The sequence below is a fragment of the Canis lupus genome, unplaced genomic scaffold, assembly GCF_011100685.1.
Source record: "Canis lupus familiaris isolate Mischka breed German Shepherd unplaced genomic scaffold, alternate assembly UU_Cfam_GSD_1.0 chrUn_S1598H1788, whole genome shotgun sequence".
NCBI classification, from domain to species: domain Eukaryota; kingdom Metazoa; phylum Chordata; class Mammalia; order Carnivora; family Canidae; genus Canis; species Canis lupus.
Window position 1 is genome coordinate 1 of NW_023330437.1, and position 124,712 is coordinate 124,712.

Below are 124,712 nucleotides of genomic sequence, written 5' to 3' on the forward strand. Positions count from 1 at the left end.
GCCCGAAGTGGGATTCGATCCCGGATCTCCAGGATCGCGCCCTGGGCCAAAGGCAGGTGCCAAACCGCTGGCACCCAGGGATCCCTACAAATCTTTTTGAAAGCAGCAGCAAATATAAAAAATGATTATGAAATATTTATACATTGTTGAGACCAAATGTATCAGTCATATCAACAAGTGTGACTGCATTCAATTCATTAAAAGAACAAGATCTCTGGGTGCCTGGGGTGGCTCAGGTGGTTAAGTGTCCAAAACTTGATTTTGGCTCAGATCATGATCCAGAGTTGTGGATCAAGTCTCATGTCAGGCCCCCACTGGGCATAGAGTCTGCTAAAGATTCTCCCTCTCACTCTGTCTCACACCCACTCTCTCTCACGAAAAAAAGAGAAGAAGAGCACAATATTCTTAATTTGGCTTGCAAAGCAAGACCCATCTATATACTATTTTAAAAGGGAATACTTAAAGAAAAATTATTCAAAAAAGGCTAAAAATAAAGGGTAGGCCAAGATATCCCAAGAAAATGCAAAAAATAGAAAGCAGGAGTAAAGATTCTGATATCAGACAAAGTAGAAATCAAGCCCAAATTCATTAAACAAGCAGAGAATAGCCCTTGTAATATTAAAGCCAAAATTAACGACTATTAAAAAAAATTTATGTGCCAAACTATATAGAACTTGCCTTTAAGAAGTAAAAACTATATAAAGAAGTAAGAAGATACAAGATAGAAGCACACATATTGATAAAAGGCTTTATTATACTATTTTTGTATAAACAAGCTTAAGTGTACAAACAACGCTAAGTAGAGATAAAAGCTAAGTAACATAATATACATAAACTCTACATTCTGTTGACATAGAAACATTTTCATCCCAAGATGCTGTGCAAAAATTTACTTTGTTAAGCTTGTAAAAAATCACTAACTTCCATAAAAAGTAGAAATTGAAAAATTAGCCCAGACCAAAACATACTACAAGCTTCTCTGCTACCCAAAATTTAAAGTGTTCCTATGAAAATTTCATTAGCCAAAGGGAATAGAGCAAGGACACATCTTAGGACACATCTTGCTAATGGATGCACAATATTGAGATAAAACACAGATGCTCACAAGACATAGTTCAAAGCTATGGTGGCTTGATGCTGAGAGCAGTACCCAGGAAAGGAGCTTGACACTGCACTCCACTGTGGAATGACACACTACCTCTGTAAGGGCTCACTGAGAAATGAATGCTGAATGCTATTTTTGCTTTTTGCCTTTTTTCCATAAAAGCAAAAAATCTTGGGATCCCTGGGTGGCTCAGCAGTTGGTGCCTGCCTTGGCCCAGGGCATGATCCTGGAGTCGGGATTGAGTCCCACATCGGGCTCCCTGCGTGGAGCCTGCCTCTCCTCTGCCAGTGTCTCTCCCTCTCTCTCTCTCTCTCTCTCTTAGAGAAGGAGAGAGAGGCGAGAGGAGAGGATGAGAGAGAGAGGTATGAGAAGTATGACGCAGGTGGTGTTATCTGGCTGTATGCATAGTAGGTGCGGGGGGTGATAGGAGAGGGGGGGGGGGAAAGTGGGGATGTGGGGGGGGGGGGGAAAAAGGGTGGCAGTGGGGGGGGGGGGGGGGGGTCGGGGGGGGTAGGGTGGGTTGGAGGAAAAAACACAACTCTCCAAGAAAACTAAAGTAGAACCCAACCCCACTTCCCCACGAACCAACATCCCTCAATAAAACCAACCACAAAACACACGTAAACAAACAAAAAAACAACAGACACTAAACACAAAACAACACAAACAACTTAAATAAACAAACACAAAACAAAAACCAAAAGAAAAAAACCACCAGCCCAACGCAGAAACGAAACCTAACAATCGACAAACACCATTAATCCCAAAAATACAACCAACAAAGTGAGCTGCCAAACCTGTCGGATGTGCAGTTGTTTTCTTTATGACCACGACGCAAAATCAGCAATAAACACAAAAAAAAACCCATAAAACTGGATTTGAACAAACTCCAGTCAAAGCATTCACCTGGAAGAAAAACAGTAAAAAAACAAGACAAGCAAATAAACCACACATAATAATCCAAAATAAAGCAAGCACAAAAAAAAAGGCAATACTCCCACCTAAAAACAATCCAAAACCAACCAACAAATTAACACTGAGTGACATAAAACAAAAACAAGAAGTGCTCTACAGAACACCGAAATCAATCAAACACCAAAACTTAAACCACCTAAATAATAAATAAATAAAATCTTTAAAAAAAAGCAAAAATCTTCAGATTTCTTTGGTTAGTGAGAACAGGTACAATTGTAGATCTTTCAAAAACATGACGTGGCATAATGTTACTTTCAAAAAGTGGGGGTGATGCCTTTATATTGAGAAATAGCTAACAAAAAAAAAATTAAAAAGTTCTTCCTGTAGAATAACAAAAAAAATTATTAAACAATTCCTGGGCTAAAAGGAAAATAAAAACTGATATAAAAGGATTTCCAAAAAAATGATGATAATGAAATCACTACATATCAACTATACAAGAGATATATTAATATGTCAGAGGAAAATTCATGCACAAATACTTTATTATTTAAACAGTAATGAAACTAAATAACCTTCCTAGCTCAAAATATTAGAAAAAAAGTTACAAAATACACCAAAAGGAAAGCAACAAGGAATTAATAAAGATTAAAAAAAAATAATTTTGTGAGAGAAAGAGTGAGAGATCACAGAGGCAGAGGGAGAGGGAAAAGCAGACTCGCTGCTAAGCAAAGAGCCTGATGTGGGGGGAGATTCCAGAACCCCAGATCATGACCTTCCCCAGATCATGACAGATGCTTAAAAATGAGCCACCCAGGCACCCTGGGTTTTTTTTAGAATTAAACAATTAAAAAAAATCAAAATAGAATAAACCAGATAATTGATCAGGAAAATACTAGATGAAAGCTCACATATACCAAAAAAAATATATATACACCAAATATATATATATACACACAAATATATATATATACCATTAAAATACAAAATTTAAAAATCATAAGATATGACTTTGTAGACCACTTACTCAAATAAATTCTGTCATACAATGAAATTGAACATTTTACAAGGAGATGCAGATTGCCATAAATGACCATTAGAGTAGGGAGGGATAAAGAGATTCTATAGAAGAACTAGAAGAAAGCTAATAAGGAACTAATAAACACACACACATAGTAGGGCCATTGATGCACAGTAGACTTCTATTGAAACTTTAAAGTCTAGGTGGTCTCATTGATCAATAAATCATTCCAGAGTAAAGAAATGAAAGAAGATTAATTCCTTTGTGAAGCAGGTACAACATTGATACCTAGACTTGACAGAAAGAAAAAAAAAAAAAAAAAAAAAACAAGCCAATGACCGTCACTCATTCATTAAAAGAAAATAAATAAAATTTAGGAAACAAAAGCAGATACTACACTAAGAAAACAGTACATTATAACCAAATGAAACAATTTCTGGAATGCAAGGTTGGTTCAGTGTTTAGAAACCCGCTTAAGGCCATATGAGCACATAAAAGGGAAAAATCATAATGATTATTTCCATAAATGTTCGAACACTCTTGACAAAAATTAAATACTTTTCTGATTAAAAACAAAACTTTAAAATAGAAATTGATTTTTAATTTAATTTGAATTTTAAGATGATAAAATATATAATTTAGTTCTCAAGTGTTATTTTACTTGCTATAAAATACTAGAGGCACTTCCACTAAAATCAGGAAAAAGGCAAAGAAGACCTAACTATACAACTATCCAGTATTATGCTAGGAAATTAGTTAATGAAATCAGACAAGAGAATCAATTTAAAGAACTTCTAAAGAAGAGATAAAATTTTTCTGGAATACCCTAGGGGCAGAAGTCGGCAAATTTTTCTGTAAACAGGTAGATAGTATTTTAGTTTTGTGGGTCATTCAGTCTCTGTTGCAACTATTCAACCCTGCCATTGTAGCCAAAAAGCAGCCAAAGACAGTAATAAATGAATGAGTGTGACTGTGTTCCAATAAACTTTATTTATAAAGAAAGGGTTTGGACCATGGGCTACAGTGGTCAACCACTGTGCTTAGACAGTTAATAATAAAATGAAATCAAATAATGAGAGCATTCTGTAAGATAGCTCCATATAGAATTAATATCTAAAATTTAATAGTGTTCATAGAGACAATTAATTGAGGGACATAATGGCAGGAAAAAAAACCATATATAACATCAACAAGAAGATGAAATACTTAGGAATGACCTGAACAAAAATGCACAAAATCCACATTAAGGAAACTTACTCTTCAAAGTGAAAAATCTACACTTCAACAAAGAGTCCTATAATTCACTGTGGTTATGGAGGATGTAAGGGAAGCTGGATAAAGGGTATATGGGAAATCTCTCTATTTTGCAACTTTTCCATAGTCTGGTGCTACTATAAAGTTAGGTGATCCCTGGATGGCTCAGTGGTTTAGCGGCCTGCCTTTGGCCCAGGACGTGATCTGGAGTCCGGGATCAAACCACTCGTTGGGCTCCCTGTGTGGAGCCTGTTTCTCCTCTGCCTATGTCTCTGCCTCTCCTCTCTCTCTTATCTCTGTCTCTATGAATAATAAATAAGTCTTTAAAAAAAGTTTATAAAAAATGTTTTTAAAAAGTTAAGATCTGACCGTAGAAAATAAATCATGGATATTTATTAAGTTTTAAGCTTCTATGCTTTTTATTTGGATTTTTACAGTCTTTTAATAGAAAATTACATTTTGCAAACTGCAAGTGTTTTTTGCATGTTGGTGTATTTCAATACCTGAAAGCCAGATTACTTCCAGATGAATTTTGTACATTTCAAGTAGATATTAAGTCAACAAGAAGAGAAAATCAGCACAAAAAATCTACTTTTTCACGAACTTTGTATGTCAGAATGCTGTTCCATTTTAGCTCTGGGCAAGGGCATAATTATATGAAATAATTCATATTGAGTTTCAAAAGCAGTCATCTGAAGTACTGAAAAAAGCCAATAGAGTTTTATGAAATCATTGGTTTCTCAAAAATTTTTGATTCAGTAGCCAAAGTTATTATTAAGATGTTTCTGATTCTTATTTAAAAGGGAGAGAACTGCTTATGCATTCTATTGACCAAAGTTCATAAAATGTGCTATGAGTATATGTTTATCTGCTATGGACCTAAGCCTAGCCACAGCCACAGCCACAGACAAATCACTAAAACATAAACTGCTAGTCATTAAAATAATGAATTATATCAGACTCACATGCGGGAGAGGTATTTGTTGTCATTTCCTTACCATTTACCTTGAAAGCTCAAAGATGCAATAAATCCTACAAATCTAGCAAGAACAGCCATGCCTGAAATATGATGCAAAGAGCAATGCTGTTTGGATTCTTACCAAGTTCAAAACACTGTTTTTGAAACCACCTTAGTTGCGTTTATAAAAACATTTGGGAAAACCATATTTAAGAGTACAAAAGGATCCATCAACCCTTGTTGCACAAGGAAGGACAATTTGTCTTTATCTATGAGGCCTTCTCAGAGAATGTGACAGTTTTGAACTCTTTTGCTCTTTTAAATGTTCTCTTTCCTTCTTTCTTTCTTTTTTTTCAATACTCATTAATTTCCCTCACAACTCTTGTGATTTTCTGTTTTCTTATAGGTACTCCTGTACATTGCTTCCCTGAAAGATCAGGTTCAAGTAGGATCCTGTTCATTCTGCTTTCATCCTCACAATCTCTCATGTATAGCTATGACTTCAGTTACCAAATATATGACCACTATGTCTAAACTGCATCTCTATCTGAGCTTTAGACACGACTCTAAATCCAAAACTGGTCGCCAATCAGCACATGAAAAATACCATGGGAACCTCAGTGTCCACCCAACTGTAAACCGAATTCACCATCCATTCCATAAGAAAAGTTGGTGGGTTGTCTACCCTGAGCTTGGACTGTGTAGGTACTATAATGATGAACAAGTTGATTTCATTCCTCTCCTAGTCAAGTTCCTTCTTCCTTCACTAGTACTGTACCTATATCCCCATGTCAGTAAGTGGTGGTACCATTATCTATCTAGTTGCCAAAGTCAGAAACCTAAATATGCTATGATTATCAAAGCAACATACTGTACATCTTACACTCAAATAATGTGACACATCAAATTTATTCAATTAAAAAAAAGAATCCTAAAATTATCCATCACTACTCTTCTCTTTAGAACTCATGTTTAATCATTCACCGGGTTTTATTCATCTTCCCCTTTATATCTCTTTAATCTGTCCAATTTCTTTATTTTTATTTTATATTCCACTGGCTTAGTTTAGCCACCTTCACTCTGGCCTACAATGATCCCTTAACATGATCCTCTGTCTCATGTTATACTTAAAAACTTGTAACTTTCAGTCAACTTTCAAACAAAAAGTAAATGATTAGCATGATGCAAAGGCCTGAATTGTAATTGCTATTTACATATCAATGCCACACCCTCCAAGCTTCTAATTGCAGGGAGAGTTTAAAGTGAGTTATTCCCCATTTAGGGGCCCACTTGTTCTAACTTAAATGCAAATTAAATAGCATGATTAATTTGATGCAAAAGTAAACATAGAAACAAGGAATTCATCTGTAGATGAGACAGATACTAGACAGTTGACTTTAATTTTCTATTGTATTTCATTTTAAATTGTTATTAATCGAACCCACTGCTACATGAACATTTACCCAGTACTTATTACATTAAGTACTTTACACATATTAATTAACACAGTCATCACAACAATCCAAGAGATAGGTATCATTCCCATCCATTTTTATATGTTGTAACCAAAGACATCAAGTAGTTTAATAATTTGCCAAAGGAAAAATAGTGGTAAGTGATAAGACTGGCATCAAGCAATGGTTCAGAGATCTACGCTTTTTAAAAAGATTTATTATTTATTTTATTGAGGGGGAGAGGAAGAGGAGAGAGAGGGGAGAGAGAATCTCATAGCAGACTGCATGCTGACTGCGGGAAGCTGATGCAGGGCTCCATCTCAGGACCCTGCGATCATACCGGACAGAACTCGAAACACAAGAATCAGATGCTTAATGACTGAGCCACCCAGGCGCCCCAATAAAAGGGGATTGTGAAAGGTAATTAAACAAGAACTTTATTTTGTTAATGATACGTATTTATCATATAGAATATAGAAACATATAAAGACAGAAAAAAGAAGTGATCCCAAATCCTGTCTTCAGGAAATAATGATCATTGATAATTAATGTAAATGATTCTGGGACATTTCTTTATGCCTAAAGCTAAACAGGATGGCCAGACAGAGAAAAAATGAATGCATAGATGATAAACAGATAAGAGAAGGTTTATACAGTATCTACTGATTCATATATGAAAGAGGATAACTCATTCTCTTGATTTGTTTTATTTTTATCGATATAGTTGTTGTTAAAGCTTTCTCATTAGTAGTTATCGAAAAATAGTATGATTCTCCAATGATAACTCCATTATTCCTTAGTTAGCATTTAAAGAAACTCAATGGGTTCTCTACTGATACATTTATGCCATACTTTTGTTGTTGTATTATTTTTCATGGAATGAGACATAGAAGAGACAGAGAGGCAGCACACAGGAGAAGAGCAAAAAGAAGCAGGACTTCATTGCCGGAAGCTTGACATGGGACCCAAATCCCAGGACTCCAGGATAGCGCCCGGCCAAAGGAGGACTAAACCGCTGAGCCACCCAGGGATCCTAGTTGCTGTTTTAAAATACTTTAATTCTTGATTGACTTTCTGTAATTGGCCAAATTTTTCAGAGATCTAGTACATTTACCGATCCTTGATGATTGAGAATGTGCTACGTACCTACACTTAAGAAGAACAACTGGGGACTGGATGGAAATTCTTGGTAGGAAGTATTTTTTTTCTACTCTCACAATTGTTAATCTGTGGCTTTGATCCTTTAATTAATGTTTTTTGACCGTTAAAGAAAGTGCCTCGTGAGGAAATATGAAGGCATTTGTCATCATGGTTTGTTCTTTGACCTAAGGATAGTATTTGTTTTTCGTCTGACTTTAGATACAAGTAGATTTATCAGGACGCCATTACTGTAGGGCACTCTGTATCAATATTACTAAGGTATTGTTGGGTCTTGTGTCAAGAATACATACAAATTTTTTCTATTGTTCACCTCTTAATTAAGATCTCATATTACACGGTTAGCCTCTTATAAGAATATCCATATGTTAAGTTGGGTCTACCTTGGGTCTCTATATTACCAATTTCATATTTTTGTAATTTAATAACTTATTTAATCATTCTACGATTTTCCTTATATACCACATTGCCTGATGGTCGGTTTTTTTGGATTGTGTCTTCCACAACTTTTTTGCATATTCCGAGACTTTAAGTTTCACTAATTTTTTATTCTCCTTCTGAGCTCTGGAAACTAGTTGTAAACAATCTTAAGTTGGTCCTTATAACGCTTTTTGTAAAATTTTATGTATTGATTCTGTGGTCCTTTATTTTCGGGCTCCCGGTGCATGGAGCCTGCTTCTCCCTCTGCCTATGTCTCTGCCTCTCTCTCTCTCTCTGACTATCATAAATGAATAAAAAATTAAAAAAAAAAAGATTTGTAGTCTTTGCTAGTTTTTGTTGTTACTTAGAAAGCTTTGCATTCTTGTTTTATTCTAGTCATTGTCCTGTACCTGTACATTTTTCTACTGCCCTCTTTTTCCTTTCTGTTATGTCATATTTTGCTGCTTAGTTCCTCAGTTTTTACTGGTTATCTTTTAACTCCTATCTATTCTCTATATAATAGTCAATAAGTGTATTCTGTTTTTTCTTTCCCTCTTTCTTTTCCTTCCCCTTACCTTTTTTTTTTTTTAAAGTAGGCTCATGACCCTGAGATCAAGATCTGAGCTTAATTCAAGAGTCAGATGATTAACTGGCTAAGCCACACAGGTGCCCCTTTACCTCCCATTTTTAGTGCATTATTTCTACTTTGTCAAAACATATAATATTTGAACATTATTGTGTTCTTGTTTAGTCATATATATGTGTATATACACACACGTGTACACACACTAATCAGTTTTTGCTGAAGTTTTTATCATATTTTAATTGTTTGGAATTCATCCTGTAGTAAAATCTTCATAAAGGATTCATGGGTGCAGAATTCCATAAGGTTTCAAATGTTTTACTTTTTTCTAATTTTTAGAGATATGATTGACAGTTTTAAAATTGTGTATATTTAAGGTATACAACGTTGTGTTTGATATAATGTACCTTGTGTAATAATTCCACAATCAAGCTAATTAGTGTATTACCTCACACAGTTATTCATTTATTTGGGTGTATGATAAGAACACTCAAGATATCAGTATACATTATTATTAGTCTAGTTACTGTTCTGTACCCTAGATCTCTGGAACTTAGGTACTTTAAAACTGAAACATTGTACATTTGACCCATTTCCTCCACCTAGCCCTGGTGACCACCATTACATTCTGTTTCTCTAAGTTCAACTTTGTAAAAAAGTTTTTTAGTTCCAGTATAGTTGACCTAGAGTGTTATATTAGTTTCAGGTGTACAATATAGTGATTCAACACTTCTATACATTATTCAATGCTCATCACATAAGTGTACTCTTTAATCCACATTACCTATTTTACCCATCCCCCCTTCCACTTCCTCTCTGGTAACCATCTATTATTCCCTATGGGTAAGAGTCTGTTTCTTGGTTTGTCTCTCTTTTTTTACCCTTTGTTCATTTGTTTCTGAAATTCCACATATGAGTGAAATCATATGGTATTTTTATTTCTCTTATTTTGCTTAGCATTATTCCCTTTAACTCCATCCATGTTGTTGCAAATGGCAAGATTTCATTCTTTTTATGTCTGAATAGTATTCCATTGTACATATATACCACATCTCTTCCATTTATCTATCAATGGACATCCACGTTCAACTTTTTTAGATTCCACATATAAGTGATATCATGCAATATTTGTCTTTCTGTGTCAGGCTTATTTCACTTAGCATAATGTCTTCCAAATCCATCCATATCACAAATAGCAGTATTTCTTTTTTAAGGCCAAATAACATTCCATTATTTATATATATACTCACAATTTCTACTCATCTACTGATGGACACCTAGGTTGTTTCCATATCCTGACTATTATGAATAATGCTGTAATGAATGTGAGAGTGCAAGTATCTCTTTGAGATACTGAATTTCCTTCCTTTGCATATATACCCAAAAGTTGGATTGCTGGATCATACAATAGTTTATTTTTCATTTTGGGGGGAACCTTTATATTGTTTTCCATAATTACTGTACCAACTTACATTCCCACCAACATCGTGCAAGGGTTGTCTTTTCTCCACATCCTTGCAAACATTTTTTATCTCCTGTCTTTTGGGGAATAGATTTTTTAAGGAGTGAGGCAATAGTTCATTATAGCTTTGATATGCATTTTCCTGATGATTAGTGATGTTGAGCTGGTTTTATATACCTGTTGTCCATTTGTAGGTCTTTTCTGAAGAAATGTCTGTTCCTTTGCCCATTTTTTAAATAAAGGTGTTTGTTTGATTGCTACTGACTTATATGAACTCCTTATATATTTTGATTTTTAACTCCTCAGTTTATGGTTCACAAATATTTTCTCCTATTCCATAGATTGCCTCTTTGTGTAACTATTTCCTTTGCTGTGCAGACACACATGTGAATACCCACTGAAGCTATTTTCCTATGAATACTCAGAGGACAGCCTTGCTAGATATAAAATCTTTTATTCCCACTTTATTCACTGAAGTAAAAAAAAAAATGCACCATTTTTTACTTGCTTCATAGCTTTTTTTTTTTTCTTGGAAGTCTGATTCTAGTCTAATTCTTTTGTCTTTGTAAGTCATTTGATCTTTTTTTCTGGAGGCCTTGAGATTTTGAGGGAAGAGGGGTCTTTAGAAAACAATATTTTTATAGGTTTATCTCATAGTTGATTGCTAACTATTTGGTTAAACTGAAATAGAATTAATACAGGAAAGGCAGAAGGATAAATGCCTTTCCTTTCTTCGAAAAAAAGTCAAATTTCAGATATCTGAATTGTTAGGAGCCCTAGCAAACTCCAGTAGTGACAGTAAGGGCTATTTTGGGGATTTATTATGAACTCATGGGTTTTCATGATTTACTTCAGTCTCTACTGTTCTTTTATATGAAATGCCTGGCATACAGAATTCAAAACCTGCTAAAATCCTAATGTCCTAATAATGAATTATTTTTCATTACTTCAAAATAACCTTAAAATCTAAAGGTCGACTTTCAAATATAAGTGCTTACCCATAAGAGTTAAATTTCATTTTCTTTAGAAGATAAGAAAAGAAAAAAAAAAAAAGAAGATAAGAAAAGAGTGTTTCTATTAATATTCAGTAAATACCCAAGACTTTCAGAAATTTTAAGGAGCAATCTACCTAAATAATGTACTAATTTCCTGTAATTTATTCTATAAAATATTTTCCTTCCACACATTGTAAAATAAACATTTGCTGAACTGATTGTTACATGGTATAGTGTTATGTGATCATGTAATGAAAGACTCTTTTTATAAAACATGTACACAAGGATAGAATTAAAACTTACCATGGAATCTGTAACTCTAAATTTCCTGTCTTCTGTGGTTTAAACATAATTATGTTGCATTTACATAGTTTTTTCTTATTTTTACATTGGGTTTATTCTTTTTAAAAGAGGGGAAAAAGTAAAGCTACGCTTGTTTGTATACAAAAGAGATTTAATCTCTTTGTGGCTGCCCAAATATTTCTTTTACCACAGAACCAGTCTTTTGACCTTTTAGGGTTTATGCAAGACGTAAAATAGAGTATGTTTTATATATTTGTATCACTAAGAACATTTTTCCTGCTTTTCACGTTTTCTTTTTTGTTGTTTCTCATCTACATACTTTTAAAAGCACATGGATTTGCCTGATAACAAATGACAAATGCAAAGTAATTACGTGAATAATTTCATCTTCTGAATCTTCATTTTCTCATTTTAAAACAAGCTGTAGGGATTTTTGATTTGAAGATGATGTGGATTCTATTTATTCATATTATATATTTTATCCAGTTGTGATGTGTGCTTAGTTTAACACTGAATTAAATGAGCTGTTCAGTACCATTTCTTGTGATAGAAAGAATATATATCTGTGTATGGAAATTAAAACGCATTTTCAAACATTTATTTTGAGGAATGTAATATGTATAAAGGAAAGTACATGATGCAAATGTACATATTTGTAATGTACTGAAAAGGGAAGACTCCTATAACTGCAACCCAAGCCAAGAATATTGTCATTACCCTAAAAACTCCCTGGCTATTCCTCCTTACCGCAAGGTATCCACTGCCACCTCTCTTCACTCCGGGGAGCTCCCTTCTCTTGCCTTTTATGGCATTTCATATCTTGCTTTTGTTTTCATAATTCTTGAGAATGCCTCCTTGTATAGCTCAGTCCTGTCTCTACTTGGAAACAAATGGAAGCATAGTATGTATTTGTTTTGTCTGACTTTTTTTGTTCAAAATAATAGGTTATTTTAACACTTAATAAATGTTGTTAGGAACCTATCTAGTCAATTTGGGAGAGTGGAAATCCTAATAATATTGAGACTGCCAATCCACTAATATGGCATATGTCTCCATTTATTTAGGTCTTCTTTAATTTCAGTGACTGTTTAATATAGTTGTATATATTCAAGTATATCTTTGAGTATTCTTACAACCTTGTTAACTTTATTCTTTCTAATAAATTTTTATAGATTTTTTAAGGGTTTTTTACATATAGAATTATGTTATCTGCAAATAATGAGAATTTACTCTTTTCCCCCAATCTTTATGCTTTTTATTTCTTTTCCTTTGTTGAACAGGCCAGGACCTCTGTTACAGTGAGGTGAGCACATACATCTGTGTGCTGTCCTGAACTTGGGGAGAAAACATTCCATTTCTTACTGTTATGTATGCTACTAGTTGTAGGTTTTTTGTGGATGCCCTTTATCAGATTGAGGAAGTTCATTTATTCCCAGTTTGTTTTGGAGTTTGTTTTTTAAATCATAAATAGGTTTTGAATTTTGTAAAATGCTTTTTCTACAGCTTTTGAGAGTATCAGATAAATTTTCTTTGTTCTATTAACAACAAGGTGAATTTCATGAATTGATTTTTGAAGGTTGAGTCAAAGATTGAGTCAACCTTCCATTTTTTGGGTAAAATCACTGAGCATGTTATATTACCCTTTTCATTTATTCTTGGATTTTATTAGCTGGTGTTTCATATTCTATGTTTATATTGATGAGGTATGTTGGTTTATATTCTTCTTGTAATATTTTTGTCGAGTTTTAGCATATGGATTATGCTGGCCCTATAAACAAGTCAAAAGATCATCTTTCCTTTCTGTTTTCAAATAGAATTTGTGTAGGATTATATCTTAAATGTTTGATAGAATTCACCAGCAAAACCATCTGGACTTGGAGTTCTTTGTGGAAAGGACTTTTGTTGATGATGATTTATTTGTATCTGATGGTGTTAAAGGTAATTATGTGTCTTTAATAAATATGGTACTGTTTAGATTTTCCATGTCTTTTTGGACCAATTATGTCATTTGTTTCTCTCAATATATTTGTTTTCATTTAAGTTCAGTTAATTGGCACAAAGTTATTTATAATGTCCTTGTATTATTATTTTTATCGTTTTATCACTTGTACGTTCTGTAATGATAGTAATATGTGTTCTCTCTCTTTTTGTGTCTCTTTTTTTATCAGTCCCTGATGCAGCTCAAGGACCATTTTTAATAACATGTGAGTTAAAAATGGTTTTTACATGTTAAATATTTACAAAACAAAGACTATGCAACAGAGATCATATGCTGCCTCCAAAGCCTACAATACTCACTGTTGTCTCCTTTCATAAGAAGTTTGTCAACTGTTACTTTAGTGGATTATCAGTATTATTCATCTTCTTTTTATTATTTTATTTTACTCATCTCAGGTTTAAGTTTTTGCTTTTTCTGCTCTCTTGAAGTAAAAGCTGTGATAGTTTACATTACAGGTCCATTCTTTGCCACTGTGGGCATTTAAAGCTATTATATATTTCCCTCTCAGTACCATTTTAGCACATCCCACAAATACGGTTTCTTTTTGTTTGATTCAAAATATTTCCTGAATTTCTTTGTGACTTCCCTTTGGCCCAAGGGTTATTTACAGGTGTTGCTTAATTTCCAAAAATTTGAGTATTTTCCAGAAACCATATCATGCTTGATTTGTAATTTAAGACCATGTCAGAGATGATATTCACTGAGATTTTAACTTTTCCACATTTAGCTTTATGGTCTGGCCATGTGGTCCATTTTTGTAAATATTCTCTTTGCATGGGATTTTGCATGTGCATTCTGCAGTTGTAGTGTTTTTAAAATGTTGATTAGGTCATGTTGGTTAAGTGTGTTGTTCAGTCTTCTGTATCTTTACAATTTTTTTTCCTATTCTATTACCCCTGAGAAAGAGGTGCTAAAATTGTTCACTACAGTTATAAATTTGTTTCTAGTTTTCTGTCAGTATTTGTAATTTCTTCCATTGACAATAAGAAACTGATTCCCATCTATACTTATCAGACTTCCCTCCCTGTATATAACCTGTCCTCCATGTTCACCCCTATCCTGTCCCCTTTGCAGATGCTGTTCTCATTCTGCTTTGGCTCTGATTCAACATGCCAGAATGCCCAGGTGCCTGCATGCTATGCTGTCTTTATCCTATTCAAGCTCTGGTACCCCATGCTGGACCACCTTTCCCTTTCACTCTTCATACTGCTTAGTCTCTTATTTCCCAAGCCAGACTTCGCACCCTGTTCAGGCTCATCATTACACAACAGGCTGATTCTCGAGGGGCTCTCTTTTTGCAAGGGTTCCACCTCCCCACTTGAGTTGTACTCCTAGGGGCTGCTCTGATTTAGAACTGGATACCACATTCCTGCTTTATCCTGCATGTAGAGATTCCTTCTTCATCTTCTTGGGCTTTAATACCCCATGCAGGGCCACTAAAGCACTTTACCTTCTACTGTGGTCCCTACATTGTTCTCCCACACATAATGATTTTGGGGCTGAATTATTCCGGGGGCACAGGGAAGGGGCTGTATCATTATTTTTGAAAGATATTTTTACTTGGTTTAGAAGTCTAGATGAACAGCATTTTTATTCCAGCACATTATAAATGCCATTTTCTTGTCTTTTTGTTTTCATTGTTTATTGTGAGAAGTCAGATTTTGTTTTTATTTTAATTCCCTATACCCGATGTGTCTTTTCTTTAGCTGGCTTTAAGACCTGCTTCTTAGCTTTGGATTTCAGCAGTTTGATTATGAAATGCTTAAGGTGTAGTTTTCTTTGTATTTTTTTCTGTTTAGGGTTCACTGAGCTTCTCAGACCTATGGATTAATGTCTTCCATCAATTTTAGAAAGACTTCAGTCATTGTCTTTGCATATATTCTTTGGTCTCATTCTCTCTTTCCCTGAAATTCCAATTTGCACATGCTGTTTTATTTAATAATATTCCACAGACATTGAACTCTTATTTTTTCATTTTTTCTCCTTATGTTTCAGTTTGGATGCCTTTTCTTTAAATTCATATATTCCTTTCTCTACTAATTTCAGTTTGTTGTTAAGCCCATCTAATAAATTCTTCCTTTCTCATACTGCAGTTTTCAAGTCTAGCTTTTCCACTTGGTCTTTTTTACAATAGTTTTCGTGTCTCTGGTTGCAGAATTTTCTTTCTTTTGAAACCAATTATAAACATTTTTGAAAAATACATAATCTAAGTCAAATTATATAAATGCCTCTTAATCAGGCAACAACAAATTATTTTATACAATTAAAGGGTATCCAATTGGCAGATTATTGTTCAGTCTTTAGAGCTCCTACCCATACTATTAAAAACAAACAATTAGGAGCACCTAGGTGGCTCAGTGGGTTAAATGTCTGACTCTTGATTTCACTTCAGGTCATGATCTCAGGGTTATGAGGCTGAGCCCCATGTTGGGCTTCTCACTGGGTATGGAGCCTACTTAAGATTCTCTCTCTCCCTCTTTCTCTGCTCGTACCCCTGCTCTCTCCTTCTCTAAAAAAAAAAGAAAAGAAAAGAAAAGAAAAGAAAAGAACAAGAATCGTGCAAGTATGGACAGATAAATGGAATAAATTAGATAGGCTAAATAAATATATCTATATATAACTATATAACTACATATCAAAATTTAGGATATTATGACTGATATGAGGTTACATGTCATTGTGGTTTCGACTTGCATCTCTCTGGTGGTAGGTGATGTTGAAAATCTTTTCATGTGTCTCTTGGCCATCCGGATATCTTTGGAAATATCCTTTTTCAGGTACTGTGCCTATTTTTAATCAGATTATTTGTGGGCTTCAGTGTTGAATTGTATTCTTTTTTTTTTAATTTTTTTTTATTTATTTATGATAGTCACAGAGAGAGGGAGAGAAAGAGAGACAGGCAGAGGGAGAAGCAGGCTCCATGCACCGGGAGCCCGATGCGGGATTCGATCCCGGATCTCCAGGATCGCGCCCTGGGCCAAAGGCAGGCGCCAAACCGCTGCGCCACCCAGGGATCCCTGAATTGTATTCTTTAAATATTTTGTTATTAATCCCTTATCAGACGTGGTTTTTTCTTATTTAGTAGGTTGTCTTTTTATTTTATTGATAGTTCCCTTTGTTGTACAAAAGCTTTTTAGTTTGATGTAGTTGCAATATTCAGTTTTGCTTTTATGTCCATTGCCTGAGGAAACAGATCCACCATACTTAATATTTTTTTAAATTTTAGTATACTATCACAGAATGACCATAAAAAAGCTGGATCTCCACTTCCTTCTTATAGACAATTCAGGTAATTAACATATTTAAGTATAAGCAAAGTATATATTTTTTTAAGATTTTTATTTATTTATTCATGAGAATACACAGAGAGGAGAGAGAGAGGCAGAGACACAGGCAGAGAGAGAAGCAGGCTCCATTCTGAGAGCCCGATGTGGGACTCGATCCAGGGTCTCCAGGATCACACCCTGGGCTGCAGGCGGCACTAAACCACTGAGCCACCAGGGCTGCCCAGCAAAGTATATTATAAGAGAACAAAAGAAATATTCAAGTTTTACTATCTGGGGGTGTGGATGGCTATTCTAAGCATAAGTAAAAGATCAAAATCATAAAGAAAATAATTGATAGATCTAATTACACAGGATTTTAAATACTGAGGAAGAATGAAAATGAAAGAGAAGAAAAATTTCCTCTTCCACTGGAAATAACCAGTATAGTAACTTCTTACTCAACAAATTAGTGGTTAAAGGGAATAGATTAAACTTACTCTGCTTTTCTGTAGGATAACTGAGCCCCTAGGTGATGAGAGGAAGCTCTCTTTATTAAAGAATTCAGTCAATGAATGTAGTGGTTTTTTTAATTTTGTTTACTCTAACTCCCAATAAAATAATTATTTTAGGCAAGGATAATTAATAGATGCTAAAACTTTAAGGTAGGGAAGATGTTGTTAGGATAGGACCTTCTTGAAATTTTAGCTGCGAATTATATTATTTCTCTAATTCACTTACAAATGGTTTAGAAAAAATAAACACACATTGATACTGATAGATGACACTGGTAATGAGGTTTTGAAAGTTGTGTGTTATTCATGTTTATTTACCATTAAAAACTAAGTATGTTTGAAATATTCCATAATGAAGGAGAAAAAGAATTAAGGTGAAAAATTAAAGTTTTTGCATGTAGAGACAAAATTAAGATAGTTGCTGTTGCTGGTGGCTGGTAGTCTTATGATCTGTGTATGTGGAATCAAATTGACATAACTTTTATGGAGAATAGTCTGCTATTGTGTATTAAAAATTAAAATATACAAAATCTTTACTGAGCAATTCCATTTCTCAGTATGTGTCCTTAGAAAATAATCAGTGCATTGCAAAAGAATGCAAGGATGGCCTTTGCGATGTTATTTTTATTATTTTGCAAAACCAGAAAGAACCTAATTTCAATTAATAAAGGATCAGTTAACTATATTATGGTACATCAATATAGCAATACTTGTCATTAAAATGATTACTATGAATCTACGTTCATTTGCATTCATTGACACAGAAGCTCCATTACATATATTGAATTAAAAAGGCAGATTATAAAACAGAAGGGGTAGTGAATGGAATGGGTGTCTTGTCATTGTGGTAACCATAAGTATTAATATTTGTGTTGGTCCATTTTGCTCTCTCTTTTGGGCAAGCCATGCCTCAGCTGCTTTTCACACACTCATCTAAATCATGCTCTTTTTTTTTTCCAGGGAAGAAAGAAAAAATAAATTATGTTTTATTTGCATATCCAACCAACATACCACATATCATACAGAGTTGGTTAGGCACTCTACTTCTGCTTTCTCATTGGGTAATAAAAGTGTTGGAGTATATGTTCTCTAGGATCCAATATTAATATTGTATGCATGTAACAACTACTGAGTAACTTTCATTTAGTGTTTACTGAAAATGACTAGTTCTTCATGCCAGGGACTGCACTAGGTACCAGAACACTGTTTTCTGTAGCCCTGTGCTAGCTTCTCTCACCCCTGCAGGGGTACTGCCGCATGTTACTGTTGCATGGACAGCCTCCTTGCACCGCCCCCCCGCCACTCGTCTATCCCACCACACTTCTCTGGTTTATTTTTTTTCCAGTCACTTTAATAGTTCATATAATGTGCCAGGTTGCTCTTTTATTCTGTGTCTTTTCCCAAAAGAATATTAGCTCCATGAGAGCAGGGATTTCAGTTTGCTTTCAAGGTGGAAATATCCCCAGTGCCTCAAAAATTACCTGGCACCTAGTGGGCACTCTCTTAATATTTACTGTAAGAATGATTTTTTTTTTCCCCTGAGAAAATGTTTCTGGGACTTTTCTAATCATATTGTTTACACAACTATAAAAGGATAGGTTATCATTCTATACTACCAGGGCCAAGAAATTCTGGGACATAACTTTCCAGAGTTTGTCATGTTCACTTTTTTTCTTCAAATTTGGTCTCCCGTAGAATCTCTAATATTTAGAGAGATAAACATAAAAACATTGAGAATCATTATAAAAAAGTAAAATTCTTTTCTAATTGTAGCTTTTCATAGGTGACCATTTAATTCTTTTTTTTTAAGGTTTTATTTATTTATTCATGAGAGATAGAGGCAGAGACACAGGCAGAGGGAGAAGTAGGCTCCCTGCGAGGAACCAATATGGGACTCGATCCCAGGACTCTGGGGTCACTATCTGAGCCAAAGGCAGATGCTCAAACACTGTGCCACCCAGGTGTCCCTGACCACTTAATTCTGACATCCTTTTCATGTTTCCATTTTTACTGAGTTGCCAACTTGATTTTAAAATCTATAGATTTCAGTTGCATCCTCTAACAAGGTGTAAGAATAACATGTTCTCTCAGGTCAACCACCTTTATTGTGAGCCATCACGAGATAATAATATTTACCAGTGTACTTTTCAGTGAAAATTGTGAGATTTTTAGAAATCATGTAAAATTATGGTTTCAATATAGTTCTGTTGACATTGCCAGAAAGAAACTCTACAACCTTGGCTATGCCTACTCTGTGGGCACAGACACTTCACTTTTGTTGATATACATGTCCTCAGTGGGCAGGCAAGCCAGCCAACCTTCTTAACAATCTTGGCAAATGTTACCATAACAACAACAACAAAAACCCCTAAGAAACATAACAAGCAGCTACATCATTTTTAGTTTGTTTGGGTTTGTTTAATAGTCAGAGTATGAATATGTATTCATCTTTCTAGAACTATTATTTTGCCAGCCACACAGTTTGACTTCTACGATAAAGTTGAAGATTTTGAAAACACAATTCAGTTTTGTGTTTATAATGTCAAAGAATTAATGTAAAATTCAATTGATAATCAAAATGAGAAGAGCTTACTTACTACTGAAAACGAATTCAGAACAAGCTGCTAATCAGATTTAAAAAACTATACAAAAGGAGATAAACCCATTTGCAATGGCCTGTGGGTGTAAACTAATGCTACCTATAAACCCATTGCTGTATATGCAAAAAGCGATAAAGTTCAAAGAAATTTTATGAAAACGCACCTTCGACTTTCAAATGGAAGATTATTCCAATGGTTAGATTTAGAACTTGAACAGGTACTTTGAAAGAATGAGGTTAGAAATGAATGTATTTGTGTTGGGAGAGATTTTAGATTCATGGAGCAAAGACTATCTTGTTTTGGATCTGGTATAGGGAAAGGCTCACAGTTGAGAGACTTTCTGTAGCCTGTCAGTAAACTATTGTGTCCTCTTTGTGTTCATATGGAACCCCATGCACCCATCTACTGTATTTATCATAATGGATTATAACGGTTTATCTCCCTCACTAGACTGTACTTTCCTGAAGGACAGTTAAAATCTTATTTGTAGATTCCATGTTTGTGACTTCACATCCCTGCTAAAATTTATTTGTAACCTCCAAAGCAGTACAGCACTTTTGCTGTCATTCACAGACATGCACAGAGCAGGAACAGTTTAAGTCACCTCATGCACCTGTTCAGCCGATACTGAACAGAGGGCCAGGCTCTGTCTTCTTGTTTCAGCTCTTCTACTGTAAACAAGCATCTTTTTTTACAACCTGTGTCATGCCACATGCTTCACATTTTTGTGTTTTGAGTTGGTTATGTTGCTGCTTAACATGGTCCCTAAGCAGAGGGAAAGAGCCATCTGGTCTAATGTTCCCAAGCGCAAGAAGATTATAACATGCCTTACACAGAAACTACAGGTGTTAGGAAGCTTTGCGCAGGATGAATGGCAGTGCTGCTGGCCATGGGCTGGTTCAATGTTTTTTTTTTTTTTTTTTTTAATTTTTTTTTCTTTTTTTATTTATTTATGATAGTCACAGAGAGAGAGAGAGAGGCAGAGACACAGGCAGAGGGAGAAGCAGGCTCCATGCACCGGGAGCCCGACGTGGGATTCAATTCCGGGTCTCCAGGATCGCGCCCTGGGCCAAAGGCAGGCGCCAAACCGCTGCGCCACCCAGGGATCCCGGGCTGGTTCAATGTTAATGAATCAACAATATATATTAAACAAGGTGCTTTAAACAGAAACACACATAGAACATGGTTATAGATCATTTGACAAAAATGTTCTGAACAGAGGCTCTCAGGGACAAAATTTTGTATTTCTCCCTGGGAGAACCAGGAGCAATGGTTCAGTGTTGATTAATTCCCTGTTTGCAATGACTTTATAGAACATAACTACCCCCCAAGTAATGAGAGTTGACTGTATATGTTATTTCTGTATGCTTAGCACTTAGTGTTTCGTAGATGGCACAAGAGTTTTATAAGCAAATGCCCAAATATAGGAAATTGGGAAGAATAAATCAGCTTATTGAAAATGATAACTACTGAGTTCAGGAATCAGGGTTTTAATACCACAGGGGTAATGGAAAGCCATTGGAAAGTTTCTCCGGGAATTGCAGGCATTGATTAAATGTGCGAGGTCGTGTGATGAACAGACTGAATAAACCTGGGGACCTGCTCTCAAGGAGCCACTACAGAAGCTCCAAAAGGTCCTTTAGGAAGATCAATTTCACAGGAATTATAGGATGGATAGAATTGAGAGAAATTGAAGACCCCAAACCAAGGGTGCAGCTACAATAGCCATCCTGATATGATGTGGTAAAGATCAGAATTAGGGCGCTGGCAGGTGGAAGGGGGAAGTAAGGGCACATACTTGGCGCTTTTTTTAAGATTTTATTTATTTGAGATAGAGCATATGCAGGGGGGCAGGGGGAGGGACAAAGGGGGAGGAGATCTCAGGCAGACTCACAGACACTGTGCTGAGTGTGGGTCTGACCTGGGCTCAATCTTATCACCCTGAGATCTTGACCTGAGCCAAAATCAAGAGTCAGACACTCATCCAATTGAGCCATCCAGGCGCCCTGATACTTATTGTGAAGTAAAAATCAGCAGTAAATAACTTGATACAGAGAATGAGGGAGTTGGGAGGGCCAGTTAAATCCTATAGTCTGCTACCGCCTGACTTTGTTAGTTCCTGTGCTTGCAAATGTGTGTCAATCACGTTTCCCCTCATCTAAGGTTATTACTCTGTGCTGTGCTGAGTCTTCTTTTTTTTTTTAATTTATGATAGTCATACAGAGAGAGAGAGAGAGGCAGAGACACAGGCAGAGGGAGAAGCAGGCTCCATGCACCGGGAGCCTGACGTGGGATTTGATCCCGGGTCTCCAGAATTGCACCCTGGGCCAAAGGCAGGTGCCAAACCGCTGCACCACCCAGGGATCCCCTGTGCTGAGTCTTCTAAGGCACCAGTGATGAAGCCACAATCCTCATCTGTTACAACTAAGCAGCTAATGAATTAATTGCCTAAGGTTTTGGGTGATGATTGGGGACAATAGATGTAGTTTTATAATTAATAGTGAATTTTTATAGCTAATTGTGAAATTTTGTCAGAGGGGTGGGAGTCCAGAACACACCGAATTATCCCTTTAAAAGAAACCTGAAAAGATGTGCCATGCAAATGATTTCTGCTCTAATGTCAAGTTATGTCCAGCACTGTCCAGTTAAATATTACCAATGCAAATTTTACTGCTACATTTGCAAGAGGGTAGGACAGACCTATTGTTCACTGAGAAATTAATTGCATGTGAAAAAAATAGACCCAAGGATTAGTATCAATTATGCTTTCAGTGGCATATGTAAGGCAGTAAGATTGTTTAATTTTGTAAAGTAAATCATTCATTATGAAGTGCTTGGTATCTTTCTTTACATTTTCCATCAGTTGAGAAATAAAACTTTTTCTCTCAGCATGATATCGACAGAGAGCTTTACAGTTTGGAAAGCTATTTAGTTAAACTTTGTGTTAAAATACTTTCTCAGTGTGCTTCTTTCTTATTAAAAGTCATTTTCTAAAGAGACAATTTGTATCTTACTACAGGCTGTTTGCATTACCAGCTATTTTATAAGGTTATGCAAGCCTGGTATCATATTTGGACCAGTTGAAATAATTTTTTTTCCTGGCCAACTCATCTCCAATATGATATGTAGTTGTCTTTATGTCAGTTTTCAAGAGATAATTTGAATGGTCTTCTAAACTAGTAGTATTTATTCTGTCTGTGGCTAAATACTACATGTGTTTTACTCAAGATTAAAAATCAAAGGAGTTTTGATGTTCTTTATCTTTTTTCATCTGTTTTGAGTTTAACATATCTTTCTGAACAAAGCCATGTTTGTAAAGGATATTAAGTTTTGTTTGGCCATCTTCTCAACTGCAAGTGTACTCAATGGACCTTAATGCAAGGTTATGCTCCCTGGACTGATTGATATATAAACAGAAGACAGATGGTGTAGAGATGACTCTGATGATAATTCATTTTTCAGCTAGTCATGAAGATATTTTGATTACAGTGTGTTTAAGTAATTATAACACAGTCTGCAATGTTAGTCTTGCTGAGAAGGGAGCACATGGAAAACAAGTTACGTGTTATCCATGCCTAACAAAGGGTGCACTGTGGTGTAATGATTTTAATTCCTAATGCTAGATTAGGACTGGCAGAGTTTAAAATATGTCATATAGGAAGGTAAGTCAATTAAGGGTAGACCAAATAAAAAAGGTAACTTCACAGTTTTCAGGCATAAATATTTGTTTTGGAAAGTATATAGATGTTACTATATAAAGGAACTAGTATTTTGACATTTAGGTAACAGTCTGTGTACAACTCATTAAAAAATTACATGGCTTGATTTTACATTTGCGTGAATCATAATTATCCCAGAGCTTGCTTTCTGTGTCATGAATTTAAAACTGAAATCAGAGAGCTTACAGTTTAGTAGCACATTCTATTCCTGCTGTTAAAGTTTTTTTTTAAGTAGGCTCCACATCCAGGGTGGAGCCCAACATGGGGCCTGAACTCAGGACCCTGAGATTAAAACCAAGCTGAAACCAAGATTTGGCTGCTTAACCCACTGAGCCACCCAGACTCCCCGGCTGTTGTTAGTTTTGAAAAAAAAAAAAATCTAAGCCAAATGTCACAAGGAGAAAAATAATTAGAGTTGTGTGGATAGATAGGCCACTTAAGTTTCATTCCTAAATACTAATTACAGTTTATACTTCTGTTTTTGGTCTCACATTAGGATAATTGATCGATTAGATGGAGTTCGTTTGCTATGGTCCCTGCTGAAAAATCCTCATCCAGATGTGAAGGCCAGCGCAGCTTGGGCCCTCTGTCCCTGCATCCAAAACGCTAAGGTAAGAACAGACTACAAATCAATCCCTTCTTGAATCTCTAATATTATATTGAATAATGTCATCACAGGTCACTAGTTGCTTTCGACTTATTTTTGGTCTGATTTATCTAGCAGAAAAGAGTACTGAATGTTTGTGCCAAAATAATTTTTGAGCAATGTCTTTTCCTGGTTAGTTTTTAAATGCCAAATGAAACTAGGCTCAGGTGGCAGCGCTTACCATGTTCTACCTGGCTGGTGCAATTGAAACAGGTATGTCAGGTAAGTCAAGAGGAAGAAAAGTTGACTGTTCTTATCTCTTGGGTGATAAGAAAATTGTCTGTATATACCTACTACTTTAAGAAACATAAAATTACTTCTATCTTATTTATATAGCTTGAAATATGACAGTGAAAGATCGTTAAGTTCTTTGTTACTTTGAAAAAGTAAAATACAAAGAACCAAGGATTAGCATCAATTAAAATAATTAAAATAAAGTAAAATTATTTCATGAATCCCACTTTTCTTAGCTTTCAATAAATACTGGATATAAAACCCATAAATAAAATTTTTACATGACAAAAAAAAGGCTGAACTGGAAGTCTTTTAGCTCTTTTGTAAATTTATTATTTTCTTTAAAGATCTCTTTTCAGCTTGATTTAAAAAATCTAAAGGATTTTACTCCTATAATAAATTTAACATGACTCTAAATATCATTGTAAATATTTGTGACTAGAAATAATCTTTTGTAAAAAGTGAATTGTGATGTGTATTGATAATAGAAGAAATCTATTACAGACTGGTCAATGAGCTATTTTTTATATAAGAGCAAAATAAGTGTAATAAAACATAAAGATAAAAACACCTCAAGTGTCAACCTACATGAAAATGAACAACAGGATGATACTATGATCATACAACGCAGTAGTGAGAAACAAATGTATTTCAGTAATGTATTCATCAATATCAATACATCTTATAAATATATTGAGCAAAAATACCAAGTTTCAGAAGTAGATATATAACATAATTCCTATTCTTTAAGGTCCACAAAAATTTTTTAAATGTAAAACGTAAATGATAGTATTTAGGGATCATTTAGGGATCAAGAAAGAGTCCACTAAGGAAATATCACTACATATCCTTGATATCGATAAGCCAGTATTAAGAAGCAGAATTAACTTCAGAGGAAACAGATAACATAAGGAATATAATACGAAATTTTAAAAACTTATATCCTCGGAATGACCCAAGGGGAATACTATACCCAAAAAGGCTGTTATATTAAAAAAAAAAGATATGTTCATAGATTAACAAAGGCTTTTTGGAGATTAAATATAGATTTGGTGTGGCATCTGGGTGGCTTAGTTGGTTGGACATCTGGCTCTTGATTTCAGCTCAGGTCATGATCTCAGAGTCCTCGGATCAAGCCTCATGTCAGGTTCCAAGCTCAGTGGGAATCTGCTTGAGGATTCCCTCCCTTTCCATCTCCCTCTGCCCTTTCCTCCCTCTAATAAATACATAAACAAATCTTAAAAATATATAGTTTTGGCAAAACAATAAATTTAATAGAAGAGACAAATACTAGATATGATTGAGTAATTATCTGAAAGATAAAGTCTAGTAAATAAGAATGCAAAGTAAAAGTAAAAAGAAAGTAGGCTGGTGATGGGGGAAAGTTTGAAAATATAGCACAAGAAAATACACAAAAGGAAAGAGAGCAATTGAAATAAAGAAAAATCATCATTTAAAAAATGGAGGGAAGATTCTGTAAAGTGAAGAGTTAAAGATTGTAGTCTTCAGATTGAAAAGATCCACTTAGTGCCAAGCAGGAAGAACAAAGACAGTTATCTATACCTTGACATAAATTCAGATTGGACATTTCCAGAAAATTAGAGGAAGGGAAAAAATTACATAAGAACAAGGATCACACCAGTATTAGACTTAACATCATTCACAATAAATTGTAAAAGAAAATGGAACAAATCCTTCACTGTCTTTAGAGGAAAGTATTTTTATCCTGGAATTCTATATCCTATAAAAACTAGCATTCAAGTGAGTATAGAGTAAGGACAGAATAAAGACATTTTTCTTTCAGAAATGTCAAGACTCAGGAAGCTTATTCCCCATTAACCTTTTCTGGAACAAAACCCCAACAACTTTAGACTATTTTCCAGCAAAACAAAACATTCTTTAAAAAAGAGAATAGCATTTGTTATAGAAACAATAATAAGCAAATAACTCACTGGAATTTATAGGTAAATATAAATTTTTGTTGATAATATGTCTCTCAAATTTTAGAAAATTTCTAAGAAAGAATTTAAAATTAATGACATAAAATAAAATAAAGGCAGATAATATTATCACAGTAGCAATCTGAATCTAAATTACTAGATGATTCAAAAACTGTATTGGGATCCCTGGGTGGCACAGCGGTTTGGCGCCTGCCTTTGGCCCAGGGCGCGATCCTGGAGACCCGGGATCGAATCCCACATCGGGCTCCCGGTGCATGGAGCCTGCTTCTCCCTCTGCCTATGTCTCTGCCTCTCTTTCTCTCTCTGTGACTATCATAAATAAATTTTAAAAAAATTTTTAAAAATTTAAAAAAATGTATTAGGTAGTGTAAAGTAACAGGTAAACACATATTAAAAGTCTTTACTTTTCCCAGAGAAGGATGCTGTGGATACTGGTTCATTCCCAATCATCACCAAAAATATAAACTTAAATACAGAATTTAATTTTGTTTTATGATGAGATACCATTTTGTATATAGATTAACAGTTCTACATAGTGCTGTTATGTGTAAATTATGTCCTTTATTCTCATGGATTTTAATTACAAATTTGCCTATTTACAAATTTGCCTATTTATCTTATTATCTGTAATAAGACATTCTGTAAGAGACACACCAGTATTTTCATTTTCATCATTCCTGCCCAGGATTTCTGTCCTGAATATCTGACTATTCTAGCAACCTAAACTGAACCACACTCAAACTAAACACAACCCATCATGCTTGTCTTTTAGCCCCTGGCCCCAAGTCCTACATTGGATCCAAGCCTCCATAAAGAGCTCCTACTTTTCCATTTCTATTGAATCTTCCCTGCGCATTATCTATTCCTACCACTTTAGTGTCTTTGAATTTTTCTCAAGGAAACCTCAGCCCCCATCTTATCACTCCTGAGGAAAGAGCAGATGCATGATCTCTGCTTGTTCACTACTCTTTAAAAAAAAATTCATTTATTTATTAATGAGAGACACAGAGAGAAGAAAGAGACATAGGCAGAGGGAGAAGCAGGCTCCATGCAGGGACCCCAATGTGGGACTCAATCCCAGAACCCTGGGATCACCCCCCGATCAGAAGGCAGATGCTCAACCACTAAGCCACCCAGGCATCCCTGCTTGTTCACTACTCTTACCAAGAACTACACTCCTCTGTATGCACTATCATTTAGGCAACACAAACATTTGAAGAATTTTAAATAAGGATGTGATGTGAGCAGATTGGTTAATTAGAAAATATGAGTAGGTGATTAATTAGGGTTGTGCAGTGGTTCGGGTGAAAATAATTAGAATCTGACCTGACACAGTGGCAGTGTGGGCAAAGAGAAGAGTCAGTACAGAAATAATTGCAGGGGCACTTGGGTGGTTCAAGTGGTTGAGCATCTTTTGATTCCAGCTCAAGTTATGATCTCAGAGTTGTGAGATCAACCATGCTGGGCATGGAGCCTGCCTAAGATTCTCTCACTATCTCCTTCTACCTCTCCCCTACTCTCTTTCTCTAAAAAAAAAAAAAAAAAAAGAAAGAAAAAGAAAAAGAAAGAATTGCAAAGTAGAATCAGATATTGGTGTGTGATTGGTATTGGCTATGCAAAGGTGATCAAGAGAGAGTTTGAGTTTTTGTTTTTGTATTTTAACTTTGACAACTAAGAAATGGTAACTTTACAAAACATGAGAAGACCATGATTTCAGGCAAAGATGGTGGATTTGCAAGGCTCTTGTTTTTTTGAAAAATCCTATTTTCTATGATGAGAAGGTAAATGAGTATTGTATGGTCTCTCTCCTTCATCTTTATAGAACAAAACTTATCTTCCCAAGGTAGAAGGATACCTCAGGGATAGAGTATGAAAGAGGTCATGTGCTCAGAAATGCAAAAAGAAGAAAGCACATTCATAATATTGAAAAATCGTATCTTATTGTGTATACAGATCCCAATCTATGGTTTAAGATAGCTCAATCTAATGGAAATTTCTGTGATTATGGAAATGTACTCTTCAAATATGGTAACCATTAAGCCCCCTGTGGCTATTGAGCCCTTGAAATATGACTAGTATGAATGAGGAATTGAATTTTTAATTATATTAAGTTTTATGTTAATTAAATTATTTAAATTAAATTTAAGTAGCCATATGCAGCTAGTGGCTGTTGTTTTGGGAAACCCAAGTCTAAGATATGCAAATAATGGTGGGTTGTCTTTTAAGGCACCCCTGCAAAGAGCTGTAAACCTGAAGTTTTACATAACATAGGTTACATCCTCACTCTGTAAAATTTAGAATGTAAATAAAAACAAGGAGTTTTATGAGTTTTCTCCTACAAGTAAAAAGTGTTTTTTTAATTAAAAATAAAAGCAAAGGAAAAAAATTACCTGTAATCTCAGTACTTGGGGATAACCATGATTAAGAGTTAGATTGGAGTTTTTCCCTTAACAATGAATTGTGAATACCTCTCTTATTCTCTCTATATCTTTCCACACCCTGTCTAGTTTCCTTAGCTGTATAGTATTTTGTTGTATGGCCATTTCATAATTTATTTACGCATTTAAATTTCCAGTGTTAAAGGAGAATGAAGTTAGTGAAACAAAAATTTTAATTTGAGCTATTCTAAAAACATGTAAAAAAATGAAACTGGACCACTTTCTTACACCATATACAAAAACAAATTCAAAATGGATGAAAGACCTAAATGTGAGATAGAAAATCATAGTAATCTCTCTGACATCAGCTGTAGCAACATTTTTCTAGATATGTCTCCTAAGGCAAGGAAAATAAAAACAAAAATAAACTTTTGGGACTATATCAAAATAAAAATTTTCTGCACAGCAAAGGAAAAATCAACAAAAATAAAAGGCAATCTATTAAATAGGAGCAGATATTTGCAAATTATATAACTTATAAAGGTTTAGTATACAAAATGTATAAAAAAATGATACAACTCAATACCCTCCAAAACAGTAATCCAGTTTAAAAATGGACAGAAGACATGGACATTTTTCCAAGACACAGATGACCAATAGACATGTGGAAAGATGCTCCATATTACTCATCATCATGGAAATGCAAACCAAAACTACAATAAGATATAACCTCATACCTGTTGGATGGCTAACATTAAAAGCATAAGAAACAACAGGTATTGGTCAGGATGTGAAGAAAAAGGAACCCTCTTACACTGTTGGTGGGAATGAAAACTGCAGCCACTGTGTAAAACTGGAAAATATTTTTCCTCAAAAAATTAAAAATACAACTCCTTTATAATCCAGTAATTACAATACTGGTATTTATCCAAAAAATACAAAAACACTAATTCAAAGGGATACATGCACCCCTATGTTTATAGCAGAATTATTTACAATAGCTAAACTATTAGAAATAGCTCAAGTATCCATTGATGAGTGGATAAAGAAGATGTGGTACACACACACACACACACACACACATATATATATATATATATATATATATATATATATACTGGACTATTACTCAGCCATGAAAAAGAATAAAACCTTGCCATTTGTAATAACATGTATGGAGCTAGAGAGTATCATGCTAAGTGAAATAAGTCAGTCAGAGAAAGGCAAATACCATATGATTTTACTCATATGTGGAATTTAAGCAATAAATGAGCTTAAATAAAGGAGAAAAGAGAGAGACCGAGACAGACTAAGAAACAGATTCTTAACTATAGAATACAAACTGATAGTTACCAGAAGGAAGATGGGTGGAGAGGATAGAGGAAATAGAGGATTAGGATTAAAGAATATACTTACCATGATGAAAAAAATAAATAAAATGATACGATGGGGATTAAGGAATACACTTGCTATGATGAACACTTGGTGTTGTATGGAAGTACCTAATATCACTGTGTTTTGAAACTAATATTACACTATGTTAACAAACTGGAATTTAAATAAAAACTTAAAATGATAAGAAAAATAAGCAGATGATAACCAAAAAAAGAGGAAGTGTGGTCCCACATATTAATTTGGCCAGAGATTTTCTTCTTTAGTTAACACGGTCATTCCCAGGTATGTGTCCTTCTAGGACTCTCAACTCTTCATCCAGATTTGTGTTGTAAAGCAGATTCCATGGTACTTATCTCTTTTCACACTAGATTGTCATTTTACTGTTTTCACCATAATTAATTTTATGTATGTAACCTATAGCTTTTTGCATATAGCATCTCAATTAACTGCACAATTATTTTTGCTTCTGAGGAAAGTAAGTTGTCAGATTATTTAAACACTTGCTGAAGATCACATAACTAGAATGGTAACTGAGCGTATGATATGACCCAGTTCTAACCCCATATCCTGTGCTATGGTTCTACCACAAAACAGCTGCCACCCACATCAACAAACAAGTTTCTACAGTTTTCTTTTCATTTTGAAGCTTTTTCTGGACAGTTCCTTTGTGAAGAAAAGCCCTATTGCTCCAGAAAATATGGGATTTCTTAAAGTCTTAGGGCTCTTTTAAGCTTTGAGAACCTCAAAAATGTAAATGCTACAAGCTTTAAAAAAATATCATTTAGTGTGCCACTTTGAGAGAATATTTCAAATATTTCAAATCTTCGATTTGTCATACAATGGGGTACCACTGTGTTGATAATGGGGGGCTGTGCATGTGCGGGATCAGACATTATGGGAAACCTCAGTACCTTCTGCTCAATTTTGCTATCAACCAAAAACTGCTCTAAATGACAGAGTATGTTTAAAAAAAAGAAGCTTTAAAAATCATTTAGAATTGTCATTATTTAACTCTCTTTGACACTTGTTCAGTTTGGGAAACTTTAAAATTTTACCTTCAGTGTTTTGTTTCCAACAGTATTTGCCATCCTCAATGAGAGACTAAAAAACTAAAATTTAAAAAGAAAAAACCACATGCTTTTCAAAATTCACAAAATTAAATGAAAATGAAATGCATATAATTGAATTTTCAAATTTTGAACCATTTATACTCTGAAGTAATTACAGTGTAAACCACACAAAGACATTTGGGTCTTGCTGTATTTATTTTAGTAAGCTTTCAACAATGTTTTTATAGTTTATTGAGTAATCCTTTTTCACACTAAACCTAATTAATAATTCAAATCCATGAATTGTTGGGCTCTTTGTTTTTTCAATTCTTTTACCAAAAATTAATCACAAATCAGGAATAGAAAAGATTTGGTTTTGGTTTTGATTCCATTTTCAACCTAGGACATAGTAACTTGAGGGATGAATAATTTTTTATTCCTATTTCATCCACATATTATACCTAAGGAGATACAGCATCTTCCATCACTTCCATTGGCTTTAAGTAAGTGTGAAAGATAGCTCTCAAATATATAACGATGCCTGAGAGGAACATGTTGTAGTATTAATAATTAGTAAATGGACTAGATTTATACTTCTTAAGCACTTACATTTAAATTTTCATTTTGCCTTAAAGAGTTTTGTGACAATACACGAATACAATAAAGTAGAAGTTAAAATCATATTATATTAATATAATTAATATTATATTAGAAGTCAGCAGTGATTTCATTTAATCTCTGGGCAAATCAGATAACTTCATTAATTCAGCAACATTATTTCGCACTGTTTGCCAAACCCTCTGTAGGTACACATTACATTTTGTATGCCTTTTTTAAATAATCTTAACATAAATGCATAACATTTATGCAGTTGTTTCCAGTGTTAAAATACAGAATGAGGTTAAACAAAATAGTTGAGACTTTCTAGAATGTTCTTTCACTTAGAGAAAGTAAAGTTACCTTTGACCTAATGGTAGAGATACAAACATAGTAGCTCAGGGAAATGTTTTATAATTGACATTGCATCATAGGTTAAAGGGCAATGTTTTCCTTGGTGGTATGTAAATATAATTGCACATTTTACAATCAACTGCCTTTTGGATTAGCTGAAATAATATGGATAAAGATACTTGTAAATGTCTGTATGCATGGAGACAGGTTAAGTGTACTGGAACTCTTCTGGGGAACTCTTCTGGGTTATTGAACATCACCATCCAAAATTTATCCTACTCAATTATATTCAATTTAGCATTTTCTTTTTTCTTATATTTTATTTATTTATTCATGAGAGACACACAGAGAGGCAGAGACATAGGTAGAGGGAGAAGCAGGCCCCCTGTGGGGAGCCTGATGTGGGATTCCATCCCAGGACCCTGGGATCATGACCTGAGCCAAAGGCAGGTGCTCAACCACTGAACCACCCAGGTGCCCTCAATTTAGCATTTTCAAGTAGCAGTTTGGATATTCTGTTGTTTTTACTTGAATTAAAATAGTTTTCTAATGAGATTATAAATTCTGAAGGAGAGTAGAGGCAGGAAACATTTTCTGACTATGCAGGGCTTCCAGCTTGCAGTAAAATTAAGGAACTAGAAGATATCTTGCCAGATACTTTGGTCTGTTCTTCCCTCCTCCTCCCCACCCCAGCCCCATTCAAGTAAGTTAATGACTCAACTTTCTAGGAAAGATTGTGTTTTATTTTCTAAGAAAGAATTTCCACATAAGATGCTTTGCAAGTCATTTAAGCTTATTAACTTATGAATGATAGGATTTAGCACCATTTTGAAATAAAGAATTTCTTTGTCTGGATTAAGAACACTGACAGAAATGCTGCAGAAATCAGCTGTCAAATATAGCTAAGAGCAACATAAATGGGAAGAAAGCATAAGCCAAGCCTTCAGACAGCTTATGCTATGTCAGGGTCCCTACCACGTCTGTCAGGCATCATGAAGCCTAAGCACACTATGTTTGAGTCCATGTGGAGTGGATATGGTGAAATGTCAACTGTTCAAAACAGATGTTATCCACTTTTTATATTTTTAACACCAGGTGTATTAGAACACATTTTCAGACCTGTAAAGGAAATGAGATGTGAAAATCAGTTCTAGTGAATGCATTGCATCTTTTCTTGCAAAGGAATATTTAAAGCGACATATCAGTGAATGAGCTAGGCAGCAAAGTACTAAGGTACTGACTTGGGGGATCCTTGAGACAAATAAAGATTCATAATCTGATTTTGTACTGCAGCTGCATTATAGTTGTTAGAGACATAAAACAAATGGAATGTGACATCTTCATAGTAAGGAGGATTGACACTCGCACCACTAGACCTCAATTAGAAAACATAACATTTTCCTTCATTTTTGAGAAAGTCGGTAATAGTTTTTGATAGCTTCTCAGTGGTAAAGAAAATATGGTACATGAAAGAGGTATGTTTTGCAAGCTTAATAATTCTTTGTTTCTTCTTTATATGACCGGAAAATCAGAATGTGAAATACGAACCTGTTTTATGTCATATATAAAACTTGGAAGAATATCCAAGACAGAAAATAAGCATTGTTCATCAGTTCTTGATAGACTGAAGAACAGAAAGCTGAACTGAAATAACCACAAAAAATTCACTGCATATTTTTCTAAGTCATTTTATTTAACAGCGTACCATTGTAAGGTGAGAGTTTTTTTGTGTGTTAGGCTTGAGGAAAATTTCTTGTTTTTTTTCCAATTAAGCTTGCTGAAAAGAATAGAGATCCTCATGACCTCTATAGTGAAGTTATTTAGTAAATTTCATGAGCCCTAAGTATGGTTGCAGACAATTAAAGTACTGTGTAAAAAGTCTGAGAGATTTGTAAATAGAAGTGAAAAGCCATTCCTTTCAAGCTGCATGATCAAACACATTTTTGGGAGAAAAACAGTGGTTGAACAGGTGTTCAGTATTACAAACTTGTGATGCAACAGCTGGGTCTGGCAAAAATCCATGTATTAAATTCTTTGTTCTTAAGAAGCAAAACTCTGCTGCAGAGCGTCAACTCAAATTTGTGATACAGAAACTCATATAAAGAATATATAATTGGTACATTGCTTCTAATTATTTTCTTGTCTTTCACCAACATTTATGAGAACCATTTTCTTTCTTAAAACATTGTTGCATTTTTATGTTATTTCTTTTTTTGTATATTTTTATTGCAGTTTGATTTGCTAACAAATAGTATAATACCCAGTGCTCATCCCGCCAAATGCCCTCCTCAGTGCCCATCACCCAGTCACCCCAACCCCCTGCCCACCTCCCCTTCCACTACCCCTTGTTCGTTTCCCAGAGTTAGGAGTCTCTCATGTTTTGTCACCCTCACAGATATTTCCCACTCATTTCCTCTCCTTTCTCCTATAATCCCTTTCACTATTTTTTATATCCCCCGAATGAGTGAAACCATATAATGTTTGTCCTTCTCTGATTGACTTACTTCACTCGGCATAATACCCTCCAATTCCATCCACATCGAAGTAAATGGTGGGTATTTGTCGTTTCTAATGGCTGAGTAATATTCCATTGTATACATAGACCACAGCTTCTTTATCCATTCATCTTTCGATGGACACCAAGGCTCCTTCCACAGTTTGGCAAGATAGTATTTGATTTTCTTAATTCTGTTTCTTTTCGTTAATTTTTAAAAAGTTTTTAATAAGAAAAAGTGGAAGTTCAGATATGTTCATTTGCCTTTTTATCAGGCTAATTTGTATTAAAGTGTTATATTATAGCCATCATTTTTGAATTAGATAGGAAACAGGTATTCTCATTTTTAGAATAACTATTCTGCATGTATTGTAACCCACTTGTAGAATTAGGAAGAATACTCCAAATAAGTAATATATCCATGAGATCATTTGGCTTTGTCACTTCCCTAAACTTGATTTTGCTAGCTGTTTAGAAAATAATGTCTGGTTCTGAATTTTGATCTTAGAGGAAAATAATCGCTAGTAATTTCAAACCCAGTGGCCTAAGGAGCTCCTCCAAACAGAGTAGCTTATCAGAGACATTTGTGAATGATTCCCCAAAAGGGAAGAGAAAAAGTTACTTTCTGTGAGGTTGGAATACACGTTTAGGCAATTTTAGCCAGGAATGTCAAGCACTGAGTGTGGATGAGGCCAGCTTCCTGACTGCAGGTGTGACGGAACACAGCTGATCAAACAGCACAGGAATCTGACATCACACTGTTTACCTTCAGCTGTCCAATGACCCATGCCCAATCAGGAAGCCAAAGAGAAGCTAGAGAAGGCATGTGTAGTGGTGTAGTTTCATACTAAGACTACTGCCATAAACATGGTTTATGAGCTTTGATTTGGTCATGTTTGGACTGTCAAATGTATAGCTGTCCAATGGTGCGCCTAACAGGCTACACAGTTTCGTTTTGTTTTAAATCTGAAAGCTCCTTAAAATGGGATCCATGTTTGTGTTCTGCCTATTTGGGGTCTGCTCTCATTTTAAAGTCACCAAACAGTTTGAAGTATACTCATCTGGCTCCCAGTTCCCCAAATCCTAAAAGATTAAAGTGAATTGTCTTACAAATATTTTTTTTTCCGTATGCCACATTTTCAAGTGGTGGATTCATGAAGGACCAAAACAATAGTGAGGGTGTTAAACGGCTTATCTTCAGACTGCAGCTGGAAGGACCACCCCATCTAAGGTCAAATCTGTGGCTTTCACCTACATTCCTCCCCTGCTCTGGGGCTGCTCTCCCCTACCATGTACTTCTCAGACGCTACCTCCAAAAAGGGCTGCCGTGTAGGTTGCTAGTGTAGGAGGGGATGGTTTTGACAGAGGTGTAATATACAGAATGGAAAGTTACAACCAAAGGTATAGCCTATTTTTAAAAAATTTAAATTTTAGTTAACATGTAGTGTAGTATTGGTTTCTAGAGTAGAATTCAGTGGTGCATCACTTACATACAACACCCAGTGCTCATCACAACATGTGCCCTCTTTAATACCTATCACCCATCTAGCACATCCCCACTCTCCTCCAACAGACATCTCACTGATGTTCCTAGTCACAAAGTTACACCACTCTGTTTCTCTAGACACACATATTTACACAAGAAGTAGCCATACACAGTAGTTAGTAGTGTTTTCCTGCCTCCTTTCATGAATGTGGAAGCCCCTGTGTACCCTTGTTTTTAAGAAGTGAAATGGATTTGGGTCCCATGCTTGGAATACTTTTATTATCCTACTTCTAGACCTAAACTCAGCCTGCTCAAACTTTAGCTTCATTGGATTATTTTCTTCTAGGTTTTTTTTTTAATTTATTTTTTATTGGTGTTCAATTTGCCAACATATAGAATAACACCCAGTGCGTCTAGGTTTTTATAGTTCAGGTCTTACATTAGGACCTTAATCCATTCCAAATTATTATTTTTTAATATAGAAAAGGTAAGGGTCCAACTTAATTCTTTTTGCATGTGGAATCCAGTTTTCACAACACTATTTGTTGAAGAACTGTCCTTTCCCCATTGAATGGTCTTGGCAGCCTTGTCAAAAATCATTCCACCACATAGCCAAGGGTTTATATCTGAGTTTCTTATCCTATTCCCTTGGTCTACATGTTTGTTCATATGTCAGTACCACACTCTTTTAATTACCATAGCTTTGTTGTAAGTTTTGAAATCAGGAAGTCTAAGGAGTCCAACTTTTTCTTTTTCAAGATCATTTTGGCAGTTCAGGGTCTCTTGAGATTCCATATAGATTTTAGGATGAATTAATTTATTTTGGCAAGAAAAAGTATTGGGATGTTGATACATTCATTACATTGAATTTGTAGATCACTACGGGTAGCACTGCCATCTTAACAATATTAAATCTTTCAATCTATGAACACAAGATATCTTTCCATTTATTTGTATCTAATTTCTTTACCAATCTTTTATAGTTTCCAGTGTACAAAGCTAAAAATTCATTCCTAAGTATTTTATTCTTTTAGATGCTATTCTAATTGGCACTGTTTTCTAAACTTCCATTTCACATTGTTCATTGTTAATGTATAGTGCAAACACAACTAATTTTTGCATATTGATTTTGTAACCTACAATGTTGCTGAATTCAGTTACTAGTTCTACCAGTTTATTACAGAATTTAGGGCTTTCTACATATAGGATCATGTCATTTGTGAATAGAGATTATTTTTTTCTTCCTTTCCAATTTAGATCTTAAAATTTCTTTTTCTTGGGGTGCCTGTGTGGTACAGTGGTTAAACGACTTGGTTTTGGCTCAGGTCATGATCTCAGGAGCATGAGATCAAACCCCTTGTGAGCCTCTATGTTCAGCATGGAGTCTACTAGAGATTCTCTCCCTTTCTCTGCTCCTTCCCCACTCACACACTCTCTCTTACTCTCTTTCTCTCAAATAAATAAATCTTTAAAAAAAATAAAATTTCTTTTTCTTTTGGACTTCCTAAGTACTATGTCAAATAGAAGTGATAAAAACAGGCATACTTGTGTTGCTCTTGACCTTGGAGGGAAATTTTTCAGTCTTTTCATCATTGATCATGATAGGAGCTGTGAGTTTTTCCTATCTGGCTTTCTTTATGTTGAAATAATTTCCTTCTATTCCTAGTTTGTTGACTTAAAAAAAAAATCATGTAAGGGTATTTGATTTCGTTTAAATGCTTCCTGTGCAGAAATTGACATGTTCTTATGGATTTTTACTTTCATTCTCTTAATGTGGTATATTACACTTACTGATTTTCTTATGTTGAACCATCCATACACTTTAGGAGTAAATCCTATTTTGTCATGGTGTATAATCCTGTTGAATTTGGCTTGTCAGCACTTTGTCAAGAATTTAGCATCAATATTCACAAACAGTACTGGTCTATGGTTTTCTTTTTGTATAGTGTCTGTCTAGCTGTGGTATCAGAATCATAAACTGAGGTTGAGAATATTAGCTCTTTAATTCTTTGGAAGACTTTCAGGAAGATTATTGTTAATTCTTCTTTAAATGTTTGGTGAAATTCACCAGTAACACCATCTAGTCCTGGGCTTTAACTTGTCATGAGCTTTTTGATTGCTGTTTCAATTCCCTAATTATAGATATATTGATTTTCTATTTCTTCATAATCCAGTCTTATTAGATTATGTGTTTCTAGAAATTTGTTCATGTCATCTAAGTTATTCAGCTTGTTTGCATACAACCATGCATAATATTCCTTTTTGATCTTTTTTATTTCTTTAGAATTGGTTGTTATGTCCCTTCTTTTATTTCTGATCTAAATTACTGGAGTCTTATCTCTTTTTTTTTCTTGGTCAATCTAGCTAACAATTGGTCAATTTTACTGATCTTTTTCAATAACCAACTCTTGGTTTCATTTATATTCTCTATTGTTTTGCTATTTTTTTTCCCTCTAGGAAATAGATGGAAATAGGAAATAGAAAATAGTTTCTCCTTTAACCCATTGGTTATTTAAAAGTGTGTTATTTAATTTCCACATATTTGTGAATTTTCCAGTTTTCCTTCAGGTGTTTATTTCTGTTTTCATTCAATTATTGTGTTTGGAAAAGACACTTTGTATGATTCCAGTCTTTGAAAAAAATTTAGACTGGTTTTGTGGCCTAAAATCTTTAGTCTGGACATTTAGTCCTGTTTGTGGCCTAAAATATTTAGTCTTGGACAATGTTCAGTCTTTTCATCATTGATCATGATATGAGCTGTGAGTTTTTCAATGTTCCAAGACTAAATGTTTGGAAATAATCTCTCTGTCCCTTTCTCTCTTTTTTTCTACTGTGACTCTCATAATGCCTATGTTGATCTCTCTCTCTCTCTCTCTCTCTCTCTCTGGCTCTCTCTCTCCCCTTTGCTGCTTAGAATCAGTAACTTCAAATGACCTGTCTTCAAGTTCACTGATTCTTTATTTTGCCTGGTTGAGTCTCTTTTTTATCTCTAGTGAAATTTTCAATTTAGCTATTGTACTTTTCAATTCCAGAATTTCTATTTGGTTCCTTTTTTTTTTTTTCATTATATCTCTTTGTTCATATTCTCATTTTGTTCCTATGTCATTTTCCTTATTTCCTTTAATTCTTTGTATTTTCCTTTAGCTTTGGGATACTTAAGACAATTGTTTTAAAGCCTTCCTGATACATTTGTTCCTTCGGAGATGGTTTCTGAGGATATATTTTGTTCCTTTGAATGAGCTGTGTTGCCTTGTTTCTTGGTATGTGTTGTGATCTTTTAAGCGGGCATATGAAAATACAGCCACCTTTCCTAGTTTTTCCACATTGGAAAAGTGGAAAGTTAGTTAACAAGATCCTGTCATTTCTATTGGAATCAGCCCAGGGTGAAGCTATAAGGTCTTTAGAGGTCTTTTCTGGGCATGTGTTCTATCTGGGCCTGTGTGTATCCTTTTTAAAAACTTCCCTGTGATTATGGCTGTGTTTAAATATCTTAATTTATCAAAGAGTCTCACTCCAGCTTCTCTTTGGGGGCATAGATGTTTTATTATATTCCTCTGTTTGTAATCTCTTGCCCCCAGGTATCTGTGAATCTAAAGTCCCCCACACCACAATGCCTGCCACTGCCTTCCATAGTTTTTGCCACCTCAGGTCCAAACTCTGCCACAATTTCCTGTCTGAGCTCTGAGTGAGGTGAGATAGAAACCAGTCTCTCTGAGGTAGCCCATAGGCAGGCCAGAGTGTTGCAGATAATTTCCAAGGTAAGGAACTGGGAGTTGATCTGCTTCCTCCTGTGTCATTGCCTGGAAGAGGGTGGGACAAGAGAAAGAAAAAAATGCCAGGAAATTTCCTGAAGTTTTTATTGTGACTTTTTCTTACTTCTTTGCTATAGATCTCTGAACTGGTTTCCAGAGCTCCTATACAGTTTATATTAGTTAGTCTGTGGTAGTTTATCCTACTTGGAATTCATTAAGATACATGAATATATAGGTTAAAGTTTTTCATCAGATTCGAGAAGTGATTGCCATTATTTCTTCAAATATTCTTTTGGGGATCCCTGGGTGGCGCAGCGGTTTGGCACCTGCCTTTGGCCCAGGGCGCGATCCTGGAGACCCGGGATCGAATCCCACGTCGGGCTCCCGGTGCATGGAGCCTGCTTCTCCCTCTGCCTGTGTCTCTGCGCCTCTCTCTCTCTCTGTGACTATCATAAATAAATAAAAATTTAAAAAAAAAATTCTTTTGGCCCCTTGTGTCTCTCCTCTTCTTCCAAAACTCCCATATATGTAGAATGGTATGCTTGATGCTGTTTTATAGATCTCTGATGATGTGTTCATTTTTCTTCATTTTCTTTTGTTTCTGAAGACTGGATAGTCTGATTGGCCTATCAGATTCATTGGATCTCAATAAATCAAGTTCATTGAGTCTCTCTTTTACATGCTGAAATCTGCTATTGGTCCCATGAAGTGAATTCCAATTCAATTACTGTACTTTTCAACTGAAGAATTTCTAATGATTCCTTTTTTTTAAAGAGTATATTTATTTATTCATGAGAGACAGAGAGAGAGAGAGAGAGAGAGAGAGAGGCAGAGGGAGAAACAGGCTCCATGCAGGGAGCCCGATGTGGGACTTGATCCCAGGTCTCCAGGATCACACCCTAGGCTGAAGGCGGTGCTAAACAGGTGAGCCACCTGGGCTCCCCTCTAATGATTCTTTTTTATATGTAATTTCAATCCCTTTATTAATATTCTCTACTTCCTGAGATACGGTCTCAAATTTAGTTGTTTAGGCATGGTTTCCTTTAGTTCCTGGAACTTATTTTTAATAGCTGATTTAAAGCCTTTATTAAATCCAAGATGGTACGGGCTTCCTTAGGGTCCAGTTTTATTGACTGATTTCTTTCTTTGGTTATATTTTGTGGTAAACATTCCCCTTTCTTTGTATGTCTCATAATTTTTTTTGGAAAGAACTTAGTATTTTAAATAATACAATGTAGAAACTCTGGAAATCAGATTTCCTCCTTCTCAGGGGTTGTATTTTTGCTATGTGTTGCTGTTTTTGCTTTTGTTTCTTTGTTAGTTACTTTCTTCTACTAATTCTATAATGTCTGTATTCTTTGTCAGTATGGCCACTGAGATTTCTGCTCAGTTACCTCACTGGTCAGCAAATGAGTTAACAGAAATTTCCTTAAATTCTTTTCACCAGTAGGTTTCTCATCCTTAATGAGGTGTTCTGTGTATACTTTATGGCACACATTGAACACTCCAACAGTTTGCAACTTTCCCCTTTATTTCTGCTTGTGTAGAGCCTCAAAGTCAGCCAGAGATGAGCATTTAGGGCCATCTCAGGTATTTTCTGACCATACACATGCCCTTCACTTATATGTGGCATTTCAGATCCCCACAAAAATGTTGGAGTTTTTCAAAGCCCTCTATGGACATCCCATTTTTAAAATTTTCCTTTTTAATTATGTTTGGGCCAGCCTCTCATTTGTCCGAACTGATGAACTGATATTACCATATCAAACAGGTTTTATGTTAAATAATTGCCACTGATAGTTTTTATGACACGCCTTGAGAATAGGGCTTTCCTTAATGAATAAGCCCTGAGGTAAAGACAAAGCTTTGGAGCTTTTCTTAGAACTTGCCATTAAAGACAACCTACAGAATGGGAGAAGATATTTGCAAACGACATATCAGATAAAGGGCTAGTTTCCAAGATCTATAAAGAACTTATTAAACTCAACACCAAAGAAACAAACAATCCAATCATGAAATGGGCAAAAGACATGAACAGAAATCTCACAGAGGAAGACCTAGACATGGCCAACATGCACATGAGAAAATGCTCTGCATCACTTGCCATCAGGGAAATACAAATCAAAACCACAATGAGATACCACCTCACACCAGCGAGAATGGGGCAAATTAACAAGGCAGGAAACCACAAATGTTGGAGAGGATGCGGAGAAAAGGGAACCCTCTTGCCCTGTTGGTGGGAATGTGAACTGGTGCAGCCACTCTGGAAAACTGTGTGGAGGTTCCTCAAACAGTTAAAAATATACCTGCCCTACGACCCAGCAATTGCACTGTTGGGGATTTACCCCAAAGATACAAATGCAATGAAACGCCGGGACACCTGCACCCCGATGTTTATAGCAGCAATGGCCACGATAGCCAAACTGTGGAAGGAGCCTCGGTGTCCAACGAAAGATGAATGGATAAAGAAGATGTGGTCTATGTATACAATGGAATATTCCTCAGCTATTAGAAATGACAAATACCCACCATTTGCTTCAACGTGGATGGAACTGGAGGGTATTATGCTGAGTGAAGTAAGTCAATCAGAGAAGGACAAACATTATATGTTCTCATTCATTTGGGGAATATAAATAATAGTGAAAGGGAATATAAGGGAAGGGAAAAGAAATGTGCGGGAAATATCAGAAAGGGAGACAGAACGTAAAGACTGCTAACTCTGGGAAACGAACTAGGGGTGGTAGAAGGGGAGAAGGGTGGGGGGTGGGAGTGAATGGGTGACGGGCACTGGGGGTTATTCTGTATGTTAGTAAATTGAACACCAATAAAAAATAAATTAAAAAAAAAAGTCAAATCACAAGTGTTCTGTTGGGATAGAGCTTTAGGCGGAGCTCCAAACACATTCTTCTCCTCCTATGGTTGCTAGGCTACAGGTATTCTCAGATAACATAGTTTCTAGCTACTATCAAGCTGGGGAGAGGGAGGTGGGAATAGGGAAAGTTTTTAAATGCCACAAAACTTATTGTTCTTACTGAGATCAAGCCATTTTTCTTGCATAAACATGCTGAATTATGAACTTTTCATTATATTCTAGAGTTCTAAAGAAATTACTTTTGCCAATTTTTGCTACTGTTCTCATTCTTATAGAAGATTCCAGAAGCACCCTCCCTCATCTATTCTTTTACTATTATTATTAATTATTATTATTATTATTATTATTTATTTATGATAGTCACAGAGAGAGAGAGAGAGAGGCAGAGACACAGGCAGAGGGAGAAGCAGGCTCCATGCACCAGGAGCCCGATGTGGGATTCGATCCCGGGTCTCCAGGATCGCACCCTGGGCCAAAGGCAGGCACTAAACCGCTGCGCCACCAAGGGATCCCTCCCTCATCTATTCTTAAACTAAATGTGGGCATTTCAGATCATCATCCATGTACTGACTTTGTAATAGCAACACAGTCTGAATTGTGCACATCAGTCATTCTCTATTCTAGATGCACATTGCCTTCAGAGCTTTAAAAAATATATTCTCATGCAAGAGCCCCATCCCCATTCTATGTATTGAGACTATGGCCTAGGCATTCATATTTCTAAAAAAAAAAAAAATGACTCCAGGGGGCACCTGGGTGACTCAGTTAAGTGTCTGACTCTAGATTTCAGCTCAAGTCATGATTCTCAGAGTTCTGGGATCAGGCTCCATGCTCAGCAGGGAGTCTGCTTGAGATTCTCTCTCTCTCTCTGCCCCCCACTTCTTCCACCACATGTGTATGCTCTCTTTCTCTCTTTTTCTAAAATAAATAAATCTTCAAAAAAAATCACTCCAGATGATTATAATATGAAACCAAATTATTTTTTTTATTTTTATTTTTTAGATTTTATTTATTAATTCATGAGAGACACAGAGAGAGAGAAAGAGAGAGGCAGAGACACAGGCAGAGGGAGAAGCAGTCTCCATACAAAGAGCCCGACATGGGACTCCATCCCGGGTCTCCAAGATCATGCCCTGGGCTGAAGCAAAACCGCTGAGCCACCCGGGCTGCCCTGCCTGAAACCAAATTATTTGTTTTGAATTCCACAACACAAAATAGTATCTTAACATTTATGAGGCTCCTAATTTGCCAAATGAATGAATACATGAATGAAAGTGATTTTAATAAAATAAACAAATTTATTATCTAATTATACTCAAGGACATATTTTTTTGACAACTCATTCCCATTTGGCTCTTAAAACAGGACTGACATGTAGTAAAAATGTTGCTACTTGAGTTATATATATTGAATATATTCATAAGGGTGAATGACATGTGGAATAAAATAAATTTCATGTGCTTATTCCTTAAGTTGGTATTTTGTTGTGCCAACTATTGGTAACATATACATTCTCAAAATATTAGAAAAATAACACTAGTAACAGCTATTATCATATGCCAGGCACCTTGTTATATGCTTTATATGTATCCTTTTAACAACCTTCAGGAGGTAAATACTAGCTCCATTTCATAGATGATGAAACTGAAGTGAAGTTATGTAACTTGCTCAAGGCTTTATAACTAATAGTGATGAAACTTAGATGTGCCCCCCATGTGTTCTCATTATACGACTTACACTCTTAAACCAGTAGTTTTCAAACTTTGGTATATATTGGAGTCATCTAGAGATATGTATGGTTGCTGACTCCCACCACCATACACTTAGATTTAATTGGTATGAGGTCCAGCTTGAGCTTAGAGAAAGTTAAAAATTCCCCCTTGGAATTCTAATGTGAAACACAGTTTGAGAACTACTGCCTCAAAAAAATATTTTTTTCTACCTCTCCTAAGGAATTTTTTTAACATAAGAATGCTTAGATAAATTACTTACCTCAAAATATCCAGATGGTTCCCTTGGTTTTTCTAAGTTTTACATAGAAATACATTTTTACAAAGTGAAATTTACATCTAAAAGCTTCTCTCTTTTATATGAAAATTGCTCAGTCCATTTTATGCAATAAAAGGAAGCTGGAAATCCCATAAATGCAGGATGTGGGAGTACTGGCTGTATAATAATTCACTTAGAAATGATACAGGGATTTTGGCTGACAAAGCTTAATGTGAACAAATAGGGCAATGTAACTGCTGAAATAGTAGGTGTGATTGGCCACACTAGCAGAAATACTATATCTATTTCATAGAAGATAGGAATTCCTATGCACTCTCCTCTAGTCAGACCACATCTGACCATGTTGTGTTAAACGCTGGGTGTGTTTTAAGAGAAACTTTGATAAAAAAGAGAGAGGAGACCCATGAAAGTCATTTCATGTGAAAATTAAAGGTACACATCACAGAAGATAAGGTAGACAAGATATCTGGCTTCAAATATTAGAAGACCATTCATGAAAATGTAGATTAGTTGCCATTAGTATGTTATTTTTCAGGTTGGTTATGAGTTAAATAGACTCTTATCTATCAAACTGAGATATTAACCACATATTTACAGAAAAAATGTGATGTAATAGACCAAACAAGTAAACCTTTTGAAAACGGTCTCTCCATAAATGAGAGACTCTTGGTTTTTTTAAATAGTATTTCATGTAGTTAAACTTTTTTTTTTTCCTGTCAAGATTATGGTTTCAAGTGTCATTCTTAGTGTGGTCCTTGCAACTCACTGTTCAGAGGCATCTGACTGGATTTTAACCTGAAGTTGCTTGACAACTGTGTGTTATTGAGTACAAGTGGGAAGAAGTTGTAAATATATCTAATATTGCTTCTCATGGTTCCGGTGAGGAGAGAAGGAGGAAGCAGAGAGCGGGGCAGTTAGGGGGGATAAACTCAACGTCAACAGCATCATCCAATGGCTGCAGGAAGTGAGAGGGTCCAAGCCTGGTAAGAATGTCCAGCTACAGGAGAATGAAATCCGAGGACTGTGCGTGAAGTCCTGAGAGATCCTTCTTGGTCAGCCTATCCTACTAGGCCTTGAAGCGCCACTCACAATAGTGGTGATATCCACGGGCAAGACTATGATTTGCTTCAACTTTCCCACCAGAAAGCAACTGTGCCTTGGGGACAGGGGAAGCAGTCATCGGAGACTACCTGCCCCTCACTGGCTTACAAAATCAAATATCTTGAGAATTCTTTCTTCTCAGAGGAAAACATGAGTGTGCCAGCATCAATAGAATTTATGGATTTTATGATGAATACTGCTTTAACTGTTTACCGATACCAGCCATCGTGGATGAGAAGATACTCTGCTGTCACAGAGGTTTATCACCAGATCTTTGATCTATGGAGCAGATTCGGCAAATTACGTGACCAACTGATGTACCAGATCAGGGTCTTCTTTGTAATCTTTTCTGGTCTGACCCCCTTAAAGATGTCTTAGGCTGAGATGAAAATGACAGAGGAGTGTCCTTCACATTTGGTGTAGAAGTGGTTGCAAAATTTCTCCATAAGCATGATTTGGATCTTCTATGTAGAGCCCATCAGGTGGTTGAAGATGGATATGAATTTCTTGCAAAGACGCAGTTGGTCACTCTGTTTCCTGAACCCAATTATTTTGGAGACTTTGACAATGCAGGTGCCATGATGAGTGTGGTCGAGACTCTGATGAGTTCTTTTCATATTTTAAAGCCTGCAGAGAAAAAGAAGCCAAATGCCACGTGACCTATAACACCTCCAAGGGGTATGATCACAAAGCAAGCAAAGAAATAGATGTCATAAAAAAAAAAAAAAAAAAAAAGAAATAGATGTCATTCTGACACTGCCTAGTTGGGTCTTGTAACATAGAGCATATAACTTTCATTTTTAAAACTGTAATGTATATTGGTCAGCTTGCTCAAATAGTGTTTAGGGGGCCCCCTCTTCCATTTTTTGAGTTAATGAATGGTATTTGCTGGTTATAACAGCAAATGAAAGACTCTCCACTCCCAAGAAAAAAAGTTTTGTTTTTTTTTTTTGTTTTTTTTTTTAAGATTTTATTTATTTATTCATGAGAATACACAGAGAGGAGAGAGAGAGAGGCAGAGACACAGGCAGAGGGAGAAGCAGGCTCCATGCACCGAGAGCCCGACGTGGGATTCGATCCCGGGTCTCCAGGATCGTGCCCTGGGCCAAAGGCAGGCGCCAAACCGCTGCGCCACCCAGGGATCCCAAGTTTTGTTTTTTTAATTCTGTATTCCTTTTGCAAACAACTTTAATGATGGTGTTAAAGTTGTACAACCCAGAACATTTTATCCTAAGGGGTAAGTGTACAATTGATCTTTTTAAAATTCAGTTCAATCCATGAATAATGTAAATGCTCATTTTCTTTAGGATATAGAGAGCCCTAGGGTGCTCAATCTGTACATGTTTTTGTCATGAAGTGCATACTGTTTATACAAACCACTGTGAATATATATATATATATTTAGTTTTGTTTCAAAGGGATTGCTTTTTTTCTCTCATTGTCTTATCATGTACAAAATATTTTTTATAGTTATCAATATTAGGATTAACTCAGCCTTGCCAGCATCACTGGTATGATGTATATTTAATTAAAGTACACTTTCCCTTACCATATATTCAAAATGACAATTAAAGCCATTATTTAAAAAATATATATCTAATATTAAAAATTAAATGCATATATATGCACACATATATTTATATAATAGCTATTTTATGATAGTTTGACTTATATTTGTTCAGCTTTTTGTACTAATTATATGCTTTTTTCAAAGTCATCATTTAAGAATGTCATTTAATTAACTCTCTAAGCCTCTGAATAGGATACACAATGGTTTCTCACAATTTAGACCTCCTTATTAATATAATAATGTATCTAAAACAGAATCAACACAGGACATAGGAAGATATCACAGAAAACTGTGATATTTAAGAAAATTATCATAAATTAGGCTTGGGAAGTAGAGAAAATCAAAACCATTAAATTTGTTCTTTTTTTTTTTTGTGATTTAATTTGATAGAGCTACCCTCAAAGTACAATGCATTTTCAGCCATGCAAATCTACACTCTGAGGAGTGAATCAATTATTTTACCTGAAATTAATTTACTTTTACTTCAGTTTAGAATGAAAAGAAAAGGTAATAACTGATATCCTCACCTTGATTTTTGAAGAACTGCATTTGAAAGTTGAAGGTAGTTCTAAATCAGTAAATTTTTTTTAGCTGTTGGACTTGTTAACTCCTAGAAACAGAACAAGGATCTTACTGTGTGACAGAGCGACACAAACAGCCTGTTCTCCTTGTGTATATATGTTGTATTTAAAATTTTTAAAGCATTTGATGTAATGAATATACTTTTAGGACAAGATTTGCCTGTTCAGTTTTGGTTTCTCTGACATGCTGTTCTAATGTGAAAGTAGCATTTTTGGAATTTTTTATATGCAATGTGCTATTTTTAAATCTTTTTCAAATACTGTATTATGCATTGTATGGTTTCTGTATGGCATAAAACAGTATTTTTATAGCCCTTCTGGTTAAAAATTTTTGTTCTTAAGTCATGTTATGCTTGCCTTGTATGTGCTTTAAAGTTGCATTATGTATATCTCACCTCATCAGAAAACTGCCAGTTCTTTTCGCTGGAGGCAAGAGAAGGAATTTCATACCCATTAGTATAATTGCTCTATGCCCAAACATCCAATTTTCTGTTTTATTCATTAATCTGTAAATAACACCTTAATATTTTCCTATTAGTTGAATTTTAACCAAAAGTATTTTGTTACTTTACATTTTTCGTCCTATTTTGTGTATTTGACTTAACTTCGGTTAATTTGAACTTGACACTTTTTCCTGCTTGATTACACATTCAAGCTTTAATAGCATTATAAAGGTGTTTCATATTCTCTCTTTCAATTACTGTTTTGTTTGTCTTATGGACTGTCATTGGCAAAGTAGCTTCATCTCTTTGGAATTTTTAATCCTCTAAATTGTGAAGACTCTTCTCACTGTTTATAACTAGGTCTAATCTGGTAGATATAATTGTTGGCATTTTCTGGTCTAAGCACACAGCGTATAGCAGAAATGAGAAATCAGGAAACATAAAGTGGATTTTTAGTTTTGTCACTAACTATTCATGAACCTTGACCCTTCCCATCTTATAAAAGGGGGGGAGGTGTATCATGCCTCCCAAAGGCAGAGCTGTGAGGATCAAAGGAGATAGCTTTGTGGAAATCCTTTGTAAACTGCAAAAAGCTAGACTGTTTTCATTGTTATTACTATTATTATTCTAATTGGGGGTTTTTGCATGACAGATGAAAATGTGAATTGTGCACAACCAATATCACACCAGTGGCGAGTTGGCAAGGCCTAGTTTTTAAGATATGTGAGAAGGTGGAAAATGTGTTAAATTTGCCCAGTTGTTTAGCATTAGTGAAAGACAGTTTTGGCAGAATAATTACTTTTTCCATTCTCAAATATACTGTCTCCCTTTCCATAGAAACTATGTGAGTCAAGATGTCGTATGTTTAGAATCTTTAAACCTAAAAGGGAAAAAGAGAGAGAGAGAGAGAGAGAGAGAGAGAGAGAAATCTCACCTTCCAAGCAAATAAACAAACTTTAGCAGGACCTGTAGGCTTGAGTCTAACATTTCACTGTCCCACAGATTGTAAACATTATAAGACCTTGGTGAGCCATGCCCATGATCTCATTGAGATTTTGGCTCCCTCTATCTCATACCATGCACCTTAGGAAGTTCTTGGAGCAGAAGCAGATGTGATCACTTTTGTTATTTCTTCCAGTATGGCCCCAGCGCTGTGACTCACTGTCTCTACTGATAAAGCAGCAAGACAACCAGGAAGACTGTGAGGTTGAATTGGTCTTACCCACTTAGATTACTTTTACATAGTTATACTATCAATACATAATTAATGGTCTTTGCTTTTTAGTATTTGTGACTGTGGCTAAGTATCCTAAAGTCATAGTTCCCTCATTATTTTTATTTTTTTCACAATTCGTCAAACATTTATTGGAAGTCTCCTGTGTGAGGGGCACCTGAGTGGCTCAGGCCTTTGGCTCAGGTCATGCCCTGGGGTCCTGGGATCAAGTTCCACATCAGATTCCCCCAGGGAGCCTGCTTCTCCCTCTGCCTCTCTCTCTCTCTCTCTCTCTCTCTCTGTCTTTCATGAATAAATAAATAATTTTCTTAAAAGAAAGTCTACTCTGTGACAGACACTAGACCACATTCCAAATGAGAAACAAAGAACAAGACCAGACAGCTCTGTTCTTAAAGAGCTCACAAATAACGGGGAAAGGACCCATTAGAAAATCATTACAAGGGATCCCTGGGTGGCGCAGCGGTTTGGCGCCTGCCTTTGGCCCAGGGCACGATCCTGGAGACCCGGAATCGAATCCCACGTCGGGCTCCCGGTGCATGGAGCCTGCTTCTCCCTCTGCCTGTGTCTCTGCCTCTCTCTCTCTCTCTCTGTGACTATCATAAATAAATAAAAATTAAAAAAAAAAATCATTACAATAGAATGAAAACTGTTGCTACAAATGCCATTGGTTTTAAATGGCCAAAGTGGATTTTAGGCCTGGTTGATTCCAGGCTCTGTCATTCTCAGTATGACCTGTGATGATTATTATAAACAGGAAAACTTCCAGAGGATTCCTGGGTGACATTATCTCAGAACTCACTGATCATAACTGGGCCATATCTAGCCCAGCCCTAAACAAATAATGGTCAAGGGAATGAGACTTCCATGATAGGCTTAGGCCAGTCAAGAATTACCTCTGAGGCATAGAAGCACTTTCTCCAAGTGCTTCTGTGTGAGAGTTAGACACTCAAACAAAATCAAGTTGTGGCAAATATGGGAGAATGAAGGAATGGATTTGAGAGGAAAGCAGCTTCAGAAATGTGGAGGGTAGGAGTACCATACTAAGAAGGGGAGGGGGTGGATTTTATGGGGGAAATATTATTTAAGCTGCTATTAAAAGGAGTCACTTTTCAGGGCTGAGTAGGATTTTCTGGGAGCTTAGAAGGGCATCCAGGTAAAGAAAGTGACATAGGCACAAATGTAAAAGAACATGGCACTTTAGGGAACACCAGTAAGCCTAGAGGCTGCAAAATAGTTTATACAAAAGTATACACTTAGAAGTAAGACCAGAAGGTAATAAAATAAAAAAAAAATAAAAAAAAAAAAAAGACCAGAAGGTAAGGTTGAGCCAGACTGGGAAAACACTTGAATCATGCTAATGATTTAAACCTCATCCTGAAGGAAATGAAGCCTTAGAGCATTTTAAGAAAGCTTCCATCCTTTTGTCAATGTCTTTCTAGTCTTTTTGGAGATCTGTCAGTCTCAAGTCGATTCCTCAGAAGGGCCTGTGTTCACATTCCCTGGAGTCTTCCACATTTATAACAGTTTTATACTTGAAGGTCATTTTGGCTGGATATTAAAACATTGATTCACATTTTCTCTTGAGATAGTCTGCATATGTTATTCTCTTTCCCTCAGCATAAAAACATCACTACTGAAAAGGCTAAAGATAATATCTTATTCTTTCCCTTAGAAGTGACCTGGTCTTTTTGCTTAGATGACCAAATAATTTTTTTTTCTTTTTTATTAAAGTCCAGCAGTTGTACTAGAATATTTCTCTATGTTAGCACATTTTGGGCCAATTTTCCCAGGTGTATATGGTGACTTTCCAATATACTCTCAGATTCTATTTATTTCAGGTTTCTTAAATCATAGTTTTAAAAATTTTCTCTATTATTATGTTTTGTTTCCTTCTTCAGGACTTACTATGTGTGTGTTATTTTCTCTGCCTAGTCTCCTGAAGTTTTTGTTAGCTTTCCCCCCATCATTTTAGACTCTTCACATATTCTGTTTATTTAAAGATATTACCTATTATGTATATTCATTTTTGCATTCCTTCTAGTTTTTTTTTGTTTTTGTTTTTGCATTCCTTCTAGTTTACTCTTCATTTTCAAAATGACTTTTTCTTTCATTTCTAATCCTTTGCAGATAGGTTACACCTGCCTTTAAGATTGGTTTTTTACTAATCACCTAATTCATGAGCTTTGATAATTCTAATTGGTATTTTTTCATTGCTTCTGTGATTTTCTTTCAGCTCATTCTTTTTCTTATATTAACTCCATATGGAATTGACTGTAATCTTTTTGTTTTGCTCAGTTTTAAGTGAAATGAGTTTTCATGGTGTTTTAGGAGGGAAGTGTGGACCAGAGTTGTTTTTCTAATTTCATGCTTCTCAAGATCTCACTCCTCTTATTTTCCAAGTGATGGAGAGGAGACTCAGGCTCCTTTGCTTCCCCTCACCCCTTTTTACCTGGACTGTATCATTCCTTCATCCCATTATCCCTGTCTTCCTGTTTGGATGCAACTCCCAGTAGTTCTTCCTTAGTACAGGACTTTAACCACTACTTTCAATTGTTGGTATTATGGATTCACAGAACTCAGACCACAGAATGCTACAGCACTGTCAGACCTGGAGACATGTTGGTCTTATCTATTAATCAGAGCCCAGAAAGTCCATTGGGGCTGCTCCTGAGCTTTCCAGAGCTTTCCAGTGAGACCTGGTGGCAGCCTGGACTCCCTGGTTCTAGGGCCTTCACAAGTCCTTCTGCCTTCTCTCTGTAGATTTCTGGTTTCTTACAGCATGTAGTTTTGGTAGTTTGTCCCAATCTGTGTATTCTTGGGGATCTTTGAAGATACCTTGTCATCTAGAGTTTCTGTATTTTTGTTTTGCTGCCACTAATTTCTCTGTTTCTTTAGGAAGATTAAAAAACTATGCCACCATCATCTTCCTGATAATCCTCTAGTCTTTCTAGAGAAAAAGAATTGTTCTATAACTTCATAATTGACAAGTAAATTAGCTTATTGATACACATAATGTCACTTGAAGTTTTGGGGCTACACTTTTGAAGTTCCCTGAAATTCTGAGAGCCATTGTTTTTGCTTTGAGTTTACATGTACATCTGGACCAAGTATGTGGTTAGGATTATGAATTTATTTCATCCAGACCACGTGTGTGGTAGGGGTTTACATAACAGCAGTATTGTTGAGTGGCTTTGGAGTCAAGCAGACATGGATTCAGACACACTGTGCCATTTATCATCTCACTTTCCACATACTAATTCACTTCTCTAAGGTTTTCCTTAGAAGTAGTACTACAACAACTACTACTACTACTACTAAGTGCTTCAAAGGGGAAATTTGGATTAAATTATGTAGTGTATTTGACTGAAGGTTAGTAAATTAACACTTTAATCTTTCAATGTGGTTGCATCCTAGTGCATAGAAGTGAGAAGGTGGCAATGTAGAATACAATTCAAAGTATAGTCATTTCTTTTGTCTTATATAAAAGGCTTTCTTATAGAATTTTAGGGAAAATGGCAAATATTTTCAAAATAATTTTATTAATACATCAGAATGTGAACATATGTCCTAGCAGAAATTGTATTTAAGTGTGGTACTGGGAACAAGGCCAGTAATACTGCTCACACACTTCCCACAGCAATCAGGAGAGGCAACATGATGTGGAAAAGATACTTTCCACTTACACCTGGGGAGGACCTGACTGGGGTCCTTCCTTCACCAATAACTAGAAGTTCAGTTTGGTTTATGTCCTCAGTGAAAGCTTCCTTATGTAGCTATGAGTTTGCAAATTAATTCAATGGGGTTTCTAGAAACTGGCAGAGAAACCTTCACAGAAATTGGGCCTAGAGCAATAAACAAGACAGAAGGAGCCCCTGTCCTCCTGGAACTTATGTTCTAGGTCAAAGGCAAATAAGCCACTACTGCAGAAAATAGTAAGTGCTCTAATATAGAAGAACCAGGTATTATACTAAGAGCAGCTTAACCCAGACTCAAAGTTCAGGAAAGCTCCCTGAAGAGAATGATACCTTAGTCAGCAGCTGAGACCACATGGAAAGTTCCAAGCTAGTCAGAAAATAGACAAAAAAGCCATACACGGGATCCCTGGGTGGCACAGCGGTTTGGCGCCTGCCTTTGGCCCAGGGCACGATCCTGGAGACCCGGGATCGAATCCCACGTCGGGCTCCCGGTGCATGGAGCCTGCTTCTCCCTGTGCCTGTGTCTCTGCCCCCCTCTCTCTCTGTGACTATCATAAATAAATAAAAAAAAATTAAAAAAAAAAGCCATACACAAAGACAGAGACATGCACATAGCATGTTTGAGGACAATAACTTGAAGGTCCTGCACAAGCAGTATTTTCAATACTGACTGAAGTTTAGAATCACAGGAGAGATTTCTAAAATTAAAAAAAAATTATAGGCCCCACCCCAGACTTAATGAACCCCATTCTCAGAAAATGAGTGTCAGGATTCTGATTATTAATTATTGGCATTAGGTACTGGCTTAGGGCTTGCATGGGGCGGGGCGTGTTGAAAAGGGAAATCAAGGCAGAGAAGGTGAGACAGGGAAGCCAGGGGCACACATGCCACAAGGATTTTATCCTTACAGAAGAATTTGGGGGATATGGGGATGGGATGTTCAGGTTTATGATTATAAATTTCACCAAGATAACTAGAACATGGCCCCTTGAGGGATACAGTCTAGTTTATGAAATCTAAACATCTTTGAAATCTAAAATGGAAATAATTTCTCCCTCTGCCTCTCTCTCTCTGTGTGTGTGTGTGAGTGTCATAAATAAATAAAAAAATTTTTTAAAAAAAGGGATCCCTAGGTGGCACAGTGGTTTGGCGCCTGCCTTTGGCCCAGGGCGCGATCCTGGAGACCCAGGATCAAATCCCACGTCGGGCTCCCGGTGCATGGAGCCTGCTTCTCCCTCTGCCTATGTCTCTGCCTCTCTCTCTCTCTCTCTCTGTGACTATCATAAATAAATAAAAAATTTAAAAAAGAAAAAGAAAAAAATAAAAATAAATAAAATGGAAATAATATCTACTTTCCATGGTTATTACAAAGTTTAACTGAGATAATTTATGCAAAGTTTCCAATATGTAATTGGCCCTCCAAAAGTATTCATTTCTGTTACCTGAGAAAGCCATGGAGCCAAATAATTGGTCATCACACAGGCACTGCCATGCATCAGGGGAGGTGAAGATTTCCATGCAACTATCTGTTTTCAGGTTCCTCTGACAAATTCTTTTCCTGTCCATTCTCTAGGCTCTGGTACAGAGAGCCCTCATCCCTCACACCCCACCTCTCACACACATTATCTCAGTTACAGACTTCATGCTGACACCTTCCCAATCTACAACTCCAGCCTGGTTTTCTTCCCTGAGCTCCAAACACCAGTATATCCAGCTGACTTCTGATGTCTCCACATAAATGTCTCATAGGCACTTCATTCAAATCAGGCCACTAATATCAAGCACCATCCTTTCTCACCTCTAGAAAACAAAACAATACCCTGCCTTCCCAACATTAACGCAATTAGGTAAAGCTAGGAGCAGGGAAATCATTGTTGAGTCCCTGGTCCTTATCTTCACCAGTCAACACTCACAAACCCACACTCCTTCCTCCAGAGCTAGATCATCACCTGCATCCAAACTGCCACCACCTCTTACCTGAACCTAGTGAAGTGAAATAGCCTGAGTTTCCAGCACCAGGCTTTGCCCTAACCTCAACTCTGTAATCCAGAGAGGTCTACTGTGAAACAAAATTGATAAAATCCTCTTCCCCACTCCCCACCCTCCCACCAACACACACTCAAACCTTTTGAGTGGCTTTCTTGCACCTTTAAAATGAACTCCATGTTCTCTACCAAAGCTCACAATAAAGACCCTTCAAGATCTTAGTAAGTTTATGCTCTATTTTGCACTTTAAAAAAAAGGCACCTCCTCTCACTCTGTTTCATGATGATTCCTCCACCCTGAATCCCTTTCACACTGGTTAACTCCTCATCTTTTAGACTTAGTTAATAAACATCCTTTTGGTGGCAGTCCTTGAATCTTTCCCCTTAGTGCTATTCATTATAATTATTCCTTTTTTTTTTATTTGCTTATTTTAGAGAGAATTGGGGGAAGGGGCAGAGGGAGAGAAACTTCAAGAAGACTACCCACTGAACACAAAGCCCCACACAGGGCTCTCTCTTTCAGGACCCTGAGATCATGATGTGAGCCAAAACCAAGAGTTGGTTGTGTTGTTGTTGTTGTTTTTAAGGTTTTATTTATTTATATATGAGAGACCAGAGAGAGGGAGAGAGAGGCAGAGACACAGGCAGAGGGAGAAGCAGGCTCCATGCAGAGAGCCCGACATGGGACTCGATCCCGGGTCAGTCTCCAGGATCACACCCTAGGCTGAAGGCAGCACTAAACCGCTGAGCCACCCGGGCTGCCCAAGAGTTGGTTGTTTAACAGACTGAGCCACCTAGGTGTCTCCATTATACTTCTTAATGTCCCTACTCCCCACTGGATTGCAAGTAATACAATGGCAAAAAGGTATACACAGTTAATCTACATTCTTCACAAATTCAGTTTGGGAATTTTTGCTTACTTGCTAAAATGTTTGTAACCCTCAAATCAATATTTAGAACACTTCTGTGGTCATTCTTGGACATACACAGAGAGGTGAAAAATTTGAGTCACCTAAAATGCATATTCTCAGCTGGGGTTGAACAAGATGACACTCTGCCTTCTTGTCTTAGCTCTCATACTATTTATTAATAAGCATCCATTTTGTAGTCTACTCAATGGCACATTTTTCATATCTTTGTTGGTTTTGTTGGTGATTTCACTTTTTGTCATGGCTGCCATTGTAGTACCCCCTCAGTGCTCTCTGGTCTTCCTAAGCATCAGAAGGCTGTGATGTGCCTTAGGGAAAAAATTTGTGTGTTAGATAAGCTTCCCTCTGGCATGACTTACGGTGTAGTGTCTACAAATTCAACATTAATGAATTAACAATTTATGAAACAAGAAATCTTTAAGCAGAAACACACATAAAACAAGGTTATATACTGATCAGTTGACAAAATTGTGACCAGAAGTGTGTAGGAAGCTAATGCTGCATTTCCCCTAGAAACAATGGTTCAATATTTACGAATTCAATTTTTGTGATGTCTTTATAAAATACAGCTACTGCAAATAATAAGACTCCACTGTATTTTACTAACTTCTATATCCCCAGTAGTTAGCATGGTAACTCACATAGTAGTTGTTCAATTAATATTTGTTGAAACTGAATTGTGTGTGTAATTATACATATACTTACATACATAGAAATATGTATAATAAGGAAATAAACTGAATTTGTTTTTTATGCCAAAAGTGTACCTCACAGCCTTATCATTACTTTCTACTTTTTAAAAAACTATTAATCATAAGATTATTTTTGGTAACATCTTTTGTTTTTAATTGTTCTCTAGGATGCTGGAGAAATGGTTCGTTGCTTTGTTGGTGGTTTGGAACTTATTGTCAATTTACTGAAATCAGATAATAAAGAAGTTTTGGCAAGTGTATGTGCTGCTATTACCAACATTGCAAAAGATCAAGAAAATTTAGCTGCTATTACAGATCTTGGAGTTGTCCCTTTATTGTCCAAACTAGCAAATACAGTAAGTAACAACATCCTTTTATATTCAATGTGTATTGTCATAAAATATCATGGAATAATAAAAAAAAATAAGCTTAAAGTCCAGAGACCTGGATTCAAGCTTAATATCCATCACCTATGAAGTATGAGATTTTGAGTCACCTCATTTAATTTCTCTGAGACTAATCAATGCAAAAGTGTATTCAAACTGTGTAATTTTATGTGCAAGATCCTTATAAAATAGAGGCTGTTTTTATTACTGGGAAGTAAAGTGGTAGCAAACATAAATGTTATTGTAGAAGTATTAGCTATCATCTTCTATCCCCACCATCATTATCATTATCTTTAAGATAATTGTTCATGCCAACTTAAGAAGATAAATGCTCCTCCCCAGGCTTAAAAGCTTGGATCGATGGCATTCTTGGGCTGGAAGACTCTGGCAACCACTGTATTATTTATTCAGGGCTGTGCCAGATAGAATAAGCAGCCTTGGGAGATAATGACTTCACCATGACCAGAAGTATTTGAGCATAGCTTGGGCTACCTCTTGGCAGGAAAATCTCAGAGCAAAAATTCCATCACTGGAAGGATGCTTGGTTTAGAAGACTTTTTAGGGCCAGCCTAACACTGAGTTCCAAATTCACTTAAGGACATCAAGTTGTTGCCTCAATAAGGAGAAAAATATAATAAACAGAAAACTATATCCTGTTTAGTTATATTATACCTGTAGGAGTAAGTATACATAGAAGAAGAAGAATATAGTCTGGATAAAGGATAGAGAAAGAAATGTGGCAGACTGAAACATGTCATTGTTTGCTGCATTGTCTTCTCCCTCTTGGGGACCAAGGTGTATTACTGATGTAGAAGTATTCCTAGGGTAAAGGTATAAAGTTAATCACCTATCCCAGTAAAGTGAAATGCCCCCCGTAAGAATGCCCAATATTCTTTAACTATTTTTTTTAACTAAAGCACTTGCTCAAAAGGAAATAAATCCTTGAGCAAATAATAAATGCCAGACACTTGATCACTTTTGAGTGTATTGACTACATTCAGTAGTCAGCAAAAAGAAATTTAAAAAAATTTAAAGCCATAAAAAGAAAACTCAGGATTGAACCTTGGCCCATGGGGGACCAGGAGAATACTAATTTCCTTCAAGACACCATCTGACCAGCCTGCTAGCCTTTTTCCCTTGACTCATTGGCATTTTATTGGGTAATAAACATCTAGCACAGAAACATGACCTCACAGGTCCATTGCAATACATATACCACAATTCATTTCCTTTGTGCAGAATAATGATAAACTGAGGCGTCATCTAGCAGAAGCTATTTCACGTTGCTGTATGTGGGGCAGAAATAGAGTGGCCTTTGGCGAGTACAAAGCAGTGGCTCCATTAGTGCGTTATCTGAAATCAAATGATGCCAACGTACATCGAGCAACAGCTCAAGCCTTGTACCAGCTCTCAGAAGATGCAGATAACTGCATCACCATTCACGAGAATGGTGCGGTAAAGGTATGATTGACTGTAAAGGTATGGTTGACTTTATGGTTTAGTCCAAATTAGGTAGATGGAGGCTGAAAAGAAACTTACATAACAATAAAGTTTCACTGATGAGGGGTATTTGGACACACAAAACTGCCTACTTGTTGGGTCGTGGCTGCAGTTGAGCTATGTGTTAGCATGGTTTATGCTGCAGAAAAGTTGGAGATCGAATTTTTCTTAAAGAATTAAAACATACTTAGTTAAATAATTGCTCTGTAGTTTGAATTGATTTTAAAAATGTACAGTGCATAAATAATCACTGGCATTCATAATTCTACTTAATATATTATTTACTTAGCACTTAAATAACAAAATAGAGGCATGAACTCAACAGCAAAGGAGCTGACTGAAACAACAACTAGACTACAACCTGACAGTCTTAACTGTAATAGCAAAGGACCAATTTAAAGACATATTTTCTCTAACAAAAAAATCTGTGCATCAAATTTTCTTTGCCTTTAGTCAATACACAGGTAGGAGAGTTTCTGCACATAGACCTTTATATATCTATACATTCTGGTCTTGAACAAGACTTGCCCAACCTAACATGCTGTCAGTATAGCCTTAAAAAAATTAAACTGTAAAAATTAAGTAGCATAATACAGTGTCTGAAATATAACATATGCGGAGACAACTGCCAGTTTAAAAAGAGAATTTCTAGGCTACTCAAAGTTTTAAAATTTATTAAGGTTTATGGTTTAATTGACATACATGCCAGCTGCACATGCAATTCTGAATCATTTCTTCTAAGGCAAGCCAATGGATAACCCAAAAATCACTTAGGAATTGTATTCTGCTATGTAAAGTGATGAAACTCTGTTCACCCACCCACAGCTTATATGTGCTAGAAAAAGAAGGCAATAAAAATTATTAGAGGGAGGGGACAGGAAAGAGAAAAGCCAAGAAAGAAAACAAGGGTTTTTTAGCCCTAGACCCTTTCTTTCCTCCTCATCTCAAGGTCTCTTGAGGGCCTCTCCATCTTGCCTATTTGCCTTCCTAACTACTTGTTATTTCTACCAGAGAATAACTGTAAAGAACAGGATATTGTTTTTTGTAAGTTACTCTGTCATGATATAGAGGCAGCCCTAATCCTAAGCTCTCCCTCTTGGGACTGTGGAGGCAGCATATGGACCCATGTCTCCTTTCTGTTGTTTTGTTTTGTTTTGTTTTTAGAGAGAGCGTACGCATGAGAGGGGATGGGGGGCAGAGGGAGAGAGAGAGAGAGAGAGAGAGAGAGAGAGAGAGAGTCTTAACCCGGCTCAACACTCAGCGCAGAGCCCCATTCAGGGCTCAGTTTCACAACCCTGAGATCATGACCTGAGCCCAAGTCAAGGAGGACACATAACCAACTGAGCCACCCAGGCACCCCTCTCTGGTTTTCTTTAAGGAGGAAATAAATGTGGATGTGGTGAGTGAGTATCAGTAGAATAAACTGGGCTTGGTGTAGTGGTTGGGTATGAGGACTAAGGAAAGGGTTGAGTCAAAAATGACTCCAGATTTGGAGCTAGGTGAAGAGGAAGATTCTATCACCCAAGATCATGCAAGAAAATATTCGGCATATTTGTTTGGTTAACAGTACCTGCTGTGAGTGTCACAATGTGTAACTGCTAACATTTTTTACTCCAAATCCATATAAACATTATCCACTATTTTGGCAAATCCCCAGTTGTTTTCATTCCTAATTGCTACTGTGCCTTTCTAGTCAAAATCTTATAGTGTTATTTCCCAGTCCTACATACATTCCCATTACAGCTGCCCATGAGCAAGGTTGACAATTACCAGACTCATCCTGTCACCCGGTTCATGAGTAATTTATCCTAGAGTTAGTTCCTTCATCTTACCTTTTCCTTAACAACAGCAGCTGATGTTACACAACCTGTCTCATGCCAACCGATGTTTATTCCATAATAACAGTGAGCAGGCTTGAGGGTCTGGAATAGATTGGTTTCAGTTTCTACTGTGTTCGATTTAAATGGTCAGTTTGAATTTCTGGTCTAGTGCAGTGCTGTCCAGTACAAATGTAAAGTAAGCCAAATATGTAACATTAAACTTTCTAGGGGGTAGAATTTCAGAAAAGATAAACAGAGGTGAAATTAGTTTTAGTGACATATTTTATTTAACCTATTATATCCAAAATATTTTTACTTCTACATTTAATCAATACTATTTCACACATGCACACACATATATATGGGTGTATGTGTATATGTATATAGTATTTCTGTTGCATACTGGCGGTACACCTCCATTGGGACTAGCCATGTTTCAGGTTCTCACCAGTGGCTAGTGGCTTTCTTTCTTTCTTTTTTTTTTTCCCCAAAGATTTTATTTATTTATTCATGAGAGACAGAGAGAGAGAGAGAGAAAGGCAGAGACACAGGCAGAGGGAGAAGCAGGCTCCATGCAGGGAGCCTGATGTGGGACTCGATCCCGGGACTCCAGGATCACGCCCTGGGCTGAAGGCAGGCGCTAAACCGCTGAGCCACCCAGGGATCCCCAGCTAGTGGCTTTCTTATTGGACAGCACAAGTCTAGAGGCAGGAGAGGGGAAGATCAGGAAGTATCAGTGAGAGGTAAAAAGTCACGAACAAGGGTAGATAAGTTGTTTTTGGCAGAGAGTTTAGAGAAGCCTGGGAAATGTCTATATTTGCATTCACGGAGCATGTAGGCTAGGAAGAAGAGCTGTCAAAGTAACCTTGGGAAGTTAACAGGTTACCTAGGAGTTCTAGAAGCCAGAGGAAGAGGGAGTTTCCAAAGGTTTTGTGTTTAAAAACTGCAAAGTGATAAGGATTTCCTGACTCAATTATGTTGAAAAATAATCCTGGGGTTAGAGCCTTTCCAGATAAGAAGTTCTGTACAAACTAAGAAATCGCCTACCCTGGTAAATGCGACATGAGAGGAATAATGCACTCTTTATCCTCTTTATGATTTTACACAGATCTCTTCTCAAAAGTATCAGTACAGGGACTTGCATTATTATAAAACCTGGTGAACATGCATGCAGATCTGTTGGCAACTCTATTGAAAGCATAAGTCTAGGAGATATAACAGTTACTGCTAATCATAACAAAACCGTAACATAAGAAAGTAATACAAGGAGGAAAAGAAGTTGCAGGAAAAACTGAGCAAGACAAGCCCTTTCCTAAGACAGAAAAAGTGATCAGATAGAAAGATGATGAGCACCTATAAACAGCATTAAGCTCCCTTCCCCATGGTGACTGGATTTGTTTTGCAAATGTCTATACCAGGCAGGTGAAAGCTACATTAGAGCCTATCACTTTTCTAGAAGGCAGGAAATTGAAGAGATTGCAGAAAATACAACCAGAAGTGGGTCCAGCAGAGAGTAGAAGGAACAGTTCACATTGGGTGGAACTGCAAAGGCCATCTTGGCAGCCTCCCAGACTAAGGTGGCATTCCAGAGAGTGGAGAAGATGAACCCAGAAGCAAACACACCCTCTAGTCCTTGAAGCCTGGCACCAAAACAAAAAATATCACTAATACTTTTGAGTCAAGGAAATGGACTTTAGAGGCTGAGATCACCCAAGAACTCTCAGTGCCTCTCTGTAGTCCACATAGTTAATGCTTGATAGAACTATAATCTTTTCTGCTGATGAAAACTCTTTCTGTAATTGTATGGGTCTTGTGCACTTTCCTCACATTCCAGATATTCCCTGGAGTGCTGGGGATGGTCTATTGGTGATATGCTATTGAATTACTTAGCACTTTTAGGTATCAGTAACTATGTGATGATACCAAAGATAGAGTCATATACAGACTTGTTTCTACTTTATTTTTTTTAAGATTTTATTTATTTATTTGAGAGGGAGAAGAGAGATAACGAAAGAGATGGCAAGAGAGAGCATGAGCAGGGGGAGAAAGAGAAGCAGGCTCTCACTGAGCAGGGAGCCCAACATGAAGCTCGATCCCAGGACCCTGGGATGATGACCTGAGCTGAAGGCAAATGCTTAACAGACTGAGCCACCCAGGCACCCCCAGATTTCTTTCTGATTGACTCGTTATTTGCATTTATCCTTTAAAGTGAGAAAGAGGGGCACCTGGGTGGGTCAGCCGGTTGAGCATCTGCCTTCAGCTCAGGGCATGATCCCCGATCTGGGGATCAAGTCCCACATCAGTCTCCCTGCAAGGAGCCTGCTTCTCCCTCTTCTTATGTCTCTGCCACTCTGTCTCTGTCTCTCATGAATAAATAAATAAAATTTTTAAAAAATAAAGTGAGAAAGAAATGTATGATTACTTAAGGATTCCGTGAGTTCGATTAACTCTAATATCTTACATACACAAATGTTTTCCTTATTTCATTTCTAACTTAAAATACGTAATAACTTTATAATTGACATGCACATATCAAGAGTGTCAGTGTAATAAATTGTGAGGTATAGACACATACCCACAAAGCCAGGATCAGATCAGGATAATGATCCCCTCCCCAAAGTAGATGAAGTCTAATTTATCTTGTGGTTTCGTTGTTGTTTTTTTTTTATGGACTGTGCTTTTGGTGTTATGTCTAGGAAATATTTGCCTAACACATAGTCACAAAGATCTCCCATGTTTTCTTTTGGAAGTTCTATAACTTTTGGTTTTACATTTAAGTCTGTAAATCATTTTGAGTAAATTTTTGTTTACCATCCTAGGAATGAATTGCAGTTCATTTGGGGGGCATATGAGTATCCTTTGTTGAAATAGTGCCCTTTCCCTGCTTAATTTCTTTTGCAATCTTGAAAAAAAATAGTTGAATATATGTTTTGTTACATTGTTCTGTCTATATTTATACCAATACCATATTGTCTTAATTACTGTAGCTTTGTAATAAGCCTTAAAGTTAGGTGGTGTCAGTTTTCCTACCTTTTTCTTTTTTTAAGTTACTTTGACTATTCTAGCTTTTCACATTTCCATATAAATTTTTAATCAGTTTGTTAATTTTTACAGGAAATGCTTTCTGAGATTTTGTTTGGGATGGGCAATGAATCTATACATCTTTTGGGGGGAAATTGACATCTTAACATTATTGTCATCTACTCATAAAGAAGAAATATCTCTCCATTATTTACATGTTTATTTTTCAGCAATATTATGTGATTTTCTTCACATAGGTTTTTTACATCTTTTGTTAGATTTACTCCTATATAAATGTTTTTGATGCTACTTTAAATGTAATTTTAAGATTTTCAATTTTTGATTGTTCATTGTTATATAGAAATTTAATTGATCTTGTGTGTTATTAATCTTATATCCTGCAACCTTGCTAAATTCATTTATTAGATCTAGTAGGCTTTTGTAGATTCCAGCAGATTTTCTACATAGACCAGGAGTCAGCAACCATTTTCTCTGAAGGACCAAATAGTAAATATTTTAGGCTTTATGGACCACATTAAGTCTCTGTTACAGATCCTTCTTTTATTGTTGTTGTTATTACTGATTATAACTGTACAAAAAACATTCTTCATTCTTTAAGCCGTACAAAAACAGATTGTCAATTGCCGCATAAATAATCATGTCATCTACAAATAAAGACTTCTCTTTCTTCTTTTCTAACCTGGATGCCTTTTATTTCTAACCTGGATGCCTCTTTTACTGATTGCATGGGCCAGTCATTCCTATGCAATACTGGGAATAAAACAATAAGAGCAGATATCCCAGTCTTATTCCTGATCTTGGAGGGAATACATTCAGTGTTTCACCGTTCAGTTTACTGTTGGCTGTAGGTTTTTGTTAGGTGACTTTTTTTAAGTCTCTATTCCCAGCAAGGAGCCCAATGTGGGGTTTGAACTCACAATACCCCAAGATCAAGACCTGAGCTGAAATCAAGAGTTGGGCCCTTAACCACCAGTGCCACCCAGGTACCCCTGTTAGGTGACTTTTATCAGGTTGAGTAAGTTCCCTTCTATAACTACTTCGATGAAAATTTTTTTTATCAGGAAAAGATACTGGATATTGTTAAATGCTTTTTACTGTGTCTATTGAGATTATATTATGGCTTTTCTTTTAGAGTTTGTTATTATGGAGAATCACATTGATTTGGTTTTTAAATGTTAAACCAACCCAGCATTCTTGGGATGGACCCACGTAGCTACAGTGTGTTATCCTTTTTCTACACTGTTGAACATAATTTGCTAAAATGTTGCTTAGAGTTTTGCATCTGTGTTCATGAGGGATGTTGGTTTGTAGTATTTTTTTCTTGTAATGTCTCTGTTTTGCTATCACAGTAATGCTTCCGTAAATGAGTTGGAAATTGTTCCTCCTTAAGTTTTCTGGGAGAATTTTATAGCGCTGATATATCTCCCTTAATAATATATATATATTGTTCAAATATTATACATCTTTCTTACAGTTCTATCTCATCAGTTCTTTTCTTCATGCATTTTAGAGCTCTCTTATTAGCTACATGAGTATTTAGGAATAGTATGTCTTCTTGAGACCCCTTTATATGTATGAAATCACCTTGATGCCTTGTCATATTCTTTGCTTTGAAATCTGCCTTTTCTCCTGCTTTCTTTTGGTTGGAATTAGTATGCTAAATTCTGTAGTCCTTTCTAAACTTTTACCCCATTTGTGTATTTTAATTTATTCACTATTTGTAGGCAGCATGTAGTAGGGGCTTGCTTTTTTTTTTTTTTTTTTTTTTTTAATTCAAATCACAACCTCTGCCTTTGTGGGCAGGTTATAGAGTGTCTACACTATTTGCATTTAATGTGCTGTTGACCGGGTTGGCTTTAAATGTCATTTTATTTGTTCCCTTTTTTTCCCATTTATTCATTGTTGTCTTCTTGGCTTAACTGAATATTTGCTTAGCATTCCATTTTATCCTTTTTGTTTTTATTATTTATTTATCATTTAGTTTTTATGATTATTGTTAGTTTAGTGGCTGCTTTGGAGTTTACAGTATACATATATAATTTAGCACAGGGTACCTTCAAGTTTTATTACACACAGAAACATATAGTTTAAGAATTATCCAACACTATGCTTCCATTTTTGTCCTCCTGGCTTATGTGCTATTGTCATGCATTTGGCTCCTATATATATTATAAACTCCACATTGTTCTTCCTTTTGGCTGTAAATAATCAAATATCACTTTCAGAACTTTAAATAAATAGGAAAAAGTGCTATTTATTCCTTTCTATAGATGCAGATTCCATCTGGTATCATTTTCTTTCTGCCCAAAGGACTTTTAACATTTCTTGGTATAGCCCTGTTGATAAATTCTTTTATCTTTCATACTTCTGAAAAAGACTTTATTTTGTCTTTGTGTTTGAAAAATGTTTTTGGGGAGGAGGGGCAAGACAGCGGAAGAGTAGGGTCCCCAAATCACCTGTCCCCACCAAATTACTTAGATAACCTTCAAATCACCTGAAAATCTACGAATTCGGCCTGAGATTTAAAGAGAGAACAGCTGGAATGCTACAGTGAGAAGAGTTCGCGCTTCTACCAAGGTAGGAAGACGGGGAAAAAGAAGTAAAGAAACAAAAGGCCTCCAAGGGGGAGGGGCCCCGCGAGGAGCCGGGCTGAGGCCGGGGCGAGTGTCCCCAGGACAGGAGAGCCCCGTCCCGGAGGAGCAGGAGCGGCACCGACCTTCCCGGGCAGAAAGGGGCTCGCGGGGAGTTGGAGCAGGACCCAGGAGGGCGGGGGTGCCCTCGGGCTCCCGGGGACACTAACAGACACCTGCGCCCCGGGAGAGTGCGCCGAGCTCCCTAAGGGCTGCAGCGCACACGGCAGGACCCGGAGCAGCTTGGAGGGGCTCAGGGGCGGCTCCACGGAGGGGGCTGCGGGGCGGGAGCAGCTCGAGGGGCTCGGGCGGCGGCTCCAGCAGAGGAAGAGGCTCCGTGCGGAGGGGGCTGCGCGGCTCCAAACTAGAAGTCCTAACGACGAGGGTTAACGAGGTGGAAGAACAAATGAGTGACATAGAAGACAAGTTGATGGCAAAGAGGGAAACTGAGGAAAAAAGACAAACAATTAAAAGACCATGAAGATAGATTAAGGGAAATAAACGACAGCCTGAGGAAGAAGAACCTACGTTTAATTGGGGTTCCCAAGGGTCCCGGACAGAGGCCCAGAATATGTATTTGAACAAATCATAGCTGAAAACTTTCCTCATCTGGGAAGGGAAACAGGCATTCAGATCCAGGAAATAGAGAGATCCCCCCCTAAAATCAATAAAAACCGTTCAACACCTCGACATTTAATAGTGAAGCTTGCAAATTCCAAAGATAAAGAGAAGATCCTTAAAGCAGCAAGAGACAAGAAATCCCTGACTTTTATGGGGAGGAGTATTAGGGTAACAGCTGACCTCTCCACAGAGACCTGGCAGGCCAGAAAGGGCTGGCAGGATATATTCACGGTCCTAAATGAGAAGAACATGCAACCAAGAATACTTTATCCAGCAAGGCTCTCATTCAGAATGGAAGGAGAGATAAACAGCTTCCAAGACAGGCAGGAACTGAAAGAATATATGACCTCCAAACCAGCTCTGCAAGAAATTTTAAGGGGGACTCTTAAAATTCCCCTTTAAGAAGAACTTCAGTGGAACAATCCACAAAAACAAGGACTGAATAGATATCATGGTGACACTAAACTCATACCTTTCAATAGTAACTCTGAACGTGAACGGGCTTAATGACCCCATCAAAAGGCGCAGGGTTTGAGACTGGATAAAAAAGCAGGACCCATCTATTTGCTGTCTACAAGAGACTCATTTTAGACAGAAGGACACCTACAGCCAAAAAATAAAAGGTTGGAGAACCACTTACCATTCAAATGGTCCTCAAAAGAAAGCAGGGGTAGCCATCCTTATATCAGATAAACTAAAATTTACCCCGAAGACTGTAGTGAGAGATGAAGAGGGACACTATATCATACTTAAAGGATCCATCCAACAAGAGGACTCAACAATCCTCAATATAAATGCCCCAAATGTAGGAGCTGCCAAATATATCAATCAATTAATAACCAAAGTGAAGAAATATTTAGATAATAATACACTTATACTTGGTGACTTCAATCTAACTCTTTCTATACTCGATAGGTCTTCTAAGCACAACATCTCCTAAGAAACGAGAGCTTTAAATGATACACTGGACCACATGGATTTCACAGATATTTACAGAACTTTACATCCAAACTCAACTGAATACACATTCTTCTCAAGTGCACATGGAACTTTCTCCAGAATAGACCACATACTGGGTCACAAATCGGGTCTGAACCGATACCAAAAGATTGGGATCGTCCCCTGCATATTCTCAGACCATAATGCCTTGAAATTAGAACTAAATCACAACAAGAAGTTTGGAAGGACCTTAAACACGTGGAGGTTAAGGACCATCCTGCTAAAAGATGAAAGGGTCAACCAGGAAATTAAGGAAGAATTAAAAAGATTCATGGAAACTAATGAGAATGAAGATACAACCATTCAAAATCTTTGGGATGCAGCAAAAGCAGTCCTAAGGGGGAAATACATCGCAATACAAGCATCCATTCAAAAACTGAAAAGAACTCAAATACAAAAGCTAACCTTACACATAAAGGAGTTAGAGAAAAAACAGCAAATAGATCCTACACCCAGCAAAAGAAGAGAGTTAATAAAGATTCGAGCAGAACTCAACGAAATCGAGACCAGAATAATTGTGGAAAAGATCAACAAAACCAGGAGTTGGTTCTTTGAAAGAATTAATAAGATAGATAAATCATTAGCCAGCCTTATTAAAAAGGAGAGAGAAAAAAGAAGAAGAGAGAGAAGACTCAAATTAATAAAATCATGAATGAGAAAGGAGAGATCACTACCAACACCAAGGAAATACAAAAGATTTTAAAAACATATTATGAACAGCTATACGCCAATAAATTAGGCAATCTAGAAAAAATGGACGCATTCCTGGAAAGCCACAAACTACCAAAACTGGAACAGGAAGAAATAGAAAACCTGAACAGGCCAATAACCAGGGAGGAAATTGAAGCAGTCATCAAAAACCTCCCAAGACATAAAAGTCCAGGGCCAGATGGCTTCCCAGGGGAATTCTATCAAAAGTTAAAGAAGAAACCATACCTATTCTACTAAAGCTGTTTGGAAAAATAGAAAGAGATGAAGTACTTCCAAATTCGTTCTGTGAGGCCAGCATCACCTTCATTCCAAAACCAAAGACCCCACCAAATAGGAGAATTACAGACCAATATCCCTGATGAACATGGATGCAAAAATTCTCAACAAGATACTAGCCAATAGGATCCAACAGTACATTAAGAAAATGATTCACCATGACCAAGTAGGATTTATCCCCAGGACACAAGGCTGGTTCAACACTCGTAAAACAATCAATGTGATTCATCATATCAGCAAGAGAAAAACCAAGAACCATATGATCCTCTCATTAGATGCAGAGAAAGCATTTGACAAAATACAGCATCCATTCCTGATCAAAACTCTCCAGAGTGTAGGGATAGAGGGAACATTCCTCAACATCTTAAAAGCCATCTATGAAAAGCCCACAGCAAATATCATTCTCAATGGGGAAGCACTGGGAGTCTTTCCCCTAAGATGAGGAACAAGACAGGGATGTCCACTCTCACCACTGCTATTCAACATAGTACTGTAAGTCTTAGCCTCAGCAATCAGACAACAAAAAGACATTAAAGGCATTCGAATTGGCAAAGAAGAAGTCAAACTCTCCCTCTTCGCCGATGACATGATACTCTACACAGAAAACCCAAAAGCCTCCACCCCAAGATTGCTAGAACTCCTACAGCAATTTGGTAGCGTGGCAGGATACAAAATCAATGCCCAGAAATCAGTGGCATTTCTATACACTAACAATGAGACTGAAGAAAGAGAAATTAAGGAGTCAATCCCATTTACAATAGCACCCAAAAGCATAAGATACCTAGGAATAAACCTAACCAAAGAGGTGAAGGATCTATACCCTAAAAACTATAGAACGCTTCTGAAAGAAATTGAGGAAGACAAAAAGAGATGGAAAAATATTCCATGCTCATGGATTGGCAGAATTAATATTGTGAAAATGTCAATGTTACCCAGGACAATATACACGTTTAATGCAATCCCTATCAAAATACCATGGACTTTCTTCAGAGAGTTAGAACAAATTATTTTAAGATTTGTGTGGAATCAGAAGAGACCCCGAATAGCCAGGGGAATTTTAAAAAAGAAAACTATAGCTGGGGGCATCACAATGCCGGATTTCAGGTTGTACTACAAAGCTGTGGTCATCAAGACAGTGTGGTACTGGCACAAAAACAGACACATAGATCAATGGAACAGAATAGAGAACCCAGAAGTGAACCTTGAACTTTATGGTCAACTAATATTTGATAAAGGAGGAAAGACTATCCATTGGAAGAAAGACAGTCTCTTCAATAAATGGTGCTGAGAAAATTGGACATCCACATGCAGAAGAATGAAACTAGACCACTAACTTGCACCAGACACAAAGATAAACTCAAAATGGATGAAAGATCTAAATGTGAGACAAGATTCCATCAAAATCCTAGAGGAGAACACAGGCAACACCCTTTTTGAACTTGGCCACAGTAACTTCTTGCAAGATACATCCACCACGAAGGCAAGAGAAACAAAAGCAGAAATGAACTATTGGGACTTCATCAAGATAAGAAGCTTTTGCACAACAAAGGATACAGTCAACAAAACTAAAAGACAACCTACAGAATGGGAGAAGATATTTGCAAATGACGTATCAGATAAAGGGCTAGTTTCCAAGATCTATAAAGAACTTATTAAACTCAACACCAAATAAACAATCCAGTCATGAAATGGGCAAAAGACATGAAGAGAAATCTCACAGAGGAAGACCTAGACATGGCCAACACACACATGAGAAAATGCTCTGCATCACTTGCCATCAGGGAAATACAAATCAAAACCACAATGAGATACCACCTCACACCAGTGAGAATGGGGAAAATTAACAAGGCAGGAAACCACAAACGTTGGAGAGGATGTGGAGAAAAGGGAACCCTCTTGCACTGTTGGTGGAATGTGAACTGGAGCAGCCACTCTGGAAAACTGTGTGGAGGTTCCTCAAAGAGTTAAAAATAGACCTGCCCTACGACCCAGCAATTGCACTGCTGGGATTTACCCTAAAGATACAGATGCAATGAAACGCCGGGACACCTGCACCCCAATGTTTATAGCAGCAATGTCCACAATAGCCAAACTGTGGAAGGAGCCTCAGTGTCCATCAAAAGATGAATGGATAAAGAAGATGTGGTCTATGTATACAATGGAATATTACTCAGCCATTAGAAATGACAAATACCCACCGTTTGCTTCAACGTGGATGGAACTGGAGGGTATTATGCTGAGTGAAGTAAGTCAGTCGGAGAAGGACAAACATTATATGTTCTCATTCATTTGGGGAATTTAAATAATAGTGAAAGGGAATAGAAGTGAAAGAAATGTGTGGGAAATATCAGAAAGGGAGACAGAACGTGAAGACTGCTAACTCTGGGAAATGAACTAGGGGTGGTGGAAGGGGAGGAGGGCGGGGGGTGGGGGTGAATGGGTGATGGGCACTGAGGGGGGCATTTGACGGGATGAGCACTGGGTGTTATTCTGTATGTTGGTAAATTGAACACCAATAAAAATTAAATTTATTAAAAAAAAAGAAGAAAAATGTTTTTGGTAGGCATATAATTTTACAAAGACTTTTTTTCCTTCAATAAGCATGTTTCTTCATTTTATTCATACCTGTGTCATTTCTGAGAAGAAACCTGTCATGCTCATGTTTGTTTACTTGTATGTCTTTTTTTTTTGTTGTACTGCTTTTAAGATTTTTTCATTTTCGCTGATTTTGAGCAATTTGATTATGATGTGCCTTGGTATTGTTTTCTTTATGTTTCTTATGCTTGGGCTTTGTTGAACTTCTTAGATGTATAGGCTTATAGTTTTCATCAAATTTAGAGCCATTATTTCTTCAAATACTTTTCTTTGTCCTCTTCCTTTTCTACTGTCCTTTGGAAACTCCATTTTCACCCATAATTGGCTACTTGACATTTTCCCACAGCTCCCTGTGGCTCTGTTAATTTTTTATTTTTTGTCTTTTTTCCTCTCTGTGTTTCAATTTGGAATGTTTCTATTTCTGTGCCTTCAAGTTCAAAAAATCTTTTTTTAATAATGTTTAATTTACCTTTATTTCCATTCATGCGTTTTATATCTCAGATAGTATAATAGCATCTCTTAAGATTAGATTTGGGTCTTGCTGTATCTTTCACGTCTCTCCTTAATATACTGAGTCTTTTTTCTAGCTCCTATGAAATCCAGTTCTAGTAACAGTTCTAGTGTCATTTCTGGTTTACTTTCAACTGGTTAATTTTTTTCCCTTTTCATGGGTCATGTCAGGCGCTGACGGTGGGGTAGGAGGGATTTTTTTAATTAAGTTTTTAATTTTATTTTCAGAATAGTTAACATACAGTATAGTATTAGTTTCAGGTGTACAGTATTCAACAGTTACATAGAACACCTGGTGCTCATCAGACAAGTACCCTCCTCAATCCCCATCACCAATTTGCACCCCTCCCGTCTCCCTTCTGGTAACCATCAGTTTGCCCTCCATAGTGAAGAGTCTGCTTCTTGGAAGACACAGAATTTTAATGTGTTGAGTTGATCGTTTCTATAAATATTCTTGAGTTTTTTTCCCTAGGATGTGGTTGTATTACTTAGAAACAATTTGATCTTTTCAGTTCCATGCTTTTTTTTTCTTTTCTTTTTTTTTTTTTTTTTAAGATTTCATTTATTTATTTGACAGAGAACACAAGTAGGGGGAGTAGCAGGCAGGGCCAGAGGGAAAATCAGGCTCCTAGATGAGTAGAGTGCCTGACTTGGGACTCCATCTCAGGACCCTGAGATTATGACCTGAGCTGAAGGCAGATGCTTAACTGACTGAGCCACCCAGGCATCCCTCAGTTCTATGCTTTGTTGTCACAATTAGATTATGGCTAATTCTTACCCACTACTGAGATAAGAGCCTTCTGGTTACTCTACCTGAAACCCATAGATTATTAAGGCTTTCATGCTGAGTAGTGAGATCAGGCACTATTTGACCCGTAAGAGCTTCAAGATTGTTGTCTGGGTAAGTACTTTCTGCACACACAAGTGCTGATCAGTTCTGTGCTAAAGCTTCATGGGCATCTACTACACATCTCCAGAGTTCTGTGCTCAGAATGTTCTCTCCCCTCCAGTAATCTTCCCTGAAGACTCCAGTCATCACAGCTTTCCAACCTTCCAAATTTGGCCTCCCAGCTCGGAGAGGCTGCTGTGCTTTGTTCGGGTTCTCTTTCCCTGCACTCCAGCTCTCTCCAGGCAGGAGCTGGGTCAGTGGTTGGGCTTACCTCTTGAGTTTACCTTTTCTCAGAGATGATTGTCCTTTTTTGCCTGATGTCCAGTGTCTTAAAAGCCATTGCTTTATATATTTTACTATTTTTAAGTTTTTTTAGACAGGAAGATAAATCCAGTCCCTATTAGCCTATCTTGCATGAAGCAGAATTCCTATTTCCTTTTTATCCTTTCTTTATATAATAAATTCATGGAAAGTGAGAGCTGGGAGACGTGAGTTACCTGTTTAAATACACATTTTGCAGATGAGGAATGTAAGGCCCAGATCAGTGAAGTACCGAAAACCACACTGTCAACACATGGCATAACATCATAAATGATTGTGATGTCTCGTTTAAGGCTGTTTCCACAGATGAGGGAATTTCAAACTGTGTCTCGTGGACTGTTAGGGTCCCCCTGGGAGAGATCGGGGCCCAGTCCTCAGGGCAAGGTGGAAGCCAATGCTTGGTGTGGGGGGCAGTCACCTACTTTAATTAGAGCAGCTAGTTTTTCCATTTTACATATTAGGATTATGCATGAGATCTTGTTTTAAAACAGCTTTTTGTTGCTTTAGAAAAAATTGAAAATTACTGCACTAGGGCCATGCTGCCCTTTAATTGTTGTTTATGAAACCCAGTAGGAGCTCTTTTTCATATTTATTTAGCACTCTGCTTTGACAGAAAGATTTACAAAATAAGAATCAAGAATTTTAATCTTAATTCTTTGCATTTTTATAAGTGTAGTGCATCTAAAAATCTGATACAAGAATGACTCTTTGAAGCCACTTTTTGTTTGTTTGTGTTTTTAAATTTTCCTTGGACAGCTCTAGGAAATGCTTTTACGCTTGATGTGATTCAGTGGTCTTCTACAATATCCAGGGAGCCCTTGGAAAAATCAAATGTGTCTCAGACAGTCTGAGCTAATAGGACACTTGTCTCCTTCATCCATACTAGCTCTGCTTCACTCTAATGAATCCATCTTACTTCTTTTATGTCTCCACTACCACATTCCCAGCAGAATAAATTTCCCTCCCCTTCCTGAAGGCTAAAGGTGAGAAAAGATGAAAAACAGAGCTGCATGTAAGTAGAGCAAAAGAGATAGTGATAAAAGTAATATCATTTTCATTTTATTTGGCTTCCTGTGTGCCATTCACACATACCCTTTTATTTAGTCTTCTCCATTTTCCAGTGATATGGGAATTATCTTTATTTTGTAGGTAAAGAAACTGAGTTACATAATGATTAGGCGACTTGCCCTGAATCACCCAGGTCATAAGGAAAGGACCCAAGAAATCTGGTTCTGCAGTCTGTTCTCTTAACGGCCACTGCAGGGTAAAGCAGTGTGTGGGTGTGGACGCTGCTGTGTAAGGCTGTGTTTGAAAGACTAAGCCTGGTTGAGAAACTGCTTTATGAGACAGAGCAGCTGTCTCGGAAGGCACAAGGGGGAATAGGACTTGACAGAGAACATACTTGTTTTATGGAGGAATGGTGCCGTCCTCCTGCATCCCAAATGCTCTGTTTCTTTCCTTGGTTTTCAGGATTTTCTAGTCTTGCTTGCTGTCTTTGCAGCTTTATGCTAATTAAGCATTATTACTAGTAAGAGTTATGGTATATGTAGTTAAAACCATATGATTTTGTGATTTTTTAAAGTTATTTCTATTACGTAGACTTTAAGAAGGGTAGCTATATTTTCCAAATATTAGTATTAGTTAATACTAATGACATTTTATGTCATATATGTTTGTATGCATAAGTATATACCCATATATGTATATATTTGCATTTTAATTTATTTTATTTTTTTAATTTTGTTTATTTATTCATGAGAGACACAGAGAGAGAGAGAGAGAGGCAGAGACACAGGCAAAGGGAGAAGCAGGCTCCATGCAGGGAGCCCCACGTGGGACTTGATCCCAGGTCTCCAGGATCAGGCCCTGGGCTGAAAGCGGTGCTAAACCACCGAGCTACCCGGGCTGCCCTATATTTGCATTTTTAGAATTAAGATAATTGAAACTAGAAAACTGGAATACATCAGCTTTGGGTTTAATTTAAATCTTTTACACTAATCTACGTCAATTTTCTATACCTACCACTTACATGAGCTCTATTCCAAATGTCTAAGATCTTTGTAACTAGTCACCTTTCATGTATCTTATTTTTACTTTTAAAAACATCCCCCCGGGTGTCCCTGGGCGGCTCAGAGGTTTGGCGCCTGCCTCCGGCCCAGGGCGTGATCCTGGAGTCCCGGGATCCAGATCCGCGTCGGGCTCCCTGCATGGAGCCTGCTTCTCCCTCTGCTTGTGTCTCTGTCTGTCTCTCTCTTTCTCTGTGTCTCTCATGAATGGATGAATAAAATCTTAAAAAAACAAAAAAACAAAAAAACACGTCCCCCACTACCAAGGGATGACTTCTAGGTACCTTAAATGCCATTAATTATTATGCAGTAAAAAGAAAAATCCCTAATGAAAGAAATCAAATTAAAAATCTAAGTTCAAACTGGATACCTGCAATAAAAAGGTCATGCCTCTTAGCACATCTTGAATAATAGCGTCCATTCTTAGCCTTATAACTTCTTACGAGTCAGCGCTTTCATCTCTCCTTACACAATACTCTTTAAGTATTATGGAACATTCCCAACAGTTACTCCTGGGCCACGTTCATGTACTGTGGTGCATTGCCACAGTGTTTCTCAAAGGGTGGTCTATAGTCCACCTGTCTAGAGCAATATGGAGTTTGAAAAAAAAAAAAAAGATTGCTGGGCCATACCCTAAATGGACTGACTGAGAGTCTCTATGAATAAGACCTGAAAACTGTATTTCAATAGCTCCTAAGGTAACTGAGAAGCACACAAAAGTTTAAGAACCCTTGATCCACAGGAGTTTCAGTGGCAAGAGAAGCAGACTATCTATCATTTATATTCATTGGTCCATGACGCTAAATGCAAGGGAAATAAAAATCAGCCTTCTCAAAGAAAAAAGTTAAAGAATGCCTGAGGATGAGTAAGCCATTACATGGAAAACTAATCCCCTCAACAAATACAACTGTGTATGTAGAATGCTCCAGTGTATGATGTCATGCTGAACAGGATGAGTGTGGCTCTGGCCCATGCGAGATTGGGATAGGCATATAGTTATAGAATTGCACTTTGCTGTATTCCTGCAAGCATGAAGACAATCTCCCTAGGGCACTTGATTTGCTCCTCATCAAAGAAAAGAAAACAAGGAGAACTTTCTGCTAATGCTATAAAAATATATCTATAAGTTCCTAAAACTGAGAGAAGACAAATTGACGTGTTGACCAGTTTAAAATACTCTCCTAAAATAGGAAGACCTGACCCAGTATGCCGGACCCCTGGCCAAGCCAACTAATGGTATTGCCTCCAAAAGTTTATCAAAATATATGTTATATGTTTGTCTTCTAAAACACTGCTTCCTAACCTTTCCCCTGTCAGCAGAAAAGTATGGGATATTTGTATGGCACCCTGGAATAAATGGACAAAGTTGCGGTGGCTTGGATGCAACTGGTCTGGGGCTTTTTCTTGCTCTTGGTCTCTCCCAACAGTCCAATGGCTAAGGACTTGCTATTCGAAGTGTGGTGCCAGACAGGAAGCAACAGGAGCACCAAGGTGCATATTAGAAGTTCAGAATCTCAGACTCTACCTCAGACCTACTGGATCAGAATCTGCATTTTAAGTAGATTCCCAGATGGTTAATATTCATAGTAAAGCTTGAGAAGCACTGGATAAGGAGTACACTTAAACTTAGAAAAAGGAATTAAATGTTGCTAAAGTATTCCTTCCATGATTGCCTTTATTAATTATCCGAATTTGATATGGTTTTAATATTTTCTATAAAGTTGATTTGGATGGACCCTAAAGGTATGTTACATGTATAAATGTGATTTAATTGTTATAAGTGTGCTGAATGCATAAAACTGTTTTATATACATTGCTAAAATTTCTGATTTGGGACATGTGGTCACTATAACTTTTCTAACACTATTTAAGTATTTCATATTATTATCCGAAACCACATGCTAGACGAGAAAATTTCATAAGTCTTCTACTTTCTTCAGTAGAAAGCAACTTTATTTGCCCTTATATTGTTGACTTCATATTTCATGGGGACACTCTTCTGATATCCTAGATTCTGATGAATTAGTCCACATTCAGACTATTTGTTGTTTAAATTAATTTATTAAGTTTGAATGCCAAATTTTATAGTTGTCTCTTAGGTAACTGTGGTATGTAGAGATATTCTTCATCAGTCAATTGCTTTTCTACTCAGTTATACTGGGCAGCCATTGCAGCATCCATCATAATTGTATTCAAATTTTGTATATTTACACAGATTACTGGAATGATGTGTAAATTATTATTGATTCAGCTCTCTTTCCTAACCCTTAGGGTATCTGTGTACAGATTTGTGTGCAAGCAGGATGTTTCTGTTAAGATTTAATATTCCATAATAAGTGACTTCAGCCTCTTACTTTTTAAATTGTGACACCAGTTTCTAATTTATTTTAGATACTAGTTTCTCATCTATTCTAGAGAATATATAACACATTATGTGTAATTGCAGACATTTACATTGTTTACAAATTATAGAGTACTTCTTCAACATTCTGAGAAACTTACAAATGGATAACTTGAACATAATGCTTTTTAAATAATCTTCTACATACTAAGTGAGAATAAATTAGGCCTATTACAAATAGTGCTGCTATGAGCATTCTTGACATGATTTTTGGTGGACCTATGCACTGACTGATAATTGGTTTTAATAATTATTACTAAACAATTACTTTTGCTGTACTGATTTCATGCCAGATGAGAGTTCAAATGTTCAAACTTGGATAAATATTTGGATTGGATAAATATCCAATATATTGGATAAATATTCAGAATTTTAATCACTTGGCTCCTCGGTGGCTCAGTTGGTTAAGCATCTGACTCTTGATTTCAGCTCAGGTCATGATCTCAGGGTCCTGAGGTGGAGCCCTGTGGGGCTCCTCACTCAGCATGGAGTCTTCTTGAGAATCTCTCTCTCCCTCTCTCTCTCTACCCTTCCTTCTGCTCTCTCTGTCTCTCTCTCACACAAATAAATAAATGAAATCTTTAAAAAAATAATTGTAATAACTTAGCTGACTTGACTTTCCCTTTCAGTTTGTCATTTAAATTTATTTAAAGATTTTACCACAGGTACCACATTTTTCGTTTCCACTTTAAGTTAATCTATAGGAAATAGTCTATTGCTTTATAGAATCTATTTAAAGGTAATTTTATATGCTTCTGAATTTCCCTTTTAGCAAAATAATCCTTCAAATGATTGCAGATTGATAACTATTAGTGAAAAGAAGTGATTCCACTCTACTTCATTTCCATAGGCTGGTTATTAATTTATTGAAATCAGAGGAGATTATGCACTGCTAACTGGGGGCAAGACCTCTTGAAAAGTGTAATCAAGAATGACCACATATGTTTAGTGCTGATCCAGGCGATGACTCCTCCTTCACAAAGATAACCCTTTGCAAAGGGGTAGAATAAAGTCACAGTATACAGATCCTCCACACAGGCAGGACTTGGCCTAGTCATCACTCCCAGAATTCAGGAGGAAAGAGTAGGACTACAGGCCTCATAGCTTTCTCAAATGCTATAAGAAGGTCCTGGTCAAAAAAATAATAATAAATGGACAAAATAATTATTAAGTGTGCTGAATGCTATGAAGGAAACAAATGGGGCTGGATGAAGAGTAATAGAGAGCTAACATATTTTATTTAGACCAGGAAATCAGAGAAAGCATCTTGGAGCAGGTGCATCTAAACTAAGATATAAAGGATGAAGACAAGAAGAATTTGCAGAAAGAAAGTATGTGCAGGGGCCATAAGGTGGGAATATGCTTAGAGTTTCCAAGGACTTATAAGAAGATCAAGGCAGTTGAGGCTAAGTGACAATTGAATGGGAGAGTGACACAAGATGTGTTTAGAAAGCTGGAGGGATGGGGGTGGGGGCCTGGATTACATGGGGAATGCCAGACCATAGTAAAGAATTGGGATTTTGTTCTAGTGGTACTGAGAAGCTATTGAAAAATTTTAATGTGAACAGTGATATGATCCCATTTGTGTTTTTGAAGATCACTCTCAGAGGTCTGTAGGGAGAAGGTCAGAAAGGGTGTTGGCAAAAACCCTCTAGGAAGCTGGTGAGCTGTCAAGTGCATGGGAACATGGCAGCCTAAACAGGGCTTCATTACAGATTAAATGCGAGATTAAGAGAAAAGAAAGAATTATGGATTTATTCACAAACTTTTTTTTTACAAGGTTTCTGCTATGAAGAGGGAAATACTATAGTGGTAATAGTTGTTAGGAAGCCCCTCTTTATTTTAAATTTCACCAAACAATTTGGAATCACCCATTAAATGAATAATTAGCAAATATTAGAATATTAGGCTTAATAAGAGGTTGCAGTGCTTTCCCTTGACTAACAAATATGTAATATAAATAGCTGTATATATTTTATAAAATGGAAGTTATAGAATAATCTCTTTAAAATAGCAGCCAATTACTGAGTGGTCATTGCTGGGTTAGGTGCTTTCTTATTTCATTTGGTCTTTGCAAGAACCCTGTGATGCAGGCAATACTGTCCCCATTTTAAGGATTTGTGAAGCTTTAGTTCAATAGTCTAAGCGATGTGTCCAAAGCCCCATAGATAGAATGCAGGATCAATTGGGATACAATAAATTGCAAGCAATGTAAACAACACAAATAAGCTTGGGTGCCAAAGAAGATACACAGATATTTAACATCTCATGGGCAAGAAAGCAGCGAAGCTGTAGGGGCACCTGGGTAGTACAGCCTGTTGAGCACCCTACTGTTAGTTTTGGCTTGGGTCATGATGTTAGGGTCCTGGGATCCAGGCAGAGTCTGCTTGAGATTCTGTTTCCCTCTCCCTCTGCCCCATCCATTCATGCTCACACGTTCTCTCTCTCTCCCTTCCTCCCTCCCCCATCCCTCTATATAAATAAGTCAAGAAAGAAAGAAAAAGAAAAGCAAGCAAGAAGGTAGCAGACCCAGATCTAAAAAGGTACTGAGACAGGGTCTCACAGGTTTTCTAGCACATTTTTTTTCCTCATCTGTCATCTGTATCTGTTCCATGTTATTCTTTCTCCATCAGTTGGCTTTCCTTGTTTTTCTGTGGTTTCCTCCACTGTGTCCCCAAGCTTCACTCTCCAGTCAACCCAGTGAGGCCACATAGTATTCCCACTTTTTAAAAAAGATTTTATTTATTTATTCATGAGAGACACAGAGAAAGGGGCAGAGACATAGGCAGAGGGAGAAGCAGGCTTCCTGTGGGGAGCCCGATGCGGGACTCGATCCTGGGACCCCGGAAGCACGACCTGAGCCAAAGGCAGACACTCAACCACGGAGCCACCCAGATGCCCCCTATTCACACTCTCAATTCGGAAACTTCAGGGAAGGGGGATCTGACTGGCCCAGTTCAGGAAGAGTATCCACCTTTCATCCAATCAGTATGGACAAGGAAACAGTGTGTCATTTACAGAACTGCTTCCAAGGCTTGCCCTGGGGGTGAGGTACAGGAGCAGGCAAGAGCATCCCTGGTGGGCTGGGCAGATACCGTAAAGGGTGTGCACTAATGTGACAAGCCAGGATTTGGATTTCTGGACCAATAATGGGAGAAAATTTTAGGGCAGTTAACATTTACTCTTTTATTATCATGCTGTTATTGAGGGTGTTTTGGAGTTATATAACTTTAGTTGTGAGGTTATTTTGCAAGTCTTGTAAAGATGTACAGAAGTCATTTTAGGGATCCCTGGGTGGCGCAGAGGTTTAGCGCCTGCCTTTGGCCCAGGGCGTGATCCTGGAGACCCGGGATCAAATCCCGTATCAGGCTCCTGGTGCATGGAGCCTGCTTCTCCCTCTGCCTATGTCTCTGCGCCTCTCTCTCTCTCTCTCTCTCTCTCTGTGACTATCATAAATAAATAAAAATTTAAAAAAAAGTCATTTTACCCAGTATTTTTTTTTAAAGATTTTATTTATTTATTCATAGAGACACACACACAGAGAAAGGGAGAAGTGGGCTCCATGCAGGGAGCCCGACGTGGGACTCTATCCCAGGTCTCCAGGATCACGCCCCCGGCTGCAGGCGGCGCTAAACCACTGTGCCACTGGGGCTGCCCTTACCCAGTATTTCTAAAAAGAGTTATGCCATGTTTGTTAAAATTATAAATTCTTGCTAACAGCTTTGGCTAGCTCTATTGTTATTATTAAAAACTCATTCATAAAGCAACCTTTGTGAATTAAATGGATGTAAGTTATAAAATGTGGAAAGTAATTATTTGTAATTTTTATTGAGAATATTTTGGACCTACCACTCGTATGGAATAGCATTCTGAAATTTAAACAGTGACTTTTTGCTTTTTTTTTTTTGTCCAATACTTTGTGATTAAATGAGGCCTATTATTATCTGTCATCTTGAAGTGTAAGAAACAACACTCATATGCATTTTGAATCTATGCAAACAGTCTTCATTTTATGAAAATATAAGCCTATGAAGTATTCACATGTTGGTTTTGGGACTTTAAACTTGGCAAATTACAGATTCTCATTTTTTTATCTGTCACTGTTGGCTCCAAACAGTAAATTGAAACCACAGGATTTATCTGGCACATACACCAAGCTAATGTTTTTCCCTTGCTTTAAATTAGCTGCTACTTAATGACTAAGAAAGGGTGTATGAGATGGCAAATAGCATAAGAGCAATAACAAACACAAATCACTGCCAACCACACAAAGGCTGCTTGAATTTTGGCTGATTAAAAACCAAAACATGTCTATCATGTTGTATTCAGAAACTTCATAGCAACAGGTGAACACCCTAATCTTTGTTTAGTTTAGAAGAAGCCAATGAAAGGTAAGGACAAAAGGTCATTTCCATCTGAGTTGCATAAGAGGCCTATCAGGTGTGAACCTCCATTCCCTAAACTGGGGGAAGCTGAACCAAAGCCTTAGTATTTGCTTCTCAACATTGTATTTCTAGAGATTGCTACTTACCTATCCTAATAAATTTACTATAGTATCACTGCCAGATAAGAAAAAAGCATTAGGGCTCAGAAGTGTTGGAGTCCATGAAATTTAGACTTGGGGCTGGAGAGTTATTCTTTTTCTTAATGTAATCATGTTACCAAAATTAGGAATATCAGGCTACATTAGAGTTTTTCTGATCACAAATAAAAGAAAATGACAGGACTGGGTAGCTTATGTTGTCTAAACTGTACAGTCCAGGATTCCTCAAATTTACACAGGTTTGGATATCAAGGCATTAGATTGGCATAAGATGCTGTTGGCACATGTTAAAGGATCTTTCGGTCTAGAAAAAGACACTTTTCCTGCCGAGCTGTAGGTCTCTTGGAGCTGTTCAACAGTAGCTGTGCCCTGCAGCCTTTTTGGTGATAAATGATCCGTTTCAAATAAATGAAGTGGCAGCCAACTCTGCAGAAAGAATCACTTTCTAAAAAAGAGAGTTTGAGAGGGTCAGAAATACACAAACAGCATGGTAAAATAAAGTATATGCTGCTCTTTTTAATGGAAAAGATTGTTACTGGTTACATTTGCCAAATTCAATCAGTATGCCAAAAAGTCGAGGAATCTGGCAGGGACTGTGCAGAGCAGTTCCATCTTTCATCTATATTTCTTCTCTGTATTTATCTAGCTTCAGAAAATGCCAGGAATGTCTTTTCCTTCCGACTTGGCCCTTTTGCTAAACCACAGAAATACACCGGGCGGCTTCTCGTAATTGTTTGGTTACTTATAGTACAGTCAGTCTTTAAACTTGGGAAAAATATATTCTTTCCATTGGAAATTTATGAAAAGCACCAACAACTGTTTGTTTTCATTTTCTGAAATTTACCCCAGGAACAAAAAAAAAATCAGTTTTATTAATTGGCAGCTACTTGATTCAATACACAGAGGCAGGAGGCCAGCTCATTATTTTTGGCCTTCAGCTGACCCAAAATGGTTTTCTCGTATAAGAAGCTATTCACAGATGCTAGACATAAGAATTAATAATAATAATAATGGCATTTCAGACTTCATGAATAAGTAGTTTTTGGCACTCAGAAAATGTCTTCTGTTTTTCACTTGAAAACAGCAATCCTGTTATATACGAAAAGTAAACAGTGCTTGAATTAGCACGTTGGAGTCTTTAATGTACCAAAAATATGCATGCATTAACATTCCCTTCTAAGGCTCCTTTTTTTTTTCACTTCCTTCAGGATCAATCAGTTTTTGTTAAGAAAAAAATACAAAACTCTTGGGTTCTTAGGAGCTGTGTTCTCTGTATTTTCCAACCTATTGCCATGGTGTAAGATGTCTCTTTGAAATGTCTTTGGACACAAATTTAAAAGTACAGGTGCTAAACAAAAGTTACATTTTTAAAATCAAATTAATTATAGCTTTTTCAGATCGAAATCAGAGCAACTATGCCTGTGGTTCAGGAGTGATCAAACATAATGGCTTATCCTTATGGTTAACAAGTTAGGATTTGTTTATAATATCCTAGTTTGCAATATGCTTTTGGGAAAAAGCACTTCATTCTCTAGGTCTTTAGTTATCCATGAGTAAAAGTAAGAAAAATATTTCTAAAGTTGAAGCTATTATTCTTTATAACCCAAGTTTTAAGTTTGAATCCCCAAGGAGGAAAAAAATTAGAAAAGCACCCCTCTTTTCCATGTACAGCAGTGAAAACTGACATGCTGTTTGGGGGGGTCTCTTTATGACATGGGGCTTAGTATTTTTACCTCTGCTTATGGTAAGAAGTAACTTAAAATATGCACACTGACTAGTGCAAATATTGATACTTTCTCTAGGTCATGCTTTTCTGATTGGGGGAGATCTGATCACATTTCTGTGAAAATAAATTCCAAAAGGTATTTTTTTTCCTCAGATGGTCACTTGCCAGTGAAACTACTTATAAGAATGTTGACTGGATGATTTTACTCCACCTTGCATGCAGAAAAGTAAAAATGAAAATCTCTTTGAAAATTGTCATCTTTGCCAAAGAGAAGTAGAAACACATCTAAGATGTGTTGCATGATCAGCTAGGGACAGGTCTGCTGGCACAATGCTGCATGGTCAGAGGGCTGCACAGATGGAAATGCAGCATGCTTACTGAGACGTGGAGAGGAAGCAAAGACGCTGCTTTACTTTATGGTGAAACCGTGTGTCAACAACAAATTATCATATGTCCGGATATATATCTGGATGAATATACCTTTCTTGCACCAAAATGTGCCCTCCATTTTGTTTGCACAAGTCCCGGAAATTCTCATAGTGGGGGAGTTTGGGTCTGGAAGTTGAGTGTTCAAGATCTGGACTTAGGTAACATTCAGTCCAGCTCTCTTGTTAAAACTAGGGCAAGTCCCCCCTCATACATATCTGTTAGTGGAGTTGTATTATTCAAATTACATAAAAAATTATTACAACGTAAGAAGATAACTCAAAACTTTGCAAAATGTCAGCAAAGATATACGGATGGCAAACAAGCACATGAAAAGATGCTCAAAATCATCATCACTAATCATCACAGAAATGAAAACCAAAACTTCTTGAGAAACAGGCACACGCTCCTGGAATGGCGCAAATTCAAAAGCCTGACAATACAAAGTGATGACAAGCATGTGGAGAAACCAGCACCCTTATATACTGCTCACACACTGGGAATGCAACAGGATACAGCCACCTTGGAAAACAGCTTGCTGGTTTCTTACAAAATTAAACATGCACCTACCATATGGCCCAGCCTCTCTGCCCCGAGCTATCCACCCAAGAGAAATGAAAACATGTGCACACAGAAACCTCTCTGTGAATAGTTATAGCGGCATTCTTCTTAATCACCAAAACACAGAAACAATCAAAATGTCCTTCAACAGGTGAATGGCTGAATGACAGGTACATCCATACAATGGAATATACTACCCAGCAATGAGAAGGAACAAGCCGTGACATATGCAACAATATGGACTGATCTCAAAAACCCTGTGTTGAGAGAAGCCCCATTTCTAGTTTTGAGGCTTAGCTGTGATTCACTTAACTCTCCTGGTTAGGTTTGACTTTTATTAAATCAGTCCTCTGTGCTTCAGCTCCATTTTAAGTTTTAGCTCTGGCAATTCAATTAAATTAATAATTGATGATTAATCAGAAATTAACTATTAATCAGTTGATAACACTTATTAGTAATTAAATTGACACCACCGCCATGACTTCTCTGTATTTTTCATTCATTGATTGCTATCCTAAAAGAAATGATGTCCTATCATAGAAAGAATGATTTGATAATGAAGCCTTAAGACAAGAATCCAGGCAGCCTATAGGCACTAAAGCTGCCAAAAGCCATTTTTTAAGAATAAGAGCATCAGAATTTTCTGATGTACTTTTTATAGGATATAGCCAGTGATTTGCATGCAAATTTAGGTAGGTTTTGAAAAAATCATATTTTTTTATTTTTAAAGATTTATTTATTCATGAGAGAGAGAGAGAGAGAGGCAGAGACGCAGAGGCAGAGGGAGAAGCAGGCTCCCCGCAGAGCCAGGAGCCTGATGTAGGACTCAACCCCAGGACCTTGGGATCACAACCTGAGCCAAAGGCAGACATTTAACTGAGCCACCCAGGTGCCCCGAAAAGATCATTTTAGTTGATAGCCATATATAATATATATAAGTATAATTTTTTTATATAAGTATAATTTAAACAGATGTCCCAAAGCCAGTCCATTGATTGAATTTAGAAAATTAAATATCAGGAAGAAACTTACTAATTAAATAAATAACACAGCAGTAAAATTTTTGGGGTTTGGTGCCATCAGAACTGGGTTTGAATTCTGCCTATGGGTGCAGCTGCCAAGTCACCCTGCTTTCCCAGGCTCCATGGTTCTAAAAGGATGATAATATGTACCTCAAATAGTTACTGAGAGGATGAAAATGACATATATAATATATACATCTTTCTATATAACATGACATGTATATACACACACACACACACACACACACACACACACACACTTACATATATATAAAGAGCCTGCCTCGCAGCGGGTGCATCAGAATGGCTGCTGCTATCCTTAAAAGAGTGGCATCTTGCCAAGTTGAGCTGTGGTGTGGGGCAGGTGGCTTTCTAACAGGCTTCTCCCTGGATTCAAGTCCAGTTCCTGTATACCGAACAAATCAGACAGCAGCAAAGTCCTTGACCTCGATGTTCCCAGTGTAGACAGAATTTGGCGTGCTGGCCTGAAAAATGCTGTGTGGACAGCCCTGTATCCATGGTGGGATCTGACCACAAATACAGCTCCCCAGAGAGGCTGCAGGCAGTACTGTGCCCCCCTAGAGGGTAGCTCTAGCTTAGCTCTTTCCTGTAGCTTGACCACAATGCAGAGGCCACACTTGTATCTACAGGTAGGAATGTGCTGCCGTGGCCACCTCCGCACCTTAGGTTGTGTGTTTTGTTGGGACCTCTGTGACTGGGTGTAACCTCAGAGTACGCCCTACGGTCACTGACAGTATAAAGCCAAATAACACAGGATATTTCAGGTTTCTGTCTAACTACACACAACTATCTGTTAAAAGTCCTCAAGCCATTTCTTCAGAGACCATATGACTCAGATATGTGTCCCCCGAATGTGTGTTTGGGTTTTTGGTGAAGAAGGTGATGTGACAATTCAATGGGAGAATCAGTAGAAAACCTTGGCTTGTGGCTGCCCTGATCAATCAAGGCTTTTGCAAAAGCCTCTTCTGTGAGCAAATACCATACTCCTAAATCCACCACTGCCTTTAAGACACTAACATGGTTTCCTTTGCTCTGAATGAGGCCTCATGTGATGGACTCTTGCCTGCCTCTCTACCATCACACCCGCCTTCTTTCCTCACTGCCCTTGTGGCATGGACTGCTGAGTGTCCACCCACATCCCTCCTCCACTCTTTGATGCTAATTTTAGCACAGCAAATGGCTTCCAGCCACAGGATACATCTCTCAGCCTCCCCTGAATCTTGCTATGACCCTGTGAATGAGAAGTGAGAAGTGATGCACGCTACTTGTGTTTCTCGCCCTACATCAAGGCTCACATGTGTATCCCAGGTCACATCCCTCTCCCTACTCCTGAAGGCTAAAGAATAGAGACCACTGGGTGGCTTTGGACTCTAGCCAACCCACTGACAGTGGTAGAGCCACGTTACTGCCCCTGGACCACTTGCTCAGTGTCACATGAGAGGAAACAAACTTCTAGGTTGTTTAAACCACTAAGTTTGGGAGTCTATGTGAAAATAGTTTATCCTGGACTCAACATACTCAGGGGCGCCTGGGTGGCTCAGTAGGTTAAGCATCTGTCTTCAGCTCAGGTCATGATCCCAGGGTCTAGGGTTCGAGCCCCATGTCTGGCTTCCTGCTCAGGGGAACTGCTTCTCCCTCTCCACCCTGCTCTCTTACTATCTCTCTCTCTCAAAAAAAATAAAATACTTTTTAAAAAGTTAACCTACTCATAGGAGTTGATTTGGCAAGCATTTGGTACCTTTGTATGAAAAGACAGACACATGGTCTTGGATGGGAGACAGCTACTTGCCACGATGTACAAATGGAGAGCAGAGCAGGGGCTGACTGCTACTCATCTCTTCTGTTGGTGCCTCTGGGCTCCACACAAACCCAAATCTCTAGTAGGTGGCCCCACCATTCTTCCTGTGTCTGGAATGTTCTCCAAATGCCCATACCACACTTTGCACTGCTCACATCCATCCTTTGGGCTTTGGATTCACTCTTGCTCCTCCGGGGAGTCTGTATTTACTGCCTGCCTACATATGTGCTCTCCTAGCACTGCCTCCTCTTCTCTGTTGTATGGACATCACTGTTTGTCTCGGGAGACTATAAGATTCCTGAAGGCAGAAGCCAGGCCTGTGTCATGCACTTCTGCATTGCCAGGCACAGTTCATGCCATGGTGCAGAACGTAGTGAATATCTGCTGAATGAAGCAATGAACTTCTCCCCATTTTTAGTACTGCCACATAACCACAATTAGGATCGAAATACTAATATTTCGAAATGCTCTGCAAATGTGAAGGCAAACAAAAGCAGCATTTGAGGAGGGTACATATTTATGATCTTTTTCTTCTGCATAGCCACAGAAGCCCAGTGCTTAAATTGTTTATTTTTGTTTTTAAACAATACAGAAAGGGGTTGGGATCCTATAATGCATTTGACTTTTCAACTCTATATTTTCCCTCTGCTAGAGAAGTTTAATTTTTCTCTGTGATTTTTTTTTTTTTTTTTTTTTTTTTTTTTTAGTTTGTACCCTGGAAAAGTAAGGTGATAAATACAGGCAATCATTGCAAAGTATGACTATTGCCGGGCGCTAATGTTTTCAAATTGCTGATGATTTTTAGGGACACCACAAACTGGCCGCACTGTCAGTAGCATTTGGCAGTCATAACTGGCAGCAGGAAATCAGACTGTAAATTTAGAAAGCATTGTACCATATTTGGGAATGCACCTCAAAGTCACCTCCAAATATGTCATGGTCATGTAGCTGGGGTTCAGAGTGAAGTTAACTATCCCTTATTATGTATTTTTGTGGTATGTGAAAAACTTCAAAAAGCATGGCTGGGAAAAAGAGAAAGCCAGTTTGTTGCATCAAGGTAAAAATTTCAAAGCTTTTAACTTTAAAAATTACCACTACCAAGTTAGGAAAGCCATTTAGCACTGATACTTTCTTCATAAACACTTGACTTTACTGAAATAATTTTAAAATTATTTCTGCTACTTATAATTTTAATGCTCATTAAGATCATTTTCATAGTAATGGCTTATGTCAGAGTAAGCTGATAGGCTGAAAAGAGATACTTAGTTTTTTTTTTAATTTTTTTTTATTTATTCATGATAGTCACACAGAGAGAGAAAGAGAGAGAGAGGCAGAGACACAGGCAGAGGGAGAAGCAGGCTCCATGTACCGGGAGCCCGACGTGGGATTCGATCCCGGGTCTCCAGGATCGCACCCTGGGCCAAAGGCAGGCGCCAAACCACTGCGCCACCCAGGGATCCCCTTAGTTTTAATACATGAGAACTTTAACATACCATAGGATCATGGAGAGGATAAGATTCTAATTGTGAATGTCTCCTCTTGAAATGCAACATTAAGTAAATCCTTTTACTCTGTGTTAAGGCATAACACTTGAGGAGAAAAAATAGCTTTGCCAATTACGTGTATTATGGTAATTCATCCAATGTGCTTAGGGCTCCTCTAGTGCCCCAAAGGAGGAAACCAGTTGTCATGTAAGTTTCTAGGACATTTGTGACAAAGTTCTGCACCAAAGCAATTCAAAATAAGTAAGCTTTGCTATGGTCAGGAAACCTGACAGGGACACAAGGACAAGAGAACAGATAGAGGGGGCAGCCATTCCTGGGCAGCCTTCTTGAAGGGTCAGTCCTAGGAATAATCTCACTGAACAGTTTAGAAAAAAACATACACAATGAAATCCAGTCTGTGAACACAAGTAAGCTATGAGGAATATTAAGCAGAGAGATCCAGTGTCATTGTGCCCAGACAAAAGAGTAGCTGGTTAAGTTTTATTTTGGACCAGAAAAAAAAATTCAAGCACTTTTGAAAAGGAATATGAGTTGAAATGAAAAAAAAAAAAAGGATCAGAAGGGCATTTTTAAAATCTCAGTTTTGTTTGTTGCTGGAGCTGAAATATGCAGAGCATCTTTTTTTTCCCATTTAAGTCCAATTTAGTTAACATACAGCATATAACTAGTTTCAGAGGTAGAATTTAGTGATTCACCATTGCATGTAACACCCAGTGCTCATTACATCAAATGCCCTCCTTAATGCCCATCACCTAGTTACCTCATACCTCCACTCAATATGCAGAGCATCTTAACCTCAAAGTAATGTTGATTGTGTTAGCCCCTGAAGACACAGAGATGAAAGTAAGGGGTTCAGCCTTCAGGAGAAGCTGTGAGTGTGTTTGACTGCAAACCAGTATGGTGTAGGAGTAATGGTCCACCACTGGTGGAGGTGGGCATCTAAAAGGTCAACCACAGCTAGATCCTGGCCCCACAGATTACACATAGCAAACAAGGGAGCCACATGCTCCTATAAGACCCACAGGAGAGTTTTCAGGAACAGAGAGGCCCCATTGAATGAAAGAATTGCTGATGGAGGCAGTTGACTATGACTACAGATTTCAAGATCAGGTGCAGGCATGATGGCCCATGGACCAGGGAAAACTAGACACACCTCAGGAAATGCTAGCCCCGGGAGTCCAGGTCCAGAAATCAGGCCAGACCACCTCCCTCTCCATGGGTACTTACACCAAGGGATGCAGTGTGTATATATGGGTAAGAGCATGGGATCTGGAGCCTGTGTTCAAATCCTGGCTTTCCCAAACATTGCAACTTTGGGCAAGTGACTTAATCTCTCTATGCTTTAGTTTCCTCATCTGTAACACTAGACTATTAATGATAGTATTTAACTTTGGGTTTGTTGAGAGCATTAAATGAATTGACATATATAAGGCCCTTTGAATAGTACCTGATACCTGGCAGGCATTAATTGTTTGTTGAAATCTTAGCTATTGCTATTATTAGTTCCATCCTTCCCAAGGGATACCTATCCTCCCTGCCTCTCCTGGATCTTTAATGGTGGAATGAGTGGAGGAATGTCATTTCTGGTAAAGACTGGGTGATGATGATCTGAGAAAGCTTGCCTGAGCTTTCACTTATATCTGGCCTGGGCTTTGCTTTGTAAAGGGAGAGATCTTCCCCACCACCCATTCCCTGAGTCACTGGGCACAACAACCAGAAAGCTGGGAAGTCATTTATTCTCTGTCTCCTGGGTTCCCCTCCACAAGGCAGAGAGAGGGCTATTACCCTGGGCCACTGGCTGCCATATGCCTTGCTTCTCACCCTGTACACTTCTTGAGAGCTAGACTGTGCCTTTCCTATAGTGCCTTTCACATCACATCCCATCACAGGTGATCAGCAACATTTTCTTGATTGACACAGGAAACAAAGAACTGCCCCACCTGCTTATCATACCCAAAAAGATGTAATAGAGAAAAAATTTACTTAAAAGTAAAATCTTCGGATCCCTGGGTGGCGCAGCGGTTTGGCGCCTACCTTTGGCCCAGGGCGCGATCCTGGAGACCCGGGATCGAATCCCACATCGGGCTCCCGGTGCATGGAGCCTGCTTCTCCCTCTGCCTGTGTCTCTGCCTCTCTCTCTCTCTCTGTAACTATCATAAATAAATAAAAAAAATTAAAAAAAAAACGTAAAATCTTCCCAGAAATGTAAGATATGTATTGAAGAAGCTAGATTAACATAAAATTAGTATTGATACAAATAAGCTACTTTAGTAACCCAGATCCAAGTAGATTTTAAAGTAAGATTGAAGGAATGACTTTATGAAAATGTCTGGTCAGAATCTCTGGACTGGTCCTGGAATCAGCTTAGGGATGTGACCCATTCCAGTTCTCTCAGGATACAGAGACAGGGTGAATAAATAAAAAAAATCTTTTAAAAAATGTAACACTTTGGTATATAATTGAAATTCTGTAGACTAAGTATTTGGCTTAAAAAATATCTTCTCTAAAATTTGTAAACAAAAATTTTCAAATCTGGGAACAGTAAACAAGGCTATCACTCGTGTAAAACTCAATAGCAATGTGTTTGAACTGTGTTCTACCAAATGTCTAGCTAAGACTATCGGAATAGAGGGACTGAGTTTCTGGGATTGTGGTGCAAGTAGTGGTTTGGGATAGTTGTTGAAAGGGTACAAGTGTAGATTGGGCAGATCTGTGTGGAATGAACAAATGATGAACAAGCTTACATCACCAGTTGAGGAGTGAGAAGCAAGGAGAGGTGTTTTGCAGTGAGAAAGAAATTCTAGAAAATGAGCATGGAGACCAAAGTTTGGCCCTCTTTCTATGGTGAAGATGAGTGTTTTTTTTTGCATATCATAGAATCAAAGAAGGTACCAGAGAGTCACTATGAAAAACAAGAAGAAATAGGCAGAGTTCTAGGAACCCAAGCCCTACTTTTTCTTCAGATGTTCCATTTTGTCTTACATATGATATTTATGTATATATGAATTTCATGGGATAGTTAAGATTCAGTTTGAGGGCAGGAGAGGAAAAGATTTCCACTGCTTAAAAATTTTTTTTTTAAAATCACTGGCCTAAATACCATGCTTAGGGCCAGCCCTGAAGTTCTAAACAGCTAACCTAGCAAAAACCATGCAAGGTGGGCTCTGAAATGAACACAGTCTTTGTGTTCATTAATTAATAAAATTAATTCAGTTTCTTTCACTGAAATTTTAAATTCTTACACAGATGACACTAAGAAGTATCCTTTTAAATAATTTTAGCAAAAAAGAGAAGACTAAAATTAATATTTAGGCATATATTAAAAACTTCAAGGATTATCAGGAGTTTTTGTCAGAGTTGTTGGAAACATTACTTTGCAAAATTAATGGTCATATTTTTGGTTGCCATTTTTACAAATCTTAAACATTCGGTGGGTTTTAAAAGAGAAATTAAGTAAGCACAATCACATTTGACTTACTCCTTCCCACAAATTGTATCACAAAAGGAAAACATTTCCCAAATGGGTAGCAAGTGATGAGACAGACTTCTAAGGCACACTTGATACCAGTAGGGTGCAAGGAAAGGAAGACCAGAAGAGGCCTTGAGAATGAGGTTAAGTCAACTGGAGTTTAAGAAAAGCAACCATTGGGCAAAAAGAATCTTTCATTTAAGGTTATTTCCCAAGAAATTAGTCATTTATTTTCATCCTTATGAGCTTAGTTCCAATTTAGTAGGAGCAGGGAAAGCTATTTCTTTGACAATGAAGAAGAAAAAATGTGGCTCTTCTCTCCAGCCTTGTGCTTTATTTTTTTTTTCCATATTAAGCTGCTCTTAAAGCTGAAAAGAAATCAAAATGAAATTGGGAAAGTGGTTTCACTAAAGGATTTTTTTTTTCCTTTTCAATTCTTCAGCTTCAACTTTTCTGGATATCTTTCCATTTTTGCTCCCATGCAGGACGAATTCTATATCTAGTAAGGTATTTTAAATATTAACATGTCTTTGGTTTTGAATTCCTTCTAATAATGTGCCAGTTTTTGGAGATAAATATAAATGCAAACAATATAACATTAATAATTCAGACTGATTCTAGTATTGAGGAGTATTGTGGAAATCATTATCCCTTTTAATATATCCATTTTGAGATAATGCTTGGCCTTATTTTTATAGTAAACAATTTTAAATTTTTTCTTAGTTTGGCAAGATATAATTTTATAGTTTGACATCAGACTTTATAAATTCTTAGCATTTGCTAGAGCAAAGTAAACCAAACCAAAATCTTTCCAATGATAATTTCTTAAGGTAATTAAGCTAAATACCTTCTTATAAATGGCGCTTATCTTTTATTGTTTTAAAATACTTCCATGTGAAATTATCAATTATAGACCTACGTCTGTATTTAGTAGGGATATTACTCACATGAACTTGCATTCAAGATTAAAAAGAAAATTGAGTTACAGGCAGAAAATAATTTGACTTTCTGTCCTACACCTACAAACTTATCCTTAACTACATTCAGTCTATACACCTCTCTTGTCTTTGCGTGTTCCTTCTCCTGGCTATACTCCACTATACTCATGATCTCATTTTATCTCCAAAAGCTGGAGATTTTGACATTGGCTATTCCCTCTAACTTCTGCATATTTAATCTTAATATCTCATTGCCTACTTACTCATTTCATATTGCACCATCAGTTGATCACATCCACTATGGAATCCACCATATCAGAGGAGTTTCATTCTCTAGAGATCCTCATTTCTCCAGCTGTCCTTGATTCTTCAGCCAATTCCATTGGCTTTTACCTTCAAAAATTCTGAGATTGCTTTATTGGTAATCTCTAGAATTTTCAAGTATCCAAATCCAAGGTATTCTTTTCAGTCCTCAAATTACTTAATCTCCCTAAGTCTCATTATAATATTGATCCCACCATCTTCTTAAAGTGCCACCTTTCCTTAGCTCCTGTGATTCCATAGTCTCCTGGTCCTCCTTTCACCTCTTTGTTGACTCTTCATCTCCTTTGCGGGTCTCACTTCTTTCTGGCTAATCCACTTGTTATGACTTTTTAAATAATATAAGTAATGTATGTTCACTGATAACAAATTAGAAACTAAAGATGAAAAAAAAGATAAAAATATTAACTGAAGCCTGCTGAAGAAGACCTCTGTGAATTTTTTTTTGAGGAACTTTGGCTTTGAACATCTTGAAAGATACAGAGATGTGATATATGTGTATATGTGATATCACACACATATTTACATAGCTTTATGAAGCCTATGTATCTTTATGAAGCCTTAACAACAGCTTTGAAAGCCATGGTCCATGAATTATGAGACTGGGTGACATTTCTCTTAGAGGGTATATAGAGAAAAGAAAAAATGAGAGGGTTGATATGATATCCTGAGTCATACCATGAAGGCAAAGAAAGAGGATTATGCACACACACACACACACACACACACACACACACACAAGCAGAGTATTAAAGAGAAAAAATCAAAACAAATAAGGAAAGTGCTATTTTAGGAAAGTCAAGAAGAGAGATTATTTTGAGAACAAGGACATAACCAGTGGGACCAACTGAAAAGTGAAGAAAGACAAGAACAAAAAGCACATACTAGATTCATAGCAAAGCAATTTCTAATAACCTCAGAAAAGAGATGAGGAAATGAAGACAGCTAGTGAGGCCACTCTGGAAAGTTTGGCAGAGAAGAAGAGGGAACAAGAATGGTAGCTGAAAGGGGAGGTAAAGGCAGATTGGGTGGTTTTTTCTTTGTTTATTTTGTGTCCTGAGACAGTAGAAACTTGAGTGTGCTTATGTGCTCATTGGCAAGTGCAGGAAGAGAGGGGAGCCAGTGAAGGTATCGGACTGAGAATGATATGGAGCAAGCTCCTAGAGGAATGGAGAGGTAGGGGAACACAGAGCTTGAGGGCATGGAGATGAGTTTAGCCTGGAGGAGAGACACCTCTTGTGTATGACAGATGGCAAGGGGGAAAGGATGGGCACAATTGCAGTGGTAATCTATGCACGAGATGACAGGGAGCTGGGCAATTTCCCTTTTTGTGATTTCTATTTTCCCCATCAAGTAGGAGGCAAAGGCACAGGCTGAGAGCAAGGGAACTGAAGTAGTGAGTTGGGTAATTTGAGGAGAATAGAGAAAGTTTTAAATAGCTGCTGCAGAGAAAAAAAGCTGATGAGAAAGGATACCTTTGTGGATTGCCAGAATTGAGAGCCAGTTGAGATAAGAGACCATGAACATGTGTGCATTATCCAGAAGCTTAGTTGGGATCTGGGATTTCAATTTGTAATATCAGTATGTTAGGAGAATAGTAGAGAAAAGAGAGCTAAACTTAGTGATGGAAAAGCAGCTGACATGGTGAAGCCCAGAAGGTAGGTAAGAGCAGGAAGACTGTGAATATACAAGTGTCTCCTGTGTTTTCAGTCCCGTTCTGTCTCTACCAGAACCTGGAGCTTCTGCTAGAGGGCAATTAGAGGCAGATATGGAACAGTTACTGGATTAGTAAGGCCCAAGTATGACCATGAGAATAGCTGACTAGTTTTATGGAGTAGGGGTAAAAATCAATGGAACTGAGAAGGTCAAATTCTGAGGCTATGGGTGACATTATTGTTTGGGTCAAAGTGTTTATTTTTTTTATTTTGAGATGAGATGTCATCTTAAGTCACAATTTTATTCATGTTACCAAAAAACAAAAACAAAAACAAAAACAAAACACCAAAACAAACAAAACCCATAGTCAGTAGTTCAGATGTTAGCTAAGGCTGCCATTCCCATGATCATGTAGGAAATATTGGCTCAAGCTTCCCTCTGCTTTCCATGCCCTAGACAATGTCTAATTTAGAGGGAATTCTGTGTATTACCCAGAGTCTGATTATTTCATTCAGGTTATGGATTGTTTCATTCTTATAAGTATTTTGTACCCAGAGCTGACATAGATTTCAAATTTCACCCTTTTATCTTGTTCTCCCCACTAACTTCTACCTTGATGAGAATAATAAACAAAAACATTCTTATAAAGTCATTGTATACAAAGCAAAAAAATTTAATTAAAAAAATCAAAGATTTGTAGTGATGGAAGGAAATATACATTGTAGCAATGCCAACAACTTCAAGACAGGTATTACATTTGGCAGCTGGTAAAAAACCCATGGCCGTTTCTGAACTAGGCTTTCATTCTCCCAGTGGATCACTTTACTGTCTCTTCCCTTCTCTGCCTTTTCTTCTTAAAAAGAAGAACAGATTCTCACAAATTGCTGATCTGAGTGATTCAGTTTTCTCTAGGCTATACCTTTCAAAGTTAGCTCCAGATCTTCTTGCATATCAAAAATTTGGCCTCATCCTTAAATCCAAGAAAGAGATGATAGTGGCTCAGATCACCGCAGCAGAGGTAAAGAGGTCAGATTCTGGGTACATTTTGAGGGTAAAACAGGATCGGTTCATGGCTTGGATAAAGGCAGTGACAGAAAGCAAGAAGTCAGGGATACTCCAAAGTTTTTGGTCCAAGCAGCTAGAGAGATGAGTTGACATGAACTGAGGTGTGGAGGCCATAGGGAAATAGGTTTTGAAAGGGTCAGGGATTGAGCTCTGTTCATCCTCTGTGAAACTCAGTGTATTTTCTTTCCAAGTGCAGATGTCAAACAGGCAATTGAATGGTCTGAGCTGGAGACTTATATATACGTATATTTGATAAATAAATAAATAAATAAATAAATAAATAAATAAATAAATAAATAAATAAAAATTATATATATATATATATATATATATATATACAGCCTCTCTCAGAAAAATATTTCTAAATACTCTCTCAAAAACTGTTCTAACAATAGAACACAGGCAACCACATAGACTTTCAGTCTCTTCTCAATGGGAGATAACTCATGTTAAATGCAGGCATTGTATTAAGAGTTGATATCCAGGACATTTTTCCTGGAGTCTGAAGAAAACCTATAGCTTGTTCCAAGCATATTAAACTCTTGAATATACTTTTGCTTCCTTCTGAAATCTAACATTACGTTCAAGTGACTAAAAAAAGACGGAGAATTGGAGAGGAGAAAATAACAAAATTTTGTAAATTCAAATTCAGTGGAAGAGTGACAACTGCCTGGCAGACCTCAGGAATCAGAATGTAAAGTCAACAGTGGGAGAAACTCAGAAAAAACCTAGCTTACAATGTGGAAGCCTCAAAATATTAAGAACTGGTAGCCCTAAGTGCCTCTGGAATTGGTCTGTAGGGTTCAGGATGGAGGCTATAATAAGGGAAACTGAGTAAAAGCTAGAGCCCCTTCCCTAACTCCACTCAGTAAGTCACTGCCCTTTCCCAACACAGCAGCTGCCCAAATAAAACAGTCTCTGGACTGGAGGACAGCAGCCCCTGTGAAGTAAAGATATTCTACTGAAGATGGAGATTAAGTGACCGTATAAACACTGAAGCTAAATGGATGATCTGCCCTTCTCAGTCCCAAATTCCTACAAGTGAGTCCCTTCCTCTACAGGTTGGAGTTTGAAAAGCTCTTCCTTGGAGAATCTGACTAGCTCAACACAGAAGATTTCAAGATACTGACCTGGGGAAGACCCCAGCCAGCCTTTCCAGGGCCTCTGGTGGCTGTGGGAAACTGTTGTATGTGAATTAGAAAAAGATGTTCCCTCTGAGAAGATGTAGCTTTGTTGGTCTGAGACTTAAAAAGGAGATAACACGTTTGAGGGAAGAAAAAGGCATCCCTTCTTCCTTGACCAGTGAAATAGTGAGAAAATGAGAGCTGCTTTTCAGGCCCCTTTAATCCGGTGTTTTCATCGAGAGCACAATCCTGAGTGGCCTGAGACCACTCAGATTATCCTACAGTAAAACACAGCCAACAAGCCCCATTTATGTGCTCAAATTCTCTATTCACCCAACAAGTAACATCTGAAGAATGTTTTGAATATAGAAGACAAAAACTGAAACAAATGGAAACAAATCAGTGCTTGGAAGAAACATAGTGTAGCAGAGAGAATGAAAAAAGTGAACATCCTCAGAGAGATAGATAGATAGATAGATAGAAAGAAAGAAAGAAAGAAAGAAAGAAAGAAAGAAAGAAAGAAAGAAAGAAGAAAGAAAGAAAGAAAGAAAGAAGAAAAGAAAAAGAAAAGAGAGCATTCAGGGAACATGAATTGGAAGATAAATCTCTCAGAGGTCTCTATCCATTGAGAAGATCCAATAATTATAGGGGCACCTGGGGTCCAGTCAGTTAAGCCTCTGATTCTTGTTTTCAGTTCACATAGTGATTTCATGGGTCTTGGGATCGAGCCCCACATCAGACTCCATGCTCAGCAGGGAGCCTGCTTGTGTATTCTCTCCCTCTGCTCCTCCCCACCATTTGCTCTCACTTTCTTTCTCCCTCTGTCTCTCTAAAAATAAATAAATACATCATTTAAAAAAAAAAAGAAGAAGAAGAAGATCTAACAATTGTAAATATTTATGTCCCCAACTTGGGAGCACCCAAAAATATGTCAATTAAAAACAAACATAAAGAAACTCACTGATAATAATACAATAATAGTAGGGGACCTTAACACCCCACTGATTTCCAAGCAGAAAATCAACAAAGAAACAATGGCTTTGAATGACATACTGGATTAGATGAACTTAATAGATATATTAACACTTCATCATAAAGCAGCAGAAAACACATTATTTTCAAGTACACATTGAAGATTCTCCAGAATAGATCACATACTGGATCACAAGTCAGCCCTCAACAAATAACAAAAAGCTTGAGATCATACCATCCATATTTTCAGACCACATGCTATAAAACTTGACATCAATCACAAGAAAAAAATTGGAAAGACCATAAATACAAGGAACTTAAGGAACATCCTACTAAAGAACAAATGGGCTAACCAGGAAATTAAAGAAGAAATTAAAAAAAAATAATACATGGAAGCAAGTGAAAATGAAAACATGACAGTCCAAAACCTTTGGGATGCAGCAAAGACAGTCCTAAGAGGGAATTATATAGCAATACAGGCCTACTCTAGAAGCAAGAAAAATCTCAAATATTCAACCGAACCTTACACCTAAAAGAGCTAGAAAAGGAGCAGCAAATAAAGTGTAACATCAACGGAAAAAAGGAAATAGTAAAGATTAGAGCAGAGGTAAATGATATAGAAACAAACAAACAAACAGTAGAACAGATTGACAGTAAGAGCTGGTTCTTTGAAAGAATTAATAAAATTGATAAGCCCTTAGTGAGACTTACCAAAAAGAAAAGAGAAGGTACCCAAATAAATAAAATCACAAATGAAAGAGGAGAGATCACTACTAACACCACAGAAATACAATTAGAATATTATGAAAAAATTATATGCCAACAAACTAGGCAATCTGGGAGAAATGGGTAAATTCCTAGAAACATACAAACTACCAAAACTGAACAGAAATAGAAAATTTGAACAGACCATAACCAGCAAAGAAATTGGAAGATTAATCAAAAATCTCCCAACCAACAAGAGTCCAGGACTAGGTAGCTTCATAGGCAAATTCTACCAGACATTTAAAGAAGAGTTACTTCTTTAACTTAATCTTCTAAAACTAAACTTATTCTTCTCACATTGTTTCCAAAAATAGAAATGAAAGGTACAATTCCAAAGTCATTCTACAAGGCCAGCATTACTTGATTCCAAAACCAAAGACCCCACTAAAAAGGAGGGGAGAATTATAGGCCAATAACCTTCATGACCATGGATGCAAAAATTCTCATCAAGATACTAGCAAATCAAATCCAACAGTACATTAAAAGAATTATTCACCATGATCAAGAGGGAATTATTCCTGGCTGCCAGGATGGTTCAATATTCACAAATCAATCAATGTGATATACCACCTTAATAAAAGAAAGGATAAGACCCATGTGATCCTCTCAGATGCAGAAGAAGCATTTGGCAAAAGACAGCATCCATTCCTTATAAAAACCCTCAACAAAGTAGGAATAGATGGATAGATGAAACATACGTCGACATCATAAAAGCCATATTGGAAAGACCCACAGCTTATACCATCTTCCTGAGAGCTTTTCCTCCATGGTCAGGAACAAGGACAGGGATGCCTTGTTCTCACCACTACTATTTAACATAGTCCTGGCAGCCTTAGCCTCAGCAATCAGACAACAGAGAGAAGTAAAAGGCATCTAAATTGTCAAGGAAGTAGTCACTTTCACTATTTACAGATAACATTATACTCTATGTAGAAAACTTGAAAGACTCCATGAAAAAATTGCTAGAACAAACACATGAATTCAGTAAAGTCTCAGGATATAAAATCAACATACAAAAATCTCTTGCATTTCTATACAGCAATAATGAAGCAGCAGAAAAAGTCAAGGAATTGATCCCATTTACAATACACCAAGAATCGTAAGGTATCTAGGAATAAACCGAAGAGGATTAAACCGAACCCAAACCATAAGATGCCTAGGAATAAACTGAATCAAAGAACCAAAGACCTGTATTCTGAAAACTGTAGAACACTTATGAAAGAAATTAAAGAAGACACAAAGAAATGGAAAACATTCCATGCTTGTGGAAGAACAAACATTGTTAAAATGTCTATACTACCCAAAGCAATCCACACATTTAATGCAATCCCTATCAAAATACCACCAGCATTTTTCACAGAGCTAGACCAAACAATCCTAAAATTTGTACGGAAATTCAAAAGACCCTGAATAGCCAAAGCAATCCTGAAAATTTTAGAAAAGCAAAGCTGGAATCATCACGATTCCAGACTTCAAGCTCTATTGCAAAGCTGTGTCATCAAGACAGTATGGTACTAGCACAACAAATACAAGTACAACAAATGGTATGGTACTGGCACAACAAATACAGGTACATAGATCAATGGAACAGAACAGAGAATCCAGAAATGGACCTACAACTCTATGGTCAGCTATTCTTTGACAAAGCAGAAAGAATATCCAATGGGAAAAAAATCTCTTCAACACATGGTGTTGGGAAAACTGGACAGCAACATGCAGAAGAATGAAACTGGACCACTTTCTTGAAATAAATTCAAAATTGATGCAAGACTGAAATGTGAACCAGCAAACCACCAGAATCCTAGAGGAGAACACAGGCAGCAACCTCTTCACCCTGGGCCAGAGCAACTTCTTACTAGATACATCACTAGAGGAAAGGGAAACGAAAACAAAAATGAACTACTGGGAGTTAAGATAAAAATCTTCTGCACAGTGAAGAAAACAGTCAAAAAAACTAAAAGCCTATGTAATGGGAGAAGATATTTGCAAATGACATATCTGAAAAAGGGTTAGTATCCGAAATCTATAAAGAACTTAGCAAACTCGACACCCCAAAAACAAATAATCCAGTTAAAAAATGGGCAGAAGACAAAATAGACATTTTTTCCAAAGACTCAGATGGCTAACAGATATATGAAAAGATGCTCAACATCACTCATCATCAGGGAGATAAAATACAAATCAAAACCACAATCACCTCACCTGTCAGAATGGCTAAAATTAACAACTCAGGAAACAATGTTAGTGAGGATGCAGAGAAAAGGGAACCGTCTTGGCACTGTTGGTGGGAAAGCAAGCTGGTGCAGCCACTCTGGAGAACATTTTGGAGGTTCCTCAAAAAGTTGAACTTTTTGCTCAAGGAATTGAGGAATTGCTATGCCCCAGCAATTGCACTACTAACGATACAAAAATACAGAAAGAATACATGCATCCCAATGTTTATAGCAGCATTATCAACAATAGCCAAACTATGGAAAGAGCCCAGGTATCCATCGACTGATGAATGGATAAAGAAGATGTGGCATATATACCATAGAATATTAGCCATCAAAAAGAATGAAATTTTGCCATTTGTAACAATGTGGATAGAGCTAGAGTGTTTTATAAGCAAAATAAGCTAAGCAAAATAAGTCAGAGAAAGACAAATATATGATTTCACTCATATGTGGAATTTAAGAAACAAAACAGATGAATATATGGGAATGGGGAAAATTAGGGGGAAGCAAACTGTAAGAGATACTTCATGATAGAGAACAAACCGAGGTTGCTGGAGGGGTGGTAGGAGGGGATGGGCTAGGTGGGTGATGGGTATTAAGGAGGGCATTTGTTGGGATCCCTGGGTGGCGCAGCGGTTTGGCGCCTGCCTTTGGCCCAGGGCGCGATCCTGGAGACCCAGGATCAAATCCCACGTCAGGCTCCCGGTGCATGGAGCCTGCTTCTCCCTCTGCCTGTGTCTCTGCCTCTCTCTCTCTATGTGTGTGACTATCATAAATAAATAAAAATTTAAAAAAAAAAGGAGGGCATTTGTGATGAGCACTGGGTGTTGTATGTGATGAATCACTAAATTCTACTCCAGAAACCAATATTGCACTGTATGTTAACTAACTAAAATTTAAATAAAAATTTAAAAAGAAAAAAACTCTCAGAAAGAGTAAAAACATAAAGAGATGAAAAAAGGAAAGATAAAAATAAAAAAAAAAAACAGTGCAAAAGATCTAACTTCAGAATATTAGTTCCACAAAGGAATAACTGAGAAAATGGAGAGGAGGAAATGAAATGAAATAGTTCAATAGAATTTCCCAGAGTTGGAGTACATGACTTACCAGATTGAAATGATGCATCAGGTTCCCTGTATACAATGGATAAAAGTATACCTATCCACAAGATATAGCACTGTAAAATTTTAGAACATTAAGTATAATAATAATAGTAATAATAATAATGAAAGATTCTGTAATGTTCAGAAGAGAAAGGATAGAAAAAGAAGATAGAGTGAACAAGAGAAACCAAACATGAAGAACACTTTGGGCTTCTCAACAGTAACATTGGAAGCAAGAAGAAAATGGAGGAATGCCTTCAAAACTCTTCCAACTCTTCAAAAATTATTTCTCACCTAGAATCCTATATTCAGTAAAACTCTTAATCAAGTCATAGAAAAGACATGTGAGTCTTAAGAAGTTTACCTCCTTTGCACATTTGTCAAGAGGCTACTGGAGAGTGTGACTCTGCCAGTATCTTTAAATCTTCAAAGAGAATGTTGAGTTATACTTTTTGTTGGTGGTGGTGGTTGACTATGCATTTTTTTTTAAAAAATTTATTGGAGTTCAATTTGCCAACATATAGCATAACACCCAGTGCTCATCCTGCCAAGGGCCCCCTTCAGTGCCCATCACCCAGTCACCCCAACCCCCTGCCCCCCTCTCCTTCCACTACCCCTTGTTCATTTCCCAGAGTTAGGTGTCTCTCATGTTTTGTCACCCTCACTGATATTTTCAGAGAATGTTGAGTTACTCTGATTCAAACTTGATTTTGTCTTGACCACGTATTGATGAAGTTCCTGACTGCTTTATTTCCTAGATCATTTTACCCCACAAAAGTGTTCTTTGACTTCCTTCTAAAGAACCAGAGGAAAGTCATAGTGATAACCCAAGGCAGGAAATACAGAGTGGTCTATTCCTTCTACTATATTTCCATGGGACCTGCAGTAACCTGTCAGTACTACATCCTGCCAGCGTTCCCAATTGCAATGAGCCCGGTCTCTCAGGGCTCCCTCCTTTCTCCTTAGATCCCATCACAGAGGCAGAACTTGATAGGGACTCAGAGACTTTACCCTGCTGACCTTCCTCTGAGGGCCTCTTGCCTTTCCTTACAGAAGTGCCCACCCACGTGACTCTCAGCCTCCACTGGGTAGCAATAACCTGACTTCTTCATAAGAGGATATCATGCCAGCCAATACAGTGCTGAAAATGTTTTGTTACATCTCACTTGTTACTAGAATCAGAACAGTGCTTGAAGTATGTTTTCTATTAGAATAGTGCTTGAAGTATGTTTTCTATTGGAATAATAATGGCTAAGAACTAAAGAGTAGTTACTGTGAGCCAAACCTTGTTCTGGGATCCTTATCAGATATAACTTTGTCTCCTTTATGGATAATATTATAGAAAATAATAAACATGGGATTATCATAGGTGGCTTCCCCATGCACATTCCTCTTGGCCCCTATCATATACTCCATCTTTTCCCAGTTTATTACCTTTGTCTGAGAGCAGGAGCAGGCTGGGTGCGAATCTTTTCCTTAATGTGCCTTGTAAAGGTCAGGCAGGGGAAGAGACAATCATTTAAAATATTAAATTATCAGTGTACTTCATTTCGCTGTGGTCTTCTCCATGTTCCTTCGCTTAGATTGAATTTTTTAATTTCAACATCTTCCAACCCAATAGAAAGAAGTAGAAAATCTGACCAAAAAAGCATCTGAGTTCTGATCAAACTCATAAATGAGTTTATAGGATAGGGGCACCTGGGTGGCTCAGTGGTTAAGCGTTTGCCTTCAGCTCACTACATGGGGCTCCCCGCAGGGAGCCTGCTTCTCCCTCCGATTCTCTCTCTCTGTGTCTCTCATGAATAAAGAAATAAAATCTCAAAAAAAAATGAATTTATAGGATAATCTTTTCCAAAATGAAGGTAGTTTTATTCAATTATTCTAATAGCAAAGGAGGTGTGATTGAGTTCTGGTTTTCTATAATATAAATTAATAAATAATATCGCTTAGCCTTAACTTTTTGTGAATATTTTGAATTATAGCCACTTCCCTATTCATCGAACTTCTCCCATTTCTCTTGCAAGCATATTCCATATCTAATGCTTTTGTCTCATTTTTATTAATAGCTACTTCATGCCTTTATTTAGCAATGGGGGTGATGTCCTTCTGGACTAGAGACTGATGCAGGAGGAAACTATAATTTGAGCAACTGATCCATCTATTACCATGAACACAGAGTTCTGCTAGTGCCACTTTCTTCCCTTATTTTTTTCACATAACAGGACATGACAAGCCCCTGTTAACATATTAATTGTCGATATAACTAGACCAAAATTATTTATTTGAGTCAATCCTACTGGAACTCTAGCAGAGAAAGTGGGCTGATAAAAAATTCATTTTACTCTCTCTACCCTACAACAAACAACTTCGCATTCCAGGTAATACCAACAATGGTAATTATAACAATCATCATGTATGAGCAAGTAGAGCAAGCACTTTACATTTGTTATTTCATTTAATCCTGGTGAAAAGGTACCACTGCCAATCCTAATTTTACTGATACAAAAAGTGAGGATCTGGGAGACTTAACCACATGTCATACACGTTAAGGAGAAACCAGGGTTCAGACCCAGACTATGAACTCAAAGCCTGAACTCATAGCCACTGTACTCCATAATCTATGAGAACATGTTATTTTTTTTTATTTCCAGAGAATTTTCTTTGTCACTTTGATCTACTCAATAGCAAAATGCAATCCTCAACAGCCCTATCCTCATAAATCTTTTTATCCATTCCTAGCCTCTCACTTCTTTAGCATTCTTATCCGAGAAACTTCCATATGCACAGATATTCTTTGCATTTGATGGGAAGAAAAATTGAAGAGGAACTTGAAGCCATTCCAAACGATACCATGAATTTCTCTGCAGGGCACGCCAAGACTTACCACTTCCTTTTTCTTAAGGAATCTCCTGATGCTGCCAGTTATCGAGGCATTGTCCACTTCTAGAATTTCTAGCATTCTTTAGAGTTGTTAGGGCTTTATTATATGCCCCATTTCTACCTTCCAGTACTCTAGATCCAGCACTCCAATCTGTGTGTGTGTGTGTGTGTGTGTGTGTGCACAAAAGCTCCCTATGGGAAGGTTCATTGAAAAACAACGTGAATGAAAAACTAGAGGGTAGACCTACTCAAGTGTAAACAAACATACGCACAGAAGAGGCAGTAGATCAAACAAGTCAGACCCCACTTTCAAGCTCTGTGGACATGAACCTCAGTTCACATAAATAGGGCACACACTCCTGTCACTGGGATGCATGCAGACACCACTAGAAGGCAAACCCCTTGATTCACTTCACTGACTGAACAGAATCAAAGGTTTTGCCCCAACCAGCAAATGTAAAATGTGTTTTGAGGCCCATGGCTCTAGTGAGCCATCATATGAAATGAATTACCAGGGCTTGAAGTCGGGATGTGAGAGAAACCACTGTGAAGCCTCAGCCAGCATGGATAGCTGGGAAGCCACTGTGCAGGGCAGACACAGTGAAAATGCATTTCTTGTTACTGGGCTGCACGTTTGTGCTACAGCCACACTGCAGTGCCTTGCGATTTGGAAAATAGCTAAAGGGTTCACAGTTCAAATGAGCTCTGGGAACTCAAAATCTTTCTGGAAAACTTGCTAAGCTGGGTGTGCATGCAGGTATTTCAGAGCTCATCCGGCTCTAATTAAAAATCATACTTCCCGTCTGTGTTCACCCAAACAATATTGAGTCAAACCACAAGAAAATCTGTTATCACTCAAATTGGGACCTATTTTTCATACAACTGAAATATTATATAAAATCATGAACTGTTAGGTATAAAAGTAAAAATTGAATACAGACACCGATTCCCATGCTACCTTTGCCTCACCTTCCAGGGGATGTGAATCATGGGTCACAGCTGCGTGCTCAGGGCATGCGCCTTGAGATCAAAGCCTTTGATGCTGGAGGAAGTATTCGAATTAGCCTGATCCACACACCACACCACGCTCTGTGCCCCTCCCCGTGTCCTCGTTCACGCCAATGCTGTAAAAACTAATGTGTTTGAATGATGTTTTAAAGTGTTCTATGCAATTAAGTTGGAAAGCAAGCAGGAGGGCTAGTTTTCCTCTGGTGTACATATGAAACTCCCAATAAATTTAAGGTCCTTGAATGTGTTTTGGGGGAGGGAAAGATTAAAACGGGGAAAGTTTTTGAAAGGAACAAACACTTCAAAAAAAGTAAACCTGAGGTGTTTTCCCCCTTATAATATCAAAACTGTTTTTATAGTTGGAAAATGTCTACGGATCAAAAAATATACACCCAAAAGAGTGTACCGATTCCATAATCACTTGTACCCAATTTGCAGTTCACTTTCCTAAGGAAAGTACTCCTTTATGTAATTATGGCGAAGTATTACAAACCGCCCTCACCTTGCCCCGTGTGTTAGTGATTGAAAAAAACGTGCTGCTCTCTCCTTTCTGTTAGCTGCCTGTCGAATGCAGAATTTTGCACTAAGTTTCTGTTGTGTGGATGTTTCTATTTATTTTAAAGCATTCCTGAGTGTCCTAATCTGTTTATGAGGCTCTTATGAAAAATAAAAGCATAGATTTCTGAGCCCGATTAACAACCAAGACACATATATAGTACATTTGTCCAGATAGTGGTTTGGGAAAGTAGTACATCCTTATTCAATTTGTAAAGCAGCATTAGTAACACAGCCTGTCGGTGTATTAATAAAGCAGTGAGTAACATCCATTTACAGCAGTAAATAAAATGCAGGAAAACCAATACATTCATAGAGCAGCATCACCAAAAGAGTCTCAGAAGGGCTTCTCAAATATCAAGCCATTCATGCCCGGAGAACACAGAAACTTCTGCACTTCCAACACTATACCCTTGATTGAGAATGTTCCTGGCTAAGGAAAATGGGTAGAGCAGGATAAATTAACTAGTGAAGAATAAATCACAGCGCCTGGCACATACTAAGCATGGTAGCTAATAAAATCATTTCACGTTGTACAAACGTTAGGTAACTTGTAGGCCCAATGCCAGTGAGGTACATTTAAGCAACTCTCACTGCCTATCACAGGTATTGTTCTAGGCCATCCTTTTCTTCTTTTATTTATTCTTTTAAAATTTCACCCTTGCTTCTACCTTAGGCCTTTAAAATACTGGACTGCTAGGTTCCACTGGTTTAACTTTTAGATTAAACATTTACTAACCATCATACGTCATGCAGAATGAAACCTCGTGGTTAATGCAAGAAACTTAGACTAAATTAATTCCCCAAAGAGCAGTAGTCCTCTTAATGCATTCAGGACTAGAGGTTACTCAGGTCCTAGAAAAAGTCATTTACGGAATAGACTCATAAAAAAGGACCCTGCACTGATTTAACATATTCTAATGGAAAGCATGTGAGTGCATAGTAGATCCTCCCCTCTGCAACCTTTATCTAGCTGACTCCTGGCATTGCCAACACACTGCAGGCTCTCTGTGAAACACCAAGATGCCAACAGCCTGCCAAACATATGACTAGTACATTTCACACTCACAGTTCATTAGTTTATGTAATATGAAATTATATAACTGACATCAAGGGTTTGGGAATAAATGCAACTGACTTGGAAAGCCAGAAGAGGGGGGAACCACAGAGCAACAAGTTCTGAGGGCATAGGAGCAAAATGCAGGTTCAGTTTGGGCAGGCATCCAGCCAAGACACTGCTTTCCAAGGGAGCCATGCAAGGCCTGGTAGCAACAGCTGATACCAAGTGAAGCCTGGGCCACTGGTGCCCATAGGGGTCAACCAGAGATGAGGTGGGGACTGCAGCAAGTGCTGACAGGGCTAGCCTGACCTTAGGGCCAAGATTCCTGCTTCCTCATTCCTCCCAAACTAACCAGGGCTGGACTCCAGGGAATAGAAGCCAGAACCAGACTTCAGAACTGGCAAAATAATCACCATGATAATGAATACCACTTATGGAGCTCTTACTTTGTACTAAGCATGGGTTTATGTGATTCAAATGCATAACCTGTGAAGCCAAGCTGCCTTGTGGTCCAGTCCTGACATGGAAATGCAGTCAGACACAAAAGCCTGGCAACTAGGTAGCAATTGAAAGTAATTTTAATTCTAGTTTCCCTCTTGAAAAACAGCACAATTGTACACTGTTAAACTTCTTTAAAATCCTCTTATCTTTTTTTATACTCAGCACATCTGTCTCACCCTAAAGTTGCTCCTAAAATAACACACCCCCCCCATTCAAACCTTTCCAAACTCTCTATTCAAAACAGGGTGGAAGCTCTTCCCTCTCTCCACTTTCCTCCTTTCCTTCCCCATTGTTGTTTCTTTCTCTCCCACAAAGAATCCTCTGCCCTTTCTGGTATGAGTTCTCCCTGCCTGAGTTTCTCTAGTTTTTCCTCTCACACTGCATGCTTGGGTCCTTACAAGGTTCAGGAAACAGACAAAATAGGAAGAGAGCAGGGGAAGATAAAAATGTAAAGACAGGAAGAAGCTGTGAATACCGGCGCACATTCAACACTTTTTAAAGGTCTCTATTATCTTACTCATCTTCTCAAGAAGCCTCAGAGGCAGGTGATCCCCTTAAACTTATGAGATGATAGGGTTTTACAGATTCAATAGTAACCTACCCAGTAAGTAGAAGAGTCAAGATACAAATCCAAGGAGCTATGACTTCAAAACCCACCTTTTTGATGACTGTTTGCCTTTTCTAGAAAGCAGCTAAAATGCATAAGGCAATTGTCTAGTTTCTGCTCAGATAGTCTGTGTTCACAGCTAGAAATCTATTACATCTCTTCCTAGACTTAAAAACTATCAACAACAGAGTCTACTGGAGGAGAGACCAAGGACCAAAGCAAAAGCAAGGCAGGCTGGCCTTGTGAGATAGGCATTAGCTGGGCTTGATGGAGCTGGCAATCTATGTTCCTTCAACTTCCTAAACAACTCTTCATATATAGGGAAGTTGGACGGTAGTTTATTATCCATCCCATTTTCTTGTGGAAATCAAGATTTTAATGTAGCATCAGGCCCTCTCTCATTGAGGGCCCAGAAAAGTCTACAGGTAACTGACATTATTCATTATAATGACATGGCTATAATAAAAAAATAATATAGTAATAAATAAATAAGCTGTTGGAACAGTTTAATGCTGTATTTATAAAATAATGGAATCAATGAGGGAATTCATGAATTCTTTTGAGTCATCTACTTAGGGGATGGAGGGAGAAAACACATTATGTAAAGGGAAATTGTTAACTTGTTAAAATCCTCAAGGGATTATATAATTTACCAAAGAAATGATTGGAATGTTTTGTTTTGATTAAAGAACCAATTTAAAGTTTGGAAAGCAGAAATTGAAAGAAAAAATAGGTCCACTTAAGAATAGAGAAGTATCAATATCAGGCTCCCTTGGCATCCAGACTGGGACTGCTCTTGTTTATTGATTCTGTAACGACATACAGGAGCAAAATCTCCACATTATAGCTAATACTCAATACTCAAGAGTGATAGAAGGCTATAGGGATGGGGGTGGACAACTAAAATGTGTGTGTGTGAAAGAGAGTGGTGGATGAAAGTCTGTGTTGAGTATATATTTAGAAGAAGTAGCCGAAGCCTCATATAGCTGTGTCTGCTTTAGCAGCTTTCATATGATAATAAAATGAGGTACAAGAAAATAAATAAATTGATAAAAATATTGAATTGTTGATCAAGAGTTAAAAGTTGCAAGCTAGAAAAGGGATTTAAGTGGGAGTTATAATACCGAGACACCTAAGCCATGTGTTATAGTAACCAAGGAGAGCTGGCTACTCTGTTCTTCCTTCTCATTATTTTTCAATAATGTTCATAGAGTACTATTTGCTCTTTTTGCAGAGAGAATAAGAATATAAATTAAATAAATGTGTTCATAGAGGTGTGTGTGTGTATGCATGTGCACATATGTATAAAACTGCCTAACAATCTTATATTGATGTATGTTCCCATGGTCACTTCCTGGACCCTGTCAATAAGCAATACAAGTTTATCTATAAAATCTTAAACTCCACATAATCCATTCTCAACTCTAATGTCCTATTTTTCAACTTCCTGAGCTTCCATCTCACTGTTTTCTCACTTCACAGAGATCTGCCTTCCTACCTTCCTAATTCTTACAGGGTCATCCTCCCAGATTATAAGTAGGCTTCTTTTTTTTTTTTTTTTAAGACAAAAAGAGAGGAGGCAGAGACACAAGCAGGTTCCTTGCCGGGAGCCCAATGCGGGACTCAATCTTAGATCCCAGGATCATGCCCTGAGCCAAAGGCAGATGCTAAACCACTGAGCCACCCAGGCATCCCTATGAGTAGCCTTCTGTTTGTCCTTTCAGTCAGCTCAGACTGTATGACTATTCAAATGAGTTGCAGTGCTATAACCTATTTCCTCCATCTTACACCTCAGTGATCGGATGATGCTGGAGAAAAACACTAGTAATGTTATTAAAAAGATAAACTGAGGCATGATTAAACCAGGCAGTGCCAAACTGAAAGTGGTTAGGAGCACTCCAGGAGCTAGGGGAAAGTTTTTAACAAGATACAGAAGCAAAGCAAGGAAATTATTTGATTGGCTATAGCATAAGCTCTTGCCTTATTTGGGAAAGCCTATTTGTGATGGTTGGCCTCAGGTTTCATATTCTTAGATTCAAGTGTGTTGATTCTGGATTAGGTTTTGGTTTGCTTACATAGGCCACCAAATCTTTAGAGACACTTTATCTAATGGCCTCCTGTTTAATTTACTTTAACAATGCAAAACTCTCAAGTCAGGAGCTCCCCCAAACAGCTCTGTTTCCCTTATTCAGAAGACGGTATTTCTTTCTCTTGACTCTTAGAAGACTGATCATGTCTTATTCCCTTTGCTTCTCTAGAATTTTGCCCCTTGTCAGTGAACTTCACAATTTAGGACATTACTCTGGATTACAGTATGAATGATTGACTGGGGGCCAGGCAAGAGAGGGTGCAAGGACAGTGGAAAAGTGCTGTAGGCTTTACAGGGGTGATGACAATGGCAATAGAGAGAAGCAAATGACTTTGGAATAAGTGTAGGCAGTTGAATCACAAAGATATAATTGTTGGATAGAAGCAGGGGAGATGAGGTGGGAGTGTGAGGTGAGGAGATTTCTGGCTTGAGCAACTAAGTGGTGATATCGTCACTGATATAGGAGAATACTGGGGATGGGGGACCCAGGTTTAGATAGGAAAAAAAATAGAAATTTTATCTGTAATATATTAGGTTCGAGATAGTTCTGAGATTGCCTAATATAGAGATGCCCAAGAAGCACTGGTGGGACTGTTGAACATGATGAAAATAGGACCAGGATGTGACCCTGGAAGTGGAGGACAATTCCATGGACAATGAGGAGGTCGAGGATCTGAGTTGCCAGACATCCTTCAGTACCTCAATTTTATCAGGGTTTTCTCAACTCCAACTTTCCAAATGTTTTATATTTTTCATTTTTATTTCAATCATTAATTCACCTGGACATAATGTTTATGTATGATGAAAGATTACCATCTTTATTTTCTTCTTTTTGGATAACCAGATATCCTTGGGCCATTTGTGTTCAACACAAGCTTAACCCCCAATGTCCCTTGAATTCATTTTGCCCTGAAGGACTTCAGGATCCTTCCCTTTCTTTTCTATAATCCATATTCTGCATGGTGTCATGAAATTTGTCTTTCTAAATACAAATGTGATCATGTCACTCTGCTGATTAAACTGTTTAAATAACTTCTTTTTATTGCCTACAGAATAAAAGTCCAATCCCTAAGCCTGTCATATTTAAGGTATTTCACATTTATCTTTACAATATCTCTTTGCTTATCACCTCTTTTCTGTCATCACATTTGTACCCAAATACTACTGTGTAGAAAATAGATGACTTCGAATTAAATTTTCAAATTCCTTTGTCAGAACTACTCATCTGATTCATAACTGATAGACTTTTTTAAAGTTCTAATTAATTTCTTTGTCAGTTTTGGTGTCTACATTTTTTTATGTCATTTTTTGGTGTATTAGGCATGATACAGTATTATAAGTTTTAGAGTTTATAATCTAAAGGACAGAAAGCATTAATCTAATATCTATTTAATAGGAAAGACATAGGGGCACGTGTCTGGCTCAGTTTGGAAGAGCATGCAACTCTTGATCTCGGGGTTGTAGGTTTGAATCCCACATTGGGTGTAGAGATTACTTAAATACATAAAAAACAAAACTTAAAAAAAATAAAAGGATGATATAAGGATAGTAATAGGCATTTGAGTAAACTGCTATGATAGTTCTGATAAAGCAAAGATAGCATCTTATTTGATGAAAATCAGTGGAGGCTTTGTGGAAAAGTTAACTGGGTCATGAAAGATAGGTAAAATTTAGAAATTCAGAGAAGAGAATGAGAGGGCCTTTTAGGAAGAAGGATGGCATCAATCAGGGCAAAAGAAGTGGAGAAGTGTGTGACCTTGGAGTACAGGATAGAGCAGGAGAAAGATAAGTGGCTAGAAAGGTAAACTGAGGCCAAAGCACAAAAATCCTTTAAAGGATGAGTTAACAGACTGTTTAACTCGTTAGTTAACTAACTGTCCAAGCTGTAGTTATTTAGCACTGGGAGTCAATGCAGTTAGGGGATTGACATAATTAAGTTGTAACATGATCAAGTGGGTTGGAATGCAGAGAAATCATATCTAAGAGGTTGTACTAATAGCCGAGGCATGGTGTGCTGTTGGCTTGGCCCTAGAGGCAGAAAAGTCAGAAAGAATGCAGACAAATTTCAAAGCAGACTCCATAGCAGTTAGATGACCAAAGAAAGGTGGGAGAATAGGTCTATCTCAGCTTCAGGAAATAAAATGGTAAGCATTTCATGAGAAATCTCGGTCTGGTTAAGTACCATTTATATTTGCATTTGCCTAAATGGCATTTCTTGTCCTTTTTTCTTTTCTTTCTTTGTTTTTTTTTTTTTTTTTTGGTGACTTTTAAAAACATTTAATATTAAAAATTGTTTTCAAAGCCTAACTTTATGCCTTGAGATTAATGGTTTTATACTTTGTTTCCCTCTCCGCCCTCCTCTTTTACATGTGACAGCTACTGCTGGGTATGATTGGGTCTTCTGACCAGGACCTCCAGGAAGCCGCAGCTGGATGTATATCCAACATACGCAGACTGGCTCTTGCTATAGACAAGGCAAGATACACTTGAAATGTGCACAGACGTTACAAACTACCAAATTTTACATGACAGGGAACATGTCAGTCCCATGGCCAAGAAGCCTAGATCAGGAAGCATGTTGAGCAAATGTTTTACAGACAGATAAATGTCTGAATGAAAACACAGGAATTAAAAATGCAAAGGATACTCTTCATCCAAAAATTGCATAGATATTTTTGTTCTATTTAATATTTTGGGGATATGCCATGTAATGAAATGTAAAGCTAATAAAATTGTGATACTTTTGTTTGTGATGATTTTAATAAAAGATATGGCCTTCCTGGTGTGCAGTCCTATAGTCATTCTGCATGTCTTTAGAATTTTCCTTCTGTTAAACCTATCTCACTGCCCTGTCATTATGGTTTTGTCTGTTTGATCACTTGCAACCCACGGGAGAGCTCTAAGGAGATGTGCTGATTTCACGAACTGTTATTAAATAGAATTTAGAGTCAGGCAGCGGGACCTAGAGAGATCATCCTGAGGTCATTCTAGATTTCTCCTAAATACTATCAGACATCGGAGAAGTTAATGTATGGCTGTCACTGTACCAGATAATGTAAATCACAAAAACATAAGCAATGAGTGGGATTTTTACTTTTAGACTTACGAAGCATAAACAATTATGTTTTATTTCCCTCACAGGACTGACCAACACTTTTATTGAAGAATTAATTTATGTTGCTGTAAGGATAATATTACTTCACATAAAATTGCTTTGAATTTCTGAACTCGCCTTTAGCACACAGAGTACTTTTTTTTAAGTGGCCACAAAAGATTAATAGCATTTTATCAGGTTATGGAAACATTAGAGGCCACTTTAAGGAATCGCATATGTAACCTTGGTGTGCTAAAATGTTTGGGAACTAACTGTCCCAAGCATCCAGTACTAGCCAGGAAAATCATTTTGTATGCATCAGTTCCATAAACTGACTATCTCAGTTAATTCTTTGAAGAACAGGCTAAGCAGTTTTTATTAAGAAAAATACTAAGTGCTGTCTATGTTTGTCATAATTTGGAGAAGATCATAAACTTAATTGAATTAAATGTAAATAATTTGTATGAAATGAGAAGCCTGTAAAGGATGAAAATTATACTAGTGATAGATTATCTGATTAAAAAATAAGACGTTTCTGAGAATTTCAAGGTTTTGTAAAACATCAATCCTATTCCGTCCTCTGAAAAAGAGGTCATAAAAGAAGATAATAAGAACAAGGCAATAGTATTAATGCTAACTAAGAACTGGATTTAAATAATAGTGTAAATCCTTTAACTTTCAACATATTTCTAATGGTAAAGTTACTGTTTGCCTGTGCTTCACAAAAATTAAAAATACATCTTAGAAATCATGGATTATGAAAGCTGTAGAAACTGAACAAACATTATTGTTATATTTTTATTAAAGGAAGCTTTTACCACTATCTTAAAATATCAAAATATTCTTGATATTAGGGAGACCTAGGAGCCAAGGGAAGCAGCAGGTAGAAAACAGCAGCACAGAAAGAATTGGAAGAGTCATTGGAAGTGAAGGACTGTTCTTTCACAATATGCTTCATAGAAGGAAGCTGGGGTTTTCATTTTTTATGGTTAATAAATGCATAAAAGAAAAGCAACAGTGCCATTTGAAATGAAACTAAGGGGACACCAGGGTGGCTCAGTGGTTAAGCGTCTGCCTTCCAGCTCAAGGAGTGATCCTGGAGTCCTGGGATTGAGTCCCACATCAGGCTCCCTGCATGGAGCCCGCTTCTCCATGCCTATGTCTCTCTCTCTCTCTCTCTCTCTCTCTCTGTCTGTCTCATGAATAAATAAATAAAATCTTTTTAAAAAGTGAAATGAAACTAAGCACTTGAAAACAGTTCAGGGAAATTAACGTGAAAATCGTCTTGTGTGTTCCTAAGAATTCTTTTAAATTCTTAACTCCAGGACGGTAGTATCTTTAGGTACTACAAATGAGAACCTGAAGTTAAGGGTTAATTTTGGTTTGTGTGTGTGTGTGTGTGTGTGTGCATCTGTGTGAGAAATGACATCACAGAAAACTCTGAACTCGTGAGAAAAATGTCAAAGACAGTGAAAGCACCCAGAGCTATCAGAGAACAAGCAGGGGACAGTCATACCATATCTTTGCTACTATATGCTACAATAGCATTCATCTTTTCTTTCTTTCTTTTTTTTTTTCATTAGTTTTTGGTAAGATTTTGTGTGTTATAATTTATTTTCTGCTATTTAAAGCTGGCAACCTTAATTCCTTATTAGTTTTCAGCAACAGTTCTTTTTTAGATTTTACTCTTCCCCAGGACATCCTGGGAATCCAATATACTCTTGGTGATAGCCGGCTGTTTCAGTTTGAAAGGAATTTAAGGTGGAAGGAATTTTAAATAGATATTCTTTGATCTTCCACCATCTTCAGTTTTCAGGGCTTCCTTTTAGAAATCTTGCCGTGATCATTCTGCTGTTTAGAGTGAATGTTCTTTTGCCACTATCAGAATGACTTGCACTAAAAATAACTTGTCTCTTTTTATAACTGTCTTAGGTTCTGACAGTTAACAGGAATTTGGTTTTCATTTATGGAATGGCATTGCAAATCCTGTTATTTTGAGAGATTTTGGTATTATCATTATGCCTCCCTAAGGCATGGAATTAAGAGACTATGATCCAAAATACTCAGAAAATGCATTTCCAGTTAGGAAAATGAGAATCTCAGTTGTTGATAAACAGACAACTGAAATCATTGGGTAAATCTTTTCTTTTTCTTTTACCTAATGGGAGTAGGTTTAAAAGATAATTTCACAGTTCAGTAATTCAAGATATTTAATCTCATCCCACGGAAGACTTGGGAAATAAATAGGCTATGTTTATTCCTATAATTCAGTGAAAACAGTAAGGAAACCCACTTTTTTAAGAATCTCACTGCCTCGAATGCACTAAATTCCCCCCTAAAAAACACTTGCTCATGTACTCAAATGTAGAATTCTGTCCCTTGATGACACTGGAGTAGAAAGAGAACCAAATTGTACATAATGCTAATTAATATATACAGGCACTGTATTATATACTTCTTCCTACTTGTGATCTTATTTGAAATACAGAAGAATTGGTAAAAATAGATAATCTCGTATCATACTAGGGTCTATCTAAATGGGCACAATCATCCTGCAAGGGCAATTTGGCAATGCATACCAAAAGCTTCATAATTTTGTGTGCGTTTTGGATTATGCCCAAGAGTTATTCTACAAGAGTATTTACCACATCATTGCTTATAATGGTACAAATGTTAGGGGAAATTTTGGCTAATCCAATTATGGTCCAACCATACAACAAAAACATGTTGTAGAATATTAACTAATGACATAGAAGGCCTTTCACAAAATATTGTTAAATTGGATAGCAGGTTCTGAAGCAGTATATACACCCTGAGCCACATTTTTAGAAAAGTATTAGTATGTAGCTAGACACAATGAAAGAAGAAAGAACTTAAATACACCAATCTGTGATTAAACAAATGATTATATCTGAATAGAGCAACAAGAATGATTTTTGCTTTCTCTTTGCCCATCTGTGTTTTCTAATCTGTCCAAAATGAACATGAATTACTTTTTTTCAATAAAAACACCCAATGAATTTACTTTTCTATTATTTGGAAACTGCTAGGATAGACATTCTTCCTAATACTAACTTTAAAAGAGAGATCCTCCATCAACAAATGGGATACACAACCCGTAGATCAAATTAATGAGCAGGGTTGGTTTGTTTTTTTTGTTTTGTTTTGTTTTTTTTTTTTTTTTTAATGAAATAAACATCTAACCTACTATCAGAATATTTTTAATCTGCAAAATTTTGAACATTTCCTTATTTGGTCTTTGTAAATTCAGCAGATCAGTTCTATTCTCAAGCATATAGGAAGTAGACAAATGAAATAACTCAGAAGGTCATTGACAGGTTGCTTCATAAAACGTTGTTGTTTTGAAAAGAATGATTTTACCCATTCATTTATTTACTTCATTATAGATAGCTAAGACAAACGATATAGTAATTTACTAACATATTTTGCCCGTATAGTAGAAATACAGTATAAGTCTAATAAGAAATACAGTCCCAACAAAATTTGCCAGCCAGTAAGTAAATTCTGTAGACTATCATAGAATTCTGATCTCCCCTTTTGTGTGCTATTCTTTTATGCTCTAATTGTTAAGATTAATTTCCTTGCCTTCAAGCTTTTATTTTCCTTTTTTCTCTCCACTCAAATCTCTGTCTCTAGCTTCTGTTCCCATTTTCTCTGATGAATGGCTCTTACATCTTCTGCCTCTTAAAAAGTTTTATGCTTTAGTTTCTATAAATGCAAGATGTAAAGTTAATATTTCAATATGCTTTCAATACACAACTGTCATGCTGACTTGAACTCATCTAACAGATGGAATCCTTATACTCCCAATTCATTATTTTCAAATATTCAAGTAAAAATAATTTATTCTTTATTTGCATCTGTCAAGACTAAAAGGAATTTTTCTTCTCCAGTTCATGCCACCCTGATTTATTAGTTGATAAAAAGACATCCTTTGCAAATTACATAATTGGCTCATGATGTTCAGAGTTAAGATTTGTCATAAGTTTAGATTTATGTCCCAATTTATTTTAATGATTGAAAGGTACATTAGTGTACATCAGCATGGTTCATACAGTCTTAGAGAATCTATAGCTGGTTGGCTTGCTCATAGAGAATGACTATTATCAAAAATGAAATTTAGATAAAGTGTGGATAGTTAAATGCAAATTGTTTTCACTATTGAAAACTGACCTTTGTCAGTAGATATGTTACATCAGGAATTATAAACTTAGGGTCACCTGGGTGGCTCTGTGGACGCAGGGTCACCTGGGTGGCTCTGTGGTTGAGCGTCTGCCTTTGTTTCAGGTCATGATCCCAGGGTCCTGGAATTGAGTCCCGCATCAGGCTTCCTGCAGGGAGCGTGCTTCTGCCTCTATCTATGTCTCTGCCTTTCTCTATGTCTCTCATGAATAAGCAAATAAAACCCTTTCCTTAAAATCCTTTTCTTAAACCTAAGTGTTCACAAGGGCTAGGCAAGTAACATAAGTGAGTGTAAATAGCTAGATATGTTGTTGTTGTTGTTTTTAATGGTTCGTGTATCTTTTATTTTTTATTTTATTTTTTTATATATATATTTTTTTTGGTGTTCAATTTACCAACATACAGAATAACCCCCAGTGCCCGTCACCCAATCACTCCCACCCCCCGCCCTCCTCCCCTTCTACCACCCCTAGTTCATTTCCCAGAGTTAGCAGTCTTTACGTTATGTCTCCCTTTCTGATATTTCCCACCCATTTCTTCTCCCTTCCCTTATATTCCCTTTCACTATTATTTATATTCCCCACATGAATGAGAACATATAATGTTTGTCCTTCTCCGACTGACTTACTTCACTCAGCTGTTGTTGTTGTTTTTAAAATAATATTGACATGAGAGGGTGGGGGTGGGGGAAATAGGTAATGGGGATTAAGGAGTGCACCTGTCATGATGAGCACCGGGTGATGTGTGGAAGTGTTGAATCACTATATTGTACACCTGAAACTAATATAACACTGTATGTTAACTATACTGAAATTAAAATAAAAACAATAAAAATAAAATAAGAGTGACACAATTGGCAATGGACCTTTAGCCTTCATGTCTGGGGGACAGAGACTGGAGAACTAGGGAGTGCAAACAAATTACTATTCATCTCTAGCCAGTTGTTGCCAAATCTTACAACTTCTCAAAAGAAATTCAGATTTTTACAGGCATCCTCCCAAATTTTAAATATTGGCTATTCTATCAGTCTGCTAGGGCTGCCATAACAGAATACCGTAGTGGCTTAAACATCAGACATTTATTTTCTCACAGTTCTAGAGACTAGAAGTCCAAGATCAAGCTGCCAGCAGGTTGGTTTCTGATGAGGCCTTTCTTTCTGGCTTGCAGACAGATGCTTTTTTTTTTTTTTCTGTGTCCTCATATGCCCTTTCCTCTGTGTGCATGCAAAGAGAGACAAGTCTCTGATGGCTCTTCCTCCTCTTATGAGGACCCTAGTCCAGTGGGATCAGGCCCCACCCTTCTGACCTTATTTAACCATAATTAACTCCTTAAAAGGCTTTCTTCAAATTCTGAGATTGGAAGTTAGGGCTTCAACATATGAATTTTTATGAGATACAGTCTATAACAACAAACATGCAGAAAAATCAAAATGATTCTTTGAACCAGATATGGTTCACAAGTCTGCAACATCATAATCTTTATCTAGTAGGATGAAAGATTATTTGACTAAATCCTGACAATTGCATCCCTAAAGATGCCTGGTGTTAATCAATAGAAAACCAAAGAAAATAATTAGTGCAAAAGGACACATGTCAAAACTATCTTGGTCTATGTAGATTCATATTATGATAGCAGCACTATAAAATGCGGTACTGAAGAGATTGGCTTCCTCAAATTCAGATAGAAGCTGAGAAAAATTACTCTGAAGAAGTAGATTATCATAATGGTAAGTGTAGGGTCATAGAATAGCTGTGGTGGAGATATCTTTAGGGTTAAATCACTTCCCTCAATTAGGCAAGTATTAAAGCTGCTCAGACAGAAGTTTATTTTTTTCCAGAGGTTCTCTAGATATTGAGTGTTTCCATTCTCCCTCAGACAGATTGAACTAACCAGACTATGAAGGTGAAAAGAGTCTTGAAAATTACTTTGAGGAATCTGAGCTTAATCCTACAGGCTATTGTTCTTCAGACCTGTTTAATACAGTCTAGGGTACCTGTTACAATGTGAAGTCTGGGCCCCACCCCAACCTACTGATTCAGAATCTCTGGGGAAACCCAGAATCTGCAAACTCCCTAGACTGTAGTCACCAGGTGTTGAGCACAGAAAAAAATATCTACACATGGGTTTCCTAAAAGTTAATCTGGTCAGGGTATAGTGAATAGATTATAGAAGAGGAATTGAAGCCAATAATTATTGGTTATACGGGATCTAGTTCAAAGCCACAGAGAGCCAACACTAGGGAATAGAAATGGAAAGGAAAAAGTATGAGAAAAAGATGTTAAGAAAAAATTGGCAGGACTGATAAAGTCTTAAAAGTAACAAATAATGCTATTCTCTTATATGTTAGAGATTGAATCCACAATCATGAAATGAACTCTATTTCTATACTGTTATACTAGGAAGCACCCTAGTATACCTCCAAAGCAGTGCTGTCCCATAGAAATAAAAGACAAGCCACTCTGTTTTAAATTTTTTCTGCTCAATATCACTAACCATCAGGCAAATGCAAATCAAAACCACAATGAGATATCAGCTCACAACTGTCAGAATGGCTAACATTGAAAAAATAACACGTTTTGGTGAGAATGTGAAGAACCCTCATGCACTATTTGGTGAAAATAAAAATTGGGAAAGTGTATGGAGTTTTCTCAAAATATTAGAAGTATCACATGATCCAGCAAACCCACTTCTGGTTATTTATCTGAAGAAAGCGAAAACACCAAAGAGATAAATACATCCCCATGTTCCTTTCGGCCTTATTTATAATACCCAAGATACGGAAGCAACCTAAGCTGTCCATTGATGGATGAATAGATAAAGAAAATGGCGTAGGTGTGTGTGTGTGTGTGTGTGTGTGTGTGTGTGTAATGGAATACTATTCAGCCATTAAAAACCAGAGAAATCTTGCCATTTGTGACAATATGGGTAGACCTGGAGGAGCTTAGCCTAAGTAAAGCAAGGTACATGGAGAAAGACAAATGCCACATGCTCTCCCTTATATGTGGACTCGAAACAACAAAACAAGAACCCAAGCTCATAGATACAGAGAACAGACTGGTGTGAGTGAAATGGGTGAAAGAAGTAAAAAAGTCACAAACTTCCATTTATAAAATAAATAGTCCTGAGGATGTGATGTACAACATAGTGACTATAGTTAAAACTACTGGATTGTTTATTTGAAAGTTGCTATGAGAGAGATCTTAAAAGTTCACATCACAAGAAAAACTTTTTTGTAACCATGGTTGGATGTAACTAGACTCCTTGAGGTGATCATTTCACAACACATGCAAATATTGGATCAATATGTTGTACATCTGAGACTAATAAATGTATGTCAATTATATCTCAATTAAAAGGCAATAAACGCAGGGGTGGCTGGCTGGTTCAGTCAGAAGGGCATGCAACTCTTCATCTCAGGGTGGTGAGTTTGTGCCCCACGTTGGGTGTAGAGATTAAACAAACTTTTAAAAAAGTAACAAATACATAAATAAAATAAAATTTCTAGTAGCCCTATTAAAAAGTGTTAAAACAGGTGAAATTAAGTTTACTATGTTTAACCCAATGCATCCAAAATATTCTCATTAAAACATTTAATCAAATAAAAACTATTGAGATCCGTTACATTTTCTTTTTCACTAAATCTTTGGAGTTGATGTATATTTACACCTATAGCACAGTTCAACTCAGACCAGCCTCAAATCAAGGGCTCTCTAGTCTCATATAGCCAGGGGGATGCCATGTTGGATAAGTCTTAGTCTATCCACTTGGCTAGGGTAAGGGGTTTCTTTAATTAATACTATTGCTTTAATTTATACAAGTTTTCATTATTTCTTTAGGTTATGTTAGATCATTCGCCATCTTGTCGAGTGTTGTTTCCCTTCTGACAGATGTTTCAGTCATGCTCTTTCTATTGCATGATGATTTTTTAAATTCAAATTTGTATGAATTTTGAATTTCAATGAAATTCATCTAGAAGGCTATAGTCAGCATTATATTTGGGGTAAAGTTATTTTTTAAAAAGATTTTTTATTTATTTGAGAGAGAGAATGAGCTGGGGAGGGGCAGAGGGAGATGGAGAAGCAGGCTCCCTTGCTGAGCAGAGAGCCCAATGTGGGGCTCCATCCCAGGACTCTGGGGTCATGACCTGAGTTGAAGGCAGATGCTTAACCAACTGAGTCACCCAAGCGCCCCTGATACAGTTATTTTTAAATGTTTTTTATTATGGTAAAATATAAATGACATAAAATTTACCAGTGTGGCCATTTTTCAATGTACAGTTCAGTGGCATTAAGTTCATTCACATTGTTGTGTGACCATCACCACAACCCATCTCCAGAACCCCAAATTGAAACTACCCATTAAACAATAACTCCTCCTTCAGCCCCTGGTAATCACCATTCTACTTTCTGTCTCCATGAATTTGACAGTTCTAGGAACCTCATATAAGTGGAATCATATAGTATTTGGTCTTTTGTGTTTGGTTTATTTCACTCAGCATGTCTTCAGAATTTCCTTCCATTTCAGGGATGGATTCTATTCCATTGTAAGTATATACCACCTTTTCTTTAACCATTCACCCACTGAGGGGCACTCAGGTTGTTCCCATCATTTGGCTACTCGGAACGTGGGTGTACAAATATCTGTTCAAGCCCTTGCTTTGAGTTCTTTTGGGTAGACAAGCAGGAGTGGAATTGCTGAATTAGATACAGTTATTTTTAAGACTTAACTCCTCAAATTTATCATTAGAAAAGGTGGTTTGGGGCATCCTTACCAGCAGAGTCAGTGGACTTGAGATACACTCACACACTGTCTCTCTAGAAGGACCTCTGTTTCCTAAGCATTCCAACAGCTTCACGGTCACTGACTCATAGACAAAGAATCCCCTCAAGCTGCTTCAGTAGGTTCAGTATATTTTAAATCCTGAAGGAGCCAAGTTCTTCCAGTGTGTGATTCAGTGAGTGCAAATTAGGCATTTAAGAAGGTATAGTCATACTTTTGGGAAAATAGTAAGGCCTTGCAACTATGCCACTAATAGTACCAAAATGGCCTAAAAAATTAACATTAACTCTCATAAGTTCCACTGTGTGATGTCTAGGTGTGCTAAAGGGGAAATATGTCTCTTCTGCAACTACCATGTATAATACTGCACTTTTTGAGAGAGAAAAAGGCTGAAGGCCTCTGAAAAGTTTGTTCTGGAGCTATTAGAGCTCTTTCCTCGGTGAGAGCTGCGATGAGAATTTGTGCAATTTGCACTGTGGATGCAATCCAAACTTCCATACAAATAGTCCTGTAAAGACAGTAAGGCCGGTTTCCTGACTGCTTGCAAATGCTGCTGTCTGCACCTGCGCGCTCTTCCCTCCAGCTTTATGCACCTCTGCAAGGCCATGGTAGCACCAACCAAACCTCGTCTTATTGGAGTGTTGTGCACACATCGGGAGGAGCTCACAGCTAGACCCATGTGTTGCTTTTTAAAAGCTTTGGCTGTTATTCCCAATCTTCACTTGCAAGGTGTAAAACCTTAAGGGGTCATCTAGT

At 37.2% G+C, this 124,712-nt stretch overlaps 1 protein-coding gene and 1 pseudogene across 1 annotated transcript; both read left to right on the plus strand.

Annotated features, from left to right (window-relative positions):
* The first annotated feature begins 5,779 nt into the window (after window positions 1-5,779).
* On the plus strand, window positions 5,780-114,669 carry LOC119869228 (armadillo repeat-containing protein 4-like). The gene is made up of 7 exons (XM_038589045.1): window positions 5,780-5,925; window positions 16,854-16,916; window positions 24,221-24,335; window positions 57,350-57,538; window positions 58,808-59,029; window positions 112,933-112,968; window positions 114,257-114,669. Exons 1-7 carry the CDS (start codon window positions 5,780-5,782, stop codon window positions 114,368-114,370), a joined length of 885 nt encoding a protein of 294 aa, XP_038444973.1. The 3' UTR covers window positions 114,371-114,669.
* On the plus strand, window positions 24,553-46,834 carry LOC119878412 (annotated as a pseudogene).
* Window positions 114,670-124,712: the final 10,043 nt, after the last annotated feature.

What these genes read in the sequence shown, in the direction of transcription:
- LOC119869228 (XM_038589045.1), top strand. Translation starts at nt 5,780, where the DNA reads ATGTCTAAACTGCATCTCTATCTGAGCTTTAGACACGACTCTAAATCC. An exon ending in CCTTCTTATAGACAATTCAG is followed by an intron (nt 16,917 to 24,220) that starts GTAATTAACATA and finishes GTCTCACATTAG; the next exon opens with GATAATTGATCGATTAGATG. An exon ending in ACGAGAATGGTGCGGTAAAG is followed by an intron (nt 59,030 to 112,932) that starts GTATGATTGACT and finishes TATTGCCTACAG; the next exon opens with AATAAAAGTCCAATCCCTAA.